The sequence below is a fragment of the Artemia sp. Qi Xiang Cuo genome, chromosome 1, assembly GCF_049724085.1.
Source record: "Artemia sp. Qi Xiang Cuo chromosome 1, ASM4972408v1, whole genome shotgun sequence".
NCBI lineage: Eukaryota > Metazoa > Arthropoda > Branchiopoda > Anostraca > Artemiidae > Artemia > Artemia sp. Qi Xiang Cuo.
In genome coordinates this window covers 8,218,977-8,327,251 of record NC_142794.1, presented here as the reverse complement: position 1 = coordinate 8,327,251, position 108,275 = coordinate 8,218,977, and the positions used below count along the sequence as shown (strand labels likewise).

The window sequence follows — 108,275 nt, the reverse complement described above, 5'->3', positions numbered from 1 at the left end:
CAGGAACGACTACATCAAGCTGAAACTGCATGGGTGTAATGATGGAGGTGTTCAACATACCAAAAGGAAATATATGCATACTACTACTGCTACTTATGGTACTGCTCGTACTGTTAGTACTAATACCAATACATCACTGCTACTATCATCACTTCTACTACTAATATGATACTAGTGCTACTAAGACTAAAGGTATGAGGGAATATTTAAGACAACATTGAGGGGAGAATGAACTAAATCAGAACACACTATGTGCGTCAATGTCTCTTGTCAAAGAGACGTTTTTCGGGAATCACTTAGGGTATTGAGTTGGAACTTTCTGGGAATTCTTAGGGGGAAGATAAACTGACCAAGAGACAATATGGGTACACTACTAACAATAGTGCTACCACTACTTCTACTATGGCTACTCCAACTAATACTTCTATTGCAGATAATGCTAAAGCTAAGAGCATTAAGATAAAAATTTTAGGAAATGTTGAGGGTGACGTCGATCTAAATTAAACAAACCATAGACATACAGGTATCAAAAGACCATATCGGCAGCATCATACCAACAGCTTATAGCATTAACTTGAAACTTCCAGGGCTTGACAAGGGGGATCTTCAACTGACCAAAAAGGCAACATACTACTACTACTAGTAATACTCCTACTACGATTGCTGTCACAATTGCTAAAACTAAAGCTGGTATGAAGGTGAAAATCTCAGAGAATATTGAGTGTCAAATTAAAGCTGAATCAAAACGCATTGTGTGCATGCAGGTTGTCAAAATAGTTAAATTAACCAAACGCAGATATTTGCTTGCTACTACTACTACAACTACTACTACCACTTCTGTTGGTACTATTTTTATACTTCTACCACTAATATTGCTACCAAAACTAAGGGTTTTAAGGTGAAAATTCCGAGGAATGTTGAAACCGTTTTGATCTAAATCAAAACACACAATATGCATGCAGGTTGTCAAAAGGAGAAACTATCCGAGATAATGGAAGTGCTACTAATACTATTACTCCTACTACTGCAGATGTTGCTGCTAGTGAAGCTGATGGTATTAACATGAAGCTTTAAGGGAAATAATCAGGTTATGTTGAACTAATTCAAAACACGCTATAAGCATGCATTTTGTCAAAAGGGTGCACCAGCAGCATCTCTGGAACGACTTAGATTATTAAGTCAAAACTTTAAGAGTATGTTGAGGTGGATTTTAAGATGACCAAAATGATATGCATACTACTACTACTACTTCCACTACTGCAATTAATCCAACTAGTAAGGCTAATGTTATTAAGGTGAAACTTTCAGGGAGTTTTAGAGAGAGTTTCAGCTAAACCCAAACAAAGTATATTTGTGCAGGTTTTCAAAAGGGCAAAAAAGTAATATCTTAGGAATGTCTTAGGGTATTAAGTTGAAGCTTTCAGGGCTTGTTCAAGGGGACTGAAATGACAAAAAGTACTGTATGCACGTTACCACTATTGCTAATATTATGAATGCTATGACTACTACTTCTAAGGAGCCTAAGGATATAAGGTAAAACTTTCAGTGAAAATTGAGGGCTTTGTTTAATTCATTCGAAACCAAATATGTAAATATGGGTTATCAAAGCGGTGTATTAGCGATACCCAATTGAAAGTTGTTGACAAATGTTGTCCAATACGTAGGTTGTAAGACTAAATATGGATCCTCACTCTTTACGCTAAAGCTCAAATTTTTTTTCGAATCATAAACCCCTGAATCACAAAGGCCTGTTAATTAGAATAGATAGCTAAACTTTAGAGTAAAGAGCGAGTTATTGACTAGGGGGCGAACCCCCTCAAATACGTAATAATTTCGGTTCGTTTTAAGTTTTAATGTTGCTCCTTACTCTCAGTTGAAATTTTTTGTATTATTTAATTCTTGATCGTTTTTTAAATAATGCTCGGAAATCTGGCGCCCCCTTTATAAAAATTTCCCTTCCCCAAGGAAACATCCTCCATGGAAAAATCCTCCTCCGTAACCTCCTCTTCCGACCCCCCCCCCCCACCAGAAAAAAATCTCTCTTGAAATCGTCTGTATACTTCCCATTAACCTAAACTATATGTAAACAATGGGCAAAGTTCATAAATTGCAGCCCTTACCCGGGAACTGTGGGGCATTAAGTTATCCTCAAATACACATTTAATAGATTTTTGACTTTGTTGAACAAAATGGCTATCTCAAAATTTTGATTGGGTGACTTCAGGTGAAAAATGAGCGTGGGAGGAGGCCACGTTGCCCTCCAATTTTTCGGTCACTTAAAAAGGGCACTAGAACTTTTATTTCCGTTCGAATGAGCCCTCTCACGATATTTTAGGACTACTAGATCGATACGATCACCCCTGGGGGAAAAAAACAACAAACAAATAAACACGCTTCCGTGATCTCTCTTCTGACAAAAAACACAAAATTCCACATTTAGGCAGATAGGGGCTTGAAACTTCTATAGTAGGGTTCTTTGACTTTTTTGGGTTGTTTACCCATTCTTTTGAAAATAAGGCAAATTTTCTCAGGCACGTAACTTTTGATGGGTAAGATTAAATTAAACTTATACTTGATGAAACTTGAGGAAACTTATATATTTGAAATCAGAATAAAAATATAATTCTTTTGATGTATCTATTGGTATCAAGATTCCGTTTTTTAGAGTTTCATTTACTATTGAGCGGGGTTGCTCCTTACTTACAGTTCGTTACCACTAACTGTTTGATCAAAGTCAATTCAAAACCTTCACTTCTAACTGTGGGTTAATTTTACAAGTTGCATTACTTGCTGGAAAAATATATTCTTAGGCCTAGGCAGCGCTGATTTTACTTCAATTATTTTTTCCCAATTCACTCACTATGGAAGGTGTCCGAAGAAAATGTGGAGGGAGCTTATTTGATTGGAAATTGAAAGTTTTAATGTCGTTTTAAAGAGTCAACATTGATTAAAGGAAAACCATCTGTCATCCCAAGCCCCTTTCAAACTACCCTCCATCAGCCCCCAAGGATAAAATAAACAGCAAAATATTTTGAAATAGCCATTTATTTGTAATAATCGAAAGGTCCAGGAACTATTCCTATAGGGGTTACATGACTCCAAACAATCCCTGGGCCAAAGGTTGTACATTATGCAAGTTACCCACTCGTTAAGCACTGGCTTTAATCTTGAAAGAGGAATACTGTATATGATTTATCCTGGGTGACCAAAACGGCCATGTAAAACACATGAAGTTTAATAATGCCATTTAAAGTTACGAGCCTGAAAACATTAGCCTGACTTTCCAAAACAGGAGCAAAACAGAATAGATCTTCATAAAAATCACAATATTACATTCAGCGTATCAAAGAATTCTAATTAGTCTAGGAAAATTGCGAAAAAAGGGGCCAACCTCAAACAGATTCTATACACATGATTCCTTCACTACCCGACCAAAAACTATGTGGTGATTCCGAATCCGAAAAGTCCGCTGCTCTAACGATTTCACAAATTTGAGCTTTTTAGGTTGAATTTGAGGTTGAGCCAAAAAACGTTGATTCTTTTGCTGATACATAAAGCTAATAGCTCTTTTTTTTGCTGATACATAAAACTAATGTGTAAAGTCAAAAGAATTGTTTGGGGCTTAAAGCTTTGTGAGAGAGTGAGACTGGGAGAAACGTTCGGCCTCCAGGTGTATATTGATTTTGGCCTATGGCAAAACATTTGCAGCCTCACGCCTTGGTAACGACCAAGACTGGGTCCAAGTAAAGTTCAGTATGCCTGGAACCTTAGTTTTGTGAAAGTGAGTAAGAATTAGGAGGAGAGAGAAGTTAAAACGCATCTTTGGTAACAACAAAAAAAACATTCTGTCAAAGAGCTTCCCTTAGCTAACACGAAACACAGGTTCCAAATAAGAGATCAATATACTCACATATTATGCAACACAGACATGAATTAGATAAGGCAGATAAAAACCACAGTAGCACAGAGGTTCATTGGATAGTGACAAATCTATTCAAAAATTTGGTCTTTGTCTTCACTTCCCTCGTCTTGAAGGTTTCTGGCACCGACTGTTTCTCAGTTGCTCTAAGCGAATGATACTTGCAAACATCACTTCTTGGTGGGAGCGTTTTTGCCTCTACATACTACCCAGAACCTCCAACTTTTTCAAGGAATTTCCTGTAGCGGACCTTGTCAAGACTTGTGTCATTTTCTGTTGCCTTAAATAAGATAAGCACTGCCTTCTCTCCAGTTTTTCTAATGCCGTCTTTTGTAGAAGCTGAATCTAAGAATAGTCCGGTGATATCCTGGAAGTTTTTCTTCTTTTTCGCCTGGTTCAGGTGTTTAGATTTCCTATGCCATAAATTCGCGGTCAAATCTGAGAAAGACACGGAGGAAAAGAATTTAGTCACAAAGGGTGTCACCAAGTTTCAGTTTAGCTGCCAACATATTCCATAGACGGCATCCAGTTTTCTGTGACTATGACGCAGAGCAGAAAAGTATCACTTTACAGTCTCGCTTCGTGTGGTACAGTAAAAAGACCAGTAAGTCCGTATTTTTTCCTATTAAGACAGTGGTTTGGTGTTCTTCTGGCTCCACCTCAGTCATCACAATCATCAGTTCAGCATCGGCTGGTGACTGATACACTTTACATCCTGCATCATTAAGGTAGCTGGACAGCAGCTGATTATTGCCTGCTTATTTTCTGATTTACTAAGGAAATCATCTTTTTTACTAAACAAGGCATCTGTGCCTGAATGCTAATCTTGGGACAGCCTTTAGACCCGCTCCTCCTCCTATGCGTCACGTCTTTGATTGATGGTACAGACAAATACCCGTCAAACGCTATGAAAGCGCATCCATATCTTCACTTCAAAGAGTCGACTTATTTGATGCAGACATCCACCTACAGGCTGCTTTTATCCCAAGGCAAACGTTATAGAAGGGCCCCGCCATCCAGTACATACTGAGGTTCATCCAAGCTGTTAGGCACGCAATCTGTCTTTGGTTGCAGACCTTCAACTTCGTGCCAGATCTCATTGACAAGCGCTGGTTTGTCTGCCAACCGAATGAGACAATTCGGCTCAAATAACGAAGGAGGCGTGAAGCAGAGTTCATACTTGATAAACGTCTGGAGTTCTTCATCCGAACTCCTTACAACAGTGACCAGCCTTTGAAACATCAAAGCAGGGTCAACGGTAAGCAGTTCTGCTGAGGACTTCAGGTTACTTTGAACACTTATAGTTATAGATGTTCCTTTCTTCTTGAAAGTATAAATGTTTGCGCTTTTCCAGTCATATCATTCGGGATTTTCCCACCTATTAGTATAGCCTCGTCTACGTCCACCCGCTCATTTGCAATCTCGCCAGCTACTGTGTTCCTGGGAAATGGCTCCTTTGTAAGAGGTGAAAATTCCAAGAGAAAATGGACAACCTTTTCAAATATTTAAAGTCACGTTCCATTCTTGTCACCCCATCATCTTTGTGCTGCTCACTAGTTTCAAATGTTACGTTCGTGAGTTCTTGCAGTGTAGAGCTGACAGCAGCCCACGCAGGAGCGGATTAAAGCCTGAGATTCTAGGTGGGCGTGCCTTTCCAAAAGCTAAAACACAAGTATTAGTCCAATAAGAGAGTCATACGTACTCCCACCGTTTACCATTTAACCTAACACTAGGAAAACTTTAGGTTTCGCCGTTCGCCTGCGAGTCCAGGGAACTTGTTAGTCATGTGTCAATCCTATGACAGGATATTCCACCTAACTTTAGACTACAAGCGGCTAAACCTATTAGGCTTAGTTTCATTTGTTTGCCTGTGAGTCTAAGCAAATTCAATCCCAGATTTTGCATACAAGTCCAGTGGACATTGCCTGTCACGCGTCAACCCAAAATCAGTCCAATCTTTCATCCCTTAGTTCAATGACTATCTGCTTTAGTTCTGCCCTAGGAATGGCGTATAGACGGATGATAGGTAGACTTATCTATCAACAAATGAAATGATATCATTTTTTATACAATCCTAAAAAGTGCTTATGCCAGATTTTCCTCTCATTCACTTTGATTATCTGTCTTGGCTTTTTCTACAATTAGCTATGGCTTGATGAGACTACAATTAGACTACTTGATTTTATTTCAAATTGGTTTACCCAGTGAACCCTGGTCTGCCCCCCCCCCCATAAGTATTTTCTGAGTGTGCCACTGGCCAATCTTTGAGATATCAATGTGTTTAGCATTGTTGAAAGGTTTCAACCCTTTTTCAACATCTCCTTCCACACATGACGAAATTTTTATCTTAATACCATCAACCGGTCCTGAACCATTGCTAATCGGTCCTCTTGACAACCTATATGGGCATAGTGCATTTCAATTTATTTCAATACAGTTACAATATTGTGCAATATGAACCATTACAATGGGCATAGTGTAATATCAATATACTTCAATACAGTTATAATATTGCCCAAAATTTTCGTCTTAATACTCTTAGGTTTATTAGTTGTAGTAGTAGCACTAGTAAATATAGTAGTAACAGTAAGAGTACGGTTAATAGTAGCAGTCTTAGCTTTAGTAGCAGTAGTAGTAGTAGCAGTAATAGTAATAGCAGTAGTCTTAGGAGTAGAAGCATTAGTATTATGATGCAAATATTGTCTTTATTTGTTAGTTCAACATCCCGCACAACAAGAGTTGTAAGTTTTAATTTCACACACGAAACTGTTCCTAAGGTATTGCTGATATGCCCTTTTGACACCCTGCATACTTATAGCAGGTTGTCATCCGTACAACAGAAATATTCTCTGCAATTCACCTTCACAGCTTCATAGGTTGTGCATTTTGAGCTAGCCAGAAGACACTGGGTGTATTCATTTAATGCTGCTTCGGTAAATTTCTACAAAATCATATTATTGACTTACGCATAAAGTGAATATAACAATCGATGCCTTTTTTTATGCTGATTACGAATATAGGAATCATTTCTGTCGGAAATGAATTTCAGCCCCCCCCCCCTATATATGCAAATTCAGGTTATATATTCCTACAACCTAACCTAACCTAACCCTGAATTGGCATATATAAGGGGGGGGGGCTGAAATTCATTTCAAATAGAAATGATTATTATATTTGTAATCAGCATGAAAAAAGGCATCGAATGGTGTATTCACTTTATTCCTAACTCAATAATATGATTTGGTATAAATTTACCGCTGCTTCTACGGTTACTATAACTAACGACACTAACTAATGGCATTAAGGTGAAACTTTTAGGGAACGTTTATGAGGAGTTCCAATTAAACGAAAAACCTGTATGCATGCAGGCATTATAAACACTATAGGGCATATAAGGACATAGGCAGTGATGCTCTATCATAGGAAGTAAATTCATTGATACTTTAAATGAGCTAATTTGATTGAAAATTAAAAGTTATAGTGCACTCTTAAAAGTCAAAAATGATAGGAGGGAAATCAGCCCTCCTCTTTAGCTCATAATTTTCCAGACACTTCAAATCAAAATTTTAAGACAATCATTTTGTTCAGCATAACTGAATGGTGTAGTAACTATATTTCTAGGGTTATTGGGTAGGTCAACCCCCCCCCTCCCCAGTTATGTAATTTGTCAGTTATGCTTAAAAACTAAATGTTGCATTAAAATTAAATCAGTACGCACTGTTTGTATTCTGGTTGCCAATAAGAGATCTCATCAATAAGCCAAGAACATCTGAGGGTATTAAGTTCGAATTTTCGGGGCTACTGATTTTACTACTTCTGCTCTTACAATTTTGCAAAATCAAAAGAGTGTAAGTGTATCCAGGCTGTGAGAGAGCATAAATATAATTTTTTGGGAATGGTATTAACTTTTATTTATCAGGTCAACTAGAGGATGTGTATGATTAAATTTAACACTACTACTATGTGATTTTCAAAAGAGTTTATGTTGTTAAAAATTGCTGAAAAAGTTTCTCCAGCATATAAACAGTAGGCAAAACTATAAATTCTTAAAGGAAAATTGGAAAGGTTCGAACCTTTATTTTCTTTTTTTCTGAAAAAGACTAGATCAAAACAAAATGAACACAAACTAAAAAAAAAAAAATCCACAAAATATGTTTCTGTAATCTACCAAGCATCTACTACCACAAATCGGTATCAATAAATAAATGAAAATCAAAACGAAGAGAAATTAAAATAAATAATAGAGACAAACTCAAAACTAGCAGAAATTATGAGTAGGGTTCAAAACTCCTATGCTTTCTAAAAGCCAGGATATAATTTGTACTTTACTGGAAAATTCTTTTAAATGTTTTCACTTTTTTAACTTTAAGAAACCAAAAATTAATTAAGATTTTAAGGAATAAATATCAGAATATGCATATTGAACTGACAATGAACATTTTTTTCATAAATTCACTTGATTTTTTTTTCAGTGAAGTACAAATTATGCTCTGGCTTTTAGAAAGTATAAATAAAAAAACAAGTTTTTTTTTAACTGAAAGTAAGGAGCGACATTAAAACTTAAAACGAACAGAAATTATTCCATATATGAAAGGGGCTGTCTCCTCCTCAACGCCTCGCTCCTTATGCTAAAGTTAGACTCTTTCTCACAACTGTATTTTTTAAAACAATAAAAAACTTTAGCGTAAAGAGCGAGGCGTTGAGGAGGGGACAGCCCCTTTCATATATGGAATAATTTCTGTTCGTTTTAAGTTTTAATGTCGTCCTTACTTTCAGTTAAAAAACCTTGTTTTTTTATTTAATTTTTGAAGGTTTTTGAATTAATGCAGCTTTGATTTTGGCTCACCGTACATGAATAATTAGAATGAATTTTGCATATTAATTTTATGGCTTTCTCGAAATTTTGTTCTGACGTAACTTACGAATTCGATTACGTAACGAAAGTATATATTTGTATGTTTTTATTACGTATGTTAGGGACTTCCTAGTCAATGCCTTACTCTTTATGCTAAATTTCGAATTTTATTAGAGTCAAAAACATCTGAATCACCAAGGCCGGTTAATTAGAATAGATAGCTCTTTTGAAAGTACTAAAACGCTTTAGCGTAAAGGACGAGGTATTGACTAGGGGGCAAACCTACTCATATACGTAATAATTTCTGTGTTTTTTTTTTCAGTTTTAATGTTGCTCCTTACTTTCAGTTGAAAAAACTAGTTTTTTTATTTAATTTCTAATTGTTTTTTAAATAATGCCGGAAAATCCGGTGCCCCCTTCACAGAAATGTCCCTTACCTCTACGAAACTTCCTCCTTGAAAAGATCCTCCCCCTTAACTTCCTCCTCAGACCCCCCCCCTCCCCCAACCAGAAAAAAATCCCTCTTGAAACGTCTGTATACTTCCCATTAACCATATTATACTGCCCATACTATATGTAAACAATGGGCAAAGTTCATAACTTGCAGCCCTTCCTCCGGGAACTGTGGGGGATTAAATCAACCTAAAAGACATATTAATTACATTTTCGACCATGCTGAAAAAAATGGCTATCTTAAAATTTTGATTGGGTGACTTCGGGAAAAAATTGAGCGCGGGAGGGGGCAAAGTTGCCTTCCAGTTTTTTTGGTCACTTAAAAAGGGCACTAGGACTTTTAATTTCCGTTCAGATGAGCCCTCTAACGATATTCTAGGACTACTGGATCGATACGATTACCCCTGGGGAAATAAAACAAAAAACAACAAACAAACAAATAAATAAACACGCATCCGCGATCTTTCTTCTGGCAAAAAATACAAAATTTCACATTTTTGCAGATAGGAGCTTGAAACTTCTCTGGCAGGGTTCTCTGATACGCTGTATCTGATGGTGTGATTTTCATTAAAGTTCTATGACTTTTTGGGGTTGTTTTGTCCTTTTTTCAAAAAAAAAGCAAATTTGATCAGGCACGTAACTTTTGATTGGTAAAACTGAACTTAATTAAACTTACATATTTGAAATCAGCATAAAAATTTGATTCTGTTGATGTATCTGTTGGCATCAAAATCCCGGTTTTTAGAGTTTTGGTTACTATTGAGCCGGGTCTCTCCTTACTTCCAGTTCGTTACCACGAACTGTTTGATAGGGGTTTTGAACCCTACTCATATTAAGGGATAGTTGGTTGGTTAACTAGTAGTTAACTAGTTAGTTAACTAGTACTTAAAATTTCAACCAAATGAGCCACCTCTAAAGCTTATACAACCATTCCTTTCATAAGAAACTTAAGTGCCCCAGGGACATAGCTTACAACCCTCGTCCTCAGACTCTGGTGGTTTGTACCAACCTCAAAAGGCTTGTTATATGCTATTTGAACTATTTTGAATGAAAGGACTGTCTCAAACTTTCTATTGAATACATCATAGGCAGCGCAATAGCGCTGCCTAAGTAAAGAACGATGTTGGCACAATGTATAATATATTTTTTTCCCTTTGGACCAGGGCATTTCGTATCGAAGGAGTTGTCGTAGAAACTTGGAAAAGGAGTCATTCGATTGGAAATTGGAATGGCTAATGCCCTTTTTCATAGCCGAAAGTGATTGGAAGGCAACTAATACCCCTTCCACGCCAACCATTTCCAAAGCACATCCAATCGAATGAGCTCTTTTTGAAGTTTCTACGACAGCGCTTTCTATAAAAGCCTAATATGCCCCTTGGCAAAACTTATAACCCTTGCCCTGAGGGCTGTGGGGGTGTCTCATCCTCAAAGACATAATTTCCATAACTTTCAACTACGTTGAACAAAATGGCTATCTCAAAATTTTGATTGGATGTGTTTGGAGAAATGGTGGGCGTGAGAGGGGGATTAGTTGCTCTCCAATTACTTTTGACTATTAAAAAGGGCAATACCCGTTTCAATTTCCAATCAAATGAGCCCTTTTCGAAGTTTCTATGACAAGGATTTCTATAAAAATGTAAGTTATACCCCAATGGCATAACTTACAACCCTTTTCCTGAGGGCTTTGGGCGGGGGGTTGTCATCCCCTAAGACATAATTCTCAGACCTTTCAACTACGTTTAACAAAATGGCCATATCGAAATGTTGATTGGAAGTGTTTTGGGAAATGATGGGCATGGGAGGGGGGTGTTCATTTGCCGTCTGATCACTTTCGACTAATAAAAAGCCACTAGTACTCTGAATTTCCAATCGAATGAGCCCTTTTTGAAGTTTCTACGACAAAACTTTAAAAAAAAACTTATTTGGCCTAAGGGCATAACTTACAACCCTTTTCCTTAGGGCTATGGGAGGGGCTGTCATACACAAAGACATAATTTCTGGACCCTTCAACTACGTTCGGGATAATGGCCATATCAAAAGGTTGATCGGAAGAGTTTGGGAAATGATGGGCTTGGGGAGGAGGGCATTCGCCCTCCGATCACTTTTGACTATTAATAATGGCACTATCCCTCTAAATTCCCAATTGAATGAGCCCTTTTTGAAATTTCTACAACAATTTTCTATATAAACCTTATATGCCCCAAGAGCATAATTTACAACCCTTGCACTGATGGCTCTGAGGGGGGTATCATCCTAAAAGACCCAATTTCCAGAACTTTCAACTACGTTGAACAAAATGGATATCCTTTGATTGGATGCGTTCGGGGAAAGGATTGGCGCGGGAGGGGGGGGGGGTCATTTGCCCTCTGATCACTTTCGACTAATAAAAAGCCACTAGTCCTCTCAATTTACAATCGAATGAGCCCTTTTTGAATTTTCTACGACAACAATTTTTATAAAAACCTTATTTGCCCTAAGGGCATAACTTACAACCCTTTTCCTGAGGGCTATGGGAGGGTTGTCATCCTCAAAGACATAAATTTGATGTCTTCAACTACGTTGAACAAAATGGTCATATCGAAATGTTAACCGGAAGTGTTTGGGAGAATGATGGGCGTGGGGGGGGGGGGATGATTCTTTGTCTGATTACTTTCGACTATTAAAAATGGCAATAGACCTTTCAATTTCCAATTTTCTATAAAAAAAAAACTCCTATGCCCCCAGGACACAGCTTACGACCTTAGCCATGAAGGCTGTGGGGCTGTCATACTCAAAGACATAATTTCTGGACCCTTCAACTACGTTCAGAAAAATGGCTACATCAAAATTTTGATCGGAAGATTTTGGAGAAACGATGAGCGGGGGGGGGGCATTCGCCCTCCGATCACTTTTGACTATTAATAATGGCACTATCCCTCTTAATTCCCAATTGAATGAGCCCTTTTTGAAATTTCTACAACAAATTTTTATATAGACCTTATATGCCCCCAGGCCATAACTTACAACTCTTGGACTGATGGCTCTGAGGGGGTTATCATCCTAAAAGACCCAATTTCCAGAACTTTCAACTACGCTGAACAAAATGGATATGTCAAAATTTTGATTGGATATGTTTGGGGAAATGGTGGGCGTGAGAGGAGGGTTAGTTGCCCTTCAATCACTTTCGACTATTAAAAAGGGTACTAGTCCTTTCAATTTCCAATCGAATGAGTCATTTTTGAAGTTTCTACAACATCGCTTTCTATAAAAACCTTATATGCCCCAGGGCATAACTTACAACCCTTTCCCTGAGGGCTCTAGGGGGGGGGGTGTTTTCATCCTTCAAGACCTAATTTCCAAAACTTTCAACTACGTTGAATAAAATAGCTATCTAAAAATTTTGATTGGATGTGTTTGGGGATAAGGTGGGTGTAGAAGGGGTGTTAGTTGCCGTCCAATCAGTTCCGACTATTAAAAAGGGAACTAGCCATTTCAATTTCCAATCGAATAAGCCCTTTTTGAAGTTTCTACGACAACACTTTCTATAAAAAAACTTTAAATGTCCCCAGGGCATAGTGGCCCCGAGGGCTGTGGGGGGGGGGGTTGTAATCCTCAAAAGCCTAATTTCCAGAACTTTCAACCACGTTGAACAAAATGGCTATCTCAATATTTTGATAGGATGTGGTTGGGGGAAAGGTGGGCGTGACAGGGGGGTCAGTTGCTCTCCAATCACTTTTGACTATTAAAAAGGGTACTAGTCCTTTGAATTTCAAATTGAAGGAGACTTTTTTGAAGTTTCTACGACAACGTTTTCTAGTAAAACCTTATATGACCCCAGGAAACAACTTACAACCCTTGCCCTGAGGGCTGAGGGGCAGTGTCCTCATCAAAAACATAATTTCTATGTGGAAATCAGCTACGCTGAACAAAATGGCAATCTCTAAATTGGATGTGCTGCTGGAAATGGTGGGCATGGGAGGGGTGTTAGTTGCCTTCCAATCACTTTCGACTATTAAAAAGGGTACAAGCTACTCCAATTTCCAGTTGAATGAGCCCTTTTCGAAGTTTCTACGACAACCTCTTCGATATGAAGTGCCCTGGTCCAAAGAAAAAAAAATAAACAATACATTGTGCCAACATCGTTCTTATATGCCCCAGGGCATAACTTAAAACCCTTTCCCTGAGGGCTGTGGGGGAATGTCCTCCAAAAAAACATAATTTCTATCTGGAAATCAACTACGCTGAACAAAATGGCTACCTCAAAATTTTGATTGGATGTGTTTGGGGATATGGTGGGCGTGGAAGGGGTGTAAGTTGTCTTCTAATCACTTTCGATTATTAAAAAGGGCACAAGTCACTCCAAATTCCACTCGAATGAGCCCTTTTCGAAGTTTCTACGACAACTCCTTTAATACGAAGTACCCTGATCTAAAGGAAAAAAAATAATACATTGTGCCAACATCGTTATTTACTTAGGCAGCGCGATTGCGCTGCCTATGATAAGGGCACTAGCCCTCTCCATTCTTAATTGAATGAACCCTTTTTGAAGTTTCCACGACAGTGCTTTCTATTAAAACCTTATATGCCCCCTGGGCATAACTTAAACCCTTTGCCCTGGGGGCTTTGGGGGTTTATCGTCCTCAAAAACATAATTTCCGGACCTTTAAACTACGTTGAACAAATTGGCTATCTAAAAATTTCGATTGCGTGTATTTGGGGAAATGCTGGGCGTAATAGGAGGGCTAGTTGCCCTGCAATCGCTTTTGACTATTAAAAAGGGCACTAGCCCTTTCAATTTCCAATCGAATGGGCTTTTTTTGAAGTTTTTACGACTGCGTTTTCTATAAAAACATTATGTGCTCCCCAGGACATAAATTACAACCACTTGCCCTAAGGACTGGGGGGGGGTGTCATCCTCAAAAACCTAATTTCCAGAATTTTTAAGTATGTTGAACAAAATGGCTATTTCAAAATTTTGATTGGGTGTGTTTGGGGAAATGTTGGGTGTGAGAGAGGGGTTAGTTGCCCTCCAATCACTTTCGACTATTAAAAATGGCACTAGCCCTTTCAACATCCAATCGATTGAGCCCTTTTTGAAGTTTCTACGATCACCCTTTCTGTATAATCCTTAAATGGCCCCAGAGGAAAACTTACAAACCATGCCCTGAGAGCTCAGGGGGGGGATATTATCCTCGAAGACATAATTTCCGGACTTTTCAACTACGTTGAACAAAATCTCGATCTCAAAATTTCGATTGTGTTTGGGGAGATAGTGGGCATGGGAGGGGGTTAGTTGCCCTCCAATCACTGTTGACTAGTGAAAAGGGCACTATTCATTTCAATTTTCAATCAAATGAGCCCTTTTCGAAGTTTCTACGACAACTTCTTCGAAACGAAGTGCCCTGGTCTAAACAAAACAAAAAATAGCAATACATTGTGCCAACATCGTTCTTTACATAGGCAGCGCAATCGCGCTGGCTATGATTAGCCATGGCTTGATGCCTGCAACCACCTGATTTTAATTCAAATTGGTTTGCCCACGGACCCCTGGTCACCCCCCCCCCCCTCCCATAATTATTTTCTGAATGCGCCGCTGTTCAATCTTCGATTTTTTGGTTTTGTGTTGTTTTTTTTTCGATTTTTTCGTTATTGATTTGTTTTGTAAAAGTGATCAGTGGCTTTTGGATACACTGGATTTTTAGTTGTACATTCTGAGCCTTGATAGATACTGAGTGTAGATCACACCTAACGATTCAACACATTATTATTATTTTTTTTTAAATACCTAGGACAATGAAAAAATAATCTGATCGTTAGAACTGATTAAGTTGAAGTTTTCTCATCCATATATATCAATAAAAATTTGAAAAATCGGAAATCTGATTTTTATTGAAAAATAACTGAATATACAATTAATTGTTTAGAAATTTGTCTTCTTAACAGAGGTTTAGTTGCATAGAAATAAAAAAAACTACTAATATGTGAATTTTTACGGACGAAAAACATTCTCAAATTGAACTAATTTGTTTTACTTATCTGTTTCACGGTTCAACATGGCAACACTGACAAAAGCGTGATGATTCCGTAAAAACTTCTTAACTTAGAAACTACCAATGAAAATATCTTAGAGCAAGGCCGTACCCAGGTTTTTTTTTCGGAGGGGGTTATACTCAAAGGCTTTTTTTTGTAGGGAGGGGGGGTTACACAAAAAACCCTCAAAAATTTGTTTATATCCATTTTGTTACGTTTTTACAAGTCAAACAAAGATTTCGGGGGGGGGGTTCAATTTCCCCTAACCCCCACCCTCTGGGTACGGCCTTGTCTTAGAGAATGTGTTTATTTTGATGAAATTAAAAAAACTACTAGTATGTGAACTTTTACGGACGAAAAATATTGTCAAATTGAACTAATTTGTTTTACTTATCTGTTTCACGGTTCAACATGGCAACCCTGACAAAAAAGTGATGCTTCCGTAAAAACTTCTTAGCTTAGAAACTATCAATGGAAATATCTTAGAGAATGTGTTTATTTTGTTGTCCTTGATACTTAAAGAGCAGCAACGTCTGCTTTCGACCTATGCAAATTTTAAGGATACTTTAAGACTCTCATTACAGAAGTATTTGTATTCTGAAGTTACCTCTCTAGCGGTTCTTTCTTTTTTTCAAGAGAACGTCGATGTACAGTTCTGATCATTTTTACTTTTCTATGGTAACATATCAAAATTTTACTACCATTGAAAATTAATTCTTATCATTTGCTTTCTTTTAACCAGGATAACACCTTTATTCTAAAATTGTTTTTTTCAGCAAATTTTTTTCGGAAAGTTCTTGCTTATTGTCTTTTCCGAGATTAAAGATTTCTTTGAATTTCTACGACTAATAAAAAATATCTTGTGAAAAGATAAGGATCTTGATGAAAAAGATGATGAGATACGAGTTGCCTTAATTACTATAAGACTAAGGGCTTCTAAAATATTTTCAAAGTAGTTTCATTATCTTTGTTCAAACAATAGTCACTAGAATTGGTTGTTTACGAAAGTAGAAACTTGGAAACTTTTTCCATTCCTTTGAAATAATGTTAAATGAAATAAAGTCTTTCATTAAAAGGTAAATAAACACTTTAAAGATTAAAACATTGAAACACTAGGCCTACATAAGAAGCAAAATTTTAAAGAAACTAACTTAATTACGACTCAAAAATGAATGCATCAAAAGAAGCTATATGTATCCATGCTGTCAATAAGACGAAAATGTACTATCTTAGGAATGGCAAGGGTAAAGTAGAAACTATCATGGAATGATGAGGGGGTGTTAAACTAACCAAAAGACCATGTACATCCATATTGTCAAAACAGCTTATCTGCAATGTCTGAAGAATGGCTAAAGGTATTTAGTTACAACTTTTAAGGAATATTGAGGGAAATGTTAAACTAGGCCAAAACGCGCAGTGTGGATCCATATCTGAACTCTGTCATTATCACTATGTTTGACACTATGTGTATCTGCTGTATCTTCGGCGACACTGAGAGTATTTAGTTGAAACTTTTAGGGAATGTTGAGGGGGTGTTAAACTAACTGAAAGACCATGTACATCTATACTGTCAAAAACGCTTATCTGCAATGTCTGAAGAATGGTTAAAGGTATTTAGTTAAAACTTTTAAGGGATGTTGAGGGGAATCTTTAACTAGACCAAAAGACACCGTGTGGATCCATGTCTAAACTCTGTCACTATGACTACGTGTGACACAATGTGTATCTGCTCTGTCTTCGGCGACACTGAGGGTATTCAGTTGAAACGATTAGGGAATGTTGAGGGGGTGTTAAACTAACTGAAAGACAATATACATCCATATTGTCAAAAAGGATTATCTACAATGTCTGAAAAATGGCTAAGGGTATTTAGTTACAACTTTTAAGGAACGTTGAGGGGAATGTTTAACTAGACCAAAAGACACAGTGTGAATCCATGTCTGAACTCTGTCACTATGACAATTTGTTACATTATGTGTATCTGCTCTATCTTTGACGACACTGAGGGTATTCAGTTGAAACTTTTAGCGAATGTTGAGGAGGGGGGTTAAACTAACTGAAAGACCATGTACATCCATATTGTCAAAAAGGTGTATCTGCAATGTTGTGAAGAATGGCTAAGGGTACTTAGTTACGATTTTTAAGGAATGTTGAGGGGAATGTTTAACTAGACCAAAAGACACGGTTTGGATCCATGTCTGAACTCTGTCACCATAACTATTTGTGACACTGTGTGTATCTGTTGTATCTTCTTCGATACTGAGGGTATTCAGCTGAAACTTTTAGGGAATATCGAGGGGGTATTAAACTAACTGAAAGACAATGTACATCCATATTGTCAAAAAGGCTTATCTGCAAAGTCTGAAGAATGGCTAAAGGTATTTATTTACAACTTTTGAGGAATGTTGAGGGGAATGTTTAACTAGACCAAAAGACACAGTGTGGATCCATGTCTGAACTCTGTCACTATGACTTTTTGTGACGACTTTGTGTATCTGCCAAATCCTCAGCGACACTGAGAGTATTAAGTTGAAGCTTCCTGGGCAAGCTGAGGGAGATGTTTGGCTTAACCAAAAAACACTATCTACATCCAGGTGGCCGAAAAAGCATATTTGTAATACCTCAGGAATAGCTAATTATACTAAATTAAAACTTTCAGAGAATATTTGGGCATGGTGTTGAATTAACTCAAAATACAGTATCTGCACCCAGGGTTTCAAAAAAGCGTATCTATAATAAATCAGAATGTTTAAGAATGCAGAGTTGAAATTTTAAGGAATACTGAGAAGGGTGTTTAACTACCTTCCAGGAAGCTATGAGGTTAGTAGACTGCAGGATGAGAATTTGAGATGAACTTTCCAGGAACAGTTGAGTACTAAACTGAAGAGTTTAAAATTTGACAATATAGAAGATGGATGGAAAAATTTTAGGAAAGTAATTTGAGAAGTTGCTGATAATGTCCTAGGGAAGAAAGTTAGGAACGTAGCTAGGAATTTTGGTGAAAATGGTTTATGTTTAACAGAGAGGAGAAGGGGTTTGTACAAGAATTATCTGAATGATAGATCATATGAAAATAAGAGTAATGTAAAGAATGTGGACAAAGGATTAAAATATGAACAAAAAAGGCGTGAAGTGGAGGCCATGGATAAAATTGCCAAAGATCTGGAAGATGTAGCTAGACAGCATAATAGTAAAAAAGTTGTAGTGGGATGGTAATATATCGAGAGCGAGTAGTCAATCTTGACTTGTTCCAGTTAAAGATAGAAACAGGGCCACAATATTATTGATAAGAAGAGAGATGGGGAGAACATTTTGAGAATGTGCTATACCTGGATAGAGTTACCGGAAAAGCTGCAGTGGAAAAAGAAAAGTTTGTAAAACCTTGAATGTGAAGAAAGATTTATTTTGTGAGGAAGAATTAGAGACAATACTAAAAGGATTAAAATTTAATAAGTCCCCAGGTTAAATATGGTGGATATGAATGTGGTGGAAATGAAATATGGCTTAAATGGATATGGCGCTAGAAATAAGTTACTGAAGATTACGAATATGATTTTTTAAAAGTTCTAGCGATTTTAGGAAAACCGTAATTAAGGTCCTGCGTAAGAAAGGTGATACGGTTGAGTTCGGTAATTATAAAGGTATTAGTCTGGTTTCTTTGGGTAGCAAATAAATTAGTATGATGATACTTTTTAGACTTAGAGAAGCTGTAGACAAGATTTTAAGAGAAGAAAAGTGCAGTTTTAGAAAAGTTAGAGGATGTGTCGACCAAATTTTCACCCTTAGGTTAGTAATTGAGACGTGCCTGTGTCATCAAATACCTTTGGTCCTCACTTTTATAGATTATGAGCAAGCTTTCGATTCAGCTGATAGAAGACCTTTAGTGAAGGTCTTAACCGCAGCAGTGTTATTCTTGTACATAGCACTAATCTCTTTAACGTTTCTTGCTGGTATATCATGAAAGGATATCGATCAATTGGACAGTTTTACTTACTTTGGTAGTATCATAGGCAGCCCGCTAGCGCTGCCTAAGTAAAAAACGATGTGGGCACAATGTGTTTTTTTTCTCCATACCCGGGCACTTCGTATCGAAGGAGTTGTCGTAGAAAGTTTGAAAAGAGCTCATCCATCGGGAATATGGGTTGGATATGGCCCTTTTAATATTCGAAAGCGATTGGAAGGCACCTAGCCCCCCCCCTCCACACACATCATTCCCCAAAACATAATCAATAAAAATTTTGAGATAGCCATTTTGTTCAGCGTAGTTGATTTCCAGATAGAAAATATCTTTTTGAAGAGGACGCTCCCCCCCCCAATCCTTGGGGAAAGGGTTTCAAGTTATGCCCTGAGGGCATATAAGATCAATGTTGACCATGTACAGTTTATTATTTCTTTTTTCTTTAAAGCAGGCCACTTCATATAGAAGGGGTCGTCGTAGAGACTTCAAAAGGGGATCATTCGATTAGCAATCGAGAGTTCTAGTGACCTTTTTAATAGTCGAAAGTGATTGGAGGGCAACTAGCTCCCCCCCCCCTCACGCCAATAATTCCCCTAAACACATCCAATCGAAATTTTGAGACAGCCCTTTTGTTCAGCGTAGTTGATTTCCTCATAGAAAATGTGTTTTTGAGGAGGACACTCCCCCACAAGCCTCAGGGCAAGGGTTTTAAGTTATGCCCTGGGGGAATATAAGGTGTTTATAGAAGATATTGTCGTAGAAACTTCAAAACAGGCTCATTCGATTGGAAATTCCAAGGGCTAGTGCCCTTTTTAGTAGTCGAAAAAGATTGGAGGGCAACTAGGCCCCCCCACGCCCATCATTCCCCCAAACACATCCAAACAAAATTGTGAAATAGCCATTTTGTTCAGCGTAGTTGATTTCCAGATAGAAAATATGTTTTGAGGAGGGCACTCCCCCCCAACCCTCAGGGCAAGGGTTTTAAGTTATGCCCTGGGGGCATATAAGGTTTTTATAGAAGGCGTTGTCGTAAAAACTTCAAAACAGGCTCAATCGATTGGAAGTTCAAAGGGCTAGTGCTCTTTTTAATAGTCGAAAGTGATTGGAGGGCAACTAGCCCCCCCCCCACGCCCATCATTCCCCCAAACACATCCAATCAAAATTTTGAGGTAGCCCTTTTGTTCAGCGTAGTTGATTTCCAGATAGAAATTGTGTTCTTGAGGAGGACACTCCCCCACAACCCTTAGGGCGAGGGCTTTAAGTTATGCCCTGGGGGCATATATGGTTTTTATAGAAGACGTTGTCGTAGAAACTTCAAAAAAGACTCATTCGATTGTAAATTCAAGGGCTAGTGTCCTTTTTAATAGTCCAAAGGGATTGGAGGGCAGCTAGTCCCTCCCCCCTCCCCCCCCGCCCACGCCAATCTTTCCCCTGAACACATCCAATCCAAACTGTAAGATTGTTATTTTGTTCAACGTAGTTGATTTCCAGATAGAAAATAGGTTTTTGAGAAGGACACTCCCCAACAACCCTCAGGGCAAGTGTTTTAAGCTATGCCCTGGGGGCATATAAGGCTTTTATAGAAGGCGTTGTCGTAGAAACTTCAAAACAGGCTCATTCGATTGGAAATTCAAAGTGCTAGTGCCCTTTTTAATAGCCGAAAGTGATTGGAGGGCAACTAGCCCCTCCCAGGCCCATCATTCCCACAAACACATCCAATTAAAATTTTGAGATAAGCATTTTGTCAACGTAGCTGATTTCTAGATAGAAAATATCTTTTTAAGGAGGACACTCCCCCACAACCCTCGGAGCAAGGGTTTTAAGTTATGCTCTGGGGGCATATAAGGTTTTTTATAGAATGCGTTGTCGTAGAGACTTCAAAACAGACTCATTCGATTGGAAATTCAAAGGGCGTTTGCCCTTTTTAATAGTCTAATGTGATTGGAGGGCAACCAGCGCCCCCCCCCCCGCCCATTATTCCCCCAAACAAATCCAATCAAAATTTTGAGACAGCCATTTTGTTTAGAGTAGTTGTTTTTCACATAGAAAATATGTTAGTGAGGAGAAATTTCCCCCGAAACCCTCAAAGAAAAGGTTTTAAATTACGCCCTGGGGGCAAAAAAGGTTCTTATATAAGGTTTTTTCGAAGAAATTTCAAGACAGACTTGTTGGATTGGAAATTCAAAGGGCTAGTGCCCTTTTTAAAAGTCGAAAGGAATTAGAGGGCAACTAGCCCCCACCCCCACCCATCATCCCCAAAAACACATTCCATCAAAATTTTGAGATAGCCATTTTGTTCAGCGTAGTTGATTTCCAGATAGAAAATACGTTTTTGAGGAGGACACTTCCCCAAAACCCTCAGGGCAAAGGTTTTAAGTTATGCCCTGGTTGCATATAAGGTCTTATAGAAGGTGTTGTCGTTGAAATTTCAAAACAGGCTCCTTCGATTGGGAATTCAAAGATCTAGTGCCCTTTTTAATAGTTGAAAGTGATCGGAGGGCAACTAGCCCCCCCCCCCCCGCCAATCATTCCCCCAAACACCTCCAATCAAAATTTTGAGATAGCCAATTTGTTCAGCCTAGTTGATTTCCAGATAGAAAATGTGCTTTTGAGGAGGACACTCCCCCACAACCCTCAGGGCAAGGGTTTTAAGTTATGCCTGGGGGTATATAAGGATTTATAAGAAAGCGTTGTCGTAGAAACTTCAAAACAGGCTCATTCGATTAGAAATTCAAAGGGCTAGTTTCCTTCTTATAAGTCGAAAGTGATTGGAAGGGAACTAGCCACTCCGCCACGCCCATCATTCCCCCAAACACATCCAATCAAAATTTTGATATAGCCATTTTGTTCAGCGTAGTTGATTTCCAGATATAAAATATGTTTCTGAGGAGGACACTCCCCAACAACCATCAGGGCAAGGGTTTTAAGTTATGTCCTGGGCGCATATAAGGTTTTTATAGAAGGCGTTGTCATAGAAACTTCAGAAGGGGCTCATTTGATTGAAAATTCGAAGGGCTAGTGCTGTTTTTGCTAGTCGAAACTGATTGGAGGGCATATAGCTTCCCCCCCCCCACGTCCATCAGTCACCCCAAAACAACCAATCAAAAGTTTGAGATATCTATTTTGTTTAGCGTTGGCGAATTTTTTTCCAGAGAGAAAATATGTTTTTGAGAAGGACACTCCCCCACAACTTTCAGGACAAGGGTTTTAAGTTATGCCCTGGGCGCATATAAGGTTTTTATTGAAGGCATTGTCGTAGAAACTTCAAAAAATGCTAATTTGATTGGAAATTCAAATTGCTAGTGCCCTTTTTAATAGTTGAAAGTGATCGGAGGGCAACTAGCCCCCCCCCCCAATGCCAATCATTCCCCCAAACACATCCAATCAAAATTGTGAGATTGCCATTTTGTTCAAAGTAGTTGATTTGGAAATTCAAATTGCTAGTGCCCTTTTTAATAGTCGAAAGTGATTGGAGGGCAATTAACTCCCCCCTCCCCACGCCCATTATTCCCCCAAACACATCCAATCAAAATTTTTAGACAGCCATTTTGTTCAGCGTAGTTGATTTCCAGATAGAAAATGTTTTTGAGGAGGACACTACACCCGCAACCCTCAGGGCAAAGGTTTTAAGTTATGCCCTGGTTGCATGTAAGGTTTTTATAGAAGGTTTTGCTGTAGAAATTTCAAAACAGGCTCATTCGAATGGGAATTCAAAGATCTAGTGCCCTCTTTAATAGTTGAAAGTGATTGGAGGGAACTAGCCCCCCACGCCCATCTTTCCCCCAAACACATCCAATCAGAATTTTGAGATAGCCATTTTGTTCAGCGTAGGCTAGATGATTTCCAGATAGAAAATATGTTTTTTAGGAAGAAAATCCCCCAGAGGACACTCCCCCACAACCCTCAGGGCAAGGGTTTTAAGTTATGCCTGGGGGTATATAAGGATTTATAAGAAATCGTTGTCGTAGAAACTTCAAAACAGGCTCCTTTGATTAGAAATTCAAAGTCGAAAGTGATTGGAAGGGAACTAGCCCCTCCGCCAAGCCAATCATTCCCCCAAACGCATCCAATCAAAATTTTGAGATAACCATTTTGTTCAACTTAATTGATTTCCAGGTAGAAAGTGTTCGTTTGAGGAGGACCCTCCACTACGACCGACAGGGCACAGGATTTAAGTTATGCCTGGGGGTATATAAGGATTTATAAGAAAGTGATGTCGTAGAAACTTCAAAACAGGCTCATTCGATTAGAAATTCAAAGGGCTAGTTTCCTTCTTATAAGTCGAAAGTGATTGGAAGGGAACTAGCCACTCCGCCACGCCCATCATTCCCCCAAACACATCCAATCAAAATTTTGATATAGCCATTTTGTTCAGCGTAGTTGATTTCCAGATATAAAATATGTTTCTGAGGAGGACACTCCCCAACAACCATCAGGGCAAGGGTTTTAAGTTATGTCCTGGGGTATCTAAGGTTTTTATAGAAGGCGTTGTCATAGAAACTTCAGAAGGGGCTCATTTGATTGAAAATTCGAAGGGCTAGTGCTGTTTTTGATAGTCGAAACTGATTGGAGGGCAAATAGCCCCCCCCCCCCACGTCCATCATTCACCCAAACACATCCAATCAAAATTTTGAGATAGCTATTTTGTTTAGCGTAGGCTAGTTGATTTCCAGATAGAAAATATGTTTTTGAGAAGGACACTCCCCCTCAGCTCTCTGGGCAAGGGTTTTAAGTTATTCCCTGGGCGCATATAAGGTTTTTATTGAAGGCGTTGTCGTAGAAACTTCAAAGAAGGCTAATTCGATCGGAAATTCAATGGCTAGTGCCCTTTTTAATAGTCGAAAGTAATTAGTAATATTTTTTGCGGTTGTTGTTGTTTAGACCAGGGCACTTCGTATCGAAGGAGTTGTCGTGAGAACTTCGAAAGGGGCTCATTTGATTGGAAATAGAAAGGGTTGATGCCCTTTTTAATAGTCGAAAGTTATTGGAGGGCAACTAATCCCCCTTCCACTCCCTACCTCCCATTGGCTCATTATTTTTAAAAACTAAATATTGCCTTAAGATTAAATCTAAATACACTGTGATAATGCTAATTCCCAATAAGGCATCTCAGCAGTATCCCAAGAACGACTGAGGTATTATGTTCAAACTTCCGAGGCTACTTCTGCTCTTAAAACTTAACCAAATCAAAAGCGTGTAAGTGTATCCAAGCTATCAAAGAAGGTAAACAGATTTTTTTGCGAATGGTATCAAGTTTTTCATTTCCGGTCAACTAGAGGAGGTATGAAACTAAGTTAAACAGCACTATTTGTGTCCAGATTTTTAAAATGGTGTATGTTGTTAAAAAATTTCTGAAAATTTTTCTCCAGCGTACAAATAGCAGGCCAAACTATAAAGTCTTAAAAAACGAAAGATTTAAAGCGTTATTTTCTTTTTCCCTGAAAAGACTATGTCAATATAAAACGAACAGAAATTAATTTAAAAAAAAATTTCTAAAAAATAAGTTTTTCAAAGAAAAGTAAAGAACTCCATTAAACAAAAATGAGCAAAAATAAAATAATCTACCAAGCTCGAAACCACCACAAATCAGCATCGATAAATAAATGAAACCTAAAACGAACAAAAACTTTTTCCACAAAATAAGTTTTTCAAAGAAAAGTAAAGAACTCCATTAAACAAAAAATGAGCAAAAATAAAATCAAATAATCTACCAAGCTCGAAACTACCACAAATCAGCATCGATAAATAAATGAAACCCAAAACGAACAGAATTTACAATAAATAACCGAGTCAAACTCAAAACGAGCAGAAATTAACATAAGTTGGGCGCAAAACCAATATACCTTCCTAAGGCCAGGAGAAAATTTGCACTTTGATTTTCCTTTTCGGCCAACCTTCTAGGGCTAAAGAGAAAGCAGGTCGTCCTCGGTTGCGCTGGGAGGATGTCATAAGGAAAGATTTAAGGGAAGTGGGAACTTCCTGGGAGGGTGTAAAGAGCGAGGCTTTGAATAGATTGGGATGGAGGAAGAGCGTAGGTAACTGTGTTGGCCTCAGGTAGCATTGTTCTGTGGTGAGTTGTCTAAATCAAAAGACAATATTTGCGTCCAGGTTGTCAAAAAGACGTACCTCCTATATCTCAGGAGAGGATATTGATATTAAGTTGATAATTTCATGCAATATTGAGGAGGATGATGAACTTAATCAAAAGTTATTACGTCATTCCAGGTTGTACAAAGGACGTATCTGCAATATGTTAGGAGTATCTAAGGCTATTAAGTTGAAGCTTTCATTGCATTTCAAAGGAGATTTTGAACTTGAATCAAACAACACTATACACATCCATTTTTTCACTAGGCACATATACAATGTCTCGAGAACAATCTAAGGGTATGACGTTGAAACTTGCAGGAAATTTTTAAGAGGATGTTATATGGTACTGTTCTATTATATAATACACACTCGAGAAGTGAAGTTTGGTGAATGCTAATGAAATAGGACAAAATATGATGAAAATACAATGCTTTAAGTAAAATTATGAAAACTACCACAAAGAATTATTTCGCGCCCAGAGCGCATAACCTAAAATAACGTAACCTAACCAAAATACCAACTAAATATTTAATTAAAATATGCTATCATGTGGTTTCTCAACGAGCCGAAGGTTATTGTCTGGTATGGACAGCGTGAAAGACCGGGTATTCGAAATACAAGTTCCTGAGTGTGTAGTATATATCAGAACAGTAGGCCTACCTGTTATACTTTATAAAAAAAAACTATGTGCATCCAGTTTGTATAAAGGAGCCAGCTGCACAATTTCAGAAGGGGCAGAGTGTATCAAGTCAAAGTTTTCAGAGAGTATTAGGGGGAGTTAGACATAAATCAGGGAACACTATGTGCATCAAGGCTGTCAAAAGGACGAATATACAATAAATAATGAATGGCTAAGGGTATTAAATTGAAGCTTTCAGAGCATGCTGAGGAGGACGTTCATCTTAATCAAAAGAAATTATGTTCCTCCATGTTGTTAAAGGGGCGTATTTACGATTTTTTAACAACGGTTAAGGTCATCAATTTGAAAATTTTATGGAGTATTAAGAGTATTTAGAACTAAAACAAAAGACACTATCTGTATCCAGGATGTCAAAACTACGTGTCCACAGCGTCTTAGGAATAGCAAAAAGTATCAAGTTGGTACTTTGAGAGAATACTTAAAGGGGTTGAACTAAATCAAAATACACTGTATGCATTTATGTTGCCAAAATACCGTATTTGCAATATATCAGTAACGGCTAGAGGTATAAAGTTGAAACTTTCAAGGAATGTCTAAGGACATCATGATCATGAGATCATGAGACACTATGCACATCAAGGTTGTCAACAGGGTTGCCATCAACTTGAAATTTTCAAGGTATGTTGACCAGGGTTCTGAAATAAATTAAAAGACACTATGTGTATGCAGGTTATCAAAGCAGCTTATCTGTAATATCCCAAAAAGGGATAAGTGTGTCAAGTTGTAACTTGGCTTTTGTTTCTTCAACCAGACAAAAATCTCGTTGGATTGGTTCTTTACGTCCTCTTTTTAGATAATAAGTTTGAGCTCTTTTTAACAAATGAGCTGTAAGTGCACATATTTAAACAAAAAAAACAGTTAAAACCAAATTTAATACAATAGGATACTTATAACGAAAACATCGATCAATATTCGTCTATATTCAAGGTTGTAACGTCACTGCTTCAGCCTAAAAGAAGAGCGAAAATTATACACATTTTATTTCATTTATTTGAGTAATATTGAGTAATATGGCCCCTACCCATCCATCAGAAGTTTCATATTGCAAATATTGTTCGGAATTACTTAAGTAAAAAGTACTTAAGCAATTACTTAAGTAAAAATCTCAGTTCTTGTGCTCTACTTAAGTAAGAGATTCCTTAAGTACTTAATATTTGTATTTAAGTAAAGGCTAAAAGTACTTGTACTTGACGGTACTTAAGCTGTCAAGCATTTTTAGACCAGAATTCCGTTTCAATACCAATTTTATCGGGAAGACGCTCAGTACGACGCTTTCACATCGTCTCACAAGGGATTCTGCTTCTTTTTTTTAAGTGTCGCCCAGTATCTAAAATTTTAAACAAGGAAACCAAGGAGTATGTTGACTTACCTTTTGATTTGAATAGACTGTTTTTGGGATTAACGAGAAAATAATAATTGATGGGGCCATTTCAGCTGTCAAGAACAGAAGGCTATGATTCGCGAACTTGAACTGACAGACTATATCTCGTTGACTGCCAACATTTGGTCTGCTAACAACAAAAGCTACCTGGAATGACTGCCCACTTAGGTGGAAATCTTGTTCTTGTGTGTTCACATTTTAAGGGCTTATTTTCTTACGAAAAAAATCGCTAGGCATCTGAATGGTTTCTTTACGATATATAAAGCTGTAGTTGAAAAAAGGTACGCAGAATATTAACCACAGTATATAAATAATAGATAGTAGGATCGTTCCCTATCTCACCCATTATAAAAAACCGGACCGAGATGCGAGTGCTCCGGAGAATGTATAAACATAAGCGACATTCGATTTTTTCACGAGTAGACAAGTCAGATTTCTCTTGAACGCGAAACTTGGCTTCAACGTTGGAACACTAAATTTTAAAGAAACTAATTTTAAATTAATATATTTCAATACGCATACGAAAATCGGTAATTAGAAGTGCAATGTTATTATTTGATGTTTTTAGGAACTACAAGTAGGTTTCGAAGTCTCGAGTTGGTTTCAAAGGCATTTTGAAAAATTTTCTGCCAAAATACGTGCTCCAGGGTAATTGGACCGCTGACACATGCTAAAATTAGTAATTCGCTAATGAAAGAATATGTGGGAGGAGTTGTTTGTACACACCGAGAATGAAGAGCCAGAAATCAACTGTGATGAACCTCCTGTTAATTACCTTTATACAGTGGTATTAACTGACAATACTTCAAACTTCAGTAAAGAATTTAGAGAATTTCTATCCCTATGATGAAGGTCAAGTAGGTGGCAATGAGAATGAAGATGCAGCAGGTCAAAATGATTTTTTTTTAATGCTTGAGAGATTCTTAGCATGAGAAGTGAGCAAAATGCTTTGAGTGTGTCAGCTGTCCACTCAATTCACTTGGATCCACAGATGCTGATATGGCATTGAATGATGTTGCATATAAGCAGCAGTACTGACCCTTTTGTCAAGTGTACTGCTCTCTGGGACGCTATTAACATGAGCTCAAAAACCGATGATGCTGTCAAAAAGGTATGTATTAGACATTTGCCTTTCACTTACTTGGACTATCTGTCTTGGCTTTTCTGTGTCTACAATTAGCCATGTCTTGATGCAACCTACTGCAAAGTACTTGATAACTTCAATCCACGAATGATAACTTCAACGAGGTCGAGGCCGAAGGCCTCGACCGATTCCGTTTATTTTGAATAAAAGTTATCAAGTATTTTGCCGTAGGTTGCATAGGTTGCATCAAGACATGGCTAATTGTACACAGAGAAAAGCCAAGACAGATAGTCCAAGTAATTGAGAGGCAAATGTTTAAGTGGCTAGGGCAAGGGTAAATGGCGGGAGTATGCATGACTCTCTTATTGGACAGGCCTGTGAACGACTTTTTCATGCCAAGATTATGTTTTTGCTATTTCGAGTCATCCTTATTTCAACCTTAAATGGTTTTATAAGGAGAGTAGGGATATTGCTGTTGAATTCTTGGTAGGAGAAGCAATAAAGGTTGAAGATCCCATAGATACTGACTAAAAAACTAAAAGAACTGACAGAGCTAGCTGCTGGGGATGAATACTTTGAGAATAGGGTTTAAGAAACTCCTGCAAACAGTTCAGAGAATTGTGAACACGATGGAAACACTGTGAAGGTGGGGTTTTTTTCATATGCGGTTGATTGGCGAATAGAACTAACCATGCTTAAAGACTACCCAAGAATTTTCCTTTTCTTTTTGTTCGTATTATGACAAATGAAAACATACAGTTCGAAACAAAACTGTTGTCACTCAAGCTAAAATCATGCCCTGGCCTTTAAAAGGCCACTCCTCTCCTCTTTGTCATAATTTGTATTTGTTTTAGTTTGACTTGATTATTGGTTGCAATTTCTATTCGTTTTTGGTCTCGTTTATTAATTAACGGTGATTTTTGTTCTTTTTAAGTCGGAACTATTTGTTTTACTTTTCCCTGTTTTCTTTGTTTTAATGCAGCTCTTTATTTTTTCTTAAAAGCTTTTTTTGGGAATTTCTCTTTAGTTAATTCTTAAAGATGTACTTGACTATTATTGCAGAGTTCAATAATGCTGAAAATACATTTTTTTTTCGTCAAATAACGTTGGTTGTTTTGTTTTATTTAAGCTGCATTTCGAAATTTCTATTGCTTTTTTTTAGGAGTATACTGAATTCCTAGAAAGATTTTGTACAAATCTCAGGGAAGTAAACTGAAGAGAAAATGTATTAGCGTGCACATTTCATTGTTTTTATTATATGTGTTTGTAGCAATTTTTCTTAGAATAGTTATATAATTTTGGTGTAAAATAATGATGAGAAACATGGATACATTATTTTAGAATTCTTGGAAACTAAATTAAAATGCGGGTTATCTTTTTATTATCCTTCTATTAAAACTTATTTTTGTTTCCAAATCCACTACGTTTTTGTTATATTTCATTTTTTCAGGTACTTTCAACTTCATTTACATGTATGAACATGCCTAAGATAGAGCCAGGGGCAAAAAAAAATTTCATTTTGATGTCCTTGGTACTTTAAAATAAACGGAAAATGATAAGAATAATGGGCTGTCATAAATATCATCATTTGGATTTACTGGTAACTACCCAAAATAATTCACTGCATTGTGTCATTTTGGCGAACTTACCAGCATATCACAGTAAATCCAGCACTTGACACTCATAACTATGAAATGTGGCTGAATTTTTACAACTCTCAGGACAAAATGCTATTTCAGCACAAAAATCACACGGAAGAGCTCTTTCAATTAAAGAACTGCAATAGTCGCAAGTTATACGATAAAGGCTGTAAGAACATAAGGCTGTAAGATTAAGGCTGTCAAATACAAACATTTACGAACAAAAAGAAAAGAAAAATTATTGGGTAATCTTTAAGCATGGTTAATTATATTTGCCAATCAGCCGCGTATGAAAGAACCTCCACCACTGCGTTTTTCTATGACCTTATTCAGGCTAAGTTTAAATGAAGGGAGATGAGAAAAAATTCTTAAGCCCCTCCCCCCTTAGCACACATGGCCCTACATTTTTGTATGTGTAGGCCCATGGAGAGTTAGACATTGAAATGTACTCTTATAACCATGTGGCATCCCACCCCCTCTACACAATACCCTACCCACCGTCAATTCTTCATAATAGCTGATGCACAATTATTTAACATTGCACACAATTTCATGAAAAATCAAGTAAATCAAGTTAGTTAAGACAACGATTAAGATAATAAATGTCTATTTTATCATTTATCTCCTTCAGACTAGACTATTTTTAATGATGGAGACCTTTATTACATAACTAATATATACAAAAAAGCACGAAGCCCAATATTCTGGGCTTGTATGGCTACTCCTAAAATACTCTAAATTACACATAGGGTTACCACACCTTCCAATTACAAACATATCAACACAGTATTATAATTCTGCTCGAGAAAAAAAAAATCGAAACTCATACAGGCAATGACGTCTCAACTGGCAACGGAAATCAGTCTTATCTAACTCATTTTTCAACAAAGAAGGCAACCCAGTCCAAAGTGTCATTCCACTTATCAGGGACAATGCCCCACAGTGCGGCATTTATTTTTCTGCACTTGGGAAGATCAACACGTATTTATTGATATTTATAAATTGATCTCTTATCTAAGAACTGTCAGTCGATGGCAAGTTTGGCCCTCTATGGGGGAGATTCACAGTTTGGTGCCTAAAATAGCAGAAAATGCCACTCTCCCATTGCAAAATGTTTTTAAATTCTTAAAAATGTACTAGAAAATATTGTTTTTATTCGAATGAGCCCTCTCCTGATCTTCAAGGACCATTATTCTGATACAATCACTCCTGGAGAAAACAAAAGAAAAAATAAAAACAAACAAACAAACATGCATCCATGATCATTCTTCTAGGGAAAAAATTAAATTCAACATTTTCGTAGATGGAAGCTTGAAATGTCTGTCACAACGCTTTCTGAAATGCTAGATCTGATGGCATGATTTTAAACAAGATCACTCGATTTCTTATGGGTGTTTACTCCTTTTTTGAAAATCAGTCAAATTTTCTTGAGCATGCAGCTTTTGATGAGTGTCCTTAACATTGGTGAGTTTTATATAGTTTGAATCATCATCAAAAGCCATTTCTTTTAACGGATTAATTTCTATTAAAATTCCTTTTTTGAGTTTCTAAAAGTTTCTAACTCCTTACTTGCAGATTGTTGCTAAGAACTGCTTGGTGCATGATAAGGCTTATACAGCCTGCAGTTAGAGTTCTTATGCTAACCTATACTACCTTCAAGTGCAAAAAGTTGGACATTGAACTATGTTACTTTTGAAATATTTCTTGTTGAGAATTGTAGTTACTGGAATTTTGACCATCGTAGTTTATCGTGAAACTTGTTCGCTATTCCAACAAGCAGAAATTCCTTCCAAAGTGGCCGAGAACGAATGATTAAAGTTACAGAAATTTAATTCTAAGAACTATGTCTACTTACATCAAATATAAAATTTTGTTGAAAATTGGCATGAATTTTGTTGTTTATAAATTCTCCTAGAATCCTTTTAGATTCAGCTTCATGTAAAATTTTTATTCTGTTACCGGTGAAACAGATACACTCCTAGATTCCAGGGGCGTAATTTGCTATGCGGTGGGGTGGCAACTGCCCCTCCCATAAACCGGTTTGCCCCCTGACCCTAGCTTTCCTCCAGATAAAATTTAGTTTCTTCAAAATTCTTGTCAAAATTAAGAAAAGCCTGCATAATTCAAGCATCCATAAAAACAGGTAAGTTTTCTTTAGTATATTTTTACCTTTATGGTACTATATGGCTCATTTTTCAGTTTTACTGTCATTTTCATTTGATTTGGAAAAATTGACTCCAAATTTGCCCCTCCCCCCCCCCCAGAATTTTGACAAAATGATGCCACTGCCACGTTCTGGTTCTAGTAATATCTTATTCCTTGACTGGCAGCTTTTTGAGTTAGAATTCAACCCATTAGATGCTTTAGTAATGGTTGAAACAGTAAACGTATCACTTCAAGGTATTGCATAGACATATTCAGTATCTCTGTTCCTCAATTGACCATCTAAAATAGATTGCTTCTGACGGGTTACCTGATGTTATCGGTTCATGCGAGACATTCTTAAATCCTAAAAATAATATGCTTCTGGATATACCGGGACACACAGTGGAAAAGTCAAACCACAGTTTATAGAATTAGCAGTATGATCATACCCTATCTCACCCATTATAAAAACCCGGACCAAGGTGCGAGTGCTCCAGAGAACGTTTTTGCAGATATAAACGTAAGCGGTATTAGATCTTTTCACGGGTAGACAAGTCAGATTTCTCTTGGACACGAAACAAGTGGGAACCCGCTATTACGAATAATGCACTTTGTAACCATTTCTCATTGATTGACGGAAACAAACTAACCCGCTAATGTAGAAATAAGTGGGAGGAGCTTTTTGTTCGTACCGAGAATGAAGAAAAGAAATGATCTGCGATAAACTTACTGGATAATTCTATAAACTGTGAGTCAAACCGACAAAGAATGACCTAGGCTTGTATAGCCTTATATTTATCACTTATAATGGCTTTGAATGGATTTTATAGTGATATAAAGGTGTTTTCGAATCAACTTTCATCGATAATAAGTATGGAGGTAAGGACTTTAATTGTTGGTAATAGCAACTGATCTCTTGGTGGCTCTGTATCTCCATTTCTAACAGCCCTTTTTGAACTCCTCGATAGAGTCCTTAAGCACTCACGACAGGTGATCATCATTGGTGATCCTAGCATAAATTTGATGGGAATGAGGTCACCAATATCTCTATATTTTCTTTCGTCTGTGCAGTGCTTTACCTTCTGTATATATCCCTTCTCGCCTAGCAGAGAGTAGAGCAGAGAATTGAAGGGGGCGTGATTAAAGAAAAACAAACAAGAGCAATGATGCCCGCCAGAATATCCTAATGGACCTACCATTCATACTAGAGCTGCCATCGCTAATTGATCAGTATTATGACAGCATAGCTATATCATTGAAGGCTTGATTGACATAGCAACTGATCTCTTCATGTTTGCATGAAGCAACTGATTACTTGTTATAGCAACTGATCAACATCGATAATAAGTATGGAGGTAAGGACTTTTAGGTAAGGTAAGGACTAGCAGAGAGTAGAGCATCCTTGATTGACATGGTCTTTTTTGTCCCAAAATTACTTGTTAGTGACATTTCTGATCATGCCCCTGTTTATTCTAGCTACCATTTTTATAATATGACTATTGGATCTAATAATATATTTTTTATTTTGTTTAGCTAGGTGAAATTAACTCCACTTAGGTCAAGAGTGGCAGAAAAATCTTGGCATAGTTTTGAGATTGATCCTAATTTTTATCGCTTATTTGATACTTTTTATGAGTCTATTAAACTGGTTGTTTTATATTTACTCAACTTACCTCCAAATCGTAGAACTATGAAGACATTTCCAATAAATCCTGGATGACCCTTGTTCTAGTTAATATTTCAAGGAGAGATATAATCTCTGAAGGGTTTATAAATCTCCTAGCTCCTTAAAGAAAGCTATTTACCTTCAACGATTCAAAATCTGTAGGAATATCTATAACTCTGTATGTTGAAAGGCGAAATCTCAGTATAACTTAAATTGTTTTTACTGATTAACTTTTCAAAACCCAAGGTCAAATATATATTAAAAAAGCTTTTTCCGTAAAATAATTTTTTTTTAAAAAAGTGAAGAACTCCATTAAACCAAAAACGAACAAAAATAGAGTCAAATAATCTACCAAGTATACAACTTCCACAAATCAGTATCAATAAATAGATGAAACCCAAAACGAACACAAATTAAAATAAATAACAGAGTCAAACTCAAAACGAGTTGAAATTAAAAATGAGTAGGGTTAAAACCTCCTTTGCTTTCTAAAAGCCAGAATATAATTAAAATTCTTTTAAACGTTTTCACCTTTATAACTTTTAAAAATTAAAAATTAAGTAAAATTTTAAGGAATAAATATCAGCATATGTATATTAAATTGACAATGCACATTCATTTGATTTTTTTCAGTAATGTACAAATTATATCCTGGCTTTTAGAAAGCATAGGGCTTTTGAATCCTGCTTATATTAATTTCTGCTCGTTTTGAGTTTGACTCTGGCATTTACTTTAATTTCAGTTCGTTTTGGGTTTTATTTACTTATTGATACTTATTTGGGGAAGTTGTATGCTTGGTAGATTATTTGATTCTTTTTTTGTTCTTTTTTGGTTTAATGGAGCTCTTTACTTTTTTTTGAAAGATATTTTGTGGACAAAGTTTTTCAATTAATGTCTGTTTGTTTTATATTGAAATAGTCTTTTTCAGGGAAAAATAAAATAACAGTTTGAATCTTTCCGGTTTTCCTTTAAGAATTTATAGTTTGGCCTGCTGTTGATATGCTAGAGGAACTTTTTCAGCAATTTTTAACAACATAAACTCTTTTGAAAATCATGAAAAAAATATTAGTGTTTAATTTAGTCATATACATCCTCTACTTGACCTGATAAATAAAAGTCAATACCATTCCAAAAATTATATCTATGCTCTTTTACGGTCTGGATACAATTACACTCTTTTTATTTAGTAAAATTTTAAGAGCAGAAGTAGTAACAGAATTAGCCCCGAAAATTTGAATTTAATACCCTCAGTCGTTCTTGGTATATTGCTGAGATGTCTTATTGGCAAATAGCATACAAACAGTGTCTTTTGATTTAATTTTAAAGCAACATTTAGTTTTAGGCATAATGGGCGTATTGCATAACTGTGGGGGGTTGACCAACAGAATAACCCTTGAAAAATAGTTACTAGATCATTCAGCTATGCTGAACAAAATGGCTGTCTTAAAATTTTGATTGGAAGTGTCTAGAAAATTATGAGCTAAAGAGGAGGGCTGATTGCCTTCCAATCACTTTTGACTCTTAAGGGGGCACTAGAAATTTTAATTTTAAATCAAATTAGCTCCTTTAAAATATCAATGATATTGCTAGCCATGATAGAGCATCGCTGCATATGCCCTTATATGCCCTATAGTGCTTATATGTCCTTTTAATACCTGCATGCATATAGGTTTTTCATTTAATTGAAACTCCTCCTAAACGTTCCGTTTAAGTTTCACCTTAATACCATTAGTGTCTTTAGTTACAGTAGTCGTAGAAGCAGCATTAAATGAATACACACAGCGTCTTTTGGCTAGCTCAAAATCCACAACCTATGCAGGTATGAAGGTGAATTTTTAGAGAATATTTCTGTTATACGGATGGCAACCTGCCAGCCGTATGCAGGTTGTCAAAAGGGCATATCAGCAATATCTTAGGAACAGTTTCGTGTGCGAAATTAAAACTTACAACGCTTGTTGTGGGGGATCAACTGACCAAAAGACAATATTTGCATCATAATACTAATACTTTTTCTCCTACAACTGATGCTACTATTGCTATTACTTCTATTAACTGTACTCCCACTGCTTCTACTATATATACTGGTGCTACTACTACAACTAATAAACCTAAGGGTATTAAGCCGAAATTTTTGGGCAATATTGTAACTGTATTATAATAAATCGAAACACACTATGCCTACATAGATTGTCATGGAGACATGTCAGCAATGTTTCAGGACCTGTTAATGGTATTAAGTTAAAAATTTAATCGTGTGTTGAAGGGGATGTTGAAAAAAGGTGCTATTTACATGCTGATACTAATGCCACTGCTAATACTATGTCTATTGCTACATATTATTACTGAACCTTTTAATAATGCTTGAAAAATTGATGTCTCAAAACTTTTTTTGAATATTTCTTATGGGAAAGAATGGGCTTGTGGGGGGGGGGCGTTCACTCCAATCACTTTGACTCTTAAAAACGGTACTATAACTTCCAATTTAAAATCAAATGAGACCCACCTGAATTTAACACGACCACCCATTCCATAGAAACCTTATATGCCCCAAAGCATAGCTTAAAGCCGTTGTCCCAGGGCTCTGGGGGAGGGGGTGTACCCAGGAGGCATTGTTATATGTTCTTGGGACTATTTTAAACAAAATTGCAATCGTACAATTTCAATCAGATGCATTTGGCGAAAAGAGGGGTAGTTGGGTGGGGGGCCCCTTGACCTCCATCACTATTGACTCTTAAAAGGGAACCAGAACTTCCAAACTTCCAATTTCAACCAAATGAGCCACTTCTAAAGCTTATACAATCATCCCTTCCATAAGAACCAAAAATATCCCACAGGCATAACTTACAACCCTCGCCTCAGGCTCTGGTGGTTTGTATCAACCTCAAAAGCCTTGTTATATAATATTTCGACCATTTTGAATAAAAGGACTGTCTCAATTCGATACATCTCAGGAAAGCACAGCATGTTTGTGTGTGTGAGAAGGAGGAGGGGAGGGGGTAGCTGCGCTTCGATCAATTTGACTCTTCAAAAGGGAACTAGAACTTGATTGCCAATCAAATGAGTCCCCTCCAAAGCATATCCGACCACCCTTTTATAAGAACCTTATAGCCCCAAGGGAAAAAGTTACAACGCTTTCCCTGAGAGCTGTAGAGGGGGAGGGTTGTATTCCTCACAGACATAATCTCCGAATCCTTTAACTACGATGAATAAAAGCGTTATCTCCAATTTTTGATTGAAGGTTTTAAGGTAAATGCTGAGCGTGGAGGGGGGGGCTTTTTGATCTTAAATCACTTTGACTTTTAAACAGAGCACTATAAGTTCAAATTTCAAATCATAGGCAGCGCTAGCGCTGCCTAAGTAAAGAACGATGTGGGCACAATTTGTTGTTTTTGTTTTCTCCATACCCGGGCACTTCGTATCGAAGGAGTTGTCGTAGAAAGTTCGAAAAGCACTCATTCGATTGCAAATTGGAGTGGCTAGTGCCGTTTTTAATAGCCGAAAGTGATTGGAGGGCAACTAGCCCCCCACCCCCACCCCCATAATTCCCCCAAACACAACCAAAAGAAATTTTGAGATAGCCATTTTGTTCAGCGTAGTTAATTTCCAGATAGAAAATATCTTTTTGAGGAGGAAACTCCCCCACAACCCTCGGGGCAAGGGTTTTAAGTTATGCCCTGAGGGTATATAAGGGGTTTTATAGAAGGTGTTGTCGTAGAAACTTCAAAAAAGGCTCATTCGATTGGAAATTCAAACGGCTAGTGCTCGGTTTAATAGTCGAAAGTGATTGGAGGGCACTAGCCCCCCCCCATGTCCATCATTCCCCCATACACATCCAATAAAAATTTTGAGACAGCCATTTTGTACAGCGTAGTTGATTTCCAGATAGAAAGTATGTTTTTGAAGAGAAAAATCCCCCACAACCCTTGGGTCAAGGGTTTAAAGTTATGCGCTGGGGACATATAAGTTTTTTATAGAAGGTGTTGTCGTAGAAACTTCAAAAAAGGCTCATTCGATTGGAAATTCAAACGGCTAGTGCTCGGTTTAATAGTCGAAAGTGATTGGAGGGCAATTAGCCCCCCCCCCCGCGCCCATCATTCCCCAAAACACATCCAATCAAATTTTGACATAGCCATTTTGTTCAGCGTAGTTGATTTCCAGATATAAAAATATGTTTTTGAGCAGGACACTCCCCTACAACCCTCAGGGCAAGGGTTTTAAGTTATGCCCTGGGGGCATATAAGGTTCTTATAGAAGGCGTTGTTGTAGAAACTTCAAGAAAGGCCAATTTCATTGGAAATTCAAAGGGCTAGTACCCTTTTTAATATTCTAAAGTGATTGGGGGGCAACTAGCCCCCCCCACGCCCATCATTCCCCCAAACACATCCAATCAAAATTTTGAGATAGCCATTTTGTTCAGCGTAGTTTACTTCCAGATAGAAAATATGTTTTTGAGGAGGACACTCCCCTACAACCCTCGGGGCAAGGGTTGTAAGCTATGCCCTGGGGGCGGATAAGATTTTTATAGAAGGCGTTGTCATAGAAACTTCAAAAAGGCTCATTCGATTGGAAATTCAAAGGGCTAGTGCCCTTTTTAATATTTGAAAGTGATTGGACGGTACCTAGCCCCCCGTTCACGCCCACCTTTTCCCCAAACTCATCCAATCAAAATTTTGAGATAGCCATTTTGTTCAACGTAGTTTAACCCTTTGATGCCTGAAGGCTCCCTCGGGAATTAAAAATTTCAGAATTTTTTATTATCAAAACTCTGTGGAAAGATCAGCTTCGAGTCGACCAAGAAATGAGCGGCAAGACTCTATTCGAATATGTCAGGTTGTTTTTCGATAAAGAAGTAGTAAGCAACATGCGCGATCAGACGAATTTATATGCAATTCAGAAAGATGGCAAGCAGTTAGGCGTTTCTTCGACTGACATTGAGAGTTTCCTGGGAGTCCTTGCGTTTACAGGAATAGTGAAAATGTCCTCCTATCGCAGCTACTGGTCAAACGAAAGTTTTTACTCCGTGATAGCCGATGCTATGTCACGTGACAGATTTGAACTGAAAAAGAAGCATTTGCATTTAAATGACAATGTATCACACAAGCCTCAGGGAGACCCTGGTTACGACAAGATTCATAAAATTTGTCCCTTGATAGAGAAGGTTCGAGCCAACTTCATGAAGATACATCCAGAAGAACACCGGGTCAATGATTAGCAAAAAGTTACAACGAAGCAGCGAATATCGCTGAAGCAGTACAATCCGAAAAAACCACATAAGTGGGTATACAAGTCCATCTCCAGAGCGGGAATAAGTGGATTTTTTTATGATTTAGAAATGTACACTGGCAAGGGATCAGCTGATACAAGCGATTTGGGGGTTGGTGCTGACTTTGTCCTCCGAGCTCCGACTCCCAAACCACATGAACTACAAGCTCTCTTACGACAACTGGTTTTCGTCACTAGACCTGGCCCAAACCCTCAAATGACCAGGGTATACTTACACTGGCTACAGTTAGAATAAACAGGTTAAAAGGCTGCGCTTTGAAACTAGATAGCAAAATGAAAGCGTAAGGAAGAGGCTCGTATGACTGGCGGGTGGAAACGCAGTCGAATGTTGTAGTGGTGAAGTGGTATGATAATAAGCCGGTTCACTTGATATCAGCCTATGCAGCTGTGGATCCTGAAGATACCTGTGAGAGGTGGGATGGCAAGCGAAAATAGAATATAGAAGTGAACAGACCACACTGCGTGAAGGAATACAATCGCCTTATGGGTGACGTCGATCTTGCCGATATGCTGATAGAGCTGTACAGAATTGACTTCAAGTCTCAAAACAAGTGGTACATGTGAATTTTCTTTTTCTTGTTTGACCTTTCCATTGTAAATGGGTGGATCCTATATCGCAGGTGTCTTCTTACTGGACGAAAACCCATGAACTTGCTGCAGTTCAAAACTGACGTTGCACGCGCTTTTATGTCTAATGCATCTTCAGCGACACCTAAGAAAGGTAGACCACTCAACAAATCTCTATCCCAAAAGAAAAAAAAGTATAGTTGCCGCCCACCAGACTCGACGAGACTCGACGGCCAGGAGCACTTTCCAGCTTGGATAGACAGCAAACAGAGGTAACAGGCGCGGAATTTTTTCCTCTCTTTTTTCAGTATTCAGGCATCAAAGGGTTAAAGTTCTGGAAATTAGGTCTTTGAGGAAGACAGCCCCCTCACAACCTTCAGGACAAGGATTGTAAGTTATGCCCTGGGAGCATATACAGTTTTTATAGAAAGCGTTGTCGTAGAAACTTCAAAAAGGGCTCATTCGATTAGAGATTGAAATGGCTTGTGCCCTTTTTAATAGTCAAAAGTAATTGCAAGGTAACTAACACCCCTTCCACGCCCACCATTTCCCCAAAAACATTCAATCAAAATTTTGAAATAGCCATTTTGTTCCACGCAGTTAAAGTTAAGGACATTATACCTTTGAGCAGGACATTCCCCTCACAGTCTTCAGAGCAAGGTTTATAAGTTATGCCCAGGGGGCATATAAGTTTTTATTGAAATCTTTGTCGTAGAAAATTGAAAATGGGGCTCATTCTATTTGAAATTCAAAGGTCTAGTGCCCCTTTTAATAGTCGAAAGTGATTTGAGGGCAACTCCCCTCTCTCGCCCACCTTCTCCTCAAACACATCCAATCAAAATTTTGAGATAGCCATTTTTGTTCAGGGTTGTGGATTTCCAGATAGAAACTATGTTTTTGAGGAGGACACTCCCCCACAGCCCTCAGGGCAAGGGTTGTAAGTTATGCCCTGGGGACATATAGGGTTTTTTTCTGAACACGTCGTCGTAGAAACTTCAAAAAGGCCTCCTTCGATTGGAAATTGAAATGGCTAGTGCCCTTTTTAATAGTCGAAAGTGATTGGAACACCCCTTCTACGTCCACCATTTCCCCAAACATATCCAATCAAAATTTTGAAATAGCCATTTTGTTCCACGCAGTTAAACTTCAGGAAATTATACCTTAGAGCAGGACACTCCCCACAGAGTTTTCAGGGCAAGGGTTATACGTTATGCTCTGGGAGTATATAAGGTTTTTATTGAAATGTTTGTCGTAGAAACTTGAAAAAGGGCTCATTCGATTGGAAATTCAAAGGGCAGTGCCCTTTTTAAAAGTCGAAAGTGATTTGAAGGCAACTAACCCCCCCTCTCACGCCCACCTTTTCCCCAAACACATCCGATCAAAGTTTTTAGATAAGTGTTTTAATCAACGCATTTGAAAGTTTTGTACATTGGGACCTTAAGGATGACAACCTATCCCCCCCCCCAGAAACATCAGGGCAAGAGTCTTAAGCTACGTCCTAGGAGCGTGGAAGGTTTTTATTGTAGGCGATACTGTAAAAATATCCAAAAGGGCTCATTCAATTGAAAATTGAAAGGGCTATTGCCCTTTTAATAGTCAAAAGTGATCGGAGGGCAACTAACACCCCTCTCACGCCCACCATTTCCCCAAACACATTCAATCAAAGTTTAGAGATAGCCATTTTGCTCAACGTAGTTGAAAGTTCTGGAAATTAGGCCTTGAAGGATGACAATCTATCCCCCCAAAGCCCTCAGGGCAGAGTTTTAAGTTATACCCTGAGAGCATGTAAGGTTTTTATTGAAGGTGATGTTGTAAAAACATCCAAAAGGACTCATTCAATTGAAATTTGAAAGGGCTATTGCCCTTTTAATAGTCGAAAGTGATTGAAGGGCAACTAACCCCCCTCTCACGCCCACTATTTCCCTAAACACATTTAATCAATATTTCGATAAATCCATTTTGTTCAACGTATTCGAAAGTTCTGGAAATTAGGTCTTTTAGGATGATAACCACATCAGAGCTTTCAGTGCAAGGGTTTTAAGTTATGCCCTGGGGGCATATAAGGTTTATATAGAAAGTTGTTGTATAAATTTCAAAAGGGGCTCATTAAATTGGAAATTTAAATTGTCCATTTTAATAGTCGCAAGTGAGTGGAGAGTAATTAGACCCCCTCTTAGGCCCTCCATTTCCCCAAAAACGTTCGTTAACAGTTAGGGAATCGCCATTTTGCCTAGCAGAGATGAAAGTTCTAGAAAATATGCATATTTGGATAACAAACTTTGGAAATTCCCCAGTTAAGATACTTTAATTTATATACTAGGGAGCTTATAAAGTGTTTTATTGCCTATTTGTAGAATTTTCACAAAGTGCTGATTACGTTGGGGATCGTTAGTGATCTGGCTCTTTTTAGAAGATGGATGTGATTGAACGACCGATAGTCCCCTTTTCACGCCCACCATCCTCCCAGCACATCCAAATCAAAATTTTCAGATAGCCGTTTTGTTCAACGTAGTAGAAAGTTCTCGAAATTAGGTTTGTGAGGATGACAACCCCCCAGCCCTCAGGGCAAGGGTTGTAAGTTATCGCCTGGGGGCATATAAGGTTCTTTTTGAAAGTGTTGTCGTAGAAACTTCAAAAGGGCTAATTTGATTGGAAATTGAAAGGGCTAGTGCCTCTTTTAATAGTTGAAAGTGATTGGAGAGAAACTAACGCCCCTCTCAAACCTACCATTTTTCCAGACACATTTTGTTTAACGTAGTTGAAATTTCTGGAAATTAGTTCTTAGAGGATGACAACCACCCTCACAGACCTTAGGGTAAGAGGTGCAATTTATGCCCTGGGGGCATATAAGGTTTTTACAGGAAGTGTTGTCGTAGAAACTCAAAAAGGGCTCATTCGATTGGAAATCGAAAGGCCTAGTGGCCTTTTTAATAATTGAAAGTGATTGGAGGACTTGAAAATTTTTAGAGCAAAGATCGATGTGTGTAAAATGCATGATTTTTTTGTTGTTGTTGTTGTTGTTTAGATCAGGGCACTTTTTATCGAAGGACTTATCTTAGGAAATTCGAAAAGGGCTCATACGATTGAAAATAGATAGGGCCGACGCCCTTTTTAATAGTCGAAAGTGATTGGAGGAAAACTAATCCCCCTCCCACGCCCACCCTCCCATTTGACTTTATGTTTAAAAACTAAATGTTGCCATAAGATTAAATCAAAAGGCACTGTGTTAATGTTAATTCCCAATAAGGCTTCTCAGCAGTATCCTAAGAACGACTGAGGGTTTTATGTTCAAACTTTTGGGGCTGTTTCTGCGCTTAAGATTTAAAAAAATCAAAATAGCGTAAGTGTATCCAAGCTATCAAAGAAAGTAAACAGATTTATTTGCGAATGGTATCAAGTTTTCCATTTCAGGTCAACTAGACGAGGCATGAAACTAAATTAAACACTTCTATTTGTTTCCAGATTTTTAAGACGGTGTATGTTGTTAAAAATTGTTGAAAATTTTTCTCCAGCATACAAATAGCAGGCCAAACTATAAATCTTTAAAAAAACGAAAAAATTTAAAGTATGATTTTCTTTTTCTCTGAACAGACTATGTCAATATAAAACGAACAGAAATTAATTAAAAAAACTTTTTCCACAAAATAAGTTTTTCAAAGAAAAGTAAAGAACTCCATCAAACAAAAATGAGCAAAAATAAAATCATATAATCTACCAAGCGTGAAACTACCACAAATTAGCATCGATAAATAAATGAAGCCCAAAACGAACAGAAATTACAATAAATAACCGAGCCAAACTCAAAACGAGCAGAAATTAACATAAGTTGGGCTCAAAAGCCCTATGCCTTCCCAAGGCCAGATCATAATTTGTACTTTACTGAAAAAAATACAAATGAATTTGCACTGCCAGTTTAATATACATATACTGATATTTAGTAATCCAAATCTTAATATTATTTGATTTATTAAAGTTATAAAGTAAAAACATTTATATTTTTTTCAGTAAAAGGGGGGGGGAGTTGTCATCCTTAAAGACCCAATTTCCAGAATAGTCAACTATGTTGAACAAAATAGCTATCGAAAAATTTTGATTGGATGTGTTTGGGGAAACAGTGGGCGTGAGAGGGGGGTTAGTTGCCCTTCAATCACTTTCGGCTATTAAAAAGGGCACTAGTCCTTTCAATTTCCAATCGAATGAGTCCTTTTTGAAATTTCTACAAAACAGACTTCTAAACTAAACCTCATATGCCCTCAGGGCATAACTTACGACCCTTGCCCTGAGGGCTGTGGGGGGATTGTTATCCCTCAACGACATAATTTCCGGACATTTCAACTATGTTGAACAAAATACCTATTTCAAAATTTTGACTAGATGTGTTTGGGGGAATGGTGGGCTCGAGAGGGGGGTTAGTTGCCCTCCAATCACTTTTGAATATGAAAAATGGCACTAGCTCTTTCAGTTTTTAATTAAATGAGTCCTTTTTGAAGTATCTACGACAACTCTAGTAGTGGAGACCCTTGACATTTCAGGGATACACCCATATATGGAAGAAAATTGGACTCCAGCTAGAGCGTCACCCTATATTCCGACCATGAATATATATTTACAGGTGAACGGGACTCCAAAAAAGGAGGACTAAAAATAACCAAGAGACCCTAACAACCGCTCATAGCAACCAAAACTAATATAAGGAAGGATTTTCAATATAGTTCATATTAGTAAGAGAATAGAATTAAGAGAGAACGGTTTGATTATACTCGTTTTCATTTGACAAGATATATATATATTTGCAATAATGAGTGGTATGTTGACCCTATTTGAAGCTGATAGTGGCAGCAGCAATGATACAAAGACGAGAGTACTAAACATAGCAGTAGAATTAAAAAACGATCTCAACTAACCATTGAATGTGACGATGTCTATGAAAGATCTATGAAATCATTGAGTAGAATTATAGTGGAGGAGTAGCTACAATTCGCAGAGAAATCTTATAGAGTGCATATACATAGACTTTAAGCTGCTTTAAATGCAATAGTAAAATATATTGAGAAGAATAAGTTGCATCAGTAATTATATGTATAATATATATATTATTGATGTTGTAATTATACACACCAATAACAATGTTTCGAAATCGAAAATGTTCTTTTTTTGTTTTTAGATTTTTAAGTAGGTTAGCAATATAAGGATTTTTTAAGGAAAATATTTTCTCTAAAAATACTTGACGATATAATGAGAAATGATTCTCCATCACTGAACTATTGTATGCAACTTTTACGATGTGACTCAAATGCATTTACTCAGTTTATTGATATATTAATTGAAACAAAGCAAAATTATATTGTGGATTTACTTTTGAATACTCTGCCTTAGAAACTTAAGACTCTATCTAGATGAGAGAGCAATAAATCGAGACGATCCTGTTCAAATAGGTTTTGTTACGTCACACAATTACTTCTCTCTCTCCCTCTCTCAATTTACCGATCGCAGATCAGTTTCATTTTAGCTCTGAGAGAGCTAACACTCGAAATATGTTTTAAACATGCCCACTATGTATGTATACCATTGGCAGCTGGCCATCATGTGAAAATTATACAATTATTGACGAGTATGATGAAAAGTGTCGATTATGCAATCCATATAAAATACATAGAGGAAATGCAGTACAAATTAAAGACTGTAATTCTTGTCTTGAATAGATTTGCGACTCTCGCCCTAGAGGACATCTAAGCTCCAAATGTCACATTGATAAATGTGATCAGTGGGAGAATACCTATCCTGGTATCATCGAAAAGAACCCTGAACAAGATTTAAGTTTATTACTTAGAGACTGGTATTATCATGATTTAGAACAAAATAAGGAAGAAAAATCGGGTCGAAAATTCAACTGTGGGGGTAACAAGACAATTTGGTTTCTACGTCAGCGTTGCGAAGACACTGGCATTTATGACTATATTCCTACTAATTTTTATCTAGCTGGTACAGAATGTGATTCACAATTTTAAAATACTGCATGTGAATTGCTTCAAACCGGCAAATTCAAACATGTGAATTTTACAACATGAAGGAAAATAGTATCATTGACTATACAAAGAGACACAATAAGAGTGAAGTTACATTGTACAGTAGAAAATGTGGCCCTGACTTTGCAGCCAATCAAAATCAATATACAGTTAATTCTAATGATCTACTATCATTAGTTGTTCTCGACACTTGCATATACGCACTAGAAGAAAAAATCCAAAGAGGAGAAAAAAGTCATTATTGTGTATATGCATTATTTTTATTGATCAATATTATACAGGTATAAGAGTATATTTTCCAAAATAAATTAATCCAGGCGACGATTGTCTACATAAATGTTGAGAAACTGGTTGTAAGTATAACCACGACACCTGAAAAGGAAATTTAGTAGTGCATGAAAACCACAGCTTTTAGTCGTTAGATCCTGCACTGTCTTCTGGTTGTAAATAAAAGTTTTCCCACTGCTTTCAATAAAGTTGTTGATGTGCGGAGTGTAGAATATTATATTATAGGGCAAGAGGAACAAAACATTCTATATTCTTTGTTTTTTGAAAGATGCACAGCCTTGAAAGAGTGTAATGACCTGTCTTTACACTCGATGGATTGCTATTAACAATGATAATCTCACTTTTTACACTTTGAATTTTTTCAAGGAAGTCCGATGGTATCCAATAGGCTATGTATTTAGACATATACGGATCCATATTAAATACCCTGATTATTTTAATGCTGTTCATGGTGCGAGGTCTAGTAGAACACTGCCTTCGGGTGGTTTCAAATTGATTTAATGAGAGATTTCCCAATAGTTTTAAAATTGATTTAATGAGATTAATGCAATACTCTCAGCTAGTGGCTCGGCAACTGTGCACTCTAAAACTTACACTCCCCGTTCGTACAATACTCATATCTTGAATACCAGACAAGTCCAGTATAATGATACCATGTGTTTTAGCAAACATTTCTTCGGTTATACCATTTTCAAATAGTTGTGAATCTCGATCTAGGGATTGCATTGTCAACTCATACAGTATTCTATTGGATTCATCCAAATATAAACCATTTTAAAATCATTTCAAAATTCATGTGCGCGACCTGTCCACGATCCTATTGGACTAGCACTTTCTACAAATGCCAACGCCAATTTTAATGGAATTTCACCATTGATAAATGATGTGTAGGTGAAGGTGCGTGAGCTCGTGGCAGTATGACGCTGATTGCTGATTGTATGAGGAACAAGTAGTTTAATATTATTTCCACTAGATCTCAGTTTTTCCACTCCCAAAGCAACAGAGCTGATAACCTGCTGCTTTCGTACATGAAGTATTGCCGAGGTGAGAGAGAGTGTTACATCAGGATTGGCAGGTAGTTCCTTTCTTAAAAAGAAATTGGATGGAGCAAGCGTAAATGTTATATCCACTTTAATATTTGGTGGTAGCCATTGGGATATATTAAAAATCTCATGATTTATTTTCCCAACCAGATGTAATTCAATAGTTGTAGCGCTTTTAAGTGCATCTGCGCTATCAGTACCTGTAATATATTCATATACTTTGTAGGAACTCCTAAATTCCTTGTATGAATTTGGTGACATCAACATGAACTGTATATAGCTCGTATAATTTGAGAGTTTTGCTAGTTTTGCCCACCAGTGTTCCATTTATATAGAAATTGATTTGTCGAAATAAACTATGTAATATGCAATTTTCACAGGATATTCTATCGGCAAGGATTGGCATTGTATTGTCAGATTTCTTGACTACCACATGTAAATCTATAGATGTCGAAGACATGTCCATAAATTAGTCTTCATTGGAATAAATTGGAAAGTGAATCAAACAGTTCGTTGTAACGAACTGTAAGTAAGAAGCGACCCGGCTCAATGGTAACCGAAACTGTAGAAAACGGAATTTTGATACCAATAGATACAACAAAAGAAGCAAATTTTAATGCTGATTTCAAATATATAAGTTTCATCAAGTTTAGTCCTACCTAACAAAATTTACGTGCCTGAGAGAATGTGGCTGATTTTCGATAAAAGGGGGAAAGACCCCTAAAAGTTATAGACCCTTAATGAAAATCACACCATCATATTCATCGTATCAGAGAAACCTACTGCGGTGGTTTCAAGCTCCTGTCAATGAAAATGTAGAATTTTGCATTTTTGCCAGAAGAAAGATCACGGATGGGTGTTTATTTTTTTTTTGTCCAGGGGTGATCGTATCGACCCATTGGTCCTAAAATATCGTGGGGGGGCTCTTTCAAACGGAAATTAAATGTTCTAGTGCCCTCTAATATACGTATTAAAAATATAAGAATAAGAGGTTCGTTACGTAAGTTAATTCGTAAGTTACGTATATTTATTACTAATAAAAACGTTAGTAAATAAAATTAAACAGGTTTCGAGAAAGCCATTTAATCAAATAAAAGAAAAATTAATATTCAATTTTTTTTTAATTATTCATGAATGGTGAGCCAAAATCAAAACCTGCATTAATTCAAAAACGTTCAAATATTAAATTAAAAAAAACAAGTTTTTTTAACTGAAAGTTAGGAACGACGTTAAAACTTCAAACGCGCAGAAATTATTCCGTAAATGAAAGGGGCTGTCCCCTCCTCAACGCCTCGCTCTTTACGCAAAGTTTTTTATTGAAAAAAAAATCGAGTTGTGAGAAAGTCAAACTTTAGCGTAAAGAGTGGGGCGTTGAGAGGGAGGTAAAATTTGACTTTCTCACAACTCTATTTTTTTAAACAATGAAAAACTTTAGTGTAAAGAGTGAGGTGTTGAGGAGGGGACAGCCCCTTTCATATACGGAATAATTTCTGTTCGTTTTAAGTTTTAACGTCGTTCCTTACTTTCAGTTAAAAAAAACTTTCTTTATTTAATATTATCAGAGAGCGGTTGTTGTGGATAGAATTGTTCATAGCAACTATGTTTTACACTAACATCACATCTAACAATAACACATCTAACATTATTGTTACACTTACATCTAACAATTCTCTTCCTTGGGCTTTTTCTTCTTGTTTTTTTTCTTTGACAAGAGTGATGTCTTTCGTTTCTGAGCAGAGTGGAGACTGATGAGTGATGCACTGTTTCTCAACCTTTTTAAATCTATTCCATTTTATCGAGTTTTCAATTGTTTGCCAAGAGCTCGTGCACTGGACCTAAGATTTTCCGAAACACTTTTTTTAAAATCCTTGCCAGAGCCCCAATCGTGTAATGTAGAGGATGCAAAATCTGTCGGAGCTGGTACAATATATTTTTTAGCCAAGGGCAATGCAGAGCGAAACAGCTTAGCAAACCAACTGCCAAGACCATAGCCTGACATTAATGAACGACCTTTGTAATAGTCCATTCCATTGGCCATTTGTTTTGGATCAAGAGTAGCAACATAGAAATCAATATTAGGACAAACGAATGCCATTTTTCTATTAGACATCTGGTTATTTAACAACGATGTGTCAAAAATGACATGTAATCACGGCCAAATCTTTTGTTAGTCCTAGAGGATGACCTAATTCAGTACTAAGTGTTAACTGACAGAGTTCTAAATAGGAAGTGTTTACAGAGATATAATGAAGATGCTTTATATTGTAATGATGAATATGACCTTGACTAGTGTTTCTTTCAAGAACTCGTAGGAAGGAAACGTTGCTATTGCCCACTCTGGATGTTTTTACGAATGAAGCATAAAGAAATATACAAGTTTCCGAGGAGATGGCAGGCGAATAGTTAGCAAAAATTACACTAGTGCTTCCAGCACTTTTATCAATGATTATATTGTATTTAAAACCAAGAACATCTTTTAGATTATCATTGAGAATAATCTTTTCATTGGCAATGGGTGAACTAATGTGTATCTTGCCCTCTTCCTTTGAATAGTTGAATTTAAAGACTCCTTTTTTACGAGCGGAAATTCTTTTATTGGGAACACGACACAAATCATTCATAAAACTGAGTTCCTTGTATAGTAATATGACAAGTGATTATTCAAATGAACTGATCTTTTCAATTATATGTTGATTTCTAACGAGTGGCCAGTCATGTGGTCTAATTTTTTTATCATATATGTGATCTGTTCTCAGGGTATCATATGTATTTTTGAGAATGCAATCGACAAGAGCAACTTCATACTCGCCATCGAATTTAATTGTGGGAGATAGTTTTGTCCAAAAATAACTTGTTTCATTCTAATCCTTGTAGAATGGATCAGATACATTGGACTCGAATGTCAAATAGAAATTATTGGGCATTGTTAATGTCTTCAACTGCTAACCAACAATCAAAATCAGATTTGTATCCCAGCCAACGAACAATCAACTGTCTCTTGCCCCTACGAGTACGACTCTATAATATATTTTCAATTTGAAAGATTTCAGTATTATTTTTAAATTCTGCAATTCATAATCATAAAAGCCTCCAAGAATCTCATCATCTTTGGTGTCCCGTAGAGGTTATATTATGGGTTTAGTGTCTAGGATTTTTGACACTTTAAAAAGTTCAGTGAACCATAAGTAATTCTTTTTTTTTAAATATTAGTTGTTCTATTTATTCAAACAGTATCGCTGAAATTGAATTATTTCTTCAAAACCTTTTCACTGGAATATTGTTTCAGAACATTGTCAAATGTATTTTCACCGTGTTGAACTTCCTGAGGGCTAACGTTGGACAGAGATTAATTGGGTCGTTGATTGTAAATTTGCATGATTCTATGTAAATCAGGAATAAAAGCAGCAGCCTTTTGCAATGTACAGTGTCTAGAAATTAAAAGTCGAACAGTTCTTGTCAATCGTTTGGCCAATGCAGCCTTTATTGGACTATGACTATGATAGGGCATAGTATTATATTTCAATAATATCTTTTCCATATGTGGATTAAGAAATTCACTACCACGATCACATTAAATTTTTCTATAGCCTATCTTGTTCAAAAATTTATTTTTTTTAAATCCCACCTCCTCTCCTCTCGGTGACATAATAATCTGTTTCACTTAATTTCAAACTTTAATGTCACGTACACTAATTTAAAAACAACTTTTATTTTTTGATTTTTGGATTTGGGTAGCCAAACATAATGGACGAAGACAAGGTATACTACAAAAAAAATCAAAACCACAAAAAAATACCATTCCGGTTTTGCAGGATGTCCTCTCACCATAGGGCACCCCTTTCAACGTGGAAATACATTAATAATACACACATATTTTTCATAAAACCTTGTTCTCAATGAACTATACATCACCCTCCATCCTCCCAACCTTCCCTCAACCCCAAAACAAAACCTAGGAGGAGTAGAAAACTGTGCTCTTACAATACCTTTAGGCACGCCATTCTAATCCTTGTTTAATAACTAAAAAAAAACTACTAAAATATTTTTAATACCCATCTGGCAATTCAAAATCAAACAACACCTCTCTTTGTCTGCAATTGGATAGCATATGCTTAGTGACTAAAGACACTGATTTCAAGTAGAATATATTTGTAGCGTGTATTGTGACGTCTTTTAATTTCATCTAGACTAAAAAGATCTGCTTGCATTATATGCAGTGGGAAAAGGCTTTAGTTTGTCGATAATGATTGCCACGGACCCTCTGATTTTGATGTAGAGCGTAACTTGGCTCATTTTGTAGATACTCTTTTTTACTTTTTTAGAGTATCACCGCTGACGACTTTAGAAAGTGTTATGGAGGAACTTAGACTTCCAACTTCAACAATATTTTTGTAAAAATGTTTCAAAACTTCAACAATTGTTAACGCTAACACGTAGTGCAATGACCGCTAACCTTTTACATACTAGAGGGTGGTGGTGGTGATGAGTTTATATCCATACGTCCTCGCTTTTGTCTAGCTGCCACCACCGGTGTCATCAGATCAATGTTTCTACTACTTTTGCTGCTATTATTTTCCAAGATTGATATAAAATCTTCTTCTTCTTCTTTTTTAAAATGGTGTTCATGTTCTTAGAGGATTAGTAGTACTATGTTCTTTTAATTGATTTAGAATTTGCTTATTGGCAATAAGACTTTTCGTAGGTGATTTTAATTGTGATTTAAATTGCAGATTGTCTTCAGCTTCTATCCGTGCTTCTTTACTATTAGGAATATTTGGTGATGATTTTACAGTTCAACAGAAATCTGCTCAGTTTACTTACATTCATTTTTCCTCTTGCACATCTAACCTTGACCATGCTATGTCATATAACCTTGATATACCTTGTGTTGAGTTAGTTTCCAAACTTCAAGTTTCAGACCACCTTCCTATTGCTTCTAGTTTTAAACAAGAAGCTTCTCAGATTCCAGTGTTACAGGCTCATACTGTTCACCGGCATAAGTGGTATACTTCTCGCGATTGGAATAAAATTGACACATCTCAGTTCATCGAAAGTTCAGATAGCATCCTAAACGAGATCTGGATTCCATTTCATCTTCTGCAAAAGTCTTCTAATAAAGATATTAATGAGGTTAGATTAACTCTTGATATCTACTCCGCAGAAATCTGCCATGCACTTTTGTGTGTTGAAAAAAGGGCAGTTCCTCTTAAAAAAAATCCGTCTTGGCACCCAAGTTCCCGGATGTCAGGAAATCTAGCGCTGTCTGAAGCTTGTGACCGTGCTAAATTTTGGTACAAATTATGGAGAGATTGCCTATGCCCCCGTCAAGAAATAGTGAATGAACTGAGAAAAGTGTCAAAAAAATGTTTTGCTAAGGAACTTGCCTTTTTTCGATCTAAAATGCGGTCAGGAATTCACCTGATCTACTGTGGAAGCTATTACCTCGTACACTCTCCTCCAATTTACCAGACCCGAATGAAACTCCTCTGTCTGAATGGGTGTCCTATTTTTCCAATGAATTCTCTGAGCCTGATCCTGTTTTAGAGTCACAATTTTGTGATGAGCTCTGCAACTTCATTGATGAATCTCCTGACCTTGATTTTGTTGTTACTTTGTTGTGACGCTGTTATAAAAGCCATTTCCCAACTTAAAAAGAAAGCGTCTTGTGGGATAGATAAGGTGAGCACTCTACACATCATTAATGGAAGTTATCTATTGATGCGTCACCTCAGCCTTCTCATGCAAATGATATTTGTTACAGGTATTGTTCCATCCTCGTTCTGCATTGGTGATCTGACTCCGATTCCCAAAAAAGGAAAATCTGAGCTGCAATGTTCCTCTTTCCGTCCCATCACCGTCTCTTCTACGATATGCAAACTTTTCGAGCTTCTTTTTCCTGATGAGTTAAGACAAAAACGTTACGTTCCCCCATATCAGTTCGTTTTTCAGGCTAATCTTGGCTGTTATCATGCTCTTGCAGCAGCTTTTACTGCCCTCGTCGACGCTGAATCTTCGGGAGAAAGCATTAACCTCGCCGGACATGACGTTAAACGTGCGTTCGATTCCTTAATTCATTCGTCCATGCTTCTTCAAATGGCAAGGGGAGGCGTAAACCCATCAGTTGTCTATGCTCTCAGGGATTATATAGGAATCTAAGAGTGCGTTTAAAACTCCCATTCCCGTTTTCCCCTGCAATCGGCTCTTCATCAATCCCAATATAATTGCATTAATTCTCATGTGAGGCCAAACTCTTCGAATGTCTCGAATATGCTTGTGATTCCTCAGTACCCCATCCTCGTTAAGAAAGGGACTAGACAGGGAGCTATTACTTCCCCAACCCTGTTCAATAATAGTGTCCTGGAAGCTCAGGCAGTGTCTTCCTTCATGCATTCTTGGGAGAATCGATATGTCTCTTATTTGTTATGCTGATGACATCTTGAATCTCAGCCACACGATCCAGCGCATTGAGCAGAATTTCAAAATCCTCAAAGATGAACATTCAAAAATCGGTGTCTTTTAATCCTGAGAAATCCGAAGTTATCCTTTTCAATTGACGAAATCCCTCTACTTCTCTTATAAATCTGGACGGTTCTCTTGTTAAACCCGCAAACCATATTACATACCTGGGCCTTCCAATTGGCACATCTATAGACCACAGACGTCGTTTGCTGATATCTCACGTTGAGCGTAAAATTAGCATTTCTTACGGTGGAATCCTAAAAAGCAAACTATGCTTTAACCGTTACCGTCTAGCATCCATTTACAACGCCACGGCCCTTCAACATCTGCTTTACATTGCTCCTTTCTGGAAATTCTTTACCTTTACAGATAAAAAGCACCTACGATCAATCTTCTTCAGATTTGCTAAATGTCTTCTAGATTTGCCCCCTTGAACAAAAAAACGTAAATTATTCATTTGTATAAGCTAGCTGACCCTAATATTAGCATTAATAAATATCTATCCCGTTTTCAAATAAGTTTATTCATCCATAGTCACCAATTTGTTCACAATAGTTTTTTTGTATTATGGTAATGAATTTTTTTCTCTCTATTTTTTGGTTATTTTAGTGATTATTCCGTATATGTACCTTTTTTTTGGACGGGTAATAAAGGAATAATAATAATAATAATAATAATAATAATAATGTTTTTAGTAATAAATCTCTCCCTTGTTTTAAAGGAAACTTTTATTATCCTTTCGTTAGCATCATTGTTCGTATGAATGTAATGAAGAGTTTTTTTTGTCATGTATTTGAATTTTCAATGTCTGTTTGTGTCCTTCTTGTTTTTATTTTTGTTTTGTTTAGTGATTACTCCGTCTACTGTGCCTTTTATACTTTTTTTTGACGGGCAATAAATGAATAATATTAATAATAAATGTATTGCCCAGTGCTATCGAATTGAACATAGTGATCTTGACAACCATCGCTTTCCAACATGATATTTGTTAGGACTCTTTTACTTTGTTCTTAATATGAGTGTGGCAGTAGGCTTCCAATAGTTGACACTATTGAACTCAATTCTTCCTCCTTTGATTGTGTTGTTATTGTTCCAGCAGCAGCGGCGGCAGCAGCAGCAGAATCTTGAAGATATGTTTCCTTTTTGGGATCAGTTGCACTTACATTCACTGGTCTCTCACGATAGGGTTTATGTTTGTCCACTCGTGAAAGTGCATCTTAAAGTAAAACGTGCTTTTTATCATCGGCAATATTCTCATCATTAATGAATTTACTTAAATTGTCCTCATAGTGTTCGACTGGTGAAAGGGCGAATTCTACTGGGGTCAATTTGTAGGGTTTATTCATTTAGCGAAAACAGTTTACAAGTCCTGCAAATATTGGCAGTAAAAGTACAAAAAACCTACCACCCGCCTGGAGAAGACGTTTTCTTTTAAAATCTTTTTTTTTGTTTTTGCAAGCCAAGGCACGTACAATGGAACGAGGATGCTTTGTCTGTTGTCTAACACCTTCGGGCAACTGTACATTACCCTCGGTTAAATTTAACCGAATTTCAGATATTAGATTAATAAATTCTTTAACAACGCCATGTTTGAGTATGGCTTTCCTAAGTGGTGGTTTTAAAGTGCTTATAACGGTAAATAAATGTCTATTTTCATGTAGTTTCTTCAGTGTCATGATGGCAATTAATAGCCCTTTTTACTGTTCACCGGAAGATATACTTTAATTTAATTGTCAAAAATATCTGTGACTACAGGTAAATCCTCGGGTGTATTCTGATTAAGATCAAACAGAATGTAACGATAAGGTTTATTTGTTGCCTGACTGTACGCTGAAAGTAGAAATTTTGGAGCACCAGTATATATTTGTTTATTGAGAGTTATTAGAGAACTTGAACCACGAACAACTCTGTAAATAATATAGCATGTACATTTCAAAGTAAGTGTTCTCATACACTTGTTCTGATGAAATAGATTGTGTAGAACTAGGGTTATGGAAATCTGTTCATGACTTGAGCCAACAGCGAGCATCTTCAGCCTTTCTTGAGAAAATTATTCATTTGCTTCAATTAAATCATCAATAATCAGCTAAGAGTATGCTTCGATACATTTTAGAACATCAAGTCCCTGTATGAATTGTACCGTCATAGATGCAGCAGAAATAGTCTTTTTAGGTCTTATGACTCTTGCGAAACACTATAGCAATAGTAGATTTTTTTCGGCTTTTCCATAAATATTTTATTACAATCTTTAATTATTTTAGTTAAAAGTGTCGTTTTGCCCGCAATTGATGGATCACAAAGAATTGATCTGAAAGGTTTTTTAAATCGATACATATTTGATGTTCAACAGCTAGACTGCAACGAACTGTAAACAATACTTGTCTAATGAATAAATAATTTCCCATTATCAGCAGTCCTATTGCAGTCCACCTGGCACGATGTTCAAAAAACAACCAGAACAAAAACAATTTAGAATCAGATTTTTTTTTATTTTTCAATTAACATAAAAAAATAAAGCAATTTAGCACTTTGCAACAACAAATGTTTAATACGCATGGTATCACAGAATTGTGGAGGGAGACAATAAAAATCAACGCTTTTATTTACAACATTTAGAACAACAACACACATAAATAAATTTATAAGATCCCCCCGGTGTGGCAGCTACGGCGGTCGAAGGCCGAACTGGAAAGCACGGGGGCGCAATACGGCAGGCAAGGCCGGGCAAGAGGCCGGCCCGGCCTCTTGCTTGGCAACACTGAGCTAAAATAATTGTTCCCAGGGGAAATCCAAGCGGTCAAAATAACCAAACCATAGATAAGCCGACTATAAAAAGTCTTCAAATAAGTGTCCACTGGGAAATTACTCACAATGTAAAACAGGGTTTTATCCAAAAAGAGTTCTTTACACCACAAGCTCTAGATCAGACATATAACACTTAAGAATAGATTATTCTTAGTGACTCCTTATTTGAAGCCCCGTTAGTGACATATTATTGTCATAGGCTATTTTTACATCTAGTTTTTCGGAGTCCCGTTCACGTGTAAATATATATTCATGGTCGGAATATAGGGTGATGCTCTGGCTGGAGTCCAATTGTCTTTCGTATATGGGTGTATTCCTGAAATGTCAAGGGTCTCCACTACTAACGCTTTCTATAAAAACCTTATATGCCCCAACGGCATAACTTACAACCCTTGCCCTGGGGGCTCTGGGAGTGGGGGTGTCATCCTCATAGCCATAATTTCCAGATCTTTCAACTACGCTGAACAAAATAGCTATCTCAAAATTTTAATTGGATGTGTTTGGGGAAATGGTGGGTGTGGAAGGGGTGTTAGATGCCCTCTGATCACTTTCGGCTATTAAAAAGGGCACAAGCCTTCCAATTTCCAATCAAATGAGCACTTTTTGAATTTTCTACGACAACTCCTTCGATACGAAGTGCCCTGGTCTAAAAGAAAACCGAACAAAAAAAAATAATAATAATAATAAAATAATAATACATTGGGGCCACATCGTTCTTTCACTAGGCAGCACTATTGTGCTGCCTATGATTACGGTAAAGATATTCGCTAAGCTTTACAGGTGACTAGCTCTTTTATTTGGCTCTTCTTTCAGTGTTATTCAATCCCTTCGTGCCTGGTTGCCTGGTAAACATATCGAGGATGGACAGAATGTTCAAGGAACATTTACTTCATATTTGGCTAATATTGGTGAAACGATGGCTTTTGCTGCAGATTCTTTTCCGTCTCTATCCGATATTAGGTCTTATCTTAGGCCACCTTGTATTAAGTCAACGTTTTGGAACCTTGTCTGAAACGGAAATTACTAGAAATGTCTTGGAACTGAAAACTTGCATGTCATCTAGCCCTATTAATTTTTCAACTAAGTTAATTGAGTTTATACTGCCTTCCATCATTTCTTCCTTTCTAACAAAACTTGTTAACCTCTTCTCCAGCACGGTATTTTTGCGAATGTTATTAAACGCGCTAGAGTCATCATACTATTAAAGATGGAGTCACGAAATGATACAGCTAACTCGCAGCCAGTACCTTTATTGTCTATGTTCAGCAAAATCTTTCAGAAGCTAATGCTATCTCGTAATACGAATTTTCTTTCTTCTAAAGTTTTTCTTGTGATTTTTAATTTGATTTCGTTGATCCAGTTGTTGGCAAATGTTGGCAAATTGTCTTTAAAGGGTCGATTCTAGGGTCACTATTCTTTCTATTTATGTAAATGAACTAATTTCTGGTGATAGAAATGAAAATCCCTTATATTGTTGTCGTCTATGTCATCCTAAGTTTTCCTACACCAATAATCGTAGTTTTCTTCCTTTGGATTCTTTTGTTGCTTATACTGATAACGTCATGCCTGTCACAGAGATAAAAAAGAATGGAGTTCATACTAACCTAGTGAACCTCTTCGAGAGAATTACTTTAGTTTGATACAAAGTCTCGTTCCCTAAATGTTTTCAAGTCTAGTTTTTTTAGTTTTTTCTCGTCTACCTACGGTTAACCTCAATCAGATGAAGTTAATATATCGAAGGGATCTATTAGTTCATCAAACGACGGCCATGTCCGTTCCTTAGGCATCCTTCTTGACGAAAGATTTATCTTTTAAGTACCATATTTATTTGATCAAAATGAAGGTTTGCAGAAGTCTTGGTATTCCAGAAAGGCTCACGCAAATGTTTCCTTGAATTTCAGTCGATGCTTCTTTTTAACAGCTTTTATATTATAAACAGCTTGTAATCGATTAGAAACAGACAGAAACATCGATTAGAAACAGATGTTTTTATTATAAACAGTTTTTTCAGTCGATGTTTCTTATTGCCCAGTCATACGAATGTCTACTTTTCCTTCTTTTCTTAAATTGTTCTCTAATACGTACAATTACTTTATAAATCTGAACCAGAAAACATATCGTTCAGCAACTAAACCGTTACTAGATATTAAGGAGGCCCAAGACGGTCAATCATTTTGATAAATAATTTTCATGAATATGTTGACGTGTGCTGCAATCAACCTTCAATCGACTCTTTAATGAACCCTCCAATCTCGACCAACGCTAATATGATCAAAATGATTGAGTCATTCAAACTTTCTATCAATCACCGTCAACCCTTGACTCAAGCGTCAAACAGGCTCCTAGACGGCCAATCATGCTAGTGTCATTTGATTGACGGGAGCTTTTGGTCAAAATGATTCACCGTCTAGGGCCTTCATTCTTTCATTTTTTTTTTCCGCTCCATGGTGATCTTCCCTATTTCCTATTCCCTATCCCAATCCCTTCCCTATTCACTATTACCTGCTGATGAAACAGCTTCGTATGCATTTTTTTTGTCTAAAATATTGTTCCAAATGTTGTTACTTCATTGACTAATACTATTCAGAGGATACGCATCTGTATGAATGGTTGAACAACATTGAAATTAATTGTACTAAGTCTAACTTTATAATTTTTGGACGATCTGGTAATTTTTTTCACATGAATGTTTTCAGTTGAAGCTAGAAGCCATCCAATACGGACGAAGTCAACTGTTCGATATATTTGTATCGTTATGGATGAATCACTCTCATTTAAAGATCATATAGAGATATTTCAATTTCAAATATATAAGCTAGAAATGCTGGTATAATATAAAAACAAGAAAATTCTTCATTTGTTCCTGAAAACATAAACGTCTGAAATAGAATATATTTTAGTTATATATTTTAGTTTTAGAATATATTTTAGCCCCTACGTTTTGTATTGCTGTTTCAATATGGCTGGGATGTTTTCCTCAATCCTTCGTCCGGTCGAGTTTTGTAAAATATTGTTAATAGAATATTAGCTAATATAAGCCTTATTGTTTCGCGTCGTGAGGCTTAGGTTAGGTTGAAAATACTTCCAGAAACTATATAAAGTAAAGTATTATATTTTCATCATATTTTAGTATATTTCATTAGGATTAACCTAACTTCACTTCTAGAGTGTGTATACAAAGTAAGAATTTCATTGTTTTACTGTTTTCTTTTAGTTTTTATATATTCCTAGGGATAAATCTGGAGCCTTCATGGGGGGGGGGGTTTAAAGAACAGACAATAAGGAATATAATGGTAATACTTTTGTTTCATCAACGTATTTCCTTCATAAGTGGCCAATCACTAAACATTTACCAAATTAACAAACTTGATTGGTTTTTATACTATTGTTTGCATGTATAATTGCGTCAAAGGCAGATCCACTTCTTTTTTAGGTGGGTTCAAACATGTTAATGATGTTCATTCTCATGGCACAAAGTTGGTGAATAAAATTTATGCTAGAAAATTAAAAAAAAATTTCTTTAGTTTTTAGATGTGCCAAGTTATAGAATTCGTTGGGCGAGTAAATTATGATTAGTTGTGATGTAAGTGAATCTTCAGGGCAGCTGAAAAAACAATTATCTTATAAATATTATTTTAATGGTTAAATTGATAGGATCTGCAATTGATAAAATGGTACTAAATTCTCAGTATTATTATTATTTCTTTTTCTATTTTGATTGATGTGTATTAAGGAAGGAGTATAAATTTAGTGGTAGCACGGTACGTGACGCTATTGTTATATTTTTTTTGTTTTTGAACACTGTCTAGGGTAAATGTTTTTTTTGGATTTTTTTTACCATTGCTCCTCCATGTCACGCCCTCGCCTTTGGAGGGGAAGTGGGTGTCTTAAGTTTTGTTTAAAATCGATATTTAATATAATAAAGAAAAAATACATTTGTTTCATGATTTTTGTTTTTTCGTCTTTTCTCATGTTCGCTGGGTTCGCTGGCTCCTGTTAATTCGCTGGGTCCAAACTACCCCTTTCTCTTTGCCACTCCCGTATGCAGGGCTCGTTAAAGTTTGGATTTCTTAACGCCTGGGATGAACATACTGCATTTTTCAGGAGCCTGAACATCAGTTCATTATTAGGACGCCATTCTACCATTTCTGGTCGAGTGGTGTCACTTCTGTCAGTCTTCGAACTCCGTCAGTCGCCATCCGACTGAGTGGTTGACCAAAAACTGTGAAATGGTGGATAAAGCGGTCGTAGTATCTAACTAGTCCCATAAATGCTCATACATCCTTTTTGAAACGTGTATTGGATAGCCTACAACTCCCTGGACCTTGCGTCTTGATGGTTTAATGACTCAAATTCCAAAAATGTGTCCCAAGAACTCTTTTTCTGTACTGTTGAACCTACACTTGATTGGATTGGCTATCAATCCTGCTGACAGCAATCTATGCAGCACAAACAACGTTTCGATGTTTTGCAGATAATCCTTAAAAGCTGAACTGAAAATAACAATAGCGTCAATATTGAATTACAAAACTCAAGCCCCTGAGGACATGATCCAGGAGCTTCTGGATTCCACTATCTACTCTTTGAATCCCAAACAGCATTACAAGGAATTCGTATAAACCATATGGTATCACAAATGCTGTCTTTTGTACACTGTCAGGATGTGTTTTTATCCACCAGTATCTTTGATTTAAACTCCACCATCCCTGTTTGCAGGAGGATCTCCTCCGTGTGAGGTAGTGAATAATTATTCTGGCTTGAAATTTCATTGATATTCTGATAGTTGACAAAAAACTACACCGTGGCACCTAGCTTTGGTGCCAGCCCTATCGGTGACTCATAATCACTCTCTGAGGTTCTTATGATTCTGTCTTCCAACATATTTTCCAATACGGTTTGCAAAAGGTGCCACTTTGCAGCTGGAACTCGGTAGAGTTTCTTTTGCGACGATGGGTTTCCCTGGCGTGTCCAAGAGGGTCTTTCTGTTTCTTCTTAAAATTGCAGACAATTTCTTTTTCTGATCCTCAGTCAAAGTTCCATTAGCGGATCCTTGGATGATTTCCTTAAATGTTTTGTCGTTTCTCATCTTAATGGTTCTTCAATCTGTTCGAGACTTGTGCCCACGCAATTGTCTGTTTGAACAAAGAAGATATAGTTTCAAACTGCCCTGTGGTATTTGTCAAGGAGGTTAGTGTGGCAAAGTTTTGACTTCTTTTTCCCCTTGGAAAATTTCATCACGTAAATAACGCTTCCAACTTTCTTCAGTATCTTGTACGGGCCTCGCCACTATATCTCACTTTTGCTTTTTCCATGGAGCCAGAAAACCAACACTTCCTCTTTAAATTAGAATTTTCTCAGCCCACAGTTGTGTTCATACCAGGTCTTTTTTCGTTCCTGAATGGACAAAAAGTTTGTCTGTGTAGTCTCGGTCTAGTTACTAATTTTTCTTGCTGGCTGACAGGGATAACTGACTACCAATTCAAGCGCGCCTTTTTCTTCTCCTTGCAACATATCTGGTGGTCCTCTGGCAGAATCCCCGAAGATCAGCATAAATACTGAGAAATCCATAAAACTTGTTAAGTCTTCCTGTGAGTGATCAAAACATATGGAAGATAGTAATCTGTTCGCAATTATTTGGCTCGTATCTGACGATTTTCTTTGTACTTGCCGTAGGATTCTATTTAACCTTTCAGCCAATTCATCCAAATGGGTTTGATGCAAAGAGTCACATAGGGTACCTGCATAGTTGGGGAGACGAGGTTATTTTCGTTACTGGTCGAGGTTTCTGAAGGTCTCTGGAGAAAATCTTGATTAATTGGTCAGCTTTCTTACGTGAATGAATTTAGCGAAGCAGCATTGACTCTGATATTTGGGTGTATTGTCGCTTATCGTCAGGATCCACTTGAGATCGTTTTCCTACACCCTAGTGGCCCCATCAGGTTTATTTGAATCTATTTTGTACAAACGACTCTCAATGATTGGAAGTGGTCTTATTGGTATCTTCTCTTCCTGGCACTTTCCGACTGTTATCTGACAGTTGTGCACTCTCGGTAGTGCTTTACCATGGGTAAATACACATTCGACGAAGAAATCTTTCTGGGACCCTATTAGTGTTTGCTTTTTTTTTTGTTTAACCATATGCTACCACTTCTGCTCGTCTCGATCGTCATCCTTGACAATACGGTAAAGGGCCTTAGTAATTAAATCTGTTGCTGCTGAAAGTTCAGCCTTAACACACGCCTAAAATTAATGTTTGATTTCATCCATCTTTTGAAATTCAAGAAGACTTTTTCTTATTGTTCAGGGACTTCTGGCTGCTTGACTTACTCTGAAATGTAGCCTTCTTTTGGCTACGTCTCTGTCCCAATCTCTTATGTGTCTTTACTCATCCAAAAAAGTACCTAGTCCGTCAAAGTTCAGCTGCCATGTCTCCGAAATACTCGTTTGTGACTCAGCCTGCTTGCTTGGTTTGGCCTTCGTTATCACACACATCACCTTCTGAATCAGCCAGTCTTGAAAACTCTGGAAAATTTCTTCCAGGCAGGAACATCTATGGGATCCGATACGAAACTGCAACCTTTACTGGAATTTCCACCAGTAAGAAATCTGCTTATTTCATCCGAACGTCCGGTTTTACCACAGGGTATCTATGCGCGTCACCATGTCTTAGAATTTTTGACCCCTTCCAGTATTATGACTCCTCTGGTACAAATCTGAGTGCAAAACTATTATTTCTGCCCTACTCTCCACAAACATTTTGACATTTGTTCCATTAACATCTAATTTGCCCTGAAGCACGACTGCTGTCCAAGCTGACTGTTGTTGATCCGGCCTTTCCGGGCTCTCAGTCAATAAATCCTGTTGTCTATTCTCTGGGTGCTGCTTTCTTGTCCGACAGTTCTTCGCAAAGTTTGTTGTGTCATTATACACAATGAAGCTTCTTTTGTTTCCAATTCAACAACTCTTATCGGAGCTTCCCTTCCTTGGAATCAGCTTTCAACTGATAACTGTTCTCGCCTTTTTCACGTTTCTGGTTTCATTTCTTTCCTTCCTTGCTGGGATGCTAGGCCCTGAATGCGCCGTCGATCTTCAAACAAAAACTTTAGTTTTTTTTATTATCTCGAGGGGATACTGGCTGTTATTATAGTGCTGCCTCCGTAAACTGCTTTACTTGCAATAGCTCAACAGTTTCCTTTTCTTTCTTCTATGACACAACCACTCTGGCCGGGTGGTTATTTTTTTTGCCACCAGGATCTCTGCTGCGTTCTCAGCGAGGTCAGATCGAGCCATGTATCGACGTTTATTGCTAGCTTCCTTCTTGATTCTCTGTATTTTTGTTCCTCTTTCCTTCCACTTTAGAAGCGTATACGGCAGAGTTCATTTGTGACAAACTACTTCTCATGAATTGCTGTCTTAACTGCATCATAATCAGGAAATATATCCGCCAAAACTTGACATCGTCTCCAGGGTGGAGTCAGATAGAACCAGATACGACTGCACAGTCCACTGCTCCCTAAAACAGTCACTTGAAGTTGCAGTACTCGCAAACACGTTTAAAATGAGTCTTTGTCATCAGTTTCTCTCAGCTTCATGAGCTTGGGCCTAATTGTGGATTGTGTCACTGCAGACTGATGCTGATTTGCTGCAAGTGGCAGTGACAAACTTTCTCTTTAGGGCATCCAGTGCTGTCATAAGCTGATCAAACTGCGGTGCATCCATTAGAATTGGATTCTCTTGGCTCGAAACTTCTGGCAATGCTTCTAACGCTATCTTTCCTTCCATTTACTCTGTTCATGCTTTATTATCTTCTGTTAAAGAAATAGCCTCGGGAAAAAATTATTGGACCTCTCAGCCGAGCCCTCAGCCCCACATACAGCTGCTGGTACGCTTGACTGATCTTACAGTGACGTTTTAAGAGAGTCTACGTTGGTCCTCCTAGTGGGAATTACCGATGCTCCGTCGTTTAGAGTATCTGGTAATTTTGCGCGACCTTGGCTGAGTGAACTAGACCTAGTCTTTCTCACAGACGCAAAAATGGTTCTCAGGCATACAACTTCACCAACTTTAGGTTAGAAAATAAATTTTCTTTCACTTAAAAGTTATCCTATAATCATGCCAAAAATTCAAGAAAATGCTACCTTTCTTTGTCCATCTAAATACTGATAAAATTTAATCAGAAATTTTATGGACAATTTTGTCAATCAAAAAAGGGGACAGTAACTGTAAGGGAAAACATAAGAAAATATAATATCTGAAGTTTACAGTACAATAAACTAGAAAGTTTAGACTTTTCTCAAAAGCCTGAATGGCAAACTAGAATTATAAAAGCAGTAAAATTTCGGTAGCATAATTAAAGTACTTACCATTAACTCAGGATATCTAAAAATACCATTAACTCAGGATATCTAAAAACAGGATCAATTAAGGGTATAGCAGATACTTTGTACCTATTTCGGACCCACCGTTTAGAATCTCTCCAAATTCAAGGATCCTATGCTGCCGCCAGACACTGAATGTGGTAACTTTTGTCAAAGCACCTAAAATTCAAAGCACATGTCCAAAACTAATCTAAAATTGTAAGATATTTTTGTTGCGCAAATCGAAAATATCCTGAGGTTTTAATATAGGTACTTATTCTTCCACGTTCAAGAAAAGTCTAACGCAGCGTTGCCAAAACTTTGAAGTAAGCTGTAGGCCCAGCAGTTTTCCGACTAAAATTGTACCGCCAGAGCATAATTTTTGTCATCGGAACACCAGGTTAAAAATTTGCCATAACAAGAAGAAAATGTTTGATGAACTAAATCTTCAACAGGTATCAAACTCAGAAAGGAGCAAGTAAAACCAAAATGTACTGGAAAATATAAATTGTGCTAAAATCTTTTTCAAATGTACCCAGGGCTGGATTTAAAGCTTTGACGCGTTAAGGCCCAAGCGTTTTTGCTGCTCTATTTGGTACTGGTGCATTATGCGGGCCCACCGCTATAAACTGTATCAAGGAAACCAGTCACGAAACCCTTCAAACGGGTTACTTGCAAGAGACTGCTATAGATAAACGATTAAGAAGCGTTGTTTCTCAATGAATTAGAATATTTAAACGATTATTTTTTGGGGTTTTGGGGGGGTGGGGGGCACAAAGGTACCTAGGTTAGGTTAGGTTACGTATTTAATATATGCTGTGCTTTATCCCCACCCCCCACCCTTAATGTGCAAATATATAGCCCAAGTTTGTTTCTAAACTATTATATATTCATCCTTTATTTTATTTTATTATTTTATTAGCATTAACCAAACTTGACTTCTTCGCGGTGCCCGCATAATGCACCAATATCTTCCATTTTTGCGAGAGTTTAGGAAAAATCCCCTAAAACTTGGGGATTATTAGTTAGTTAAGTTTATTAAGAAAAATAAAACTTGACAATGCATACATATATAATACATGAAAAACAACGTCTTTCAACTAAATCTTTTAACCTGCCCATGAACTCGCAAAGGTGACTAAAACCCAATAGCGGAAGCATTGAAGAGAACGCAACTGATGAGCCAAAAGTAATGCAAGGCAGAGGTGATACCAAAATCTCAGCTGCTATTCTTGGGAGATGTCTGACAGTTTATAAGTGGCAAAAGAATTCCCTTGTTGTTTTAAATCATTTTTCTGCGAATAGGCAGCGCGGCAGTAGAGTGCACCTAGTACTTTGACAGTCAATCACATCAGTCCAGTTTTTGTTCAAAAAAATCACTCATGATAATTTATTGCACCCCTGGCATTGTGCGCCCCTAAGCCCAGGCCTAGTCAGTCTATTGGTAATTGGCCTGAATGTACCGTATTGTACCAGGATCTCTAAATCAAACAGTTCGTGGTAACGAACTGTAAGTAAGGAGCGACCCGGCTCAATGGTAACCGAAACTCTAGAAAACGGGTTTTTGATACCAATATATATATCAAAAGAATCAGATTTCAATGCTGATTTCATATATATAACTTTCATTAAGTTTAGTGCTACCTATCAAAAGTTACGCGCCTGAGAAAATTTGGCTGATTTTCAAAAAAAGAAGGAAAGACCCCCTAAAAGTTATAGAACCTTAATGAAAATCACACCATCATATTCAGCGTATCAGAGAACCTTACTGTAGAGGTTTCAAGCTCCTATCTACAAAAATGTGGAATTTTGCATTTTTTGCCAGAAGAAAGATCACGGATGCGTGTTTATTTGTTTGTTTGTTTGTTTGTTTGTTTGTTTTTTTTTCCCAGGGGTGATCATATCGACCCAGTGGTCCTATAATATCGTGGAAGGGCTCCTAGGAACGGAAATTAAAAGTTCTAGTGCTCTTTTTAAGTGACCAAAAAAAATGAAGGGCAACTAGGCCCCCTCCCACGCTCATTTTTTTCCCAAAGTCACCCGATCAAAATTTTGAGATAGCCATTTTGTTCAGCATGGTCGAAAATATGATAAAAATGTCTTTTAGGATGACTTGATCCCCCAAAGTCCCCAGGGGGAGGGCTGAAAGTTATGAACTTTACTCAATGTTAACATATAGTATTGGTTATTGGGAAGTATACAGACTTTTTCAGATGAGATTTTTTCTGGTAGGTGGGGGAAGGAGAGGGTCGGGGGCTATATGGAAGGATCTTTCCATGAAGGAAGTTTTCATGGGGGAAGGGACATTGCTATGAAGGGGGCGCCGGATTTCCCAGCATTATTAAAGAAAAAGATCAGGAATTAAATAAAAAAAAACAAGTTTTTCAACTGATCAACTGATTGTGATTAAGAGGTCATTTTTAAAGAACTGGAAAAAAAAATTCGAACTATAGTTTAAAGAGCAGGGTATTGACTAGGGGGCGAACCCCCTAATATACGTGTTAAAAATTTATGAATATAGAAGTTCATTACGTAAGTTAATTCTAAGTTACGTATATTTATTACTAATAAAAACGTTCGTAAATAAAATTAAACAAGTTTCGAGAAAGCCATTTAACCAAATATAATATGCAAATTTTGTTTTAATTATTCATGTACGGTGAGCCAAAATCAAAACCTGCATTAATTCAAAAACGTTCAAAAATTAAATAAAAAAAACAAGTTTTTTTAACTGAAAGTAAGGAACGACGTTAAAACTTAAAACGAACAGAAATTATTCCGTATATGAAGGGGGCTGTCCCCTCCTCAACGCCTCGCTCTTTACGCTAAAGTTTGACTTTCTCACAACTCTATTTTTTTAAACAATAAAAAAACTTTAGCGTAAAGAGCGAGGCGTTGAGGAGGGGACAGCCCCCTTCATATACGCAATAATTTCTGTTCGTTTTAAGTTTTACCGTCGTTCCTTACTTTCAGTTAAAAAAAACTTGTTTTTTTTATTTATTGTAACCAAGATCGGTACAATCGCACCGCGTTGGCAGCACTCATCTAATGTAAACAGTCACTCCAAAGGATTCATTCAAAGTGAAAATAGTTGTCATTGGCTCCCAGCCAACACAGGTAAAATAAACATTGCCAGACTGAACACTAATAAACTAATAAGCTGAGAAAATATTTTGAACGAAAAGAAAAAAAAATTTAAAACCATTACAGTCCCTCGCTTGAAACATTACAGTCAGGGTACAACAAATAGATCAAAGCACAAAATAAATTGTGGAAAATTTCACGACTAGCGGCATATCAACATTATTGATAGAGTCGTGAATATTTAGAGTAAAATAAGGTACTTACTTGTTACAGTGACCACATTCAAGAAGGGAAGTTAGATTAATCGTAATGAAATATACCATAATATGATGGAGATAATCTCACTCAGGCAAAGCTGATTATCTGAGAGTGGACACAGAAAACCGGTTTCATTACAGATCAAGAACAAAGTGTGGTCACTATCACACTTAATTACTTAAAAAAAAATCTTGAAAAATAAATTTCCCCGATTGTAAAACACGTCTTTTATGCAATTTTCTAAGCCACAAATGAACAGAAGGGGTAAAGATATGAGTTTGGAAAATTAATGTGGGAGCATAATCTATACTCCAAATTTATTCCAGAAAAAAATTAATTCTCCAAATTGAACCATTGTACTTGCCATAATAGCAAACAATCACTCATCTAGAACTTTACCATAATACTTATGAGACTAACAGATGTTAATTGTCGCCTCTCTCCGTCGTTCCCTCCTCCATTTTGGTTAACATCTTGTCATTATAAATAATAATTCAAGTCATTTTGAGTTATTTCACCAGTGGACAATACTATCGATTACTATCCAAAAGAAGCCTGTGTTTGTGAGTCAGCATTCAGTTAAAAATATTTCTCTCAGGTAACGGTCTAGTAATTCACATGTGAGATCTACCTTTTGTTCGTCATTGTTAAGTCTTGGCTATGATGAGGCACGGATTGAAAATGAAAGAAAAAGTGTTTGATTAAAAATCGTTTTAGTGTTTGATATTTGGATTACTTGGAAATTACTTAAGGATAATTCGACTTTTTGCGGTAAGAGTCTCTTGTGCTTCTCAAATATTAAATTTTAAAAACGATCAGAAATTAAATAAAAAAACAAGTTTTTTTCAACCGAAAGTAAGGAGCAACATTAAAAATTACAACGAACAGAAATTGTTACGTATGTGAAAGGGGTTACCCCCTCCTCAATACCTCGCTCTTTACGCTAAACTTTGACTTTTTGCTCCAACAAGTTAAAAATGAAAAACAAGGGCCGTTAGTTAAAATAATAACCTTTTTAAAAGTTCGGTCAATATATACCAAATCATATTATTGAGTTAGGACTAAAGTGAATACACCATTCGATGCCTTTTTTTATGCTGATTACGAATATAATAAGCATTTCTATCGGAAATGAATTTCAGCCCCCCCCCCCTATATAGGCCAATTCAGGGTTAGGTTAGGTTAGGTTAGGTTGGGTTAGGTTCGGTTGGGTTAGATTTAGGCTTTATAGGGGGGGGGGGGCTTAAATTCATGTCCGATATAAATGCTTATTACATTTTTAATCATAAGTAAAAAAGGAATTGCATACTGCATTCACTTTATTCCTAACTCAAAAATATGATTTCGTAGATATTTACCAAAAGTTCTAAAAAAAACTTTAACGTAAAGAGCGAGGTATTGAGGAAGGGATGAACCCCCTAATATTTTCCTTTCGTTTTAAGTTTTAATGCTGCTTCTTACTTTCATTTGAAAAACTTGTTTTTTTTATTTAATTTCTGATCGTGTTTTTTAATAAGGCCAGGAAATCCACCGACTCCCTCTCCATGGAAAATTCCTTTCCTTCATGAAAATGTCCTCTTTGGAAAGATCCTTCTACGTAACCCCCCCCCCCCTAAAAGTATCTAAAGGCTATACTTCCCAATAGCCAATACTATTTCTAAACAATGGGCAAAGGGTAAATATTGAGCAGTTCATATCATTGAACTAAGAATAAAGTAAACATGCCACTTGATGCTTTTTTATTAGCTTTTTGTGTAGGCCTATAATAATCGCTTTTGGCGCAAAATCACTTTGGTAAATGTTTACCAAATCATTAATTATTGACTTACGAATAAAGTGAATATACCACTCGATGCCTTTATCATGCTCTTTACGAAAATAATAATCATTTTTGTCGGAAATGAATTTTACCCCCATCCCTATATATACCGATTCAAGGTATATATTTGCACATTAGGGGTGGGGGTGTTGGTAAATTTTATTTCTGGTGTAAATGAGAGGTAAGATTAAATTTTACCCCCTCCCCCCTAATGTGCAAATATATACCCTGAATTTGTATATATAGTGGTGGGGGTAAAATTCATCTCCGACAAAAATGATTATTATATATGGAAAGAGCATAAAAAAGGCATCGAATGGTATGTCTACTTTATTCGTAAGTCAATAATATGAACTGCGAAAAATTTACCTTTGTTTAGACATTGAAAATATTTCGGCTAGGGAGAGCGTTCGTCAAAGGGTGGAGTTTTGATGCAAAACATCCCAACTCTCATTGAACCTTCAAGCCAATACAGAATTAGTTCTAAGGGAGAGACGAGGGGAGGATGGAGGTAGAATTGGATGCATAATCCCAGGATCGTATTCAGAACTTTTGTTTGGGGCTATTTTTTCAAGTGGGGTTTGGGGGGGTAGGTCAGTAAAAAAAAGGATAAAAAACGCATCAAAAATGTAAAATTAACATTTAATCTCTCTTGATTTCCAGGAATAATTCAGGTCTACGCTGTTATTATGAAAATAAAAAATTAACATTTAACCCCGTAATAGCAGAATCTATTCCGTATAGGAAGGGGACTGGCCTTTCCTTATTCCCACCACCGCCTCATTATCGTAGAATCTTTAGAGGATGATCATTCGATCAGAAATTGAGAGTTTTATGAGAGTTTTACATTTATTGAGAACTTTTTTTATGAGTCGAAAGTGATTTTAGACCAACCAGCCGCGGGAGGATATTATCCGGGGGGGGGGGGGTAAACACCTAGCCCCAGAAAACGCACCGATTTGCAATTCTGTAGTTTGTGGTAGCACTGGGCGTCAAATTTAAAGGGAATGTGGGCGGATAACAAGCAGAAAATAAGCTAAAAATACACGGAATTATAGACAGGCTAAGATGGTGTAGCTTTATTTTGAAGGTGTAGCAGTCCTTGATCAAAATATTTGTAATGTTAGACTTTTAACGGGCGATGAGCATTGTCAAATTTAACTATTTAGTTTTGCTGTTTTATTTTCATGGTTCAGCCTGAGAACATCAACGAAGATGCTATAGGACCTAAAAACTTCATAATTTTTTAACAACTAAAAGACAATTATTAGAAATTGATGGTTTTCAGTTATAAATAAATATAAGATAGGTACGCGGGACAAAAATTTAGTTTTTATATTCTTACTAGTTTAAGGCTCCTAGTACTTTGGGGTATTACAGAAATTAATTTAAAATCACTGAAAATTGCAATTCCAGATTCTTATTATATCCCCTCCCCCTTTATTTTCGTATAATGTGTTCATTTGTGCAAAGGAAGGGGTGAGGAGAATAGATGAACCTATTTCCCAAAAAAGCTGACTCCAATCACCTATTTCTGCTTGTTATGTATTTTGATGCATCTGTTAATTTCCTTCAAAGTTTGTTATATATCGTTTTCATAGAAAGAAACTTTTGGTGTAGCTACCCTGTTTGATGTGTCTGTCACAGACCCATAGTTCTGTCCTGGGGGGGTTAAATTTATGTTAGGATTTGCTATTTTTATTGACAGAAATACATAAATGTATATGCCCCGAAGCCGCCCTCATGCTAGTATTTTGACCGACCTCAATGTCAAGTTCATGTTCTTTTCCTCTAATCTTTGACCTGAGAAATTGTTGAACCATTTCTTAACTTGATCTTGTTTTCCTATTGTGACTTGAAGTAATGGTTTATTATAGTGGCAGATAAAGCGTCGCTAATAGTGGCAGACAAAGAAAATAACATAGCTCGATGTCGATGCATAATTATAAAAAATTACGATTTCTGATTTAGCAATAAATTGCATAATATGGCCCAGTAAACTTCGTTTTCAGATTTTCTTGATGATTTATCCCCAGGCAATTTGTATTATAATCAAACTTAGAGATAACACAAAAAATTACGGATGACCTGTAGGGTCAACAACGTGTCCTGTTTATAAGTGGTCCAAGTGGATAATGATCGTCTTTTAAACGCAAAATTTAAGTGGTCAATCAGAATAAAGACTTTAGGCAATTTTTGAAACTGGAAAATATGTCAGCTTTTAAGATGAGTCTGGCAAAACATAATTTTAGTAGGTTCAATAAAAAATTTATGTTAATGCAAACTTTTTTCATCAATTCCATGTTAGGTCATTCTTCCGCCCTTACAGGACAAGCGTGACGTTAAAAGCAATGAAAATTCGGAAAATCTTCGTATTTTAAGGACAAATTCTTCAAAAATTATATTGTTTCTGTGTTCTTAAGAGAAAATCTTAACAAATAACAATACAGTTAGTCAACCACTGGCCTATGGCATGGAAATTAAATGTTTTCAATCCACTGCCCTCCAAAAATCTAGAGATTTTCCTTATATATTGTATAATTTATTCTAGTTGTTCAAACAGATTGTGGGAAAAGCAGGGTTAGAAATTGTTCCTAGATTTAATCTTCTATTCAAGTATTAATATTGCCTACTCAAAGCGAGAAAAAGAGAAGGTGTTCCATACTATCTTGCTGAAAAGTGGACTTCAATTCCATTGCTTTATTTTTGTGACGTCTTTTCAAAATCAATTATTTTATTTCTTGTCTTTGGAGAAAAGAGCCTTGCCTTTTTTTAAAAAGGAGTATCTAATACCGATTGACAAACTCAGACAAACAAGGAGCCTTAATTCCTGGAGAGACAAATAGCTCCGCCTTTTTAAACCTTATTGATTCTTTCATGAGAAATGTTATGGATTTGAACAGTTTCTCTGGGGTATGCTGGTAAATGTATCTGTCAATTTTCGACAGACTGTTCTTAAAAACAATTATTCGTCAAAAACAAAATCTAAAAAAACAGTAATTTCCCAAACCCGAGCCATGCAAAATAAAATACATAGGGTCCTTACTAATGATTTGTGATTCATTGTTATTCCGCAAGAGATAAAGGTTATACGAGACGAATTTACAATATGAAATTTGGACATGTAGTATGTGCAAAAACTACTGATTAATCAAAAATGCGTCATACGGTAGCACAAGAACAAACAAATTCTAATAAACGAAGATTTTTTTAAGACACTAGGCAAACATCTAACAAATATTACGAAACTAACAAATATTATTAACCGACTCATAACTAACATGTAAACCAATTTAAAAAAAAAAACAAGCCAAAATAATCCCTCCCCCACCGAAAAAAAAAACACCAAAGATTAATACTGATACACGCTGAAGCGGCTTTAGGGGGGAGACAGAGGGGTCACTTGCCACGGACGCAGAAATTGGCGTGCAGAATTTGAAAGAAATAATCTAATGGTTTCAGTCATATTGTAATTTTATTTTTATTGAAATAAAATTGACGGCGCAGTTCGCAAAATTTTGTTAATAAATGAAAATTTTGTTGAAATTTGGCCTGAAAATTTTGGGGAAACAGGGGCTGGGGTGCTAATCAAGATTTTTCCCCGGGCGCAAGAGATGCTAGAACCGCCACTTGATACACCGTATAGTTGCGACTAATTAGCCACCTTATTATAAAACAGGTAAACTTAATAAGAAGAGAATGATCGCTGTTACTGGTAAAAATCCCCTTTTGCCGTTTTTCTTTTTTTCCTTTTTTATTAGTATTGCTTAAGAAAGTTTGCTTGTAACTCTGACGTTAGTCTTCAGTATATTCATATTGGAATAGCTGAGCGGGACTTTTTGTACTGTTTTATTTTTGCCTTTAATTATTGAGAACTTTTTGTACTGTTTTATTTTTGCCTTTAATTATTGAGAAAGAGTTGGTCTGCTCGATCCATCAATAAGCTTAATATTAACCCCACTTACTTATATTTGTGGTACATTTTTATTACAAGATTGATTTTTTTCTGGTATATCTTGATCATCCATTAGAATTGAGCGAAACATTTCCATAGCTACGAGCAGGCAGGTACGCATTATGAGCGCGGTACCCATTTCAGGTTGAGACTGAACTTAAAAAATCACAGAAATTATTAAGAAGTGGGGGGAGGGGCTATAGAACTTGTAACATTCCATTGACAACTAGTCTGAACATCATTATCCAGGGTCTCTGACTAACCATGTATAAGCCAATGTAAATTTTGCTGTATTGATAATGTCGTCATAAAAGAAAAAAAGCAACAAGGAAATTCTTCCTTTTATACGTGAAACAGCTATGCTACGAAATAAATGGCATTTTTTATTTATCTTGGGGTTTTCCTTTTTGTTGAAATTTGTCGAAATTTCATTTTTGTCGAAATTTGGGTATAATTCTAACATAGTCGTTTATGAAATATCGCTTTTTAATGTAAGACGTACGTAACACTACATACGTTACGGTACGTTACGCAAGACGTACTTAACGTACTGTAGCAATTACGACTTGTCTATCGATCAAATTAACTTGATTTTATCTTCTTCTGTCATTCTTTCTTGAAGATGAAGGGAAGTCTTTGGGACCGTCAGATTCCCAGGAAATCTTGGTGTATTTCACAATTCTCTAGTCTGTTTTCGTATACTTATACCATCTTGTGTTTTCAATTTTCCTGATTCTCCAGACAAACAAATCTTGCACACGTGTTTGGACGCAGCCTACACATTTCTGTGATTGAAGAGCATATTATTGGATTATTCACGAGTAAGGCAATATATTCCTTTATGATGTACTTCACTAAGTAAACTACCGGATTTAGAATAGATTGGACTTCTCACAAAAAGCCTGAAACTAGGAAAAATGGATTCAAGAAAGAGGCCCCTTATGTAGCCTCGTTTTTGAAAAACCATATCCTATTTTTTAGCTCTTTACTTGAAAGAACCCTTAATGAAATACAAATTTTTAATTTGTTGAATGAGAGGATGGGTTTCTTTGAGTCAAACATATAGCTTTTTGAAGGGCAAAAAAGCGCAAGGTCTTTGAACGGTATAAGCGATAATACGCGTTTGGGTCACCAAGAAGAGGTGGGGGAGAGGGTTGGGATTGATTGTCCTGATTTTTCAAAGTCGGTAGAACTGTCACATATATACAACAGGTGAGGGAAAATGTCTCCAAACGTTGGCAGTACAACCTCCAGGGAATTCGGTGCATCACATGTGGACAGTCATATTTAAATAGTGGAAGGTAGGCGGGAATTGGCCATGACTGGTGCAAAAGATGTTCTGAATCTCTATCTCTTAGACCAGAAACCAACATTTATCAGATATCATACAATTCACGACAATTCATTCATCCAAACTTTCAAGCAATTTTCAATTCGTAGAGACCGTTCATACAGGGCTTAATTCTTATAGTAGCGAACACGACTTTGACTGCTTGCTACATTACGAATTCTGGACCGATGATACCGAAGTTGAGTAGTGATGAGGCTCTTCCTTGAAAATAAAGTTCAAGGTACTTACAGTAAAAATTGTATAAATTCCTTATTTCGACTGGAAAGCCATATTTTTGAGGATGACTTTTTTAATCTGAACGAGGGCTCGCATTAGTGGACGGTTTGAATAATGAGTAGGGGCGTCCCGAGGGGGGGGGGGAGGAACGCGCCGACCCTCCAACGATTTTGGTATTTGGTTAAATTTTGGCCGAAGGCGAAAATTTCGGCAGAAATTTTGCAAAATTGCCCGAAATTTAGCAAAATTCTTGATTTCTGCAGAAAATTCGGCATAAATCAGATATCAATTCGGTAAAATTTACGAACATCGCCCCCCAATGAAATGAGTCTTTGAACGTCCCTGATAATGAGTCATGAGAAAGAAGACTATGATAGATTAGAAGATTCATCGCTATATGGCCCGTCTTCATTTGTCGAGACTCTGTAAGATGTAAGATGTTGATGAAGATTAAATTTTATGATTAAAAATTATTATTCTAAACGCCATAAAAAATAAGTTAATGGTCTTTAGGCACAAAATAAGTTGTCTTGTATATAATGTCTCTGTATAACATTGTTCTACTAATGATTTGGAAAGAAGTAAGAAAATTGGGTAGCTTCTAAAATTTTAGAAGGCTTTGAGGTGGGTTTTGGTGGGGATTTAGTGATTTTGAGCTGTTTGAATATTTTCAGGGTAGAAATTTTTGATTTTGTATTATTTTATGGTATTGCTTAGTTTGTCTATATTAACCGGGGAAAGCTAGTGGTCATGTGGCGAAATTATTCATATATACGGGATTACCTGTCACTTTCTTAAATAAGCAATTATTGATTTGAATTTTGCTGTTCTTGTGTGATGGAAAGACAGTGTTAGTAGTTTTTGTAGCTACGTAATGCAATCAATTTTTTGGCATTACATTATGAGCAACGAAAACTGTCCTGTTTTCCTTTTTTATAAAAGAGAAACTTTCTTGGAACCATTTCCTTCTTTTTTTCCTGTTTTAATAAAATTAGTCTGGATATAGCCTACTACCTATGCAAAAATAAAAAAGACGAAAGAAGGAAATGAGAAAAAATGGACGGAAGACCCTCTTTAGCCATCCAAGGCCAAAATTCCTTCCGTATTCATTTTTTGCCTATGTTATAATGTGGTTATAAGGGAAATGATCGGACATTTTTCTCCCCCGTAACAAGCCAAAAATGTTAATTTATACATATTTGAAAAAAATATGATACTTTTTCCGGTAAAGAAAAACTTTTTTTGTAAAATTCTTCTCCCATAGAAATTGTTTCACTGGCTTCATTCTTGAATAAGTTTTATGCTCAGCTTTATAGTTCTTAAACAGATAAATATAAAAAAAACAAGTTTTTTGAACTGCAAGTCAGGAGCAACCACAGTATAAAGATAATAGTTTATATATTGTGAGAGCAACATTAAAACTTATAACTAACGGTTTTAATGTCAATACCTCGCTCTTTACGCTAAAGTTTTTTAGAACTTCAAAAAATGCTTGTTATTGTTCTAATTAAACGACCTTTGTGTTTCTGTATTCGCTCTGAAAGAAATCAGAACAAAATTTAAGCTTTAGCGTAAAGAGCGATGTATTGAAGAGGATCGACTCCTCATATACTTAATAATTTCTGTTCATTTTAACTTTTAAAGGTGTTCCTTACTTTTAGTTAAAAAAAACTTGTTTTTTCATAGAATTTCTGATCGTTTGCTAAACAGTGCCGAAAAATCCAGCTTCACCTTCACGGAACCCCCCCCCCACCCCACCTCCTCACGGAAGGATCCTCTGGCAATTCAATCCCAGTGAAACTTTATCCCGAACAATTCCCCCTAACATCTCCGCATGTAAAATTGAGTCGCCAAAGAAATAGTAAGACAAACAAAACTAATTTTGTATAGGAATTCTGGCAAATCCCCCCCAGTGCACAATTCACCCTGAAAAGTTCACCCCCCTCTGAAACTTTTTACCCATTTTCCCAACAGAAAAATCAGCCCCATCTGAAAAATGTACCTAAATTTTCCAATAACAAATAATATACGTAAACAATCGGCAAATTATATAACTTAAAAACCTTTCCCCTTAAAACCTTTACAGTAAGGTTCTCTGACATGCTGAATCTGATGGTGTGCCTTTCATGAAGATTGTTTGACTTTTAGGGGGCGTTTTCTCCCTTTTACAAAAATCAGACAAATTTTTGTAGTCTTTGATGGGTAACAGTAAACTAATGAATATTATATATTTGTAATCAGCATAATAAACCAGTTCTTTTGAGATATCTAATGGTATTACAATTCTGTTTTTTTAGAGTTTCAGTTTCTAATGAGCCCCGTTGCTCCTTACTTACAGTTCGTTACCATGAACTGTTTGATTACTATCCATCCGTCTAAAACAGCTATTTTATTTATTAGTGAGCCCAACAATTCACTTTTTTCTTCCAAAATCATCGAGTCGTTTACTCTGTAATTTCCTCCAAGAAATTTACCGAGCGGTATTAATGCTATTTTTGTTTTTGATGCCAAAAAACGAAATCTTTTGAGTTTTAAAGCCACTTTTATCTTTACAATACCATGGGCCTTAAAGCCCCCCCCCCCACAGGAGAAACATCTAATTACCACTAGGATTATGTATAAAGTTGAGGACTGGAAAAAAGATAAGGAATTGCCATAAGAAAACCTAATGCCTTCTGTATCTTAAAAAAAAAAGAAATCGTTACAGGACTGCTAGTAAAACAAACTTTTGCAAATCTTTCTAACTATTAGGCTAGGATTTCGAATATTAACTAGTGCATCGTCCATCTTCTGACAAAAGACATGGGAAAAATATTTTAGGGTCCAAGTACCTGCCCTGAAATTCTGAAAAAGACACTCAACCGCGCTCTTCTTGAACTAATAATTTCTTTGCAAATGTTTCCCCTTAGATGAGCCTTTTCCCCCCAAACATGCTTAAGACTTCTTTTGGAATAAAACCCCAGCTAAAAGCCCATTTTTTCTTTAGAAAGTAACTATCATTTTTATGATAGTTGTGTCCGCCCAGAGATGTACGCAGGGAGAGGGGGACTTTCAAACCCCATCCTTTTCTGAATGTAACAATTTAGGGGCTTATTCATTGGTCTAAATAATACACATGTTTGGTACTTTCCCATTATATGGGCATTTACAAGGAAACCAGTCACGAAAAACCCGTTTTTGACGGGTCAACCGCTATAGAGTAATACAATGATAGCGTGGTTTTTATTGCGTATACGATATATAACTGTTTTTTTGGGGGGGGGGGTTTAGGGTGGGGGATGTACCTAGGTAAGGTTACGTATTTAATATATGCTACGCTTGACCCCCCCCCCCTAATTTGCAAATATATAGCCCAAATTTATTTATAAACTATTATATATTCATCCTATTTTATTTAATTTAATTTCATTAGCATTAATCAAACTTTACTTTTTAGAAATTTGGGGGAGGGGGTTTACCCTTACCCTTTTTCCGAATATAAGTTTCTGACTAAATACTTAAGTTCCGTCTGTTTCATCCCCAAGATTTTATTATAAAGTAGTATTCACACATTTCAAACCTTTTAGGTATTAGAAAGATGTGGGATATTTCAGCTTTCTAAGCACTGCACATTCAACGGGAACCAACGCCACAAGGGTGCTATTTAGGGGCGTCGTTTGGAGGGGGGGGGGGCAGTTGTCCCCCAATAATTTGGAGGAAAAGATTATTATATAGCTTATGACCCTTGACTATCCGGATATGGATCCCTTTTGCCCCCTATAATGAGGCCAGAGCTACGCCCTTGGTGCTATTCCATCAAAGCCAATATTGCCTCCTTTATAAGAAGGCTCAATTGATACTTCTTTTATTACAGATAGATCCAAAAACTGATGGTTATCACATGGTATTTGTGATGAGTTTCTGGGGGTACCTCCCCCTCCCCCCAGAAAATCTCTGTGTTGCACTACTTACATGGGTTACAGGGTGAAAAATGCCTAATGGGAATATCAAGTTTCGTTCGTCAAAAAAAAACAAAAAAAAAAACATGCAAATTATGTATCTACCCATATATACAATACCAATAGAAGCAAGAATTTATTCTCTTTAGCTAACGGTTCTTTATGAAAGATGGTGTGATTGCCTGCAAACCACATTTAAATTCTGAATTTATTCCCATAGTTTATAGAATTATCCAGTAAGTTTATCGCAGATCATTTCTGGTCTTCATTCTCGGTGCGAACAAAAAGCTCCTCCCACTTATTCATGGATTAGCGGGTTATCTGTATGCGTCAATCAATGAGAAATGGTTCGAAATTGTATCATTCATAATTGTGAAAGCAGAAAAAAACTTGGTGAGCCAGCCAAGTGGTTCGCAAGTGTCCCATCTCATAGGTATGACTTAATTTATGTACAAATTATGACTTAATCTATTATTTACAAACAGTGGAATCAACTGATTGGCCTATGTAGGATTTTATAAAAAAGGAGGAAGGGGGTTGATGAAATTTGTGAAAATAAGGAATTTTTTCTTCTAATAACTGGTGGAATAGGTGTGATTGTTTCAGGGGCGGATCCAGGATTTTTTAGGGGGGTGCAAAATAGGTTGATCCGATAAACTTACGTTAGTAGCAAGTTTAATTAACGCAAACTTGCGTTAATTAGGTAAATTACACTACTTTAGACTACTGTAGGGGGGCACCCCTCGCCCCCCCCCTGTGGATCCGCCGCTGGATGGTTTATCATTTTTTTTTCACGTCGTGTTGTTTATTTTCTACGATATTTATTTTCTAGATAAGACTACTTTCGTTTTCAGTCAATGTTTTCGTATGAAATGGGCAGACCTTTCCTGAACTTTAAACAATAAACACCTCTGTTTGAAAATCTTTGCACTTTGTGAATTGAGATAGCGATAAGGGTTCCTGATTGAGACCAATTTTGGGACTTGGGTTCTAATTATTGGTTGCTGTGGTAAAAGTTGCCACAATAGCCCTATCCAAGAAAACACCAAACTTCTGTTAAGAAGTGTTTTTCGTAAAATTCTTAGGTAATTTTCAGAAAATTGAAGAACATCACACATTTTAGTGGCAGATCCAAAATTTTACGGGGCTTTACGCTAGAAAAGCTCCTATCATAGAATATTCTTCCAGTTTGTATATATACAGTTTATATATATATATATATATATATATATATATATATATATATATATATATATATATATATATATATATATATATATATATATATATATATATATATATATATATATATATATATATATATATATATATATATATATATTGCGTAGAAGAAGAAGAAGAAGAAGAAGATTTTATTTGAATAAATCAACATAACAAAAAAATATATACCCCCAACAGAGAGCAAAGCTCGTAAAATTGGGTATTAAAAAAAAAAAACCAAAAAAACAAAAAAAAAAAAAAAAAAAAAAAAAAACAAACAAACATTTCCTCATCATAACAAAAGAGAGAAAGAAAAAAAACCTGGTTAAAGAAAAAAACAAAAAACATAACAAACATAAAGAAAACAAACGCTGGACAAGTGGGGCATGGAAGGCTATCCCAACATGGGTAACAAATATAAACAAAAAAAAAAATAATAATAATAATAAAATTTCTATTCCACCATCACAGGTCAATACATAATTTTAATATTTTCTTCCTTAGAACTTATGTTTGCCGAAATGACTCAATTTGAATTCTATCTTTCAGCTTATATTTATTTGAAATAAATGGTATTTGGTATCTAATTGAAAATCTAGATCTTTCACAATTAACAAAGGGAATTCGATATGTTCCAGAACACCTAAGAGCCGAAGGAGGGGCAGAATCAACAGAGATTTTTCATAAAAATAACTACTAGGATCTTGTATTTTAAAATGCCATATTGATATATTAAGTTCTCTTATATGTTTCAGATCTAATAAATTCAAGAAAAGAAATAATGTTTCAGTTTCCGATGCATCTCTAAGTTTTGATGGACGATGTAAAAAATTTACGATATATATATATATATATATATATAGTTATATATCGTATACTAGCGTATACGATATATAACTGTTTTTTGGGGGGGTTAGGGTGGGCGATGTATCTAGGTTAGGTTACGTATTTAATATATGCTATGCTTGACCCCCCCCCCCCCTAATTTGCAAATATATAGCCCAAATTTATTTATAAACTATTATATATTCATCCTATTTTATTTAATTTAATTTCATTAGCATTAATCAAACTTTACTTTTTAGAAATGCCCATATAATGGGAAAGTACCGCATGTTTCATGTTAATTTGGGGGAGGGGGTTTACCCTTACCCTTTTTCCGAATATAAATTTCTGACTAAATACTTATGTTCCGTCTATTTCATCCCCAAGATTTTATTATAAAGTAGTATTCACACATTTCAAACCTTTTAGGTATTAGAAAGATGTGGGATATTTCAGCTTTCTAAGCACTGCACATTCAACGGGAACCAACCCCACACGGGTGCTATTTAGGGGCGGCGTTTGGGGGGGGGGGCAGTTGTCCCCCAATAATCTGGAAAAAAAGATTATAATATAGCTTATGACCTTTGATTATCCGGACATGGCCCTTGACTATCCGAAATATCTGGTATTTTTTGTGAATTTTCTATACACTGTCTATTAAAAAGGATTTCATCCCTATTTTGAACTTTTATTTTATCGTCATGGAAAGGCAGTGTGGTCTCCGGAATTATCTGAGGTTTGAAAAAAAGAAAATAATACATCTAAAAGAGGAAAAATGGATTAAAAGCCTAAGCTTAATAGTTTGATAGTCAAATCATTTTGTTCAGCATTGTTCAAAGGTTCAGTAATTATGCCTTTGGGATGTCACCCCTCCCCCTGATTGAAGGGCAGCCCAGCTTACCTAGCACTCCGCAACGTCGCTTGACTCCTGGATTGTACCTTATGACATGCGCAAGAAATACTCTGATTTGCAAAAAGCTACCAAAAGAAGTGAAAATGCTGACCCCCATGCCGACCATACCTGTCAAGCGGAACTCCCGTAGGAAGATGAGCCTTAAGCTCTGACAATTAGTTTTTTACTGTTTACATGTTTTTATGACTTTTGTGCTTTCACACTAGTTCACTTTTTATGGATGAACTAAATGAATCTTTTTCGTTTTCATTATATTCCATGTTAACTGACAACTTTGAAAGAGGTTTACAAGTCCTAAAAATCTAGTTTCTGAGATTTCAAGATGGACATATTATGGAAAAATTATGGACATAATTTGGCTGAAAAGGACATATTTTTGGATGCTCAAGGGACATATTCATTGACTAAAAAGTTGGCAACCCTGGTACCGGGTCGATATCTGTCTCACCCGTTTCACTGTTAGCAACTTGACTTTTTAGAGGTTTCCACATAATGGGAATATACCAAATTTAGTTTTTTTTAGTATGAGCAATGTAATTGTAAATAGAAATATCATTTCAAATAATTAAAAAAAAAGTATATAACAATGGAAGTAAACTTAGCCGAAAATCAGGAATCCAACAGTATTATTTAATTTGTACATTATGATTCAGAAAAGTCATGATTATATATAATTCTCTTTCATAATTTGGTCTGTCATAATTTGTATGAGCTAAATTAAGTGAAGTGTTCTTAGGAATTGTATACCTAAGTTAGCGTTTTAGAATTCTTTATGGTAGTTTTCAGATTTCTACTGTATTTCCTTCTAGAGTCACCAACGAATAAAATAAAACTTGTTTCTGAAATAAAAGTAAAGAGCAATATTAAAACTTAAAAGGAGCATAAAATATTCAGTATATGAGGGGGGCTGTCCCCTCCTCTGCCCCCCTCCCTCTCTCTGCTCTAAGCTAAAATGACTGTGTCCAAATTCTTTAAAACGACTGCTCAAGCACAAGAAGCCGAATTAAACTTCAGTGTAAAGAGTGAAAGATGAGAATGGGAAGCTCCCCCTCATATGCAGAATGATTTCTATTTCTTTCAAGTTTTAACAATGGTATTTGCTTTCGTTTTAGAAAACTTGCTTTCTTTTATTGAATTTCTGTTCATTTACAAATAATATAATGAAGGCTACGAGAATGCCCACTGAAATTTTCCAGAGGGGGGTACACCAAAATAGCAGTAGTTGGGGCAATGGAATACATTTAGGATACAGGTTCTTGTGAATAAGTTTATTGTAAATACACTTAGAAATAGATTTTCAAATTAAAAGATTAAGTGATTTTACAGGCAAAATGAAACGATAATCAGCAAATTTTGAACGGCGTGGAATTCTAGCAAAGAGATTAATTCGTTTAATTCGTTAATTATTTTGCTTTGAATGGCTAAGTATATCAAATAGTGAATTACTAAGTGTATCAAGTTGAAACTCTTATAAAATTGGTGTGTCTGCTACATTTCATGAATAGTTAAGGGTATTAAGATGATACTTCTCAGGAACAACTAATGGAAAAACCACCCTATGGTTTTCCAAAGGGTGGATGTGAAACATCTCAAGAATGGAAAAGAATATTAAGTTAAAACTATCAGTTAATGTTGAGGGAGGAGATTCAACAGAAGGATTTCCAGTTTGTACGAATGAAATCTTACCAACGCCACACCATGCATACAAGCGTGTAATTTGAAATAGGGCCTCCCCATATCCGTTACCTCCCCCCCCCACCCAGATGAAATTTAGCGTCTTCAAAAATTTTTTCAAAACTAAGATAGCGTTCCTAATTCAAGCATCCACAGAAACAAATCGGTTTTCTTTAGTATGCATTTGTTTTATACTACTATATGGCTCATTTTTCACTGTCATTTTCATTTGACTTGAGAAAATTGGCTCCAACCCCCCCGTCCAGGGTTTTGACGAAAATTACGCCACTGCATGCTATGCTCGCCTCAGGAGTCAGATATAAGATTTTAACGAGTCAGAAATAAAGAAAGGTCCTTATTCTCTCCCTCACCTTTCTCCCTTATTTTTTGCCGTATTTCTCCCTCATTCTCAACTTTCCTTATTCTCTTTTACCGCTGTCATTCGTACATAATCTTCAAAAATTCTCCCAGGAGAGTTCTTTCGAGTATGACCATTATCTAAAAATTTGCTTTTGATTCAATAGCTCGGTTGAAGCAAAAACTTAAAAACACTCTTAATCTGCAAAAGGCTATTGCTTCATTTGCTTCATTACTGAAACCAAGTGTATTTAAAACGTTATGTTTAAATTTTAGTATTGAAATACAGTCCAGTCATGGCGACAGTGGTTTTCAAATACAACATAAGAAATATAGGTTAAATTTGATTTTGAGGTACTGTGATTTCCAGGATTTAATATAACCTTATGTTAATATGTCAGTTTATTTTCATTAGTTAAAATCCAGTCATCTCAATTCTTATAGAAATTTTATTTCCTTTTAATCGCAGTAGCCTAACTCCTATGTTTAATGATTTCAGTTCGTTCTAAGTTGGACTTGAAAATTGATTTCAATACAATATGATTGGTAAGTTAAAGGTATTCAGAAAATACAGGACTCATGGCATACCGCTCAGTCCTAGACTTCAAAAAAACGGAGGAGGGGAGCCTTTCTCTTTATTTGTGCATCAATTTCATTTCATCTTTATTTCAGGTTCGTGGGTCACTGTTTTTCCTGATGTGAAGGTATTTCTGATTCTGATCTCCTCTGTCAGCTGCTATGTTTACGCTGTTAAACTGCTGATTTTTAACATGAAAAGATACAGGCGTCAAGCACTGTAAAAAAAAAATTTTTTAAGTTCAACAAAAATTGTGTACTGTTTATAAACAGCAAAATTGGAATCTCAACAGCTGAAATTGAATATCAGAGACCATTTTGGAATTCCGTGATCATTATTGAATATCCATTTTGTTTAGAAACAGAATTGTTGGATTCCCATACTCGAATTGGATTTTAAACATGTTGAACAATAAACCAGTTGGATGTTCTCACATACTATTGAATTTTCAATTTGTTGACAAAACAACATGTTGGATTTTAAGATCCTTATTGGAATTCTATCTTGTTTGATAGATTTCCAGTTCTTTCATTGAATTGTTCTTACTACCGTGGTTCAATTTTCTAGAGCTGCTGTTGGATTTTCAGTTACTTTCACTGAGTTTCCTATACTAATTTTGTATTTTCCTAGGTTTATAATCTTATTTCTATTTCTAGATATTCAATCTCCCTTTTTAATCTTTAAAATAAACAATAAGCAACAGATAAATAATTATTTATTAGCAACAACATCAAATATGTATCAAAAACAAATGTTTTGTCTTCAATCTCTTAGGCCTCTCAGGCTAACAGCTGACACCTTTGTAAAAATTTGTGTACGTCTGGAAAGGCTGGTTTTCTTTCCATCTGGAAAACGAACCTAAAAAGAAGATGAGGGTAAACTAAGGCACAAATAAGATGGAAGACATTCCCTCTTTTCCTTTTTCCAATTTTCTTTTTAAGAGACGAAGGAGAGACAGGGTTCAATAATTATGATACAAATTCAGTCTTCTCTGGACACCTTTGATCTACTAATCCAAAAGGCCCAGTTCCGATTAAATAAAATAATTTGTTTTAACTTAAAGTAAGGAGCAACTTTAAAACTCAAAACGTACAGAATTAATTCTGTATATGAAGGAGTTGCCCCACTCTTTAATACCTTGCTCTTCATGGTAAGGTTTCTAGCACTTTTAAAAAGCTTCCTATTCTAATTAAACGACCCTTGTGTTTCAGAAGTCGTTCTTACAAAATTGGGACAATAAATCACATTTTTCCACAAGGAAATTTATTCCCATGGAAACCCACCTCCAGCCGAAAATATCCCCTTCCGAAAATTGTCTGATGCTTCCCAATTGCAAATACTATACGTAAACAATTTTTTTTTTATCGTATTTATTGTATTTTATTTGTGTATTTAAAATTGGGAAATTTTATAACTCAAAGACGTATCCCCAGGAGCTGGGGTTCATTTTATCTCAAAATTTTGATCGGATAATTTTAGGGGAAAACAGGCGGGCAGGGGAGCTAGTTGCCCTCCAATATTTTTTTTTTTTACTTAAAAGGGGTACTAGAAAATTTAATTTTCATTCAAATGAGTCCTCTTCCAATGCTCTGGGATCATTTGCTCGATGCGATCACCCCTGGGAAGAAAAATATAGTAAACTTAAATACGCATGTGTGAATTTTTTTTCTGGCAAAAAATACAAAATTCCCGATTTTTGCAGATAGGATTTTTGCTTGACACCTCTACACTTGTAATCTTGGATACACTGAATCTGATTTGCATAAGAATTCTATGACTTTTAGAGGGGTGTTTCCCCCTGTATTCGAAAATACGGCAAAAATTGTCATGCTCGTAACTTTTGATGGATAAGATTAAACTTAATGAAACTTATATACTTGAAATCAGCATAAAAATTCGATTCTTTTGACTATCTATTGGTGTTAAAATTCCGGTTTAGAGTTTTGGTTACTATTGATGCGTGTCGCTCCTTATGAGAATGTCTCAATATTCGCACATTAGGGGGGGGGGTAAAACATAGCATATATTAAATACGTAACCTAATCTAACCTAGCTACCTTTTAGGCCCCCTAAACCCCAAAAACCTAAAGCTTAAATCTTTGTCACGGACTGAGCAATATCTTACTATGCAGGGGAAACCTGTTCATCAATACCGGCTTTGAGATTTCAATGCGATCTTTCTTTCGTGTGTCCTGTATTTGAGAAGAGTACCTAGTAACTATAATTTTTATTTAGAGTTTTAATAGTAAAAAATTATTCAGAAAAATTACTAGAATTTTAAAATGAGTTTGAAACACCTCAAAAATCAAGTCAGAACAAAACTAACGGAAACATTGAGAGGTTTATGGTTTTTTTGAAGAATTACTGTACATTTGCTTTCATAATAACGTTTTACTATTAAGATAAATGAAAATCATAATTACTCCTGAATCAATTTCAAATTAAAATGCTTTCTTATTAGTTTATTTTTAGAAACACACTTTAAAACCTTTGGTTGCCATGGGCTATTTTGATCCCTTTTAGTCTACTAGGGGTTAAAATGTAACTTTCCCCGGAAGCAATTATTAAATTATTAATGAGCAATAAAAAGACGTCAAGCAGTTTATTCACTTTCATCCTAGCTAAACTATGTTGAAAACTGCGCATCTACGACATATGCATAAGTTTTCAAAGTGTACTATATATATATATATATATATATATATATATATATATATATATATATATATATATATATATATATATATATATATATATATATATATATATATATATATATATATATATATATATATATATATATATATATATATATATATATATATATATATATATATATATATATATATATATATATATATATATATATATATATATATATAAACTTACCATTGCTACTTCATGTGTTCATTTCTGAAATCCAAGTGAAGACAAATGTTATGATAATCTTCCCTTGTTTTGGAACATATTATTGATAAGAACTTCTTTCCTCGAAAGGTTTAAAATGAGAGCCATCTGATCTGAAAGAACATTTACGGTGAATGTCGACATTAACATTATTTCGAACATATATGTGTATGTGTGTATATATATATATATATATATATATATATATATATATATATATATATATATATATATATATATATATATATATATATATATATATATATATATATAGCGCTTATGCTAAACTCTTCCTCTAAGTAGACCCTGTTTTTCTGACTAATCCTAATTCAATATCACAAAATATGATGAAAAGATAATACTTTACGAACAAATTTGGACTATATATCTGTACATTAGGAGGGCAGGATGGGGTTAAAATATAATAGGTCTGTATGCAAAATGTGTTGGGTACAGTTATTCTGCATATTATGGCAGTGTAAAAATTGTTTTCGTACCTCACGTTGTCTAAATACTTTAAGATACTTCTCATTCAAACTCAAGGGACCGTATGTTTGAGCAGTCTTTGTTAAAGAATTGTAACAAAATGTCAAACTTTGCCATAAAGAGTGAAGTTGAGGTAACCCACCGCAAAAACGAAAAACATTTCAGTTGGCTTTCCGTTCTGAAATTACTCCTTACTTTCAGTAGGAAAAACTTGCTCTTAATATTAAATTTCCAACCCGTTTTACATTATGCCAGGAATCCTCCCTTCTATGTAAAACTTTCTAACGGCCGGAAACTTGCTTCCTCGTAGAAAATTTTCCCTGTGGAACCCTCCCCCCACGAGAACATTCATCCTTCAATGGTCCAATTGTAAAATTTGATTTATTATTAAAGAAATTCCAACCTATGGTTGAAGTCCGCACCATTTTGATTACTACTAACCTATTCGTATTGAAAACTGAACTTTTGTCTACTGGAAAATTAATAAACCATGTCAGTTTGAATAATTTGTTAGAATGCAATAAGCAAGTTACAATTTTAACAGAAAAATTGGGTTTTTTGTTTGACTTGTTCGAGTTCAATAAGCAAGTCTTTGATACAATTCCAATAGATAAAATTGGATTTTTTTACTTGCTTGAATTCGAGCCAAACATTTTGTTGGAAATCAAGTTTGTTTTTACAATGAGAGGTGTCATACTATCTGGGAGAATTTTTTTTTTGAATTTTTCTGTTTTTGTAAAATAAATGAGTAATTATTTGATATTTACTGATGCTTCTGAAACTAGAAAGGGAATCATGAAAACTAGATATTAAACTGTTGGCTTAGGAGATTGAACAGTGCTAGCGATGGAAATCCAATGAAGAACTGGAAATTCAACAAAAAATATGATTGATTATTCAGAACTAGGAGAAAAAGCCGAATAACAAAACCTAGAAATTAAATTGTAGGCCTATTAAATAGAACAACCAGACAATAGAACATCAATACAATCAAACAAATAGAACAATCAAACAATTTGTTTTTACAATGCGGGGTATTAATTTGAAACTGATAAGACTTCATATAACGCTTTTTGAGCTACAAAAACATTTGAATTTGAGAAGCTAACATTTAAGGGCTTTAATTTTGAAGCATTCAACATTTACTTACCCGAATTCAAAATTTTTATAGCTGCTTTCCATGGCCCTCTTCTTGCATAGGACAGCCTTTCTTGCGGTGGCGCTAAAATCACTAAAATTCAGCAAATATACTTTCCCCCTCCAAAACCCCTCTGTTTACCCGCCTTCCTCTTTTTGAATGTGGTGACTTATAAAATAGCCGAAAATACAAAGAAGGGGATAATTTCTTAAACCACATTGGCCTGACATCACATAAAGAAAGAAAAACGAGAAAAAATGGGGTTTTTATAGGCCAAATGAAGATACTGAAAAAACGAAGCGAATATTTCGAGAGGACAAACGCCTCTCTTCTTCAGTGCGAAACGAAACGATGTATCAATAAAAGCCAAAAATTAAAAGAATTAAAACCAACTACCTAACAACCATAAACGCGAGTTATTCGCCAATATCCGCGATTTGCACAAAATCCAAAAAATATGACCTGCCATCGACGGATACTAGCAAACAACATTGCTATAGAGTTGTTTGCTAGTATCCGTCGATGGCAGTTCATATTTTTTGGATTTTGTGCAAATCGCGGATATTGGCGAATAACTCGCTTTTATGGTTGTTAGGTAGTTGGTTTTAATTCTTTTAATTTTTGGCTTTTATTGATGCATCGTTTCGTTTCGCGCTGAAGAAGAGAGGCGTTTTTCCTCTCGAAATATTCGCTTCGTTTTTTCAGTATATTCATTTGGCCTATAAAAACCCCATTTTTGCTCGTTTTTCTTTCTTTATGAGGTACAAAGAAGGGGTATTTTTCAAGTCTAGGGGGGGGGGTGTATCTTTGATTTATTTATTTTTTTTAATACAGAAGCATGCGATATCAAAAACTTATATATTTTAAAGCTCTCAGATAAGAGACTTTTAAAAAGTTTGAGTCGCTTGATCTAACTTTCTGGGTTTAGGGGGCTGGGTTAGTAAATTGAACTTAAAAACGATTCATGTGACGCTTTTGAGCTATTACAGTAACTGGTATTGCATAACTTGGTAAATCTTTAAAATAATAACTTTTTCTTTGTCAGGCCCATTTTTTGATTAGATATGCATCAGATGTTGCATTGATGTTCAATAAGCAAAAGACATCTGGTCAAGTCATTTATAATACAGTAAAGCTATTATTGGACATACTCTGCATTCCCGGCTTTAAATCAAAATCTGTCCAGATTTAATGGGCAAGAAATTGACAATCACTTTTCCGGATTGAACCAGCCTGACAATACAATTTAGCTTACATAAGATATATATTATACCACTAAGTTATTCTATCTTCTTTCAGATCTCAATTAGCAAAAAAGCAATACTTTTCTTTCCTGCAATCAAAAGCTGAGATTATGAAATCATTATCCTTAACTTTAATATTCTACCAGGAGCAAAACAATATTAGGAAGAAAACAAAATTTTCATCAATATTTGTAATCTTAATGCAATACAGTGTCTTTCCTCCAGTGTTGCCATTTTGGGTGCATTTTTGACTTTTAAACTTTTTTTTATGAAGTTAAGCATTGAATTCCTCAAATTAGCATATTTAAAAGTCATGGATCTTGTCCATTTTCCTTTGAAAAATGGTGCTTTCAATACATTTTGTCTTAGCATGATGCGATTTCTTATACCGAGCATTTGAGAAGACTGCTGGCTCGTCTCTTAACCCATTAGTGCTCAGCGTTCCCATTTGGGAACATCTCATTTTGATTTTTTTCCCCACAAGGTAGCAGCTCGGGCAAGTTTTAAGCTTTCCATAGAAATCTAAGGCTAACCAGCAACTTCCTCGAATTTTCTTTGCCTTGAATTGGAATCAGGGGACTTTTCAGGATTTTCTGAAATCTAGCTAAAAGTCAGTTTCTGGGAACCAGCACTTTCGGTCGAAATGCCAGCAAAGATGAGTGTTTGAAATATTTTGTTTTGGTGTTTTAGAACTCTGTACTTACCTACCTTAGAACCTATGAAGCGCATATATTAATATAATCACAGAGTAAGGACACAGTATTGGATAACTAAAAGTGTTCCCAATTGGGAAGGTTGGACGCTTTGGCCCCACAAAATGTTTTACGGATCGGCGACTGACGGTATATTTTATTTTGCAGATGGGTCCCAAACGGTGTGTATCTGTGAAAGAAGCTGTAGCTATACTAGACGAACTAATTGATGACGAGGAAGATATTTATATGGTCATAATTCCCCTTGACGTGTGGGTAGTTAGCGACGAAGAAGGAGGGGACGAGGACAACACACAGTCTTTGAATGATCTTCCAAGTGATGTTGCAGGGACGATAGAGTTTGATATCACCCATACTTCCGTAACAGACGATGTAGCTGGAGATAATCCATCCGGGCTTCCTGCCGCTTCTACTTTGGATGTTGATGATTTTGATGACGTCTCACTAAGCCGTCGTAGAAAAACAACCCAACAGTATCGCAAGGACAGTCTTCAAAACCCGCCTCTAAAAAATCTGGACCTACGAAAAAAAACCAAAGGGATATGCCAAAATGGAAAAAGGGAAAACAGTCTGGAGATCTTCCATCAGAATCACTACCTAGACTGGGAGACAAGGTCAGTCACATGATAAACATTTCTGAATTCGAGGTTTTCTGTCAGTTCTACGGCGAAACAGTTCGCGCTATGATCATACGGGAAACAACACGATATGCTTCTCAGAATGGTGACATCAGCTTCACATTGAGCTTTGGAGAACTTGACAATTTTTGGGAAAGAAGCTACTATCAGGATATCATCGCCTTCCCAGTGAGAGAATATACTGGTCCTGGTCAGACGACCTAGTCATTCCTATAGTTGGACAGGTCATGAACCGCGACAGATTTCTGAAGATGAAGAAGAAACTGCACTTTGCAAATAATAATGAGCTCCAGGAAAGCGACAAGATGGCTAAAGTGAGGCCACTTGTAGATGCCGTGAACACCAAACTTCAGAAATATGGGACGTTCTGTCAGAAACTTTCCGTAGACGAACAAATGATACCTTTCTTTGGTAGTCACAGCTGCAAAATGTTTATACGAGGAAAACCGATTCAATTTGGATGTAAAGCATGGAGGCTAGCTTGTTCTTAAGTATATCCCTACAAAATCGATCTTTACTATGGAAGGAGTGAGCAACAGCCAGAAACATCCCTATGCACACGGGTGGTCACAAATCTATTGTCTGTTGTTGAAAAAGCAGCCCATCACGAAGTCTTCTTTGATCATTTCTTCACAAGCCATGATCCTCTTACACAGCTTCACTCTCAAGTGTTTCATGCCAAAGGCACTGTGCGTGAAAATCGCTTGAAGGGGTGTTGTTTCGAAGAAATCAAAGGTATGGAAAAGAAGGAACGCGGTTATTATGACTACAGGTCAGATGGAGTGGTTTTGGCTGTCAAGTGGAAAGATAGCAAAGCTGTTTTTTTTAGCAACTAACTGCGACTCCATAGAACCGCTTCTCCAGGCAAAAAGATAGTCAGTGGTGGAGCGCAAAGATGTTCCAATTGAACAGTCACGCCTTATTAGAAGTCATAATCAGGGAAAGGGAGGCGTTGACCTAGTCTATAACGCTTTGTCGGCATACAAACTAATTTTGCGAGGAAAAAAGTTGTATTGGATCATAGGCCAAAATCTTCTTTGCCCTCATGGTTGCAGCTTGGTGGTTCTACCGTCACTTGCATAATGGTGACGTGGCTGGGAAGATCCCCCAGCTTGAATTCCTCTGTAAGTAGTTCAGGGTCTTTTCAACAACGAAACCTACCGTCCAGGTCATAGTGGGAGTTCAGGATCTCTGTGGATCTACCCTAAGAAATCAACCGCCCATGTACTGTGACAGCAGAGAAGCAGGATCGATGCCAAGTATGCAAAAGAATGCACGGCTAAAGTGCAAAGTGCTGCGTCAAATTTCACTTGCTACGGTACTATGAGCAATTCCATGCCTAACTTGGATTCGTCTTTTATACTAGTTTTCAATAAACATGACAAAAGATATGTATCCTATATTTCCTTCAGTTCCAAAGACAACATTACCGCCTAACGTTCCCATATGGGAACATAGCACCATGGTTACACCGTTGGTGCGAAAAAATATTTTGCACCACAAATCTTTAAGTTAGAACCCTATTTCACTGCATTAACGGAAGCACTGCTAAATTTTACCGGTAACTGGTCTTGGGCGTTAATGGGTTAAGACGAACATTTCCTTTCGATGGTATCACGGTTGCAGGAATAGCTGCAATTAAGTAAAGAACGAACCACGGCCTATTGTAACCAAAGTTTAAAGATGGATTTATAAAAATTTCTAATGAGAATGAAAATGACATTTTAAGCTGATTCAGAAGCGGTATTTATTATATTAATTCATCTTAATAGTAAAAGTTTATTAAGAAAACAAATTCCTGAGAATTTGGAATAAGTGTTTAACGCTCCGTAAGAATGGTGTCAGATTGAAATGAAAATTGCATCGTTGAAATCATCATGGTTGAAATCAACAGCGAAAATTACTTTGACATGGGAACCATTGATGTCACTTCTTTTTTTTCTTTTTTCTCCATGGGTAATCGTATCACTAATTTTTTTTTTTTTTTTAATTTTAATGCGGATTATTACTTTTATTTGATTTTTTTTCAATTAATCTAACGCATCAAAGCGTCACATAAAGGATTATAGGTAGAAATGGACGGAAATTTTATCTAACTGCAGTGGTTTTTCATATAACTACAATTGCAAACAGTATTTTTCCTAGGTAGAGGGGGCAAAACTTTTACTTAAAACCTTAATTTTTGAGGAAGAGGGAAATTGGTCTCCGTTCTCTCTTGTGTGAAAGTCTGCACAGCTACATTTTGGTCTTTAATTTCCATCTCTCGGCAATGCGTTGTATTTTCTCCTTGTTGTATCTTGCAATTTTTTAGGTGAAACACGGTATAGGGGGTTGAGGGGGGGGGGGCAGACCATTCAGAACAAGTTCGACGACTGAACCCTACTATTAGTTTGAGCCTCAGCTAAGATTTTGTGTAGTTAATCCTTCGTCTGAAATTGACATTTTTAAGAAAGTCGATTAGAAAGTTAAATTAAGCATCACAAATATCAGCAACCGCATTATGGTACGGACTTCCCGTTGACGAGCAGGTGATTTTAGCGACAGATAATAAAGTTTTTTGGTTAATTAGAAGGAGGAAGACATGAATTCGTTTCAGTGTGACATACGAGTGAAAGTCAGATTTTGATGCGGTACAAGGAAAATTATATATTTTTTATTCAAGTCAATTAATAGGTGATGTTGAGTTTGGAATGCTGACGAGTTCTTGGAATTCTTTATTAAATGTGAGAGCCTATTGTCGGGTTTATGCTTTTAGAGGCCAAGTGCCCTCCCCTCCCCCCGAAATCCCTCTTCCTGTAATGTAAAATAAGTCACTTGTGTTTACTATTGTGACTAACATGGTCCTTCCCCCGAGAAACATGCCCCTCCATCGAGAAATCTGCATCATTGTGTGCTTACCTACATACTGTTCTGACTTATTATCAGGTTTCAGCTGTTGAAGTGTTAAATCAGTGCAAAATTATTCTGATTTTCTGCAATCAAGGCCGTACCCAGAGGGGGGGTTAGGGGGGTTTGCGCCCCCCCCTCCAAAAAAATGTTTGTCTGACTCGTAAAATCGTAAGAAAAATGGATATAAAAAAATTTTGTATGTGTTTTTTTAGTTTTTTTTTGTGTAACCCCCCCCCCCCGCCGAAAAACATTTTTTGAGTATAACCCGCTCCGAAAAAAAAAATCCTGGGTACGGCCTTGTTTACAATTACAGTTTGAAATTACTATTTTATGTGAAGAGGAAAACCATAAATTAGGATCAGACTTAATGGTTAGTTTTAACGTCAATAAAATTGGCTTTAATTCTTTTTTTTATTCTTTTCAAAGATGTCAAGTCTTTATTATATCTATGATTTTTGAATTATCGGATCCCTTTCAAGGGGTTTGTTAAAAATTCTGCTTTATCATTCTGCTCATTTTGGAAAGCAGAATTGCTGTACTAAGATACATTTATTTGATTAGCCTTCCATTCTGGTTATCAACTTGTAACTAAAGAGCGGCCAGTCTCAGTAATAACCAAAACCCTAACAGAATAAAGTATGGAAATAAAATATACATAAAAAGACAACTTGAAATTTAAATTTAAGGAGACACAAAATGAATAAAAATTACAATGAACAACCATGTGAAACTCAAAACGTAGAGAAATTAACAAAAACAGGCTAATCCTCCCTAATTCTTCTAAAGGACAGAGCATTATTTGTGCTTTACTGAAAACAAAGTATACTGTAATGATTTTCGTTTTTATAGCGTTAATTCTTCCAAAATTGCTAATATTTTCAGAAATTAATATATTTATGTATTAGACTATCCCTCAGCTTTCATTTGTTCTTCTCATTAATGTTCTTTCATTTGTTCTTTCATTTGTTCTTTTCGTTGTTGATTTTATCAAACAGTTCGTGGTAACGAACTGTAAGTAAGGAGCGACCCGGCTCAATGGTAACCGAAACTCTAAAAAAACGGAACTTTTATACCAATAGATACATCAAAAGAATCAGATTTTAATGCTGATTTCTAATATATAAAAGTTTCATCAAGTTTAGTCTTACCCATCAAAAGTTACGCCCCTGAGAAAATTTGGCTGATTTTCGAAAAAAGGGAGAAAGACCCATAAAAGCTATAGAACCTTAACGAAAATCACATTATCATATTCAGCGTATAAGAGAACCCTACTGTAGAGGTTTCAAGCACCTATCTACAAAAATGTGGAATTTCGCATTTTTTGCCAGAAGAAAGATGACAGATGCGTGTTTGTTTTTTTTTCCAGGGGTGATCGTATCGACCAGTGGTCCCAGAATATCGTGAGAGAGCTTATTGGAACGGAAATTAAAAGTTCTAGTGCCCTTTTTCAGTGACCAAAAAAATGAAGGGCAACTAGGCCCCCTCCCACGCTCATTTTTTTTCCAAAGTCACCCGATCAAAATTTTGAGATATCCATTTTGTTCTGCATGGTCAAAAATTTGATAGCTATGTCTTTTAGGATGACTTAATCCCCCGAAGTCCCCGGGGGGAGGGCTGAAAGTTATGAACTTTACCCAATGTTAACATATAGTATTGGTTATTGGGAAGTATACAGACGTTTTCAGGGGGGATTTTCTTTGGTAGGTAGGGGGTGGGGGTGGTTCGGGGGTTATATGGGAGATCTTACAATGAAGGAAGTTTTTATGGGGGAAGGGACATTGCTGTGAAGGGGGCGGCGGATTTCCCATCATTATTAAAGAAAGAGATCAGAAATTAAATTAAAAAAAAAAAACAAGTTTTTCATCTGAAACTAAAGGGAAACGTAAAAATATAGCACGAATAGATATTGCTACACGTTTTAAATGATTCATCCCTTTTTAGAAGCTTCGCTGTTTCAGTGAAAGATTTTTTATTATGCTCATAAGCTAAGCGGGTTCTCAATAGCGGCATGTATGGTTAATAGGTCATTTTTAAAAAATTAAGGCAAAAATCAAACTTTAGCGTAAAGAGCGAGGTATTTACTAGGGGGCGAACCCCCTAATATACGTATTAAAAATCTATGAATATGGAAGATATGTAAGTTAATTCGTCAGTTACGTATATTTATTACTAATAAAAACGTTCGTAAATAAAATTAAACAAGTTTCGAGAAAGCCATTTAATCAAATAAAGGTAACGTTAATATGCAATTTTGTTTTAAATTATTCATGTCCGGTGAGCCAAAATCAAAACCTACATTAATTCAAAAACGTTCAAAAATTAAATGAAAAAACATGTTTTTTTTTAACTGAAAGTAAGGAACGACGTTAAAACTTAAAACGAACGTAAAATATTCCGTATATGAAAGGGGCTGTCCCCTCCTCAACGTCTCTCTGTTTACGCCAAAGTTTGACTTTCTCACAACTCTATTTTTTTAAACAATAAGAAACGTTAGCGTAAAGAGCGGGGCGTTGAGGAGGGTACAGTCCCTTTCATATACGGAATAATTTCTGTTCGTTTTAAGTTTTAACGTCGTTCCTTACTTTCAGTTAAAAAAAAACTTGTTTTTTTTGTTTAATGACAAATAGAATCACGCTGCTCAAAATAAAAATTGTTGTCAGTAAAGTGCAAAAGGTGCTCTGACCTTTAAAAGGCTTAAAGATCTTAGCCCTGCTTCTCTTTATGGTAACATACAAGTATATCTTCTTTTTTTTTAGATTTGACTTTATTAATCATTGTAATTTCTGATCAGTTTGACTCTCATTTATTTATTAATTGTGATCTCTGTTCGTTTGACGTTTGAGACATGTGGTTTTATTTCTGCTTATTTAATAACTTTTGTTCTTTTATTTCGTTTTTGGTTTAACATAGCTATTTACTTTCCTTTGAAAAACTTCTTTTTTAGTAAAATTTGTTCAAATATTAAATGATGTTTGCTTATTATTGACATACTTAATTAGTAAATAAAAGTAATAATTGTGATTCCTTTCGGTTTTTTCTGCTTAATAGTTAATATTTTCGCTTGCTATTTATATGTTGGAAAATGTTTTGCGAAAAATTTCAATAAACGTTTTACTCTAGAATTTTGGGCGAATGGGGAAGAGGAATATTATTCAAATGGATTTAAAATGTGCATATTTTTTTTTTACCTTCTTAGGGCCAAATCCATGCTGACTCCTGTCTCATTACAATTTTGAATATAGACGAATATCTCGCACTAATAATCAATTGGACAGTTTCCTTCAATAACTTAAAGTCACTAATAAGCTTCTCTTGGCCTCCCACAATCAAAATTTAGAATCTACTTGCCCCCTCCCCCCTCGTCCTCTGTCCAATATTCTTTCAGATTTTCAACTGTGTTCCTTAAACCGCTAATTTCTGTTCCGAGATAATACAAATATATTATCTTGGCTACCTGGATGCATGCAAGGCCGTACCCAGGATTTTTTTTCGAGGGGGGTTTACTCAAAGGTTTTTTTTCGTGGGGGGGGAGTTACTTTTTATTTACCTCCACTCCCCCCTCCATAAGAGAAAATTTTTAATCCACCTGACCCTCCAACACTAAATCCCTGACAACGTCATAAAATCTACCTGACCCCCCAACACTAAATAATTCCAAAAATCAGGTGCCCATTGTGTGTATTAAATTACCCAGATATGCGCGTTGTTACTAGCTCTGGTAATTGGGAAGCTGTGGTAATCTTGGCGTAGCGATCCGTAAGAGCTCACTCAAAAAGAAAATAATTAGGAACAAAGATTTTTTGGATCATCTCCCCTCCCCCCTGCACACACTGTAAGATTTACGATTTTCCTGACCCAAAGAATGACCTGAGAAAATTAAACATGCCTGTCTTTCCCATTAAAGGTCTATGTAGCCTATAAACAACGGAAACTTGCATAATTCACGACAGTGTCCTAGGATTTTTTGAGGTCTGGTCACCTCCGGAAGCTTATTTATTGAGCTTTTTGACTATTTTGAGCATAATGGCTATCACAAAATTTTGATCTAGTGTATTTGGGGATGTTGGGTGCGCGTAGGAATAAATGGTACAAAAGGGAACTCTCCTGGTTGCCCTCCAACAACTTTCTACTCCTCAAAAGGGTACTAAAACTTTGAATTTCTCATTTTAATGACTCATTTTTGTTCCAGGGATATTGCAAATATCCCCACAGAGTGTCTTTTACATAGACACTAAATTTTCTACTTATTACTCTTAACTGTTCCTGAGATATTCCAGATACACCAGTTTCACAACCTGGATCTTATATTATCTTTTAATTTACTTTTTGTCTTTTAATTTACTTCGCTCTCAAGTTCATCCCTCTCAATATTCCCTGAAAGTCTCAATTTAATACCCTTCTGAGATAATGCAGATACGCTAATTTTACAACATGCATAATGTACATAATGTAATATGATTTGTTCAATATTGACCTCAGCATTCTCTGGAAATTCAACATAATACCTTTAGCGTTATAGAGACATAAAAGATGCTCCATTTTGGCAACTTGCATACACATAGTGTCCTTTAACTTAGTCGAATATTCCCATCAACATTCCTTATAGTTGCAAATTGATATCCTTGGTTGTTCCTAAAATTTTGCAGATGCACCACTATAACAGCCTTTCACATTGTGTCTACGGCTCCTTTCATCACCCCCCCCCCGCCAAAAAAACAATGTTTCTTGAAAGTCTCAACTTCATATCATTAGCTGTTCTCGAGATGTTACAGATACACCATTTTGACAACCTGCTAGTTTTACCAGCTCCCTCAACATTCCCCAAAAGTTTCACTTTAGTACCATAAGTCGTTCTTGACGTATTGTTAATTCACCATTTTTATAGTAGTGTCTTTAGAACTAGCTTAACATCCCCTCAGCATTCCCAGAAAGTTACAACATAATACCCATAACCGCTTCGGACACAGAGAAACAAACATGCTACCATTTTTCTACTTTAAAGCCTGTGCGCAAGCAATGGGCAACTTGCATAATTTATGACCTTTGCCCAGGGGCTGTTGGGAAATAGATCTTGAAAAAACTGTCCATTTGCCCATTTGTTACTTAGAAAGGGTATTTGTGAAAACTTTGCGTCACTAATGACCCTGTTTTCCCCGACAGATCAGTGAGAAAATCAGAAAGTCCCCCTTGTAAAATTATAGGTCTTAACCCCCTCTCCACCCCTCCCAGACCTGACCCATGTGTGCATGTATCAGTGCTCAGTTTTGCTTAATTGTTAGGCAAGCACTGTTTAAATCCCTTCATGATAACTTAAATCTAAAGTATTCTCAAGCTCTAAAGGTTTTCGGTGGATCAAAATATCTCCTATCAGTTTCGTAATTTTTTCGTTATCTTGTGCAGTATTTGTTTTTGAATATTTTGCTGTATTTTTTTTTTTTTAGGTTTATTTTAGTTAGAAAGTGTCGTGAGTGTCAGGAATTTGTTAAATGATCTGTTTAGATGTCACAATAGGAATGTGGTTTTATTTTTCTCTAGCAAGTCAGATCAAATAGTTGTGCTTTTAGAGTCACGGTTGCCAAATTTTGTTTTTCGTAAACAAGCCTAAATAGCAAGGACTACTAGCAGAAATTATCATACTTGGGCTAATTTTGGGATTTTCTCTCTAGCTGTGGCAATTTTTGCTAACTTTTGTAAGCGATTAGGCTCATTTAATTGATTTTTATCAGCCAAATTTCATTTTACTATCCTAATTGGTGGAAACTGGTCCAACTTCGCAACGCTATATAAAATGCATAAGGAATTCTTTGCCCATGGCACTGAATATTCCGAAATTTGTAAGATACCTTAAATAAAGAGTTAAATTTTATTCGAAATTGATGTTATCCTTTATTACGAGTGCCTAGTTATTTGTTTAATGTTTTGTTAATTAATTTTTTGGCACATTTTTAATGTCCTTGTATCTAACTGCTTCATAACTACTAGGCATTTACCTGCTGTTATAACTTTACCTACTTTGCCCGCTGTACTTAGTTTTTCTCCACCTATGCAGTGATGATTTTATTTTAAGACTTTATTTTAAGATTTTTAACTTTATTTTAAGACAATCATCCGCCCCCTGAGTCTTACTTAGGATCGATAAAAATTACTAACGACATGTTCCTGGCTTTATAACTTCCACTTTATATTTAAGCTAGTCTCACCTGATTTAATTTATTAATACAGGCCAGAAAATTGCTTGAAATGTAGCCAAGATGAGAAAAAAACTGCAAAAGAAGAAAAAACGAAGATATTTGCAGCCAGTGAAAAAGCGAAAATGCAATGCAAATATTTCAGATGAAACCTTTGCTCAGCCGTCCTCAGCGCAAAGATACAAGAAAAATAAAAGACCGTAAAACACAACCACAAAAATAGATAAAAAACAAGCCTTAAAAACAACCACTAAAACACATAGGCCCATGTAACGATGAAGGGGCAACTGAATAAAAATCCAATATTGAATGGCGGTTCAAAAAACTAAATATGAGTTCATTTTATTTAATGCTTTTTTAAAAGCCAGTCGCTTACCAGGTCTGGTATCATCTGAAATTTTATTAGGTTGCAATATATCATAATGTAAAAGAGAAAAATCTGTATTAATAAGTTTATTATAAATAGGGGAAAAAAAATTCTTCGGTATCCCTATTAAGGGCTAACATTTTGTGTAAATAGTTATTAATTTGGATTGCCTCTCTTAAGACATTTCTTAATTTCTGTTCTTGCGGTCGTTTCTAATTATTTTTCTAGCTTGCACTGAGGACGGCTGAGTCGTCTCGGACAAAATATTTGCATTGCATTTTCATTTTCACCGGCTGTAAATATCCCCGTTTTCTCTTCTTTCCGTGTTTTTTTTTCATCTTGTCATGCTTAGCGAGTGTGGTCTTAGAAATGATTCAAATTAGCATACATATTTGGGAGGGGTCGGGGAGGTTTTTAATGAGGTCTGAAATGTTCAGAATTTCTTTGTTGGGCCAAAATTTTCAAAAAAGTTTTGCCTCTCTTTTGCACGGACATATATTTTTGATTCACAATTGAAGAAAAGGGGTTGGGAGAAATTACAAAAAAAAAAAAATTCCTTTTTGCCAGAATAAATTAAAGGTTTCTTTGCTCTTAATTTTGCTGGGAAAACGTAAGCTGCAATTTTAATTTAAAAAAAAATCGTGTTATTATTATTCATGATTTTAATAGTAAATTAAAATTTTTCGTGATTGTTGCTTCTTGCACCGTACCAAATTTAATGTTAATTTGTTGAAAGAATTGAAATCATTTTTTCTTGTCCTTCATTTTTTTTTTATTGTTTCCGTTTTAGGTCATCATCAGAGAGATGCCAGCCCTACCATATGTCCGGGCTGTTTCAGGAACTAATGGTCAAATAACTGAGGATACTCCAGCTGATTATCTAGAAGGGGATATGGAACTGCAAGTTGTTTTACCGAATGGCAAAAGTGTTAAGTCCTACTTTGACAGAAGGTAAAAGTTTAAAATAATACTGATACTCTGTGACAAACCAAATTAGGCTACGTTGTACAATATGTTGTTCATAAATACATGCCACAAAATAAATAATAAAAATTAAAGCTACTCCCCCCCCCCCGTACACACAAAACTTAAAATTTTTATTTCATTTCTTCACTGTCACACTTAAAAACATGACCGATTTCCTTTTTGCATAAAAAAAAATGTTTTGGGGATTTTCATTGAAAAAAAAAACTGAAAAAAACGGAATTGCCTCCCCCAACCCAGATTTTGGAAATATATTTTGTTCGTGAATTGACGCCACATTACCCTAATGCACCCTTTGAAAAGGAGAAACACCAGTTTTAGGTTATTAGCGAAACACCACCTACTTCAAGGCTAGGTTTAAACAGTCTTGGAGGGTGAATAAAAAAGTTAGGCTAGGTAAATTAACTTTCGGGAATGTTTTCACGTCCAACTTAATATATCTTGACATGTACCAAGAGATTCTACTTTGTATGCTGATTTCAAAGCTTCACATCCATTAACTTTGAATTGACCCTAACTTACAATAATTCTTAATTGTAAGTTAGGATTAGAATTAATAATTGTAACGCAGCCAACGCATGCCACACAGTCACACAGCTACCCATGCTCCTTTTCGATCCTAATCTATTCAAAGCTTCCCTATTTACACCCTCCCAAGAAGTTCTCATTTCCCTTAAATGTTTCTTTACGACATCCTCTCACCCCAACTGTAGAGGACCTGCTTCCCGTATAGCCCTAGACGGTTGGCCGAAAAAGACAGTCTTCCTCAATCTGTCATCCTTTATTCGCAGAGCGTGCCCTAGCCATCGCAACGTTTTTCTCACTATAGCCCTAGAAAGCGGGATTGAACCACATTCTTTCGTACAGCCTACTGTTTAAATACGGTCAGTCAGCCGGGCACCCAAAACAATCCTTTGGCAATTTTTCTGAAAAACATCTAGCAATTTTTTTCATCCGTTCTTTGGGACGCCCATGCTGCAGAACCATATTTTACCACTGTCATCATTGTAGCTTCCAATATTCTAATCTTAGTTAGCAGACTTTTCTTCCTATTCTTCCAAACTTTTTTTTAACTGTGAAAAAAAAACTATAAGCCTTGGCTAGTCTACTTTTAACATTTTTAGTCTATTTTTTCTCCCGATTTGATTCCGTGGTCTCCCATTGCCTTTTCTGTGCTCATTAAGACAAAGTTCATCAAAATGATCCATATAAAGGGGGATAGAGTACAACCGTGCTTAACTCCTGATTTAATACGAAACCAGCTGCTAACCTCATTTCCTACCTTAACCGCAGCAGTGTTATTCCCGTACATGGCATTTATCACTCTGATGTATTTGTCTGGTAAGTCATGCAAGAATAAGACCTTCGCTAAAGCTCTTCTATCAACAGAATCAAACGCTTACTTATAATCTATAAAACTGAGGACCAAAGGTGTTTGATAACTCAGGCACTTCTCAATTATTAACTAAGAGTGAAAATTTGGTCGACACATCCTCTACCCTTCCTATAACCGCACTGTTCTTTTCTTAAAACTTTATTTACAGCATCTCTGTCTAAAAAGTATCATATTACTAAGTAATTTGCCACCTGCAGAGACCAGGCTAATGTCTCTCTAATTACCACATTCACTCTTATCACCTTTCTTATACACTGGTTTAATTAGGGTTTTTCTAAAATTGCTAGTCATTATATTTATTCATTTTATCACCCACCGTTTTACCAACGTTCCATCTCTGACTATGATAAAATAATATTTGAAATTCTTCATCTTGCACCCTAGATCTTAGATTTTATAAAATCTGATATCCATTCAAGGAGCCAAATTCCATAAACGTTTAAATAACACTATTATTTCTTAAAAATAGAGTTTATCGGAAGTGAACAATGCATGAAGACAAATGGAAAAAAAAGGTGTGCGTGTAACTGAACCCTCGTTTAACTCAACCCTATTTAACTGAGCCCCGGTTTAATTTCACCCCAATTTTATCTCCATCCTTGTGTAACTCACCCCCCCCCCATTTTAAATCAAACCAATTTTCACTGAACTCAACTCAATGCCTAAGAATATATTTGAACGATCGCTGATAAAATCTCAAAATTTGCTACTCGCTCCGATCTTGGTTCCTTGCTTGTATTAGTTAAATAATATAACCCATTTGGACAAGCTAAACTAATTTCGACCAAATACAAAGAATTGGCAGAGCAACTAATTTTCGTCACTGACAGCCAATGGAAACACTTCTCTTTCAGGATACTGCCTGCGTGTATCTTTGTGCGCATGGCAAAGTTAATAATTCATCCCTTCAAGTTGACTAAATCCAGTTTCCATCTAAATGATCAGATTTTGATTTCTTTCCATGCACTTAATCAACTAATTGACTAATTTTCGTCACTGGCAGCCAATGGAAACACATCTCTTTCAGAATACTGCCTGCGTGTATCTTTTTGCACATGGAAAATTTAATAATTCATCCCTTCAAGTTGACTAAATCCAGTTTCCATCTAAATGATCAGATTTTGATTTCTTTCCATGTACTTAATCAACTAATTGACTAATTTTCGTCACTGGCAGCCAATGGAAACACTTCTCTTTCAGGATTCTGCCTGCGTTTATCTTTGTGCACATGGCAAAGTTAATAATTCATCCCTTCAAGTTGACTAAATCCTGTTTCTATCTAAATGATCAGATTTTGATTTCTTTCCCTGTACTTAATCAACTAATTGACTAATTTTCGTAACTGACAGCCACTGGAAACACTTCTCTTTCAGGGTACTGCCTGCGTGTCTCTTTGTGCATATGGCAAAGTTAATAATTCATCTCTTCAAGTTGACTAAATCCTGTGTCCATCTAACTGATCAGATTGTGATTTCTGTCCATTTACTTACTCTACTAATTGACTAAGTTTCATATCTTGCCGCCACGGTATACACGTTACGGTTAGGATGCTGCCTGTGTTTATCTTTTTGAATATGTAAAAGTTAATAATTCATCATTTCAAGACGACTAAATCCTGTGTCAATCTAAATGATCAGATATTGTTTTCTTTCCCTGTACTTAATCAACTAATTGACTAATTTTCGCCACTGGCAGCCACTGGAAACACTTCTCTTTCAGGATTCTGCCTGCGTGTTACTTTGTGCGCATGGCAAAGTTAATAATTCATCCCTTCAAGTTGACTAAATCCAGTTTCCATCTAAATGATCAGATTTTGATTTCTTTCCCTGTACTTAATCAACTAATTGACTAATTTTCGTCACTGGCAGCCAATGGAAACACGTCTCTTTCAGGATGCTGCCTGTGTTTTTCTTTTAGCACATGGCAAAGTTAATAACCCATCCTTTCAAGTTGACTAAATCCAGTTTCCATCTAAATGATCAGATTTCGATTTCTTTCCCTGTACTTAATCAACTAATTGACTAATTTTCGTCACTGGCAGCCAATGGAAACACTTATCTTTCAGGATGCTGCCTGCGTGTATCTTTTTGCACATGGCAAAGTTAATAATTCATCCCTTCAAGTTGACTAAATCCGGTTTCCATCTAAATAATCAGATTTTGATTTCTTTCCATGTACTTAATCAACTAATTGACTAATTTTCGTCACTGGCAGCCAATGGAAACACTTCTCTGTCAGGATACTGCCTGCGTGTATCTTTGTGCGCATGGCAAAGTTAATAATTCATCCCTTCAAGTTGACTAAATCCAGTTTCCATCTAAATGATCAGATTTTGATTTCTTTCCCTGCACTTAATCAACTAATTGACTAATTTTTGTCACTGGCAGCCACTGGAAACACTTCTCTTTCAGGATGCTGCCTGCTTGTTTCTTTGTGCTCATGGCAAAGTTAATAATTCATCCCTTCAAGTTGACTAAATCCAGTTTCCATCTAAATGATCAGATTTTGATTTCTTTCCCTGTACTTAATCAACTAATTGACTAATTTTCGTAACTGGCAGCAACTGGAATCACGTTTTTTTTAGGATTCTGCCTGTTTTTATCTTTGTGCGCATGGCTCAGTTAAAACTTCATAATTACAAGACGACTAAATACTGATTCCATCTAAATGATCAGATTTTGTTTTCTTTCCCTGTACTTAATCAACTAATTGACTAATTTTTGTCACTGACAGCCAATGGAAACACTTCTCTTTCAGGATACTGCCTGCTTGTATCTTTTTGCGCATGGCACAGTTAATAATTCATCCCTTCAAGTCGACTAAATCCAGTTTCCATCTAAATGATCAGATTTTGATTTCTTTCCCTGTACTTAATCAACTAATTGACTAATTTTCGTCACTGGCAGCCACTGGAAACACTTCTCTGTCAGGATTCTGCCTGCGTTTATCTTTGTGCGCATGGCAAAGTTAATAATTCATCTCTTCAAGTTGACTAAATCCAGTTTCCATCTAAATGATCAGATTTTGATTTCTTTCCATGTACTTAATCAACTAATTGACTAATTTTTGTCACTGGCAGCCAATGTAAACACATCTCTTTCAGAATACTGCCTGCGTGTATCTTTTTGCGCATGGCGAAGTTAACAATTCATCATTTCGAGTTGACTAAATCCGGTTTCCATCTAAATGATCAGATTTTGATTTCTTTCCATGTACTTAATCAACTAATTGACTAATTTTCGTCACTGACAGCCAATGGAAACACTTCTCTTTCAGGATACTGCCTGTGTGTATCTTTGTGCACATGGCAAAGTTAATAATTCATCCCTTCAAGTCGACTAAATCCAGTTTCCATCTAAATGATCAGATTTTGATTTCTTTCCCTGTACTTAATCAACTAATTGACTAATTTTCGTCACTGGCAGCCAATGGAAACACTTCTCTTTCAGAATGCTGCCTGCGTGTTTCTTTTTGCACATGGCAAAGTTAATAATTCATCCTTTCAAGTTGACTAAATCCGGTTTCCATCTAAATAATCAGATTTCGATTTCTTTCCATGTACTTAATCAACTAATTGACTAATTTTTGTCACTGGCAGCCAATGGAAACACTTCTCTTTCAGGATACTGCCTGCGTGTATCTTTTTGCACATGGCAAAGTTAATAATTCATCTCTTCAAGTCGACTAAATCCGGTTTCCATCTAAATGATCAGATTTCGATTTCTTTCCATGTACTTAATCAACTAATTGACTAATTTTCGTCACTGGCAGCCAATGGAAACACTTCTCTTTCAGGATACTGCCTGCGTGTTTCTTTTTGCACATGGCAAAGTTAATAATTCATCCTTTCAAGTTGACTAAATCCAGTTTCCATCTAAATAATCAGATTTTGATTTCTTTCCATGTACTTAATCAACTAATTGACTAATTTTCGTCACTGGCAGCCAATGTAAACACTTCTCTTTCAGGATGCTGCCTGCGTGTATCTTTGTGAGCATGGCAAAGTTAATAATTCATCCCTTCAAGTTGACTAAATCCAGTTTCCATCTAAATGATCAGATTTTGATTTCTTTCCATGTACTTAATCAACTAATTGACTACTTTTTGTCACTGGCAGCCAATGTAAACACTTCTCTGTCAGGATACTGCCTGCGTGTTTCTTTTTGAGCATGGCAAAGTTAAAAATTCATCCCTTCAAGTTGACTAAATCCGGTTTCCATCTAAATGATCAGATTTTGATTTCTTTCCATGTACTTAATCAACTAATTGACTAATTTTTGTCACTGGCAGCCAATGGAAACACTTCTCTTTCAGTATACTGCCTGCGTGTATCTTTTTGCACATGGCAAAGTTAAAAATTCATCCCTTCAAGTTGACTAAATCCAGTTTCCATCTAAATGATCAGATTT

General features: G+C 36.3%; 1 long non-coding RNA gene across 3 annotated transcripts; it reads left to right on the top strand.

Moving 5' to 3' along the window:
• The first annotated feature begins 16,258 nt into the window (after positions 1-16,258).
• LOC148955980 (uncharacterized) lies at positions 16,259-102,488 on the top strand. 3 transcript variants are annotated; one of them, XR_016142130.1, is made up of 3 exons: positions 16,259-16,312; positions 79,601-79,782; positions 102,277-102,488. It is a non-coding gene; the product is annotated as an uncharacterized LOC148955980 (long non-coding RNA). The 3 variants fall into 3 exon arrangements; XR_016142132.1 differs by lacking the exon at positions 16,259-16,312 and adding an exon at positions 68,696-68,841; XR_016142131.1 differs by lacking the exons at positions 16,259-16,312; positions 79,601-79,782 and adding an exon at positions 68,696-68,841.
• The last annotated feature ends 5,787 nt before the right edge of the window (positions 102,489-108,275 follow it).